Below are 139599 nucleotides of genomic sequence, written 5' to 3'. Positions count from 1 at the left end.
TTTTGTCGCTTAACATGACGTATGAGTTGTATTTGATATGATTAAATATTAGCTCTGTAAATAAATACACATTAGCAAGCAAAGATACCGTGTGATTTATGATAGGGTTCTGCAACCATATTTTAAAACATGCTTCAATCGTGCCTGCTAGTTATTTCGCAAAACTTACCGTGTCCTCTCATATGGTGTTTTAATTTTTGTGAAATAGCAGCGCAGAACAATGGCTCTATTGGCATGATATTGACTACCCTCATGGTTACACACAGTAAGGAGACACGTCTGTTTGGCCCTGAGCAAAAATGACCAGCAGACAGGTGCCGCCTTTAGTATGATGCTGCAACACATGCTTTTGTTTTCACAGTAAGTTATTCGTCAGACTGAGTTTTAATGTGTGTACAGATAATGAAAATCTACCGTTATACACCCTGAAAGAATCAATTGAGGTTTACAGGGCTAATATGCCATTATGAAAGAGGGAGGGAATTTGTGATCATGTTGCTTGAAAGGAGGCCATCAGCAAATGTTTAAGAAACTTATGAAGGAAAAATTGGATCCTTGAATTAACCAGTATTACTAATTAGATGACCTGTGTAAAAGCAGAGAATATACTACCAAGGTAGGGGGTCCCATCAAAAGTGCCTGACTCTTAGCATACACATGATGAAGGTGCAGGGCTTTGTGCTGACTGGTTGGAAACGTTAGGACCTAACCAATTGTGGATTCCAGACTGTGTTGGTAAATGTTCCAGAATGATATTGTCACATCACCTCAGACACAATTCCATCCTTAGGACCTTGTTTGTTTTCTGACCCTTCTGTGAGTATGTCCCCATTTGTACTGTAATGTCATTGTTGTGTCCCCTTCTTTGCTGCATCTATTACAGTCTCCCTGACTATCCATATATGCAAGAATAACTGCTAGGAGGACCCATCTCTGCTTTTGAAAACCATTTTGGCTGCAGAGAAAGTACGTGGACACCAGCATATTTCAGTATTTTCTCATCATCCCAATGGAAGATTCAGGGTGGTCAAAATTCTAAACCATGGCATTGTTACTTTCTTACTAATATGCTGAATACACTCTTAGTCAAAGCTGTAACTTGAATGCTGTCAACAACAAGGGCATCTGAGAACTCATGTAGGGGGTGCTGAGATGAGTGTGCATGCGTACGCGTGTGTGTGTTAGGGAGGCTGGGTTTTCCAATACCCTCTCACACAGTTTATTATAATTTAGCCCCCCTTGTTCTGTGAGGGGCTATCTCCCATTCCAGATGGTTAGCTCCATTGTTGCCAATGAAAGCAGTCCATTTGTTTGCTGAATAAAGAGGGCTTCTCATACCAATACTTTTTAACGTCATTAGTGGAAGCAGACACCCGCCACTTATTTTTTATTAATAAAATTAAAGAATAAATGTGTTTCCTTTGGAGTTGTAGGGATTTTTCTTAGCCCATAAGAAATAGATTAGATTTGCCTTGTTTGTAGCTTGTTTGTAGGGGGGAGGGGCAGGGATTATGTTACAGTTAACAGTCAACTGTTAACAGTTGATGGCTTTTTGTATATTCAGACTGTAGTTTACATGTGCCTGAAAATGATTTTGTTGCTGACTGCCAACAACACATTCTGTTTGATTTTTAAACGTGTAAGACGTTATCTTTGTCCACACCTTAAAGCTGTAGAGGTTGCCATGGAAACAAAACTCCAGTACGTTGCACTGAAAAGCATGCAATCTGCTATATCCATCAGAGACGTGCAATAAAAAAAGAAGAACTCAGTTATGTCAAAATTCTTTCATCTGTACACATCACCAGTCATCTTCACTGTGAAGAGGGACTCTATCACTCTATCATGCTAACTCATGTCACTAATTCAGGTTTTGAAATGCACATTCTTACATAACTATTTGCTGTCTTTTGAAATGCATTTTGCTGTCGGTTTATTTTGCTGTAAGGGCTGTGTCATATAATCAGTGTATGCACTGTGATTCCTTTGGAGGATGTGCTTAGAATATGTTACTCAGATGCTGTCCTATCCTTCTGTTATCTCCCAAACAGCAATTGTTGTATAAACAACAGAGATAGAATAATATTTTGGTTAAAATATGAGCGCTCCTGTGCATATGTGGTTGGACAGGAGTGTGCAGTTAAGCCACTGTGTGGTGATATAAAAATGTAAAGCACATGTAAAGTTGGTCCGTGCAGAAGAGAAATGAGGGTGATTGTGTGTTCTTTTGCTGAGCCTATGCAAATGGTTGGAACCTCAACATGCTTTACCCTCAAGGAAGTTGACCAACTACTTTTTTTCCCTTTTTTGGTTATTGCTTCAGAAGTGCATATGATAAATGGCCAGTGATGTCAGCAAAAAAATGCTATATAAAGATTGAAAAGAGAGGTTCTGCTAAATTTCGCTGTTGTAGTTCAGGACAGAGAACGTTGCGGTCAAACTGAGTCTGAGTCTCGGTGTGCCCGTGAGCCTCAGAAGTGGGTTTGAGGTGTGTTAGAGGGGGCCCAGGTCACGTGACTGCACGGCTGACACTGCGGATGCAGAGTGGCGAGAGTCTGCAGCGCGCTTGCAGCAGCGCAGCCCCCTTCGCCGAGCGAGACAGCAGGTCCTGATGGGGACAGCCTCATTATCATTTTATTAATCCCATCACTTGCCTCTATATTCCCACCCCCGACACCCCCCCCCCCTTCCCTCCCCTCCTCAGATGGTGTGTCAGTGTCTGGCCGAGGAGAGAGATGCGGTGTCATGCCGCATGCATAATAATAGTGCTGCACTGCAACACTGCGTCAGAGTGGATCTTTCTCCAGACTGAGGAGACAGCACCTCCACCAGAGCAGCAGGACCCAGGGAACACTCCACAGCCACCTACAGAGAGGGCCAATACACAGTACCTACAAAACTGAGCCATCACAGCAGGCAATATTCACTCTCCTCACATAAGGAAGGATCCACTGCTCTGTGCAGTAAACTATCCCATGTATCCCTCTGTGTGGGAAACATATTTCCTACTATCAATGTGGAATTTACCTTGAGATAACTTCAACCTATTGTGCAGAACTAGACACAGCATTATAAATATGCCGGTTGCTTTCGCCCTGAGTTTTATCTCATCAGCAAAATTAACTATTTTACTACCAGTGTCCTTATTAAGCTCCTTTATGTAAATAAGGAACAGCACAGTCAAATGAGGTGCTGACCAAAAGGTGAGAATTTAGCCTGGGGTAATTTTTCGAATCAACACCAGTATTTAATTATTTGTTCATTTAGCCAAGTGTCTGTAATGCCAGTTATGTCAATGATCTCATTATCACAAGAACCTCTAACCCTCTAACCCAAAGAAAATGTTTTTAGTACAAACCAAAGCACCTCAAAGTATGACCTGTACTGCATTTCTCCCCTCCCCAATCCCCACTCCTGATCAAACCAGGCCATTCCTAACAAAATGAGAATTAGTGGGGCTTTTTTGAGACGCCTTCACTGCTTTCATCAGGTGTATCTTTGATACCTGCCAACACAAACTGTATTTCCATCCCATACACATTACTTAAGCTCCTTTTCCGCAAAGTGTCTCACTTAAATGCTCCTCAGTACGCATACATTTGCCCTATACACTGCGGTTGAAACTGTCACCTTTGTACATTTCCCACCAACTGCCCCAAAAAAGCCTGAGTGCGCCATAAACCTCAACCTCCTCTTCTTACAACAGTTTTTGCTTCCCTGGGCTAACACTAGCATGATGCCAGGGAAGACAACAGATGGACGTATTGTTCGTAATACATTTTAAAGCAGTTTAATGCTAAAAACTTTAGACGAGGAGGGAACTAAACTGACCCCTCTGTGATTTATCAAAATGGCACCTGTGTTATTGCTCGACCATGGAGTGGACATCAGGCGTGACTGTACAGGATGTGGAGAGGGTGTCCCTCTGCATCCACTGAAGATTCTTTCCGTTTTAAACACCCCACAGGATCCTGCCTCCACCCATAGTCATTTCCTTTACCAGGAGGCTTTTCCTCTTCACCTTACATCTGCCTTAAAAGAAACTATCTGCTTCACCTTTTCTCTAAAATATTTTGTTTTGTGGTATTAATAAAGCAACTTTTAATTTGTTAATTGTGGATGATAATTTGACCAGTAAAATTATAAAATTATTTCATTAGTCCGTAAGAGACAATAGATTGTAATTAGTAATAATTCATACTAATCATTACTAATAAACATTTATCTACATTAATGTTTTATCATGGTCATATGTTGTTTGTCATCCAACATAAGGATGTCTATGAACTTGCATGATGGTAATAATGACAGCTGTACATTGTATTCTGAGTGTATATTGTACCACAAGCCTTACCAGCATACTGGATTTGTTCTGGACATATGTGTGATATGGAGTATTCTGTGCTTGAATCTTCGGGTCAAGCAGTGTGCTATCAGGGAGAAATATGGGACATGGAAAAGTGACACAGGAAAGGACGGACAATATCCCACATGAGGTCCCAAGTGGGAACATGACTATGGCCTTGATACCAGGCAATACATGCTGACTTCACATTAGCAAGGCAAGCCCCCCTAATACTCTCCTGTTTGCACAGTTGTAAAATGTGGAAATGCACACACATGCAATAAACATTGATATCTTACTGTAGGATGTTATTGCCCTTATAGGGGCTTGTTTCTGATCAGAATTACATTACATTTACATTTTTTTTCATTTGGCAGATGGTTTTTCCAAAGTGACTTACAAGTGAGGCAGAGTACAATACAAGTAAGAAGTCATATAAAGAGTATGGAGGAGCATGTTACAAACAATAGCACACAAGCAAGAGCTGTTACACAGCAAGTACAGTGGGTTGAATTTTGGGATTGCGCTGCTGAAGGAGGCCAGGTCACATCCCAGTTTGGGTTCAGACACACTGGAGACACAGATGTCATCAGCAGCAACATCTCAGGATCTCTGACCTGAATTTCTTCTTCCCAACAAAAACAGGTTTGAGCTTCATCTCTGTCTTCCTGTAATGGCATGGTGTTTATTTAATGAGTTCCCTGCCTCTAACACTTTCCCACAGAGTCAATCTGACAGGAGCTTGTCATCTGTGGAGCACATGCCATGTCTAACCTACATTCCCACATCTTTGTAGGTCATGAACCCCTCACTATAGTTACCCACCAGAGTAATATATAAAATTAGGACTTTTTTTTAAAAAAAAGTAATTTGTCTCTTAACAGCAAATTTTTGAAACACTTGAAGATTTTTATCAACTGCTATTCATGGCCTGTGCATCATACACTCTCTATTATGACAGAGTGATTGGTATGAAACATAGTTTGTAATGGTTACATCCAAATGGATGTTTGGCCCTGAGGAGGTAATAAATTGAATCAAATATTGATAAGTATGTGGATGGTAGCATTATCTGCAGTCAACTAGGAAGACACTCATTCTGCTTTGCTCCCTGATTTGCTTAAGGAGTTCAGGTGACCTCAGAAGGAATACGTCACTGTGTGAATTGTGAAGGATTTCTGTCAGTGGAATAAAAAGGACAGAATTTGTTCGTACATATATGAAGTGTGTTATCATTTTTAGCTTAAGGAATCTTTGGTATCCTGTTCCCAGCTACTTGAGACCTTTTTCTAAGTTTCTTTAGAAAGTCGGTATTAGATAAGACCAACCACATGCCTATTTTTAACATGGTGTGCAACTGAATGCACCAGTGTTAACTGTAGGACAAGGACTAAAAGTGGAGCAGCTTTGTATTTGAAATGGGTGTGACCCTGTGAATCTGTTTCTGAGAGACTGACAAGTTGTGTTTGGCTATCCAGCTACACACTCTCATTTCCAGTTAAGCAGAAAATATTGCGTCTATTTACAGAATTCGTTGCAACTTTCCTCTAGTCTGACATTCAAAGCAAGGCATTGTCGTGCTTTTAAATGTAGTCAAACCCCCATGGCACATATAAAACTTTTCAGTGTGTGTTTTTATTGGGGTATTCCAATACAAAACACTTACTTGAAGAACAACAAAGATTCATAAATTATACAGTGTAAGCCAGAAATAATCTTTGCTGCTGATTTTCTTAAACGTGTTTTAGCAAGGAAAATCCTCTGCTGAGTTCTTGAAAAATTACCACTGTTGACTGCTCTGTATGGGGAGGTCTTTCACTTTACACCAGAATACCCTGTTGTCTTTTCTCCCAGTGCTGCCACGTCTTTAACTAATGGCTGCTCCAGATGCCAGGTGAATGCTGACATAGCTGGGGCTTGTGGGTAATGGGGCAGAAGGCTTGGCAGGAGTTGAAGAGACCATGATGATGACACTCAAGACATCTTAGCTGCTGAACCTTCTTCATTTCATGTGTTTGATGGCTTTCCTGTGGTAACACATTATTATGAGAAAATGTAGTTTTTTAAGTGACAAAGAAATTTACATAACATTACATTTAGTGTGGGTGTAAGCTACAATGCTGCAGAATAAGGGCTAAACTGATTTTTCAATGCACAGAATGTTCCACAAAAGAAGGGGTGTATGGAGAACTGGGGCACTCATACATGTCTCGTTCTATTACATTACAGGGGCAGCCCCTTCATAAGGCCCCCTCTCCTCAACAATAGCCATGCCTGAAATCACAGGGGAGTCTTCGTGATGGAAATGGCTCCTGTATGCCAGGGGAGTGAAAGGTCACAGGTCTGTTTTGCTGGTCCAATATCTGTCAGAGCACACTCTGATCCCCCCTCCAAACATTGTCATGCCAACATGGAAACAATTTGCTCCTTGTGGGCCAAATTCAACAGACAAGGGAGCTCTGAAATACCGTCTCCAAGACTAGAGGAAGCAAAAAAGTGTTAGGTTTAATCCATTGTTGCATGAACTCTCATCATCAACTCTTGGGTCATTGCATATGCTTTGTATCTTTTCTGTACATTCTAACTGTAATTTAAAGAACATAACGCTAGCACCTTGACTCTCTGGACTTTGCTTTGACATCATAGACTTTCATGGGTGTCAGAGGAAGATAAATGTTGGAGTTTAAGTATAACTAATGACACTACAGTATAGCATTGTAATTGCACAGTTAGGGGTGCCTCAACAACAGACAGTTTTTGTCAGCTTTGATATCTTTTGTTAGCTAAAAAAGAGTTCCTTCCATTCTTCCATTATAGTCAGTAGTGTTTCCCAACCCTAACCCACTACCATCACACAAATGTCTCCATGCCACATGGTCACCCTGCTATGTTTGATTTGTGTGGCACAGCTTACCAGTTTTTATGCTGTTAGGCTCATAATCCATTTGTACATATGGACCAACCACCGTCCAACCCCTGAAAACACTTAAACAATACTGATACGGATATGAAGCTCATGAAAATGCGGCTAATGTGAAAATTCTGTCGCGTACTCGGTGGATGTGGCCGGGGATTGAAGTCTGACTGGCTGTCCTTGATGCTGTAGCAGGCCTGTGGACGTGCACTGCCGGAGCTAGGGGCTGTAGCTGAGGCAGGGAGCAGGCAGATGTAGGTCAGCCTGAACGGCAGGAAGCACTGAGCCATGATGCAGCGGTGTCAGGGGAGCTTTCAGCGCTTGCCGCTGACTAAGCCAGAGCTCACATGAACCTGTCCTCCCACATGCATGCCGCCACTCTACAGCTTCCAGCCACATTTAGGGTGCTGTCCCTGCAATGCATTAACCATAATCCCATAAACTGCTTCCTCCTTAATGTATGGTCTCAAACAGCATTTACTGTCTGATAGAATGTGTTGCATCTGGCAAAATCAGTATTTTTCTATCCATAGTACTATACAGTGATTCAAGCAGAGCATTACAAAGACAAAGTATTGCTGCATTAATATTATGGATATCTATGCAACTGATTTAATATTCTGAACCTGTTAAGTAAATTAATGCAATCATGAAGTGGAGTTGGGCGCTTATGATATTGGTCCCTTTAAGGTGCGGAGCAGGCATATTATCTTCTAAGGTAATATTTGCCATATATTTTGACGTAATAGCAAGTCACTTTTAATGTCTTATCAGTTTAAAAATTATCAGCTAAAAACTTTTAGCATTGGGCATCATATATGATTGATGTTGAGTGTTTGAGGTTCTTGTGTCATAATGTTGATAAAGTGCAGCCCTGGCATGGCCTCAGACAGAGAGAAAATGGGCTCTGTGTATTCAACAGTAAAACCATATATATCCAGATCAAGCTTTCAGTTTCCATCTAGAGCATTGAGGTCTCCCAGCAATTATTGCATTTTGCTGACTAAGTATAATGATGAAAATATCTAATCAGCCAAAACAGCACTTTAAGATCACCTCTTAGGACCTCTGGACTCTGTATTTTCAGTTGTGATGAAGAGGAAAGCTGTCTGACCAAGACTGTATGAAGTTGGCTCATAGGAGCCACCAGCTACAGGGTATTATATTTTAGTGTCAATTTATTTTACTGTAAAATTTATGCAAATATTCAAAAAGTACAGAATAGTGCTATATAAATATAGTTCACAAGGTATGATCCCAGACTGGGGTGCTCAGGCAGTATGTCTCCAAAACTGTGTGGGGCTTTTCCCGCTCTCAGATGCAAAGGCGGCCGGTGGCATATTTATATCCCAGAAGTCTCTCTGGTGTGGTTTTCTGGTTCGTGTGCTGAAGGGAACACAGGCTGGCTCTGGAGAAGGTTAGTTTGGGCCTTGATGTGGATGCAGTGTACTGAAGGAAACCAGCCTTTCATAGGAAACCAGCCTTTCATCACTGGCTCATGGCTATTTCAGTTTCCACTTAATGAAATAAAAGTCTGAGAACAGGAACCTCTTGAAGATATTACAGTAGATATGGTCCCATCCATAGTATGGAGGACACTTAAGAGCAGAACCAGACACACAATGTGGTCTCATTTCAGACGATTACAGTGAAGTAATTATATCACTTCACCCTGGATGACATTTAGGGTGTGTTCCCCACCCATCATGTTGAATATAGTGGCTTAAATCTCAGTGCAGATACTACACTATGTTTTTCATTTCTTTCTTATTTTTTTCACAACACATCGTGATGACCCAGTGACCCCAAAGGCAGGTAATGACAAAAAAAAAAAAAAAAAAATTGACTGCTGTCAGACCTGGGGACCAGTTGAACAGAATGGAATTTAATTAATTTTTATTTTTTCATTGCATTAGCATGGCTGAATTCTTTGAGCACTGGAGGGACAACAAATAGATTCAGAGTTGTGAAAGTATAATATATCAAGGTGTCATCTATTGAATTTATGCAAATATTTGTATGCATGTTTTTATTAAATATTTTCTTACTCAGAAGAGAACTGTTCTAAATGCATTTGCTCCTTATTTAGTATTTCAATGAAAGATGAATATTTGCTCTTGCACAGATCTTTTTTACAGGGAAAAAAAGCTTTTGTGTTTGTATCCAAATACATTTATCCCAATTTCTGTGTTCTCTCAAGTCTGATTTTTTTCAAGCAAAAATCATGAATTCATAAGGTGGGAGCAAGAACAGTTGGTTCTTTCTGTGGGTAAAGCTGCAGACAGCTGTGGCATGCACATCATCTGCTCTGTGAGTGGTCAGCTTAGGGAGGTGAAGAGCTCAGTCAGTTCTGCTCTACATGAGTCACAGTTTAGCAGACCAGGAAACAGGCTCTTGGTGTTTAAATCGTCCTCCAAATTGTGCTGAGAAGACTGGTGGCTGAGGTGAAATGGTGCCACAGAGTTGGTATGCGCAAAACAACCCCCCTAGAGAATGGACCAGTGGTGTGGTTAGTTATAGGACACTGGTGCAAAATTAGGTCCTGGTCAGTGTACCTGGGCCTTAGCCCACACTGCTTTGCTCACCAACCCACTGCCACAAGGCAAAGCAAGGAACAGCACTGGCAGGACAGTTTCTTTTTTCATGACCCAACTCCACCACACTGCAGCAAAGCTTTGAAGATGTTTTCTTGGCTGCAGCCTCAAACTGACCACTAGAATAAGACACAAGAGAAGAGGAGGGTCAAGATAAAGGATTATATTCATCTTTAAAGGGCATCAAGTGTTGTTCTATGAGAATGTAAAATCCAGCGCAAGCTGTTTATTAGAATGCACAAGTGTTCAAATTACTAGATATCTGTTTGTCCAGCTGATCACATTCCTTTTGGTTCATCTTGAAAAACTTTTTTTCAGAAGACACAATTTTATGCATGAATTAAAATACATGTTAAATGACTTGTAAAGTACTAACACATTTTCAGAGAGCCTGGGTGCTTTTAGAAGTGATATTACAATGACTGCCATCTTCAACTAGCGTTGAAGTTTTTCCAGTTTTCCAGTTTTTGGAATTTGCAGAATAACATATGAGGTAACATATGAGTATTTATTTTCTTGTTGGTGTTGTATTGTTACCTGTTGAGAGAAGCTATGGAGATAAAATATTTATACTAAATGCGCAAAAAGAACCATATATAATATGAGTATAATATTTTAGTGGCTCAGAATGGGGAGGGTTTAGGTTATTCAGATACAGTCCTTTAGTCCAGCAGGTTTTCTCATACAAAAAAATCTGATGGTCTGTACATATCACACTAGGTCAGCTTCCCATTTGACAATGGGGTAGCATCTCTAAAAAGGCACATGTATTTAACTGGATTTTTTTCCCTCAAGTAACAGAATAAGTTTACAGCATTGCCCTGCATGTTTGCTTCATCCATGCTGCTTTATTGCTGCTGCTGAAGCCACAGCTGCTGAAACTATTTCTGTAATCTGTTCTTCAGGTGTGCAATTGTGTTCATTGTCATATTCCTGTTCAACAAATTTGACGTACAACTTCCTCTGATCACCTGAATGTTTTTTTTTATGTAAGGCTATTCATATTTTTCAAAATAACTTACTCCAGCACATTTGGCTATGCTTAAATCATATCAAATTAGGGATTATCAAGATTCCTGTAACTGTGTAAACAGTTAACAGCTGTATTCTATTACCTGTTAAGATACCTGTTAAGTGTGTTGCAGTGTTTTGTCCCATGCCGAAGTGAATGGCTAGGCTTTAATTTGGTCCTTTTTTATTTGGGCACCGTCTCATTTTAATGATGTCAGTAGTTTTAGCTGAGAGAAAGGTGGTCAAATGTGTATTGTTGAACATACTGTTTTATATTTAACCTCTATGAAATAACCAATATATTCACAGTTCCTTTTTCCTCTATTCATGCATAAAACCTCTTTGAAAATTGCTTTGAACTCTTTTGGACCTGTAATAGCTCTATGAACAACGAAATGCAAATTTCACATAATAACATGTATAAAGTTTAGGAGTCTCTCTGGAGAGATCATCTGTCTGAGTTTCCTATTTATCCATATAAGTCTATGTGCTGAAATTCCCTTTGGAGGAAATAACCACACTCCTCAAACCAACAATAGATTTTGTTTAGACAAACATTGCACACAATGAGATATCTTGAGTAGCTAGGCAACAGGGTCGTTGGAAACCTATTGGGTATGTACTCATAATCAAAGGCATCCGCATTTTTCAAGACAGAGGACAAGCAAATAAATGACCAGATGAAGAATGCAATTCCAACATTTAGCAGTCTCCTTTGTCTCATGACTCCATTTCTTTCTCCCATCTTACTTCTCAGCAGTCTTCCCATGAGCTGCCGTCATGGTTGGACAGAATCCAGCCCTACTCAGCAGCCTCTGGACTGCATAGGAGAGACAATCCCAGGTCACACTCTCTCTCTGTGTCATTGGCAGCTGTGTCCCTGAAGCTGGTTGCCTGTGTTGCCCATCATTCTTGACTCCAGCAACCCCAAGTGTTGCTGACGTGTAGTCCTCTGCATGTCAGATGCACTTCATTCTCTTACTCCCTTTCTTGCTCTCCTCCCATATTTCACTCCCACTGTTAATTATCAGTGTCACAGTGTTTCTCAAGTGTCATGGTATGAAATAAATACTCAATAAATAACTCAGTCATAACAAAAGGCTGTTGCTCACTGCTACCCCGCATATGACCTAGATATTTTATATCTGGAACCAGAGTTATGAGGTAACGTTTATATTGGAGAAAAACCATAAGCAGATGGCAGAGAGAGAGAGGGCCTGCCTGTGGTGACACCACTGAGATGCGGCTCCACAGAGGTAGATTCTTACGAAACATCACAGGTGCCGCCTTGTCTTGTGACATATCCAAGTCACTGAGGCTGAGCAGCTCACAATCAACAAATATTGCACTGTGCCCCACACAAGAGAGACTCTGTTCTCTGCTGATTTGCATCTGCTGACACAGTCCATATTTCCTCACTGTTTTGCATTCGGGAAGTGTTTTTGAAATTTTGAAGCACCTCTATTTATAAAAAGCAACAAATAAATTATTACCCTTGTTTAACTAATATACAGGTACAACTGAAAAGGGGTTGCTAAAGGTAAATTTAGACAAAAATGATACCTGGTTTTATAAAAGGTATATATTATTCTCTCCCGGTTTCGTTACTTCTCCATTCTCGTCCCTCTGTTTCAGAATGCCATAGGGCACATCTCTGATTTCAAAAAGGCAAAAACTTTTTATAGATGAGGGATAGAGTGCTGTGTGAAGAAATTCCAGATGTCGGTCAGTGCTGCTGATTGACAGGTAAGCAGTGCTGTTTGCTTGCTGAGGTCATTTTAATATGTGACCGAATGCATAAAAACTCGTTCATGTTCCACTGAGGACAGGATATTGATTTTGAAAGTCGATCATTCTCGTTGATGCTGACAGTGGAAAATTCAACCGGGGACTGAATTTAAAATAAAGCTCTGAGTCCTCTGTATGTCCTCAGTTTCACATCCTCTTATTTCACAACAGGGAGAACCATGAGGGCTGACAGGAATACGGACAGAGAAACAGGAACTTGCAACAGTGAACAGCTTGTAGGAGAACACATTCTGCTGTTGCCTTAGTTTAGATGACTTACACACCATGGAACAGCTTGATATGTGAGGTTGTATTACCTTTCTGGGAGCCAGAGATGTGCACAATTGGGTCATTACTTCATGTGGTTACCACATGTGGCTTCAGCCCAGCACCACAGACTAAAGTGGAACAGCAGAGTCAATCGCAGTCATTGACCTCAGAATGAATCAACAGTAAACCAACCAACAATAAATGTATGGCATGAGCCATGACCCTGCAAAGATGAGTGCGGGGTACAACAACACATATCATGTGTTATCTACAGTAACCTTCAGTACACATATATAATACTGCCCATGCACAAATGCACAGTCAAGCAAAAAGACAAGACGAGTCAACAATGTTAAATTCAATTACTAAGATATCTGTGCTTTCCTGTAATTCTTGATGAGGAAACTTTGCTCTTGCGAGGATCAGGGAAGTTGATCTTGGCTATGAAACAGTAATTTAACCACGTGAGAGGTTATGAAGGCATGTCCAGGAGGGAGGCTTGCTGGAATGTGGGAATAAAAGGTACACCCTGGAAATGGCTGTGCAGCACTCTGACTCTCACTGAGAGAGGATGAGGATGTCAGTGTAGCATACCTAACAACAACATCTTCATCCATCCTATATTATATTGTGCAGGAGATTCAAGTTCACTTTTCAGTGTCACTGAATCCAGGCACACTGTGGTCTGAAGGATGTGAGTATCACATATTTCTCACATTTCAAAATGTCTCAGTCAAATACGATAGTTAAAATACTTGCACATGAGATGATGACATTTGGAGTGTTGTCTGAGATGTAGGGAGGGGTAGAATGTCCTGCAAGGACCTTCAAGGAGCTTTATAGCTCCACCTACTGAGTGCAAAAGGAAACTGCATTCTCATTCCCTTTTGACAACAACCATACGCCATCATCCATGATTAGCAGAAATATTATTCATTGGGTGAATGGACAGATGAGGAAGGAAGCTGATGTTAAAAAACACATGCATTTATTTGTTCACTGAATTATATTTATGAAATAAAATATTAAATATATAAAATATAAAATATTGCAAAATGTATTATATTTTGCAATGTATTTGTATATGGGGAATGGTTGTGTTTGTAAATGTAGTATTTATTACTAGGTGAGATGATTAAACATGTATACTGTGAATTACTGGTAAAATTATTAACAGAATTTACAAGCCTTACAAATGCAGTGAAATGTGTGGATGTTGCGGCAGGGGACACAGATATCAAAGTCATGTCTGACCCATATCCAGGTCATGCACCCCACCCCCTATTTCCTCCCCCTTGCGCTCAGTGCTGATGGCTGACTCCGCACTTTTCCCCTGCTTTCACACTGCGTTAGCCTACACACTTTATATTTCACCAGCGTGGTGGAGGAGGAGGACTTACGCCTCACTGTCCCAGACGTACTGCCTCTCCCTCGGCGAATCTGAGGATCTGCTGGGAACGGCAGACACCTGGAGGGGTAAATAAATGATTGCAGTGGAGGCCAAAGCCCATTTCTCCTGAGTTTCAGTGTGCCTCCCAGTGCTCATATTCCCCTGACACACAATCCTGTCTGTTACATTCCCAAAAATAAAAAGCACCACGGGGCCTGTTTGTAGACAATAGCTGCTGGTATGCCCTAATGTGAAGATGTCTTCACATGTAATTAATTTCATGACCGCTGCAAGTATAGTGCAGGGCTGTGGTGCTGAAAAAATATACTAGCAAGCTGGTACCAGCTCCAAACCTTCCCTCTGCATTTGACTGGCCTCCTTTCCCAGGCAATTGTCTGTCTAAATGAGAAATGTCGTCTTGAAATAAAAATCAAAGTGATGTGACCTTTTAAAGGCCTATGCAGGCATACAGCCCTCCTCAGGTGTATTTTGCGTGGAAATATTTTTATGTTTCAGTAGGTACATCGAATGCCTCTAGAGTCCATGTCAAACGCATCTTTTTACTGGTATTACCATACAAATAGAATTGGCTGCATTCTTCACATTCTTAAGGAGTACTGCAGAGGATGTACTCACAGTTTTCTAATGCTGCTTCATATACTACCTATTGTTTTATATAATCAATGCATCATTAAATCAAACCAGCCCCATCCTGAGTATTCTAACTCCATCTGCTGAGTGTGTGTGGGCATGTGTGTGTTTGTTGATTCTCTTTAAGTCTGGGGGAGTGGGACTGGTAAAGGGTGCATTTCTCTCCCAGCAGTGCAGTTCCAAAACCCCTCCCAATGTATCTCTCTCGCCAGGCAGGGCCGGCACTGCTCCCCTTCACAGCCCCAGCTCCAGATGGCCTGTGGTCAGTCAGGTATTTTAGATGCTAATGATACACATTCATCCAACAATCGCCCCCAAACCCCCTGGAGTGGTCCATTTTTCCAATCGCAGCCACATGGTCAAATAAGACAGAAATGGCTGTCTCGTGTGTTCACAGTGAAACATCCAGTTAGGGGGTTTGTAGAGGAGGAAAACTCAGTGATAATCCAACTGATTCAGTTCTAGCCTTTGTACATTTAATGATATTAATATGTATGTGAAACTGTGGCATTCTGACTACAACATTTGCACTAATTACCTTATATATTAACACATATGTATATAAATTAGTACATATTTATTATCCAAGTATAATTATTGTACATAACCATTTAATAATAATTACCATTTAAAATAATTACATTATTTTCCACACAAAAAGATATTTTGATATATATTGAGAATTTTACAGAACACATTTATTAGCACAATAGATTTAAAGTATATAAAAGATTTAAAGTATATAAATGATGAGTGACCATGTCCATGTTCAAGTAAGTGATAAATAAGCAAAAGTAAGTAGTAAGCAGGTAGGTGATAGATGAGTTGCCAATAATGGCTCCATACAGTAATCCTGTGCCAGGTACAGCTGCCTGTTTGCTTATATGTGAGGACAAACACCATCTGTTCATAGTGCTGGCTCATAAACATCTGGCACAGGTGGCCAACAAGACACACTTCATATTCCCATAGAGACGTGTTCTCCAGAGGTCTGTGGCCGGCTCCTCCCTCATCTGAACCTGCACCTCCCTCTGTCTGGCAGCCTACACTGCACCACTGGAGGGAAACAGTGTTAAAGGCACCTCTGACATGTAGATATGTTAAATTCCATTTTACGAGCACTAGCCTCATACACTGCTGGGATTTGACCCATTTCTGTCACACATATCCAGAGGAACTCGCACTGGATTGAATGTTTAATTAACCTCATCATACTGTAGTGTCTCCTGTGGTAACTGCTGCCCAGGAATGCAGCTTGCTCTCAAATCTGTTTAAGAGACGCAGACATGTAATGGTAAATTCAGATGACTTTGGGATAAATACCATTGATGATGGCTGACTCAGCGCCCCCTTCCAAGATGAAGCATTATTGCAGCTGTCTGTTTATAAGACTGTTGAGAATTTTATTGAAAATGGAAAAGGAGGAAGAGTTTGCATGTGGTTTGTAATCCATTGAGGGAATTATCCGTCTAGCAAATTTTATTTGAACAGGGTACACCTAGATGCCTCTTCTGGGTAAAAAAAAAAAGAGATTTATGTTTTATGACTATGTGTCATTAGTATTCAGTGCTGCAGTTAATGAATGAAGTGCTGCCCCCTCCCTTTGGAGACAGAGCACATTTTGGCCAATCAGAGTGCGAGCGTGTTCCACCTTCAAGAGGCGCACTGCAAATACTCCATGAGTTCTGAGCGTTTGCAAAGTCATTTCCTAGCAACGGTCGTCCTGCTGAGCTGAAAGCACACCCCCGTTCTGCAGCTCTTCGCCTGAGAAAAAGAAAGAGCCCCCCCCCCCCCCCCCCCCTCCCTTCCCAAGCTCGTTTTACCAGACCTGAAGCTTGGAATTTTTCTGTCACCGCTGGGTTATTCTGCAGCTATGGAATCGTGACCGTGCAGAGCCCCAAGACAAACGGTGGGCTGGGCTTCCAGCTTTGCCCCCTTACCCAAGCCCACATCGGCAAACTTCAGTTGCTATTTCCCCTTGTGGCGTTTCTTCATTTGCATATTTTCCCCACGCTGCTCATCTAACTGGTGGAAATTAGGAGTGGCGTGACAAACACAGTTATCATGCACCCCTGTGTCCGTGCAAAACAAAACACGACGGTGCTGCAACTTAGGCAGATGACGGCTCAAGGGTTTCTCCCACTTGCCTGGTCAGGCAGCACTCAGAGTATCACTGACTAGTTTCGCTTATGCAACAGCCGCATGCTGGACTGCTGTGTTATCACTTTACTCATTGTGGCTGATGGAAGGGTGTGTACGTGGTGCAGGCAGTTACTGTGGATGTCTACTCTTATCTACAGCTCCCTCTCTTGTCTTCCAGCACTGCAGGGGAGGGAGAGAGGAAAAAAACTGTAAAACTCATGCTCTGACACATTGGCATTCCTTGGATTGCAGACACATGAGGCCCTGCAACCTTGCCTTATTTAGGCAATGGTTGCATTGTGATCAGGGAGGGTAGGTAAGGGCTTACCTGTAATCAGCATTGCATTGTACACTGAGACTCTCCAGGGATTAGATGTTGTGGCATCCCTGGCTCTATTGGGGCATAATGAAACTGGCTCACTCTGCGTAATTGCCTGGGTTTGTTTGTAATCAGGTTTACTATTACCTGCAGTCACACCTGGCATGGGTTCTCCTGACTGTTGGCCCTCCTCCATTCCTTGCAGTGGGAGACTGGATTGCCTTTTTAGGACATGACTGTCGTGGATCTGCGGCATATTTGTCGTTTTTTTTTCTCTTTTCCTCTGGGAATCAACACGTGTCGATCTCCTGCTGACTGACTTTGTAAATCATGTTTTTCACTGTCTCCACTGTTTGATTAAATGTCCTGCCTACTGAGTGTGATGATTAGCTTGGTGGAAGCAATGTGCTGCATATTCTTGGAATTTTGAGGGGTCCAGTTAGGCTGAACTTTTAAAAGTTACCCAGACCTTTTTATATGAAGTATGGCTATGTTACATACTGTTTCATGTATGTGCTTTTAAGTATATGCTGTGTGATACGCTGTGTTGCTGTCACAATAGAGCAAGTTGCTGGTTTCACTGCATTTTTGCTTATTATCATTTGCTCACCTTGCTAATGGGTTTTGTTTCTGGTGATGCAAAACAGCAGATTTGAATAGGGTCAGTCAAAAATACATTTGATTGTTAGGGGCCTGGGTTTTCCTTGTCATTGTCAAATGTTAGCACTGTTTTAGACTCCAGCACAATGGGAGTAAAATATAACTTTGCAAGTGGAAACTGTAAATTACACAGATGTCACAGAGTATACCTGGAAACTAACTGTGGTGCTAATCCATGAGGCAGAACAGCTAAACGTAGAGGCATTTGTTTGTCCCGTGAGTAACACAATGGAAGTACGATACAATGCCTCAAGGATCTTTCTGCCTGTTGTCTCCTGAAAAGAAAATCCCCAGCCTGAATCATGAGGTTCTGGACCTAGCCTTGAATGTATCTTATAGTAGCTGCAGTCTCTGAGGAAAGCAAAATGAAGGAGACAAGGGTCTTAAGACAGTAAAGTTAAAGGCAAGAAGGCAGTCCTAATTGCTGAAGAGGCAGTGCTCGCATAACAGAAGTCTAGTACTGCCACATTCCCCTACAGAAAAACAGACATACTCCAGGCCATGCCTCTGGTTACCCTGGAAGGACTGCCAGTGACCTTGCAGTGAATCTGATACAGTGTCTCACAGCAGGAGAAGAAATTAATTAGTATTGAAAGAGGGGTAGTGAGGCAGAGAAGTTTCCTCAGGACAGAGGAGCTACAGGATGTTAGTGGGCCCTGGGGAAGGAGAGGACTAGAATACCAAGTGGCTCCAGTTCACCTTGTGGAACAACTGAATGACCCGTCAGCCAGAACAGCCATGTTTTACATGTATTAGAAATGTTTTCTATATGATGTAGCCTGCTTTGCAGACTGAGATGTTCCTCATATAAAATACAAGTGGTATCTGGTCACAGCAGGCAATACCATGCTTACTCCAGCTCATTATGACACTTGGTGGAATAAGGGCCATGATTTTCAGATGAGAAGGCATGGTCACACAGAGAGAGTGTATGATAGAGAGAGCTGTCACACCAATACCCACAGAAAAGCCATATATTCTCTTCAGCTTTAAATGGTAGTATCATTTATGAAATCCCCAAACATAGGCTTCTATCGTGTCATATGGTAAAAAAGGAGAGGAAATGCCTGTAAAAACAATCTTCTTGAGAACACTGGAAAAGAGGAAGTGTTATGTAGCTGCTAACCCCATGCTAAAGTGCTATAAATTGGTAGGGGAGGCATATCACTTGAAATACAGTAATGACACAGCTATGTCTCTTCAGATTTGTGAGGCACAAACATTTTATGGAATCTTGTAAATGAACAGCAGCGTGCTATTATTACATTTCCTTTTCCTAACTTTCAGCTGCATGCAATTCAGCTAGCACTGGTGTCATGCTGATTTAACATTATTTCTCTTGGCCTTAGTAGAGAGGAACCATATCTTTTTTTTATTTCCATCTGGTGTGTTTATGAGTGCTAAGTGAGTGTTTTAGAGTTTTATAATTCTAGATTTCGTATATAGTCAACCAACAGTTACACTTATTGTTGCATAGCTTTTGTAGTGACTTTAAAAACATTCCAACTGAAGTGGTTTAAGAGAGAAAGAGGGCCCTTTTGTGTTCTGCAGTGGTTAATGTAAAGGGAAAGGCAGCTTACAACTCACAATTCTAATGTGATGCATGTGATTTATTATATGCTAAGCAAGGAAACAGACAAGGGGCTGTGATTATTCTAGTGGATCCCCATCTCTTTATTCTGCCTCTGACGGTAACATAAAAAAAACTGTTTACTTCACTGGAGCTGCACAGTTAGTCAGTTAGGGACACTACCATTGCTAGGGCTGGTAGGTCACACCCAAAAAGACCGATCCCACTGCTGCTGTGAGTGGATCCACAGTATCCTCTCTTTGTGCGCATTAATGGAGCAGGTCAATTAACATTCCTGAGAAACACAAACATGCATAGACAAGTGCCTCATTCTTCTCTCTTAAAAAAAAAAAAAAGAATTTGACAGGCAGGGATACTGACAGGAGAACGACCATTCTCTCAAGAGACGTTTGCCAGAGAAGAGAGCTCAGGGCAAGTTATGCAGCCAAGAATCTCTCCTGGGTGGATTGCTCCAATGTGAGCGTATATTACATACACATCCTGGGTGGATTGCCACAGTGTGAGCGTATATTACATACACAGCAGCTGAATAGGACTGGGAAAAATCAGCAAGGAAAATGAGAAAGGCTGTGTGCACAAACACTGGTCCCTGCCCGCCACGCATACATTCAGAACATGCTCTGCTCCAGTGATTCCGCAGTGTGATACCGTTTCCTTTCGCAAATCTCATTTCAGGAAACCAGCTCAGAAAACCAGCAGCTATATTAAACAACTTCCTCAGAGTGCTACTCGCCGGAAATAGTTAACCTAACACAGAGTCCTTCAGAAAAACCCGACAGAACTTAAATTGACAAAACAGAACTGGAATGGCTAATGGACCAATAAAAGGTTCTGGCTCTGCTGCCCTGTCAGAACGCACAATACATACAAGGGAAAAAGAGCGAGAAAACACGCCCCAGAAATGAGAGGAAATCAGATGCTGACAGAGCAGTGAGTGGACTGCGGGCTTTGGTGACTAAGTTTGGCAATCACTACCTGCTAGCTTTTCCCATATATGGAGGCAGCCAGACTAGTGAGGCAGAGCTCCACCCTATAGACCTTGTTCTAATGATTGTTTGCAGTCTAAACAGTACAAGAAGGAGAAGGGAGCGTCGGGTGATAGGAGAGAAGAGAATGTTGAGGAATCCTCTGGAAGAGCACAGTGTGTGTGTGTGTGTGCGTGTGTGTGTGTGTGTGTGTGTGTGTGTGTGTGTGTGTGTGTGTGTGTGTGTGTGTGTGTGTGTGTGTGTTAGTGAGCGTGAGAGAGAGAGAAGGAGAGAGAGAGAGAGAGGGAGGAAGCACGACTGGCAGAAACAGTGAAACAGGGCACAATACAAACACAGACCTTCACAGAGGTTTAAGTCTTCTGTAGCTGAAATAAAGCTGGAGATATAAGAATAAGTACACAAGATAAAAGTATCTAAATCATTCCTTGAGTGAACAAGGACATTCCAAATATCTTTCTTTTCAAACTTGGATATTGCAGGTATGTTCCAGGAGTAACTGTGAAAATATATACTGTCAACATTATACTAATTGCACAGGAGGTATTCATTGATCAGTAACCTGCAGAAATTTAACAGAATGACACAGGGGACTTGCACTTTATATAGTTTATATAGTTTGGCCACATGCTGTAAAATGCATTCTGGTAAGCTGTTCATTGGTAAAATGTAAGAGTCTTAGTTTTATTTGATAGGTAAGAGGAAGTTAAGCTGAACGTATGAAAGAATTTGAAGTAAAAGAATCAAATCATCTACTTAGCACCCAATTGCTACAGCTTTGCAAGTTTACACAATAAACACCAACATTCAATCCAAGATGTGAATCCATTCAAACTGTTCTGCCAAAATCCTCTATATTTAGTTCAGGAAATAGGGAAAAGAAGTAGCAAGGAGTCTTGGAGACTCTGAAACTGTTACATGTTCTTGTGCAGCAAGACTGAAGTGAAAATCTTCTTTGCTGCAAATTCCCCCATTTCTTGCTAAGAACACTTTCATTCATTCGCCCGGCGGTTTCAATCTGATTTCCTTGCAAAGGTCCCATGTGACAGGGGCCTTGCATTCTTAACATTGTTACCACGTGACACATTTAAAGATTTCCTTTTATGGTGCTTACTGTTACAACTCAGAGAGAGTGAGGCCTCCCACAACCAAAGTGCACAAGCGCTAAAAACTCGAGCGTTCAAGGAAACAAACTCAAGGAGCCGACTTGTGGATATGAATATAAAGGAGAAACATGCATCTATTATTCAGGCACGGTTTCAATACTCTGCATGAAATATGACTCTGAGAGTAGGAAGTTAAAAGTGTTTGGCTGCCTGCAATGTGCTTTTTTCTGAATCAAAAATCCTATTGATGCTGTCAAAGAGAACATGATGAAGGGCTCTTCACCAGCTATGTTTGCAGATCTTCTGACTGATTTTATTGTGGCATATAGAACAGCAGCATTACAGCACCAATGTTCTTGCATCATGGCATTACCTGCCTTACACACATACAGGTAGTGGGTGGATGTGCGGATGAAGAAACATATCTGACTCTACAACTTGTCATTTTCCTATGACTCAGTGAATTGCCAAACAAAACTTTCAGGACAATTGACATTTGCAAAAAACAGCATGGAATAAATTTATTTTATTTTAAATTTATCTGCAGGACAGAACATGTTTCTGTCAATATTGCTATGTATGCTCTCAGCCAGAAACAACTTCCTGTTATGAGTTTACATTCACATAGAAAATAAATATAATGCAAGCCTGCAGAGGCAATTCCTCATCCACAGTGTACTATATGTTATCTGTATTATGAAGTGGACAGTGTGCTGTAGTTCTGCTCCTCCGCATATCGCAAAAAGGCTGCCAGACCCTTGGTTGGGCCAGTGTATTCGTGATGCAGAGGTGAGAACTGACTCTAGTTCTTCCTCTCTGTCCGCTGCAGTGTAAGGCTCAGAAATGCACTCACCCAATTTAAATGTGGAGGGCTGGAGGTTTTGACAGAAAGACAAGTACTTGCCATTCCAAGAGGACAAAAGACAAACATTACTAAGAAGGTCTGCATCTACTTCAAAGACTTACTCACTTGCACGTCTTGTACCTCAGGGTATTGGGAAAATCTGGGTGGAGACGAAGCCTACCCCTTATCAGAAAGGTATGGCTCCAAGCTAGTTCACTACTCAGCGTTTCCCTGTGCAGACCAATTTGTAATGTGTCCACGATAGCTATGACACATTACAAACTGGAATTGTGATCTGAACTAACTCCTATAAATGGCCACTGTGTCCTTTTGCTTAATGACGTCCAAGGCACTTGCACCCTGCAGCAAGGTTTTCCAATCCTGGTCCTGGGGACACACTGTCTATGCTAGTTTTTGTTCCAATGAAGTCTAATTAATTAGGACTGATTAAGCTGATGGTTGAATTCTCCTCTGACAGTTATCTGCTTCAAGTCCATGGAAGAGAAATGTGGTGTTTGAGGTGTGCTTTTGCTAGGGGAAAGATACAGTTAAAGTTGTTTGATAGAAAGAATTTTGTTAGTGTCTGTCCTTGGCACAAATTGAGGTAAATATCTAAATAGAGCTGTAACTGAAAACCACATATGCCATATACCCACAGGCCCAGGGATTGGTCCCACTTGTCTGCAGTGAAACTGAGAATTGTGCATAATAAATACAATAGTTGCAAGGTGCATGTGGCTTACATTTTTATCACAAACTGAACAAACTGGTTTTGTGAGGTATCAGCCTCTAGTTTATAAAAGACCTGTAATGTGAGAACATGAAGGAAAGTGGGAAGTAATTGTCTAAAGCTCAGTACTTCACAATATGGTCCTCACCAAACAGGCTTAGAAATGTCTTGTGCATGTTTATGACCTTTTGACATATTCTCACTACTGCAACTACTGCTAAAGCCAAAGCTAAAGTAATCTTATGTCATAGTTATATCAATAAAAGGCACACAGCTGAAACAAAGTCACTGCAGACAGTCAAACTGAATATTCCTGTTTTGGCTTCACTTTTCTCTCAGGCTAAAATATCTGTGTGTAACTTCCTGTGTCGACTCACTGAAATGTCTGCCCTGAGAAATGCAGTTCCTGTTTGACAGCCTGGGTCACACTGAAAATGCCCTTATTTGGTGACTAGGAAAAGACGTTTGTTAGTGGCAAGCAGTCATTGCAGTACTGAATGTTGCTTCGACTGGTAAGGAGGAAGTAGCAGGGAATAGACTATAGTTTTGTAAATGGCTCCTTAAGGTTAATTCAATGTACAGTTGTTGCCTGTTGACATCCTGCTTTGAGAATACTCTGAACTTGGTCTTAGTTTTTATGTGTGATAATCCTATAACTATAATTGAGAATATCATACTTTGGCAGAACTGTATGTCCATTGTTCACAAACTTTGCTTTGCTTTGATAATCCTAACTGAATTGTGTAGATTACATTCACAAAACTGTCAACCTGAGAGAGTGTTATGGATTTCATTGCTTTTTGTCATGTGCAGAAAGGATAAAGACAGCCAAATATAGCTGTATTCCAAATATTGACAGTACAGCCAAGCCTTGTATTGCAATGAAACCTGGCCCAGCTGAGTCAGACGAGCGCTGTGTGTGGGGAGAGACACACCTTGGGTCTCTCCCATGATGACAGCTCTGCATGGTTGTGGTTTGCAACAGACAACATTCTGGGCCTTTGTTCTCCATGAAAAACATGATCCACGTATGCTTGGAAATTTTTTTTGCAGAATACAATGAATACAGGTTGATCAACACCACATATTCTAAAGAAATCTGAGACATTTGTTATGAGCTAGTTAGCTGAGGTAGTCTCTCTATTAAGCTGACATTAAGTTTACCCTTAACCAACGTTGACAATCTATTAATACATGAAAGAGATCTTTTAAAATAAAATGAAAATAGATTCATGCAAACATTTTTTTCATTTTCATTCATACTAAAATAAATCTTTTTCTTCAATAATTTCCCCTCCAACTGAGTAAGCTTAGTAGAACTTGACAGGTTGCTCCAGTGGTGGCTGTATAGGCTACTGACAGGAAGGGGAAAGGAGGAAAGACTCTGGAAACACAAACCATCGGGTGCTGTGCCATTACCTTGCAGGGCACTTTCGTGCACTTAACAAGCATGCCATTGCTGCAATACTGTGTCTTCTTCTGTTTTGCCAGAATGGCATTACTCAACTTCCTGTGACACAACCTTTGGGACGCTCAAGGGCGCTGTCATCTCTTCTTTTGTTGGCTTTGAAGCTGAGTGAGCATGAGCAAGAACGGGCTTCTGTGACTCACAGGTGTACCATCTAAACCTGCATTAGGCATTCTCCTACACCTGCCAACCCATATTTGTTTAGTAGATGCTCCAGCCAGATATCCATCATGTAAGTGTTCAGCGTATGGCTGTTTTGCCTTCTTATTAAAACAGTTACAGTGTAGTGCCATATATGACTGATATTCAGATCTACACATAACTTAAGCATGATGTAACTATTAGCAGAATATGAGAGGGAAATATGGGTCTCAGGATCACGCACTTGTAGTACTAGTGAATGCCAGACAGACAGTTGATTCAAAGAACCCTCACAAATTTTCATTCTTTCTCTGCAGTACAGAGACATTTCTGGATGGCTCCTGTCTGTGCAGTGATTTTACAGAGGATTTACTTGTTGGACGAGTCTGCAAATGGACACTAACCTACAATTACTTAAACCAACCTACAATTTGTAAATATTCTATTCTAGAGTGAAAAATTAATACAAATGAATTGCCATGGAATGTGGGTATGCTATGCCTGGTAGACAAAGGAGTATAAACCAGAGGATGATTTGCCAAAGTGGCTCGTTTTCAATTGAGACTTGTCTCTGACATTTCAACAGTGGAGGGACGAAACTGCATTTCTGTCAACTGCCTCTGCAGCTTAGCTGGGCATTAATAAACCATTGATCTCCTTTTCCCTCCCAGCAATAGACTACACAACATTCCCCCATGCTGTGCCGGGCCATGCTTTATAAAGCTGAGATACGTTAAGGAGTCTGGTGCTGAAAACCTCACTTAAATCACAGGGGTGACAGGCAAAACCCAAAGGTGGCATTTGGAATGACACAAGAGCTGTGAAGGCCCTGGGAGTGCAGAGGACTGTGCCAACAGCCATCTTTCAGCACATTGTAAATCTTAGAGAGCCATATATGGCAGGTGCACCTCTATCAGCCTGTGGATGTGGCTGCAAGGAGGAAGTGGAGCTTGCTAACAGTGAAGTGGCTGATAAAGGAAGGCTGAAACGAAGGCCACTGCAGCACTACATCACAGCAGAATGAGGAACAGTACATTTTCTAAACACAGTATCAGAAGCTTGGAACATGTTTATATCCTGTTTTGGGGGACAGTTACCGTGATGTGTGGCTAGTTTTATTTTATTCAAAGAAATGCAAATTCTCTGTATAAGGTAAACAAGCATACTGTAAGACTCCTGTCTGACCAGACCATGCTGTATGTAGTAGGAGTCCTCATTCATCTGCATATTAAAGTGTATGACCTTTTCATTGTCCTTGCTGAATACACATCATTATAAAAGCAACAAGGGACATGATAAATAATAGTCTGCTGCATCAGCAGAACGTACACACACAGGCAGAAAGAGTTGAACTGGTCCATTTAAATGCATTTCAGTACTGGGGTGCTAGGAACCCTGTAAACAGTGCCCGTGCAGTTGCCAATGCCAGTAAAACAACAGAGAAGTCATATCAGAGATAATGCCTGGATTAAAACCTTAATGGATGCTAAACAGATAATAGAGGAACACAGCACCGCGTGCAGCCATAGACAATGCCTTTTATAAATGAGCATTGTTTTTTGGGAGGGGGGATGTTTTCGTGAATCGATAGGGCAAAAGGTTCATTATATCCCGATTACCTCATAATCACCACCACCCCACAGACAATTAAATAATTAAGCAGAGTTTAACCTTATTATTAACAAAGCCTCTTTAGGGGTTTGTACACTTCCAAATGGCCAATCCCCTATTTTAAACCTGTCTGTCATATTACCTTGGCCAGCTCATTTGGGGAGCACCCGCTTATGATAGATGTAATAAGCTCTGGCAAAAATGATCCTATCATACACAGAAGAAAAAAATTTCTTTGGAAACTGGAAGGCTGTAAATCCTTCTCAAGTGGAAATTAAGATATTATCAAGTCATTTAACTGATGTTTTGAGTATGTGAAGACAGCAAAGTGAAATTCTTTCTCAACATCAAGATTTAAATGATGTGGGAAATTACACTGATTGGTAATTCATGTTTTATTCAGTGCTGGGGGATGGAGAGGTGGAACATAAAGTGGGTGGGGGACAGGGTATGAATCCATTTAGCCAGTCAATTGGCGGCTAATCCAATCTGTGAACTAAGACGCCAGCTGGTAGATAGATTTAGTGTGACTTCCTTCATCTCTGGTCCTGTGTTGCTGGACTTCCTGGAGAGCATGGGCTGAGCTCTCCAAGGATACATGCAGGTGTTCTCCTCAGATCAATCTTTGGCCACAACTGTCATTGTAATCAATGACCCATTGGGGCGAGGATCGATGGCAAAGGCCTGTGAATTTACCACCCTGTCTAAGCACTGACAAAGAGTGTCTGGGAAGAAGGGGGAGGCACTAATGCATGCCTCTTGTCTGTGAGCTGCACAAAGGCAAAACAGGAGACAGGCTGTTCATTGGCTGTAATAGGCTGGGCTATGGCCTCTGCCTAGTCCTGACTTCATTGCTCTACTTGTGCTTGCCGTTTTGGTAGTTCTACTGTAAGCATCATCTTCAGTTGCAGAACAGAGACTATAACTGTCAGAACAATCATACTAAATCAGTGCAAATGCCTGATTCAAAAAGCGATATGGCAAAAGTTTTAAAATACTGCAGGGATTTATCAGTTACAATAGAATCCTATAGTATATAAGCCTGTCTTTAATAAATTTCATAAGAAGTATCACGGTCTCAGTTGTATTGACTCCAGAGTCCAGGGTTTCTTAAGGCTCAGCTGGACCAGCTCCATAGAGTTGCCTCTCTCACTCTCTGAGCTGTATAAGCTGCCATAGCTCCTCCTTCAACTAATTAGAGATCAAGAATGGACAGAAATCTCCCTCTGATTACTTCATACTTGAAACTAGATTCAAATACATTCTGCTAGACTAACAGCTCAGTTTTCATACATTAGCATTTTACCTAATAATGGCTGAATTGAGTTCAGGGTTGCCAGCCATGCCAATATGTTTAATGTCAGCCTTTCTACAGCAATCTTAAATACAAAAAGGCTGACGAATTCCTTGCTTCACACAGAAACCAACAATTAGCTTGAAAGAGTTAAACAGTCCAAATCTCAGAGAGAATAACACAGATCTGTGGAGGCATTTCTTACTCAGGAATTTGCTCTAGCTAACATTTTATTGAGTATTTTAGTAAATGTAAGTAAATCACTATCATAATATATTTTAAAAATACAGGCATATTAATGTCAAGATCAAAAAAGAGGTAGTGTTAAGTCAATTCATATTAACTGACATGCCAGGCAAAATCATGCTTTTATGGTGAAATTCTTTCAGCTATCATGCTGTTAAGATCATATAACATCTAATAACAGTGTTCACCTCTAAGAATAACCTTACAAAGACCAGCACTCTCTGGAGAGTTCTTGACCACTTCCATGTATCTGCTGCTAGGACTGTATACCTTGACTAAACTGTGAAACACATGCCAGACAAAGGTAAATGTTATATCAATTAGGTCCATGACTAACATTACTGCCTCTACTACTGTTATTACCAATAATAACAACAATACTGGTTCATGTCAGTGGTATTTGGACTTTGTGACACTTATTTAAAATGTGAAACTGAGGACAAAGCTTTAAAAATGAAGGAGGGAAGAGTATTAAGTTATTACTACCCTATATATGTCCTTATTTGAACAAAATGACCTGCTCCTCCAGTGTTATTTTCAAAAGCACTTTGCTCTGTTAAAGGTTTAAGCATATTTTTCTTTGTTCTCTCCTGAGTTAAAAAGACATATATTTTCATTCTCCCTACTGTGACTAATAGCACAGATGTCTCCCTCCCTAAATATGGTCACATCTGTTTGCCCCATTCTTTCTAAGGTGCTGTGCAGTACAATGCACAAGTTGAAAGAATTCAGATCAGGGTGAACCTTCATAAGCAGTGTGGAAAATTCTGCTTTGCTGGACAGTAAAGACTAAAGTTGGAAAATGCAAAGACCCAGCCACAGAGTACATCATACATACTCTTAGCTCACGTCCAACGCCATGCTCTACCCAAACAATATAATAATGTGATAAGCCTTGCAATATATGTAACCTATCAGGATTCTAATCATAGAAAACAAATTTGTACCCACTCTCCCAAGCCTTTCTCTACATCTTCCCATTTGTATACTTGCCATTCAGTTGCTAATTTGCTATTTATGTAGGTCAAGGAAATTAATACTTTAGTTCAGCCTATTATATTTTGAGACTGTGAATCTTAATCTTAAGGGGTGTTATAACAAACACTGTATACAATTCATTTCACCAATAGATAGTAGACAATATTTTTCATAAAATTTACAGGATGTATACTGTAAATACTGCAACTAACAACTATTTTGCAAAATGGAATTGGTATAAACTAGTGGATGAATTGCCTTCCTTTTCAAATATGCACAACATCTGCCCATCAGCATTAGCACAAAGGATTAGCTTTCACCTTTGGCACAGAAGCACACTGAGGGGAAAAGCAGTCATAATAAAACAAGCAACAAAAGGAGACTTCTACAATTAAATACACTGTACAGGCCACAAAGATAGTCAGCTCTACACGTAATGCAGTCAAGCTAAATGAAAGCAAATGCAAGCAAATAATGTTAGAATGATACCGAACTGTGTCAGCAGAACAGATTTGTGGCATATTGTACGATGAGGTACATGACTCCCAAATGTACAGCACACAGTAAGGTGGGAAATGTCTAACTTTATCTCACTCTCAATAATGGAAATGGACCAAAAACATAAATGCTTACGAAGCCATATTTGCTATAAAAACAGACATAACTTCTCTTTTTATACAGTCTCCTGTACCTAAAAAGGTGAACTTTGGCTTTGTTTCTTATAAATACTAACAAACTTTGAATTTACTGCATGTGTGCATTGAGCACAGCTGAATTACATAATTCACATACTTTTCAGGAATAGATTCTTTTTTCCAACTGAAAAGCTGTCTCAACTCAGAAGTATACTAAGCAATGCACATATCTCAAATAACTGTAGCACCTTCACAAAGTACAACACTTACATCAAAAATTAATAAACAAACATCGATATTGGTGCTTTAAAAAGCATCATCCTGATGTTTTGTTACTCGGGCCTATAAATTGTCCATTTTGAAATACAAGAAAAAACATTTTACTCAATTAAATCAAAGCATTCTTCTAAAATAAATGCACTTATAATTTAAGGTTCCCATATTGTACATCTGTATTTATGAGCAATATATGAAATGAATATCACACTATTGCCTTGCAATTTAGCACATGCAAGGCATACACAAGTATGGTTAATGACTGTTGAGTAATATGAGATGAGTCTACAGTGAAAGTGGCATGGTTTACCATACTGGCTGCAAGGCACATTTACACTGTGGCTAAAATAACGGGCCTGTTAAGTGAAACATTATATACCTGATGACTTGTCACAAAAAGAAGACATGTAGTATTCTATTTTTAAAAATTCCCTCAATCATCTTGTATAGGTCATTAAAAGTCGGCGTGTATTTGTGTCATTATTAGTAGTAAAGATCGAAATCGCCATGACAGTAAGGTATCAGACTTTATCACACCAAAAAGAATACAGCCAGTTTAATGACGGTTTTATGAAGAGGGAGATTTATGGGAATTTTGAATTCAGTCTTTACGGAAATAAACAGAAAGTAATACGTAAGCAAACAGATAATGAATTCCTTGAACCATTTTTTTTTATTTACTCCAATCTACACGAGTCATGTCATTACAGTCCAAGACGTCCGGGAAAGCGTATGCAAATAATTTAAAGATTAGCTTGACATGCGCGATAATGACGTAAAAAAGCAGTTGCTTGATCCTCCTGTGGTTTTGCACACCGCTTTAAGTAGCAACAGGTGACGATATTCTGTCATCGCAGGTGTCACGCCTACCCCAAATTATTTTAGCCATGTTTCATACCCTTCGGAATCTATTCATACGTAGCTGGCTACATATACGAACTTGAAAACAAGACCGAATACGATTTAAGTAGTTATAAAAAACACGAGGCCACTGTTTCATCTCTAGAAACAATAGGTTCAGTAAGATGCAAGCTAATTTAGCGAGCAAACATCTAGTTCATCACAGCTGCATAGCTGGCTATCGCAGAGCCAAAACAAATTTTACCGAACCGATAGACAGGCAATTCCCCCTCCAGCTAAAACATATTGCGATAGCTAGCTAGCTATGTTCCTAAGCCATATTACAAGTCAGAAACTACGTAAGTATATGCAGCTAACATAGCTAACTAACCAGATAGCTGTCTAGGCCCACCCACAAACTGCAACATAACTACATCCAGCGTTGTCACAACTGTATATATTATATGCAGCAAGGGATCCCAAAGTCTAAACGACTAGCTCGCTAACAGCATATTGTTTAAATTAGAAGTAAAATGGGGCGGGGTCGTTTCACTGTCCTAGTTTTCGCCTGTTGGCTTGCTCCTGTCAGGATGCTTAGCCTCAGAGAGCGCTGGTCACAGGCCCCTGGGACATAGAAGGTCTTCCCTACTTGCTGTATGGAAACATCGTTGGTTTAATCCTTTCGAGACCGTGCTCTTGGTTTACGTTAACATTAGCATGTAAATCCGACTAACTTTGCAGAGTTTCGACTATCTGTCTGGCTATGTAAATGGTTGTCCATTGCCTCGAATCTCATTTATAGCACCAAGACAGTAAAAGCACATAACCTTAGTATATCTGAATGTCCCGAACAATCAACCGCTAACTAGCAAGGTTGCTATCATTTATTCAATAATTAATTGGGTTTATTGAAGGCTGGAGGAGTTAGCTATCTGGCTAGTTCTGGTTGATAAGCTGCTGTATAGCTAACTTGCTGACTACCCATGAACTTCAATCGATACCTAAGGTTCAGTATCCAACTGTGGGTACCCAGTTACTTGGCGAGCTATATCGATATATTAAGTCGCTGTCAATGTTGCTTACTAGCTAAGTATATAACAGCATTAAAGCTGCAGTAGCAGGATCAAACATGTATTCGCTAACGTCAGATAGCAACCATCTCATTCTGATGTTTTATAAAACTGAACGTTTGGTCGAGAGTAAGAAAAAAACACCTTTAAACTTTCACTAAACTAACGGAATTATCTAGCCAACTCCGCAATGAATTATCAGCACAATTTATTTTATTTTATTTCCCTTTTTTCTTACTCTCCCTCTCAGGTTGCAACAAACAGTTTGAGTGCAGCAATGTGCACGCGACACACCGAATGCGTGACGCCAGACCAATCAGATCGCCTAGTTCCCAAAGTTTACCTTTTATGGCTAGAGCCGGGCAGCTGACTGAGGATAAAACTGTGCGCCCAGCTCCAATCGGCTCACTTTGAGCTCCTCCAAACACAGCTAGTGCGGAAAGTCGCCTGTGTATTTTTCTCTTAAGCCGCTAAACCCCCTACATCTAAGGTAAGGGAAAACTTTGTTATATTGGCACCTGTTGGTAAAAAATGGACATTGAGGTTATTTATGAACATAGCCTTTTGATAATTTTAACAGCCATGTTAGTTGACATTTTCCAGCCGGCTTTCGCGATAAATGGATTTGGCTCATCACATAGCAAATTTGTGATAGTTGGCTCAAGCTCTAGAACCAGTGTGTCTTAATATTGAAGAGTAGTTAACTCACTAGTTAATCGTGTCATACCAGGTATTGCGTGGTCTAGTTAACTAGCTCTAGATAGTCTTTCATGTAATGTTACCTGCGTGTGGCGGAAGATCTAACAACCGAAGATGTTTATCGACCTAAGTGGTTTAAATTAGCCAAAATAACTTTACCTGAAAATGTTGTATTCTAGGTAGATGGTTAGTTGAAAGTTGGCCAACGGTCAAAATTAAATGGCGGGATCTCATTGCTGCTGGCGGGGCGTGACCTAGTTATGAATGACTCGCGAAGTAGCTTTCATTTGTCTGGCAGCCGGCTTTTAATTGAATTGCCTACCTAGCTTTTATTACCGTCAAATTTAAGGCGTGGCTCGATTGAAATACTGCTAACGTTAGCTGGCTACCTAACCACTTTGCACTCCCATTCAGTCATTTGGACGTTAAACGTGTTTAACATTGAAGTGTGAAGACATGACGGGGTGCGGCTGCTGTTCGCTTTTTCGATGACGTACTAGGTATTTGCTGCAATTTAGACTAAGCTTTAGTTAAGCTTTGTTGAACCAGTGGGTAGTCGATAACGTTGACATCAGCAATTAAGTGTTGTTAGTTAAACTGGGTATCTGGCTCCATCTTGCTGATGTAGGATGTGACCTAACAGGCTGGATTAAACTATCCGCCTCCGAATTAATTGCAAGGATTGTTCGTTATGTAGGCACCCGCTGCACACTGTTTACCAAGTTGATATAATTGCAAATTTAATGTGACGCAGACCAAATCCCTGAACTCGTTCAGCACCTTCTGGTGGTCTAGGGGAATTCAGTATTTAAACTTGAATTTAACGTTCGAGGAGTGGCCATACTTTGAATTTGTTTTTAGCCGAACCTTTGCCTTTGACTGTCTGGCTGAGGGCCACGCCGCCGGTAGCCGCAAAGCTGCTCAGACCATTTCCTTTTATGGTAATAATGAGAGAATGAAGCGGGACTTCCTTTGTCTGGCAAATCTCTCGATTTGAGTTGTGCTAGCGCGCCACCTAGCGGCAAAATGAGGGACATGCGGATTTCTTGAGCAGGAAATGGGATAAAGCACGTCACGTGGTTGCAGGGATCTGCAGTAATGGCGGGGGGCGGGGTGTTAAGCTGTACAAGTTAAGTGCATTCATTATAATGTAATGTTTAATTGCAGTTCAGCCATGGATGACGAAATTGCCGCACTGGTTGTCGATAACGGATCCGGTATGTGCAAAGCCGGATTTGCTGGAGATGATGCTCCTCGTGCTGTCTTCCCATCCATTGTGGGCCGCCCAAGGCATCAGGTATACTTTCAGTTTTATTGCATAGTTAAAACTGAGTGGAGTGGTGGGAGAAATCCTCTTGAATGTGATGTGAACCATGACCTAATTATCTATCTTTTGACAGGGTGTCATGGTTGGTATGGGACAGAAAGACAGCTATGTAGGTGATGAGGCCCAGAGCAAGAGAGGTATTCTGACCCTGAAGTACCCCATTGAGCACGGCATTGTAACCAACTGGGATGACATGGAGAAGATCTGGCATCACACTTTCTACAATGAGCTGCGTGTTGCCCCTGAGGAGCACCCTGTCCTGCTCACTGAGGCCCCCCTGAATCCCAAAGCCAACAGAGAAAAGATGACACAGGTCAGTTCAATGAAGCTATTCCACTGGGATTTTTGCACTTTTCCATCTGATTCATCAAGGAACTGTCAGCTCTTAGGGTGTCATTTTCTTCTGTTCATTTTCTTTCAAACCTCTTTCAGGATTCTCTTCTGACCTGAATTCCCTCTTTACTGGAAGCTGCAGGTTTTTTTTTCCCCCCCTTTCTGTCTGTTTGCAGTTGGTCTTGCTGCACTGTTCTTGGACTAAGGAATGTGTTTGGCTTTTCTCGCACTGAGATACTAATGTCATCAATGGGTGCATTAAAATCATTCACATGCATGGCTTAAGTACATATTTGTATTCATGTATGCTCAACACTTTTCTTTTTTCTTCCTCAGATCATGTTTGAGACCTTCAACACCCCAGCTATGTACGTTGCCATCCAGGCTGTGCTGTCCCTGTACGCCTCTGGTCGTACTACTGGTATTGTGATGGACTCTGGTGATGGCGTGACCCACACTGTGCCCATCTATGAGGGTTACGCTCTGCCCCACGCCATCCTCCGTCTGGACTTGGCTGGTCGTGACCTGACTGACTACCTCATGAAGATCCTGACCGAGAGAGGCTACAGCTTCACCACCACAGCCGAAAGAGAAATTGTCCGTGACATCAAGGAGAAGCTGTGCTATGTTGCCCTCGACTTCGAGCAGGAGATGAGCACTGCTGCTTCCTCCTCCTCTCTGGAGAAGAGCTACGAGCTGCCTGATGGGCAGGTCATCACCATTGGCAACGAGAGGTTCCGATGCCCTGAGGCCCTGTTCCAGCCCTCTTTCCTGGGTGAGTACTTGTGAACACACCTGCTCCCTGTGTCAGACAATATGCATATGTATCTAGATCAGTCACGTACATTGTCAAAAAAGCCAAATTAAAGGACTCATTTTGTTGCTGATGCCAAGTCAGTTGGTGCTGTTCTTGCTGTTTTGCAAGATGGCAGTTTGGCTACATTGATTTTTGAAGTGGTAGACATTTAACTGTTACTACCCACCATGTGGGAGCAACATTGGTGGTTCCATACATTGCCCTTAACTGGTGTCAATCTTCCTTTTTGCTCATTAGGGATGGAATCCTGTGGTATCCATGAGACCACCTTCAATTCCATCATGAAGTGTGACGTCGACATCCGTAAGGACCTGTACGCCAACACTGTGCTGTCTGGTGGTACCACCATGTACCCTGGCATTGCAGACAGAATGCAGAAAGAGATCACATCCCTGGCCCCTAGCACAATGAAAATCAAGGTGGGTGATGCCTTTGTGGTGTTAAATGGTGGTTGATGGCTATGCCTAGATATTGTGTATTAATGTTATCCATCCATTTCAGATCATTGCCCCACCTGAGCGTAAATACTCTGTCTGGATCGGAGGCTCCATCCTGGCCTCCCTGTCCACCTTCCAGCAGATGTGGATCAGCAAGCAGGAGTATGATGAGTCTGGACCTTCCATCGTCCACCGCAAATGCTTCTAAACAGACTGTTACCACTTCACACACCGACTTACTGCGCAGAGAAAACCAGAAACAACAAATTGGCATGGCTTTTGTTATTTTTGGCGCTTGACTCAGGATTTAAAAACTGGAACGGTGAAGGTGACGGCAATGTTTTTGGCAAATAAGCATCCCCGAAGGTCTACAATGCATCTGGACTTAAAATGTACATTTTTTTTTTCTAGTCATTCCAAATGTTTAATGTAAAATGCATTGTTCACAACTTATTTGCCTCTATGAAGGCTGCCCAATACGTGGGAGCACATACTTAAAACCTTGTCGTAGTATTGCTATATGTAAGTTATGTAACCGAAAACAATGTCTGGTTTTTGTACTTTCAGCCTTAAATTCTTGGTCCGGTTTCGTTTTGTTATGCAAAAAAGCTTTACCTTTACACAAACAGATAAAGGTTTACATCCCCTGGGCATATGTAAAAAGCCGTATGGAAAGTGGCAGTGCCAGACGTATGGTGGGGCCTACCTGTACACTGACTAATACAAATCCAATAAAGTGCACATGTTTAAGACATGCTGGTCTTGTTTCCTTTTTCCCAAACTGTCATGAATCTTTCCCATCCCTTTCCTGAAATGCAACACATTATGAACTTGTGGCAAAGCAACAGTCCAACTTCACTAATGTATTGGCCTGGTGTTCCTTCATATAAAATTCCCTTGCATAAACCTTGATAGACTTTGTCAATCTGGTAAATTTCAAAGGCTTGAGTAAAGGAATGAATGCTGGAAGTTTTTGACTATTTCAGTGATGCATAGTTAGACCATAAATTGAGATGGAGTTTCTACATTTGCACAAAAACTTACTAGGGGAGGTTTAAAAGTGGAAGTTTAGGGACTGATTCACATTTTGCCCACTTCTGTACATGTAGAACCGACCCCTGTTACACGTGATCATTTTGAAGTGCCTTAGTCACGAATTGTAGGACATGTTTATTACTGCAAGACGCAAATCCATTTGCTTGCCATAAGCAGTTCCAGAATTAAAAACAATTTAGCTGACATGTGGGGACGACAATGCGCCGTAAAATTTGACTCCTCCATTTTGCACTGCAAAATGACGTTCACTTTTGTACCTTTTGCACTTTTTGATGGCCGTGCACCATCACACAAAATGACAGTATTAGACACAAATTTTATAGTTTCACGACAGCACGAAACATTCTGATAGCGACACAGTAGAGGCATGTCATGGAGGAATCGCATGGACGCCGGAGACAGAATACTTGAGGGCTATGATCCTGAAATTTCGTGTTATCGTGGCTACTCGGGAGTCGGGACCCACTCCGTCAGCAGAACAGACCGCCTACTTTGTATTTGATTGAGCAGAGACCTCCTGACAATACGCATAGCGGAATTAGCTAGAGGAAATATGGCGTGTTCCGGAAGTGCATTCACAATCATGTTCCGGTGGATTACTACAGCTGCTGGAATGAGGCGCAAACAGAAGATTTTTAAATTCTGTAAAACTTTAAAGCTATAACCATAGCAGATATGTATACTTACAGAAAGAGGACAACGGACGTTAACATGGATAATCAAAATGTTGAGGTAGGTTACGCAAACGAAAGAATATGTTTGTAGCCAGTTAGCTAGCTAAAACATAGCTGCCTTGCTATCATGCATGGCCCTTCAAACAAGCAATGTTTTCAACCCTGTCACCTAACATTTCACTAAGAGGCAGTGATTTGTTTCAGACAGTAATAACAATAATATCGACCATGGCCAGTTAAACTGTATTGTCGCCTGATTTAATAATGTTAACACCAGGTTAGCCGGCTGTGCTCTCTAGATAATTTGCTAAATAGACAGCCATTTGTTTCAAAATTCTGGCTAGCGAGACAACTGACGCGGTTCATTCGATTGTTCTCCTAACTAGCTAGCCAATGTTGAGGTTTTGTTAGAATTATTATTATTATTATTATTATTATTATTATTTGTGCGCTGAGTGCCTAGCAAGTTAGCGGTGTGCATTACATAGAGATTCTAGCTTGATGTAAAGTGGTCATACAAAACTAACAATAACACTTTGCGGTTTTCGGAACATACATTTGCCTTACAATACTGTGACCTATACCACCTAACCAACGTGAAATAAATGTTAGCGTTATATTAATTTAGCGTTCAGATAGCCATTGATACAATTGGGAAGTGCTGACAGGGGTTGACATTAGCTAGGTAGCTAACTGTTTCTTACATAGAACATGCAGCTACATCTCCAATTTGACACTGTGCCGTGTGTTGTCGGGGAAATATCATATCCTACACGAAGAATAAATTATTTTACCAAAAAGAAGTAATAGCAGATGCCTTGATCGTATTATTGCCGCAGTTGGCAATAATGTGTTACATTTTCAAGCAATCAGTGAAGCTGGAAAAAACAGAAGTGCAACACATACTCCCCTACATTCCATAGGTGTAGACACATTCTGTATCCCCGTTTTCAAATGTGAATGGTTACAGTTTATGTAAACAAGAACACCGAATGCCGGTATAGCAATTGTTACAAGCCAGCACTTGATCTGCATGTAACACTTGTATTTACGCCCAAGCAACGCTGCGTTCTTTCGTTTCCTGGCCTACCATGGTAACTAGCAACTTACTCTACTTTGCATGGTGTGAGTCATGGGTCTTGGACTCATGTTATCTCGGTATGTTAGGTTTGTTAGTTATGTGAATCAGAATAATTGATATGGCATTTGTAACATAAGGCCGGCCACTCTCGAGAAAGCTTAAGATGAATTTATTAAATGAGAAACCAGTTTTATAGTTTCTAAAACGATGTAAATTATTACTAATGTAAGATTTAAAGTAGCAATAAGACTGCATAAAATTTGCAGTGTTTGCGTTAGTTTGATTAAATGACAGAAATGAAATGTATATTTACTGTAAAGTAAAGAAAGAAAGAACTTTATTACACTTCCAAACAGCGTTTAATATCTCTAAGCCAAAATATTTTGGTAAGTGTATCAGCACTATGACAGTTGTAACAGTGGGAAGATGAGTCTATCTTAGTCTGAAGTTTGGATCTTAAACATATATATCCTGCTAGTATCATGATTATATTAGCAGTGTGTATCTTTTGTGTTTGTAGACTGTAGTGCATCGACAGTAGTCCAAATTTTATTGATGTGTTTTTTCTCTGTTAAGGCAAGGTTCAGTCTGGACTGTGTGGAGCAGAGTGGCATCGGTATTTCCGGATTCTCAGATGAGATCTTGTTGAACATTCTGACACACGTTCCCAGCCATGACCTGGTGTTGAGTGTGGGGCGAGTCTGTAAGAAGCTGAAGACTTTGAGTCTGGACAAGAGTCTCACCAATAATGTCCGACTCTCCAAAGAATACCTGGTGAGTGAAAATGAACTCATAGTTTTGGTCTACACTTGTCTAAGGAGTGTAATGACTGCTGATTGTGAGTTGAATAAATAACAGTTGTCATCTGACTGGACATTGTATTCTTTGTTCCAATTTAGAATGCATGTTATGTTTTGAAACTGAGCAGGGCATGTAAAAATCCCTTTTTGCTCACACAGTTAAGTCAGCCTGTATGAAAGGGTAATTTACACAATACATTAGTCTTAAGTGTGCAATGTGAATATATGATTTAAACATGAATTTATGTGTATATGTCTTAGGCAAGTGATGATGCAGTTAAGCAAGTGGTGAAAGAGTTGGCGAGTGAGATTCAGACCCTCAGCATGAGTGGCTGCTACTGGCTGTCTGGCTCCACCATCGACCAGCTGACCAGGTGCAAGGGCTTGATCAAGCTGGACCTCACAGGCTGCCGGCTGACGTCTGTGCGTCTCTCGAAGATTCTCTCCTCGCTCCAGTCCCTGCGCTCTTTGGCAATCGACATAAACGCCGGCTTTGACTCCAACCAGCTGAGCAGCGAGAGTAAGGCTACCCTGAGCCATGTCAGCGAGCTCAAGCAAACTCTCTATACTCCATCATATGGGGTGGTGCCCTGCTGCACCAACCTCGAGAGACTGCTGCTGTATTTTGAAATCTATGACCTCACCAGAGAAGGGGCCACCATTTGTTGCCAGCTGATGGTGGGTCAGAGCAGCATCCTGCATTACCAGAACCTGCAGGTGTTTTACGTCAGGCTGGCCCCCGGCGAGGTCAATCAGACTCTTGTGGGCCTGTACCTGGCTGTCTTCAGCATGCGAGTCCCGGAGCACTTGCGCACCTTTGTCATTTCAGTACCTGGGAATAACCCCGGTAGCTGGCCGGCAGCCAAGAGCCTCCTGGAGGGAATGGCCAAAAACGGGGCCCTGGAGGCCCTCCAGCTGCCCAAGACGTGGGTGGACAACGCGGCGCTGCAGCACATTCTCAAGCACAGCGTGCCGTCCCACCTGAACTTCAGCCGCTGCTCGGCTTTCGGAAACCACCTCATCCACAGCGTGCTGAATAGCGTTAAGGACCTCAGGCGCTTGGTGAGCTTGAATCTGAGCGGCTGTGTCCACAGCCTCTTCACAGACTGCACCTGGAAGGCCGAAGAGGACATAGACTGCCACGCGATAGAGGCACTGGTGAGCTCCTGTCCCAACCTCAAACATTTGAACCTGTCCGCCGCTCACTACCACGGCACCCCGGGCTCGGAGGAGCACCTCTGTGCCACGCTGGCCAAACTCAAGAGCCTGCGATCCCTCGCTCTGCCCGTGTGCGCTGTCTCTGACGGGTTCAAAAGCACTGACCACGCAGCAAGAGAGACCACTTCACTGCTGCCCAGTCCTCTCATGCTGGGCCTCAAGAAGAGCACCCGTGTCGGCCTGCAGACGTACAAGGTCAACACTGAGCAGGCGGACAGTGAGTCTAGCTGCAGCTTCAGGGTGCTGCTGAAGGGTAACCCTTTTTTGGAAGAGCTGGAGCTGACGGGGTCAAACTTCTCCTCCGCCATGCCTCGATACGAGCCCGCCATCCGCAAAGAGCAGGCAGCCTGCAGGTGGGCGGGGCAGATAGGAGACTCGGAGGTGGCGGCGCTTGGGGGCCTGGCCTTTCTGCGGAGGCTGACGTTAGCGCAGCTGCCAGGATTCCTCAAGGGGACAGGCCTGGTGCAGGTGGCCATGAAGTGCCGAGATCTGCAGATGCTCTCTCTGGCCAACCTGGGAATGCTGAAGAACATGGCCTACATGCCGGCCCTCATCGAAGCGCTCCCTCACTGTAAACAGCTTAAAGACCTCAGGTAAGCAAAATGATTCCGTTACCGTACCATGCTCATGCAGAATTCATGTGTTGAAACAGGGTGCTACAGGATGATCATTTCTGTGTGTAAGTTGTTTATAAGTTATTTATAACAAATAATACAATAATATATTGTGTATTTTTTTTATATCTGTTTCTATATATCTATCTCTCTCCAAGATCTCCAAATATAATACATATAACTGACCACTAGATGGCATGCGTCCTCCATTGAAACTGACCATCCACAGTCCACGCAAATTCTCACTAGACTGAAAAGGGTCATGAGGGAATATGAAAGTTTATATATAATTCATAAGTAACCTTAGTCATTTATAATATAGATTTTCTAACCATATAAAATTGGCCACAGTTTGAACGTAATCTTTGCCCATTAATATTTGAAATCATATTATGCCACAAAGCCAAAATGAAATGGAAGTACTGGGAATTCATCATGCGTTATTCTACATGTATTCTGCATGTGTCCGTATTTTAATATCTGTGGTGTCTTTTGTGCAAATATGTAATTACATACGTAAATTACAGACAAAAATCAGATTTTTGTTCTCTGGAGCTTTCCACTCTGTATTGTTTTCACTGATCTCAGAACAGAGACGGTGGTGAGTCTCTGTAACCCGCTGGTTGTGCGTCTGCCCCCTCAGACTGGAGCAGCCCTATATCAATGCCAGCGCACGCTTCTTCCAAGCTCTGAGTCAGTGCCATGCCCTGCGGCGCCTCTGCATCATATCCCGCAACGGGACCTTCCAGTCCGACGCGGTGATGTCATTCATGGACAGCTGCCGTGATGTCATCGTGTGCCACATGTTCATGGGCGGGAGCCTGGTGGCGTGCAAGAGCCTCCAGAAAGCCCTGCAGGACAGGTGAGTAGGAACACGAGCAGAGGAACCTGCCGTAGAGGCGTGACCTTGAGCTTAGGACTGTGTATCGGATGAATGAGCAGGTCGATGAACTGGTGACATCAAACTGTAGGCCATAAGTGGGTAATGACACAAGAGAAAGTAGGAACTAAATTTGAGCTAACAATTATAAATGCTACTCACTGATGTGCTTTAAAGGCAAACAAGGGCCTTGATTTATGAAGTGATTTTAGTGGCCATCAGACTATTCAGCCCTTCTCACAAGCACAGGATTTAGAATCGAAAGTTCCACCTCCTGTGTGCTCATGTAACTCATAAATTAGCCACCTGACTGCGTAATTTATCATTTGAAAGCTTCTATTAGCATTGAGAGCAGTTTAGAAATGGTAGACTAATGCAAACTGTGTCAGATGTCCTCATGAATCGGGGGCTAAGGAGCTGTGCTTTCGTGTAAAGAAGTACTCAGCTGATTACATGGTGATGGACAACTCTGTGCACCAACTGTTTCGAAGGCTCATCGCTCATGATGTGTCCAAACCCCCCACGCGGTCAAGAAGCACTGCAGCGCGTAGAATAATATTAATCCGCCGGGGAAGTGCATCTGCGAAAATGTGTACGTCTGGATTATTAATTTTGTTCTAAGGCTGTAAGGTAGAGGGGTTGAAGCAGCGTGTGCCAGTTTCATTATGGCAGAAGCATCCGCAGTCACGGTGGCGCGTTCATGACTATCACTTTACTCCGGGGACACAACCAATGACCCAATTTGTAGCTGGAAGGGAGTGACTCACATCCAGTTCCCAATACTTCGTCTGTGCTCATGGATATAAAGCTGCCCTCAGAAGAAAGGGGGGAGAGATGGCGATGCCTTTTGAGAGAGAATATGGAAGCCACTGTTATGATCCCACCTGCTTCACCAAGGGCAAGCGGAGCTCCCATGCGGTTTGAAGGCTCGAGCTCCTGATTGATCAGCTTTCATCACAGAAGAGAAAACATCGGCCTGCTTGTCGTCATATTTTTAAATGGTTATACAGCAGCACTGGAAGTTTGTTCTAGGAGGCAGTATTTATCTTTTGGGCAGATAGCGATCGATCAGCCTGGAGATGATAGGATCGTCCTAACGTCAGATAAAAAACCCTTTGATTTGGATTCAGGACTCAGATGTAGAGGGTCTGTTGTCCCCATTTTTTTTTTTTTTTTATGTGAAGCCGTAAAGGTGAAGTTGCATCCAGTGTTAACTCTGTGCAACCCAAGAAATAAATTTTTGGTTTGAATTGAGCCCAACAGTTTCCAATCCCAGTTCACATCGGTAGCCTCTGTCCTTTTTTCCTGAACTTGTATATAGGAAATCAGTCTAATACTCTTGGGTTGGTTGTGAGATGCTGTTCAAAAGTCACCCAATACAGAGTTCATTAGTTTATGTGGCACACGGCCAGCCCCACCTATGGGTCATTGTGTTGAACCATGAATAAAGCTGCTCCCCAGAGATGCGCTATGAAAGTGGATGAAATCTTAGCCATCCACCATCAGTGCCCTCCGCAGAGACTAGGAAATAGCCATGATAGCTCATCGTGCCATATTCCAAGCATTCCCCTATGGCCAGGCAAGCCCACACAAAAAGTTACACAAAAGGCTGTTTTACAAATGTGAGCTGGTTTCAATATATAAATAACTCCACCCCTGGTGGGGTGTGTTTTCTACATTTCCCTTGTTAATTCCCCCACCTCTTCAGACTGCATCTCGGTTGTACCGCAGTCCCCGCCCCCAAACACCTGATACCTCTAGTATTTGTTATTTTACGTGTAGTATTGTGATGTATTTTGGATTCTGTGTTCTAGGGACTTTTGTGCTGTAGTATACTTGGCTTCTGTCAGATTGCACAAGTTAACTTGCGGTAGGGCTCAAACAGTGTTATGCTCACACTCACTGGTCTGCAAGTGTTGTTAGCATGGTCTGACACTGTGGCTCGTTTATATTGAATGAATACATTTATGTTGTGCTGGAAGTCCATCTGGAGAAGAGCGTCTGCTAAATGCATGTAATGTAATGTAATGCTGCAGGTGTCCCCATGTGATGGAAAAGAGACTAACAGCAGCTTTAGGACGTACAGAGAAAACAAACCATTAGCTTGATGAGGCATGTTATCAGTCAGCATAATGTGTAATTCAGCCTTCTGTTAATGTTATCTGGAACAGCACATAAATGAGATCTTCATTACAGTATGTATTTGGTCTGCCTGCATGCTGAAACCTTTTTATTTATATGTGCATGTCATCTCCCAAGTATTCCAAGATCTGAATGGCTGTCTTTTTGAAGTAAATAGTCTCTTATGTGTTTAGCCCTTAGCAGAAAGGTATTGACAGGCTGAAAAGACATACAACAAATGTTTTTGGTGTGATTAAAGGAAAGTACTATATTTTAGGTCCCAGCAAATGATTCTGGACCCTTTGAAAGGTGCTATGTTCCATGGTTTCACACTCTCATTGGTACATTTAGTGTAGAACAAGATCTTGTAAATATCTGCATTTTGGATGTAGAACAACGGTTACATTCACACAGTCCCCAAACATTTGTTTTCAGAAATTTGAATCAGGTGTATACTGCTTCCATTGTGCAGAATAATGATATGACAAATTAGCTATTTCTGTTGTATTACTAAAGCGTAGTTTATGGTGATTGAATGATGGAGGTACTGCAATGGAGTTCCGTTGCATTTTCCTGCAGTTTATTGTAAATAGCAGCAGATGGCGCTGGTGTTCATTATTTGCCTCAACACTATATTTTGACTTCATGTCTGCTGTAGTGAGGGAGTGCACACCAAACATGTTAAAACTGAACGGTTTGCCTCCAGTAGCTATCTCCTTACTTCTGCACCACACCAAAGGTTTATATCATAGAGCATTCCTTTACTTCTCTGACTATCAACCACAAACATAGACAAAGTGACAATACACATGCTGCTAAACTCGAAAAATCAAACCAGCCCTCTATAGTCTGTAGAAGTAAGGTTTTTTTTTTGTGACTTTCAATGTAAAGCTTTGTAAATGGAGCGCTTCTTGGTTACTGATGCTGCACAAGAGATGGTTGCCCCAGTTGCATATGATTTAGTGCATACCTCAGTGTGAGCTGACAGCTTCTGATGAAATATGATCAAGAGATTGTTACTGCTGGGTCTCCCCGGGAGGGGCTGCTCCCCCCATTTAGTTTCCCTTTATCAGCGTCAGGCATTGTGTTCAGGCTAGAGAAAGAGCTTTAAAGTCAGGATTTAATTACACTTTCCCTCAAAGGGATGGCATTGAACAGATAAGGGCTGGCTATCCTGTAGAACTTATTGTTATTGCTTTAATTTTCTAACAATATGCCTTATTTATCAATGGTAATGTGTGACCACTGAGGGAAAAAAAATGTGCTAGAGTGTGACACCGTTTTACCTCAGAGTTGCTTTAATTTGTTCTATGCAAAACTGACAGACAGCCTGGAAATCAAGTGACACTATAAATATAACAAGTAATTGATTGCTAAAGTAGCCAGAGATGGGTGTTTCCAGCTCTTACTGGAATAGTGAGTGTGTCATTGTTTTCCCTGGAACATCAGTTAGCCTGCCTGGAAAACAAAGGAGATTCAAATGTCTTGTTAGTTAAGCTGTCCAATACATAATGTATTTTTATTCATTAAAATGCATGAAGTGTGCAGCAACCTTTCTGGTCCCCTTTCCCTGAGGGAGTTCTCCTTAAGTAAACGTTTGGACTCTCTGACTGTGGAACTGTGTGCTAAGTCTCCTATGCAGAAAATATAGACAGAAATCATGAAAACGCCACTGTAACATGAAAATGTATTACAACCAAAACAAGAAGGCACTCGTATTAGAAGTAATTTGTGTGCATTTTATGGATTGCACGTGTAATTCTGTACTGCTTGACTCAGATAATGCAATTTTTTTTCTTTTTGATTAGGAAAAACTGCCTAGAAAGCAGTGTTCAGGTGTTTTATGTGAGTCCCTTGGTGTCTATCGTGAAAGTCTCCACCATCATTTGCTCCCGTCTCTCTTATTCTGTCCTTTCCTTATAGGCTTCCCAGGAAATGATCACGCCGCACTCTGTGATCAGTTAAAATAACTCCAGAAGGGTAATCCCCTTAAAAAAGTGAAGGGATGGGGGATAGTCGGATGGATGTTGTCTTTTTAAAATCCAAAGGACAGATGGGTTTTATACAGTCCGCCTCAGCCACTGTGACATTAAGTCCGTCGTATCAAAGGAATCCTTCTGGGTCCTGCTGAAATGAGTTCTGGAGGTCTCTGAACAATTTCGCATGGTCTCCCATCAATTTAAGTGGGAAGGCAAAGTGTCCTCTCCCTCTGTGTCCAGCTCTGCTTGGACGCTGTGACTCTGTGGTTAACCCATTCACGACTGACTTGTCCAGACGTGGGCAAGGGGTGTCGACGTCTGATCGTAGACACTGTTTCTAAAGGCAGAGCAGCTCGTTTTGAGTTTTAAAAACTTTTCAGTGCTCGCTTGGCACGTACACAGACCACATTTAGTTTAAGGTATTTAGGCAAAGAGAAGCCATTTCAGCGAGCGGTGGAGAAGCGTTTGGTGCCAGCTCTGCGGCTGTGTGACACACCAGGCAGTGATGGTGAACGACCGGTGTCCAGGAAGGGTTTTGAATGGTTTTGAAGCAGTACTGGTGTTGATTCCTTTGCATTTTAATCAGGACTGTAATACCTGCATTATACCTAGCTTGACAATAAATCCCTTCACATGGGAGAAACATTTCTGGCATTCACTGGAGGATGACAAATTACTTAATGCCCCAGCAATTAAAGAGAATTCACAGTCTTTGTGAGCTGGTCCTTTTTAATTAAGTTAGGAAGCCTAAGCTGGTGAAATGGAATACAGTATTCACTCACTATAACCCCCCCCCCCCCCCCCCCCCTCTTAATGTGAATATTCCAGGGTTTACAAGAGCTCATTATGAACAAGTCCTATTGCAGAAATGATACTCCCTTTCACTCTATTGATTGTAGGTGAAAGGTTTGAATGTTGGAGGTTTAGAATGAAAGAAACTAAAAGGTTTTATCTGATAGCCTCCAAATTCTTCTCCGACCTGTGGCTTTGGAGGAAGCAGAGCAGACGTGTTTTAGAGCAGTCGCAGCTGGGTGCAGCAGGGCTTTCCAGTGCCGTCGGCTGCAGGTTATGGTTGGACAGCTTGCTGTAAGAAATCCTCAACCCCCCCACTCTGTCCTTTAGAGCAGGGGAGTGTGAGAGCATCCCTACGAATGGAGGAGCAGGCTTTGACATAAAAGAGTGCGGATACATGGATGGACTGGCTTGCCGTGTCTCACTGGTACACAGCTACAGCTACTCCTGCTCCCTCTGTCCCCCTTCTCCATCCAGAATCACTAAACTTGTGTGTGTGTGTGTGTGTGTGTGTGTGTGCGTGCTTGTGTATGTGTGTCTGTGCTCATATGTGTGTAACCATGTGTATATATGTGTTCATATGTATATATGTGTGTACATGTGTGTTTAGGGTGTGTTTCTCCTGCCTCAGTGCAGAAACAGCAGCTCATTTGTTACCATGAAAAGCCCTGTTGACAGACAGACAGACAGACAGCTGTTTCTGTCTCTCCCTGCTGTGTAGTCTGGAGATCTTGGGGGAATGGAGATGAGACATGTGTTAATATGAGGTCATAGTGCTGGCGTTCAGTTTTTTACTCGGCTAAATAAAACCATTCTTTCTAACAGGGATGGTAGATACTTTGCTCTTACAATGAGTGAATAGTGAATCATGCCCATATGTTACTTCTGTAATAAAACAAGGAGCAAATGCAGTTTGAATAATTAGGTAGAATAAGGTGATTAAGGTAGTGTAAAACTATGCAGTTTTGAAAACCATCAGTAGCAGCTGGATTTGATCATTTTAATGGATATTTTTCAGCTGTAGAAGAGGCTAAACATATTCATTATCTGTGTATTCTTTTTAACACAAGGTTCAGTACTAGAAACATGTGCACAGATGCAGAATACATAATGCAAATATGTGGGTGTCTCAGGGGCATCCTGTAGATCATGCAGTCCGTGTTGTTATGTTTCATACGAATGTCATACCAAGCATCCCCTTCCACACTGTATGTCAAACATAATGCACTCCCTTTATACCATATTATTTCATTCTTGTAAGAACTCAGTTTGTTTGAAAATTTGAAAGAGGGTTTTTTGCTTTTTTTTTCTCAAGAAGATTTTGATATTAGTGATTGATTCTTGTATCAATGATGCTTGTAAGTGAGTGTATCATGCTCCTGGGCACCCCCATTTGTCAGCAGTAGACAGAAGCGATGTTTCACCTCGTTGTAGAGGGATGGCTGCGTTTGTTCCATCGCCAAAGTAAACCACGTTCTTCACTCTGCAAAAGCGGTCCCGTCCGCAGGGAATCGCCGGCAGGGCGCGGCAGGGCGCGTCTTATACGTAGGCCGCGATGTTGCGAGCGTGTGAAACGGGGAATCGGCGTTCGTCTGCAGGGGACACGACCGCGGCGAGCCGCCCTGCTACTTTGATGGAAACAAAAGCACCGGTCACATTTTTCAAAGGGTCTTTATTGTACGAATGTTAGAGGCAGAACACTGCCTCAATTTAATGCTGGAACAGAGCTTTCGGTTTGTCAAAATGACCACTTTATGGCTCAGAGTGGATATATCAATATCGCAGAACGCAACGCGCGATATACTCTTGTGGTTTTGCTCTATAGATTCGGCGGGATCTTTCATGCCGCTTGTAATTGTGGCCAGAGCTTTCATTTTTTTTGTTCCTGAATGCACTGTTCCAGGGTTTGTGTGAACAGCTTGTGGTGTAGCGGCACGACCTCAGAGCCACCCGGAGTCTGTTCTGTCTGTTTGTACTGCAGTGCTCAAACTGCTCAGACCTCGGCTCCATCTGGTTTTGTTCTTGTCCCTTTCCATATTAGCTTGAAGTATAAACTTCACACAAGTATAACATGGCATACTCAAATATTATGGCCACTTCAGCGATGTGAAAGTGTATTCTAAAAGCGCTCTTGTTGGAACTGTAAAGGACTCTGGAATTATGGTGATCATGCTCACATTGATGGAGTTTATTGGTGCTCATGTGACTAGTTGTAATGATGCATTATGGGTTCACATGGCCAAGATCTCTAATGTTACCCCCTGAATTCATTACTAGAGTTGAACTTTACAAACAGCTGTTGCAGTGCATCTAAGGGTTATTATATTCTGCTCTATCTTTTTGAGGTCTGTTTCCGTTATATCAATACCTGAGCTTAATTAATCAGGCGCTGACGTACATTGATGTGTTTCGTCGTGCTCAGTGAAATGTTGAGTACTTTCCGCGTCCCGGCCTCATGTCTCAGCAGCCCAATGACGCATCCACTTCTATTTCCTTGATGTGTTGTGTTTAACAGGTGGGGGAATGACATTTTCAGGCCGGGCAGTAATGTGCACACAAATGAACTGAATCGCGGCTGCTGTGTGTTTGCACTGCCTGTCAGGGGAGCAATTTTGCATGCCCCAACTCCAAAGGCACACACCCCCCCCTCTCTCCCACAACAGTCAAATATTTATTTATTTCCCCCCACGTACCTTTGTACTCCTACAGTGGGTCAGCGCCTGTGGAGGTGGAGCAGAAGGAAATGAAGTGTGAGGTACACGGAGCTCTCAGCGGAGTTCGCTCTAATGTCACGTCTATTCCCTGCGCAGGCTGAATGCTGCTGTTCAGAGGTGCCGCCTCAGTCACACTTCTGATGAAAATGTTATTCGGCAATGTGTAACTAATCGGCCATTACTGTAACACCTAATTAGCAGCCCAGAAAATAGCATGCCGGTCAGGTGAAGGGGTGGCTGCAGAGCTATGTGTGATAAGATTTAACTAGCAGAGAGCAGAGAGGCTGTTCTCACAAATGGCACAATCAGAGCAGAGGAGTGTAAGCATACGAGGGGAAGGTGATGCCCTGTTGTCCTCCAGCCACACACGTGCATACCTTTAATTTCTTTCTCCTCCTCCAGTCGGGGGGGGGGGCAAATACAGATTTTGACTCTACCTCTTGCTGCTTGACAGCTGTAGAGAAGATGACAAGACACAAGCCATCGAGCAAATAATCCCCTTTTTGCTCAACCAGCTAGTGTCACAGCTAGTTAACTCATCAACAGCACGGGGAAGAGATGGGCGTAGCCAGGCAGAACAGCGCAGCACATGGCGTGCCAGCCTGGAGGTGCAACGGAGGGGACACCTTCCACTCCGGGAGAGAGGGAGAGGGAGAGGGGGAGAGAGGGAGAGGGAGAGGGGGAGAGGGAGAGGGGAAGCGCGGCCCTCTGTGCGAGCCGTGCCAGCTCTCTCTTCCCCCCCTCTCTCTCTGCAGAGAGCCAGAGACTTGCTCCAGCGCTGGCGGCTGCTCCAGCAGGGACTGCAGTGGCGTTTTAGAGCAGCCGCTGTCAGACTGTCTGCCTTTTAGCCGTCTCTCTTGGACATCGAGCGGGGAATTGGGTCTAGAAGTTGTTGTTCGGGGGCAGGGGCGGTCTATGGCAGGAGAGACACCGCAGCCTTTTTAAGAGGACGAGATCATTTTCACGAACTGCCGCGGTTCCCTCAAGCGGGACCTCCAGGTTCATGTAAATACACAGGGACCGGTCGCCCAGGTCCTCAGGTCAGTGGTGATGTCAATGGCCGGTGGAACTTTCCCCAGCCTTTTTACTTGACGAAATCACAGAATTGGCTGATGGGCCGTGATTGAAGTCGGCCATTTTACCCATGATGAGATGCCTGACGGAGGATCCTTTTGTTATTCATTTTATTTTCATTAAAGCGAAGCAGCAGACAGGCAGTTGGTAGTTATCTAATGAGAGGCGGGGGGGGGACAGACAAATCTGCAGCGCTGCCGCTTCAAACAAGCCATTTGTTTTTCCTGGGATAGACAGTGAATCAATCCGTGGAGACTGCTGGGAAATGGAAATGTAGGGGGGGCTGCAGCTAATGAGCTCGGGAGGTCTGCATTCCTCACCCCTTCATTCCTTTTCTGTCCCGCGAAACGCCAGCATTGATCTCACCAGGCTGGTGCATTATCACCCCTATTATCGAGAAATCTCAAAGTTATGATGGATGAAAACTCCAATTTAATGTATATTACACACATTCAATCAAACGTAAGTGCTTAGATCTTGCAGTCGCTGACTTATGAACAACCCATTATTGCTAATGCATAAAGAAGGATGACCTCGCTGCAGATGGCTATGAATTAGTCTTTTGTTCTTGTACGTCAGTATGTGTTGATACATTTACGAAAACCAGGGAGCGAGCCGTGAGCGGATCTGGCTGAACGCTAATAAATAGGCGACACACGAGGTAATGCGTATTTAAACCGATCTGAATTGAAGAATGGATATTTTTCTTTCAGATTTACTGCACGAAGCATGTAGCGTCAACTCTCGGGTGCACTTGCAGGAAGCTGGACTTTTCACACGCAGAATTGAAGGACTCCCCATGCCTGCCACCAGGTTCCCTGCTGTCGTCCATGTCGTTAAGTGCACGTTCAGCACGATGGGCTGTAGACCTGTAATCCCCGTGTTGAGAACGGGCAGAGAGGGCTTCCAGCAGACCATCTGCGGGGCTCTTTTGAATCGCGCCTACCTGGCCAGGTGTGTGCGGGGGGGGTTGGAAAGCCTTCAGTCTCCCCCTGTCATCTGGGATCAAAGGCTGGGATGGCTGCCACCGATAAGGGGGGGCCCCTAGCATCACGCACGAACATATTAGGCACGAGGAATTAGCTGCAGAGGATTCTTTCTTGTGACTCTGTGATTAGAGAGGCAGGTCGTCTCAGAAGCTTGTGCCTGCTCTTTCATTTGTAAATGTATTCATTCACTCAGTCAAGCTGAAAGTTTTGCATTAGCAACTTGCTGAAATTTACAACCTTTTCATCTTTTTTTTTCCCCGCAGTATGTTCTCCATAGCGAACTGGAATATTAATCTTGAAAGGAAAAAAAAGTTTTATATTCAAGACCGTTTAGAACGTTCCAGAGCAAGGTGCATCTGCTCTTTTGTGTTCAAACAGGAATCGATTCAGTCTTTCTGTATGTTGGAGGGTTTTTAAGTAGATTTTCACACACACCTTTCACACATATCGCCTTAGAATTTCATTTCATGTTTGGATGATTGGTTTTTCCATTTGTTTGTGTTTCCATCCAGTGTTTGTGGATACCCTAAAACCATCTGCTGTGGGTGGCCCTACAGTGATAGTTCTTTCTGCTCCCTCTCTCTCTCTACCCTGCCAGCTTCGGGACGCAACGCCCGGCCCTGAACGTGGTGATCTACCCCCTTCTGCATGAAGACCTGGCCCTCGTCATCAGGGACATGCCCCTCCTCCACCTGGACGAGATCACCCTCTTCAAGAGCCGCGTGGCGGAGGACCCACCTCACCTGTGGTGGTGAAGAACACGCTGGGGTGGGGGGGGTGGGGGGCTGTCTCTTCTCGTGAACATGCGTGACGTGTCGGGGGACTCTCAGGGAAATCCGCCTTGCGTCAGGCCAGGCAGCGCGTTCCCGCCCTTCCGCGCTGGCCTGTCTGCGGCGCGACCGTGGAGGAGCAGTCGAGGGGAGCTGTCGGCGACACTGGGCCGAGAAACCGTATCGCGCGTTACTGCTTAGGTGTGACATCCGCTTTCTGAGCAAGACGGTTCTCCTGGATTGCACCGCCGAATAAGCCATCCGTGTGAGTGAGTTCCGGAATACGTTAAAAGATGTGTTAATATAAGCACCGCAACGTGCTCCTGTGTTCCCCGCTCCCCGCTCTCCGAGGCCTGTCTCTTTTCTAGGCGTTTGCGCTGCCTTTTTTTTTTTCCTGTCTCTGGCGTTGTCAGTTCATTTACTGTACCAGGGAGGGCTGAATCGCACTTAAATGACCCACTTCCAGGAGTGTTTCCCTCGGTGTGTATCTTGTTGTGGAAATAGAGAACTCCTGCTGATTCTGAGTTTGCTGTGCCGGCCAGGTCTCTGCAGAGGTAGGCTATTACTGTCTGATTACTTTTCAACCTCTGGCATGGCTGCCTCAGCCGAGCTCTGAGATCGCCGTGGCAGAGCCTTTATTAGCTACCGCTGTCTATCACCTCTCAATAGCTGGGCCGCTGTGAATGTGACTGATTGCTAATTTTGTATTGAGCGGCGGTAATTTGTTAACAGTAACCTAATGGGGGGGAAGGGAGTGGGGGGATAAAAAGCAATACACCTGGTGATGGTTCCATTTTCTCCCTTTTCTTTTCTCTCAGCTGGGGCACCTTTGCAATCAGGGGGCAGAGGGGTTTGGAAGTGTAAAATGCTTCTTCTCGAGAACATAATAGCCCACCGATCAAACCGCTGAAATCACCCAGCCCCCCTCTCCCTCTCTGTGCCCCCACCTTCCGGCTCCTCGGCTTTGCCGTGCGCATTAGCAGTGCTCGCAGCTCCGGCCTTTCTCCACGAGTCCGCGTTCACTGTGCGCTGCCCACTCTGTTTGGCGATTGAAAATAGACCGGTGCAAACCAGCACAATGACACAGCAGCTGGCAGACCTGGCCAGAGGTGCAGTGTGGAAGACCTATCGGGCAGCACGCAGTGGAAATCACAAATAGACTAAAGCGTTTGGACACAACCATCAGTGTCACTCGCAGTCTGGGAACCGACGGGCGAAGAACAGATGCTGTTTTATGAACGGTGCTTTGACTCAAATTGCTTATTACTTTTTTGTGTTTGGCAAAATAGGAAAGTTGGTTTTTAGATGTTTGTCTTTGTGCTCCGTGCTGAAAGGCTTGCTGTTAAAGTAAACCTATCTGTCTCTTAGAGATCTCAGTTTGTGGGAGTAGAAACAAAAAACTGCTATGAAATCCAGCCTAATCCTGTCAGAAACTGCATCCACCAAGTTGCAAATGGCATTAAGTGCTCTAGTGATAAAACCAGGTTTCTCAACCTTGTGACACATAAATGTACTGTATTTTTACTGAAAACAACACTAGTTTTGAGTGCCAATGAAAGATGCGTAGACCAGTCTACTGGTAATGCTCCTCCATTTTTGACCATTTCATTCCTGTGGAAGGCATAGGTGTTTCTTTTAAGTGAACACTCTTCAGTGCAGTGCCAAATGCAATATTTCATACTGTACACATCACCACTCATGTACTGAATGTGCCCAGTGTTGAAATCTGCTGTCCTCAATCTTAGTAAGGAATGACATTCAGAAAAAATTTAATTGGATATTGTGTCTTTGTGGCCTACAGCTGTACCTGCGGCACTTTGCTTTCCTAAAACACTGACTGAATGTTTGAAAGCATGACATTAATTGCATATTTATGTTGTGGATTTGTGTGGTTTTTGAGTGGGCTTTGAGAAAAATACATTTTTAATGTGGTTTCCAGTAGAAATATTGGTGTGAATTTTTATTTTCATGGACATATATTTCACTGCTAAGAAAAAAAATAAAATAAATGGAATTCTCTTTTGTGCATCATTATTTAACTGACTTTTGACTTGCTTTGAATTCCCTACTCCTTTAAAGTAATTTTTGTCTTATCTTGCTTTAGAAGACTTGATATCAAATGTTTGATGAAAGTTTCACTTGAAATGTGGTAGAATGAAAATGTGATACTGCCACCCCCACATCACAAATGCCTGAAACACAAGACACATGACTCTACACAAGACACACAGCCAATTTGATTCTCACAGAGACGGAAACAGAACAGAAAATTGGCAGATGTAACAGTTGTTTTTAAATTGAATTTTTTTGATGTTCAAAACGTAAAGAGTACATGAATTGAAGGTATAAATGGCATTATTCCATATTTTCCTCAGGCAGACCACACTCAATATGACATGTAATTTCAGCCTTTTGGTACATGGTATTTCCTCAAATGATTTTCTTACAAGAGCCCTTTATTTCAAATCAAACAATAGACAAAAATACCAGATACCAAATGTTATTGAATGCATTTTTGACTACAGTGATGTGCCATGTTTGAGCTGTAGGAAATTGAGGCAACAATAATTCCCAATATATGCAATTTACAATGTAAAATTCATTTGATGTGAACTTACACATTTTATTTTAAGAATCAAAAGCTGTGTTTGATCAAATCAGCCTTACACTCACAAGGTATGCCTTACATTTCAAAATCCAGGAAACTGGTAAAAGGTGTTACCTGAAAATATGGGTGGTCAGGCTGGAGATGGGAGCTTGTGTCTGTCTTTTGCCTGTCTCCAATTTTATAGTCATTTTACTGTAATACATTAATACAATGTGATACATTATCAGAAAAACTCTTGAGAGCAAATAATGGAATTCATTTTGGAATCCCTAAAGGAACTTCTCATGACTCAATCTGTCTCCTACTAAACTACAAAATAAAATTATATTTAAAAATGTAGTCTAATGGTTTAACACACTTGTTAGCTTTACCTGCTGGTTTGTACCTTGCCTGGCCAACCTTTGAAATCTGGTCATGCAGTGCTTCTAATATTGTTGACTCTATGTTTTTTTGCTTGTGTTTGTAACTCACTTGTAAGTCGCTTTGGATAAAAGCATCTGCCAAATGAATAAATGTAAAATGTAAATGAATATTATGTCATAACAAGGTTATGAAGTATTATAGCAATTATGCATTTAACCAGTGTACCTATTTCCATCTTTTATCTTCAGTATTTTGGAGTAAGTATAATTCTTTTGAGGTAATGCTGAACAGCATGGCAACACATTTGTCAGTAATATAACTTCCCATCAACAATGGTATAAATGCATTTTATTTATGTATTCATCTGATGTGTATGATCTGCGAAGATCAAGATATTCAACTTTAATTGAAGGAAACTGGTAACTTTAATTGTGGTCTTTATTCGGTTTTATATTTTCACACAGGGTTCTTCTGTAAATGTATGCTTTATTTTTAAATATTATTGTAATAGCAGGGGTTATTTTGAAGTGCACATGAGTGATATAACTTTGCATTGCTGTGTAAAATTAACTAACCCTCCCACCACCATTACCTGTAGTAACAAGACAGCATTAAGCTGTCTTAGCATTCAGTAAAGTTCTAATCCAAATCACTCGTTCATGCTCAAAAGGGGCATGGACATTTAGTGCTGCATGTCCAATGGAGCATAATCTCTCGTGTCGATCAATTGATGGAAAAATCAGTCTCATGGGCTGCAAGGTTTGGCTTATTGTGCCCTCCCTCTGTCCAGCCCAGATAAAGTCACTGTACTGAGGTATGGCAGCAGATTCATCTGGAGCAGTTATGTTTTGATTGATTGAATTGCACTTTTGCTTGAGATGACACAGCAGCTTTGATTGAATCCTGGCCTTAGTGATCCCGCTTTTCAGGAGTAATGACTTGGGTACTGAGTGGGCCTGTGTGTGGGCTGGGGATCCAGGGAAATACAGGGCTGACTGCATGGCTGATGTGTGGTGGAGTCAAAGCTGTTGCTGGAAATGTGTGTTGAAAATGTGTGTGTGTGTGTGTGTGTGTGTGTGTGTGTGTGTGTGTTTCTCTATTTCCTAGTGCTGCAGCAGCCTGATAACTAAAGCGATGTCCTCTGATAAAACGTGGGTGACTCTTATTGTCTGACACTGCTTCAGTCTTACATTGCCCTTATTCACCTGGCGAGGAAGGTCAGCTGAGCATGTGAAGCATTTGAAAGGAGAGTGGCCTTGCGGAGAGGAACGCACAAATGAACCGTTGCTCTTATTCGATTAACAGTAAAGCGTATGAAAAGCTTTAGAGTGAAACCAGCCAGCTCTGAGCGACAAGGAGGACATATTCATCTGCCTGTGATTGCTAAAGCAACCGTCCCGGCTGTGTCTGTCGCTGCCACAGCCCAGCGCCGCAAATAACCACTTCAATCTGATTTCAGCTTGAAGGTCTGTTCTATAACTAATCATTACTGATGTTATACCAAAGTGTGGTGAAAGCTTCTGGAGCCTGTGGTCGATTTAGCTCTGCCCTAGTGTTAACCTTCAGTGTGTGCTTGTGCTTCGAGATGTGTTGCGCGAGGGGCAGGAGACCGGTAACTTATCATTCAGACATGAGGCTTGCTGTCAAGTGGGGGATGTGGCAAGTGCAGTCATTCTATATGCTGTGTGACATCTCTCTCGCTGTAAATCAGTGGCTGTGCCATAGCCAGATACCAAGCGCAGAGTCCTGGCGATGGATCACATTATTTGTGGAGTTATGACTTGAGCCCCTGGATCTGAAATCATCTTCTCTCCACTGGGGTGGGGGCTAACAGGAAGCGGTACAGCCTGAGGTTGAGGTAACTGTGTGGGGCAGTGGTGAGGTCCTTGGATGAGAGAACAGAGGATTGTTATGTGTCTCTTAACAGGAGCAATTCATGTTATTTATTGTACAATTGTCAGGAACATCAGAGTTTGCCTCATATGGCAGTGTTGGCCCTGCAAGTTAATAATAATAATGACTTTAACTGTGTAACAGCCCAAGTAATATTACATGCTGTATGGAGTTTTGATACCTCACTGGCATGTAATTGGTCCAAACCCATAGGTGCTAATGGCCCTTTGGTACTCAAAGTCATTGTTTGGCAAACACATCATAGCAATTCACAAAAGGAGTACAAATCAAAGGCAGTATCATACTTAATGTCTCCATGGTAACCAGTAGTTATGCTTTCAGAATAAGTGCTAAAGAGAAACCCATTCCTGAATTGAATGATGGAGAAGGAGTTGCCTGGAACACAAAATGGAGTCTGACTACCTGCAGTTATATTGAAGCAAGAATGTCAATATCTTGCATCTTTAGAGATAGGGTGATCTGTCAGCGTCTTCAGGGGGAGGGCTTCCACACCAATGAGCAATTTTTGACAATTTTTTAATGCTCCATTACATTATTGTCAATTGTGTTTTCCACACCGCCCACACCCTTCATCCGCCTGTTGCCACGAGACTTTCTCCCTGCTATGCGATCATCCTGCTTGGTTTCATTTCTGTCACATTACAAGCTTTCTAGGACAGAATTCCATGAGTACTCATGGCCTGGCCCAGACTGGCTCACTTAGATGAGGTCCCCGGTAGTTTGTCTGTAATGCTTTGTGCCGTGACAGCTCAGCTTGCAAGTGTTTGCAAGTGTTTGTTATCCTACTTACAAATAAGCTGGGGACAGAGCTGTCAATGTACACAATGCCGCTGCTTCCTTCTGCATCAGTGCTGAAAACTGAGGTGGTTAACATGATAGGAAGGAGGCTGCATTCAGCAGTCAGACGGAAGTAGTATGGAGTCTTGTGTTCTGTGGCAAAACCACTCCCTCACACAAGGGCTAGGCAGTTGTTTCAATCTGGTAAGATGCGAGCGTTCAGTATGAGGCCATGCAATAGGTCAGATTTCTGGTAATGCAGCAGTGCAGTGGTCATTCTGTAACAGGTCTGTCAGCGTTAGCTCCAGCTCATTTTATCTTGGTTTCAGCTCTGCATGTCACCCTGCAGAGCAGGGCGTAGTCCTGCTCTCCACTGTGTTCAGAGTAACACTGCTGGATATTTCACTCTGACAGAAAATACTGATAGAATACTGATATAATCATTTCATTCCTTTTTTTTTACTTCCTGATGTTGCTCTCAGTGTGGTGTCTTGTTCAAATAGTGTACACACATCCCTCATTGGGAGGCAGTGTCTGAATGTGGTGTTAAGTGAATTTACTGGAGGGATTAATCGCTTTTGAGATGAGCACTGACAGCAGCGTCCGAGCTCTCTCTCTCAGCTCCCCCGCTGCTATGCTCAAACACTTCTTTTTTTGTCTTTTAATCTATATTAATGTATGTCCCTAGTGCCTACATGTCCTTCTGGCTGGTGTCATTTATGTAGTGTGTGGGTGCTCATGATGACCAGTGAGACATCTCTCTGCAGCTTGCAGTCTCCTAAAGAGATTTGGGAGCTCTGGGCCAGAGCAAATTTACTGACATTAACGTCATGTACCAAAAAAAAAAAAAAAAAAACAGACAAATGAGAGCAACAGGAAACCAAAGCTTACCACTGACTAAATTTGGTGAACAAATTTTTATACAGCACTGCCAGTTTTTTTTTACCACTCTCTGGTAAAAAAAGGCACAAATATCTGTATAGTTTATTGATTGTGCCAATTTTTGCCAGATAAACACTCCTTCTGCAGCAATACTATGTACCACAGAGCTCTGTGGAAAGCATTTGATTTGAAAGAGCTTCCTTTTCTTTGAAGATTGTTTGCTGTTTGAAGTTCTGCTTGCACAAAAGCGCTGAACTGAATAATGTCAGCGGATATTAGGAAAATCGGTTTTACAGGGGGCTGATGTTGTGCTGGGTGCTGCGAATTCAGGCTGAGAGCCAACGACTTTGTCTCAAAAATCCGCACGTGTCATTATGCCGCCGTTGCATGCTGAAACCCCAGCAGCACAAGAGCAGCCTTCCATTTGCATCATCAAGTCTAGTTTTAGGCTGAAACAGGGAGTAGTGGCAGTAAACACAGCTCTGCAGACATGGTATAATAGCACTTAGTCTCATTGCCAGAGATTCACACGAATGTGAAATGTTGAAGCAGGCCCTAGAGAAGACGATGATCAGCTAATGAATCGACCAACCAACCAATCATTCAACCAATCAATGAAATATTACACAGTACTCCTAACAAAGGAAATACACAGTTTAAATTATGAATAAGCAATGCAGATTGTGACATGATATGAATGGAAAACAATGTATTATGTATGTATTATGAATTTGTGTTCTAGGGGACTGTTGTATCATAGTATACTTGTCTTTTGTTACAAGTGCACAAGTTAACTTGTGGTAGGGCTTGAATAGTGTTATGCTCACATTCATTGGTCTGGGAGTGTTGTGAGCCTGGTCTGACTGTTGCTCGTTTAAATACACATACTGTATGTTCTGTTGTGATGGACGTCGCTGTGGATAAGAACGTCTGCAAATGCATGTAATGTAATGTAATGTAATGGAAAAAGAGGAGAAATGATAGTTATGAAAAACTGGTAACTGAAAGTGGCAGGACTGAAAATAATAAGATGTTTACTTAAGCCGTGCAGATTTGTGAGCAAAGACATTTCCTGATGCAGCGCCTTACCATTATAAATAGGAAAGCTTTAGGTAAGATGAACAGTAAATACTCTTGTTGTAAAGTACTTCAAAACATGCTTCTCAAATACATTTCATTTGTGTTGATGTACTGTTTGAGTTAAAAACAAATATGCTGGTTTCTCCCATGGGACTGAAGATGTTTTTAAAATGATGATAATGCTAAACCTTTGAAACATTTGAAATTAAAATCAGCTTTCAGAGAGACTACAGAGAGAAAATGGAGATTCTGTGTACTATTCTACTAATTGGCACACCTTAAAAAACACTGGAGCCACAAGAAATGATGAACAAACAGATTTGTTTAAACGCTGGCATATAGCGCAAAGCCACAAACCGAATATGAAAACATACCTTTTTCTGTCTCCTTTGAAGATGAACTCCCAGAACATGATGACCTGCTGAGTACTGTGTGGTATTAGGCCAAAGGATTGATTGTGCTTCTGTAATATGTTTTATAAGGAGCAGCGAACATAACTCAGCTTCACTGAACAGCTGAGTTATGCGCACCTACTCACAAATATATGTTCTTTATCTCATAGACCACCTGTCACATTTATTTAAATTTATACAGTGTTTTTATATTGAAAGGTAGTTATGAGCAAAGGCAAAATGATGCCTAAAATGTAGAATGAATTTAGGCAATGCTAAAAACTGGGCTGCCTGGTGACATGTATATCATATTCAAAGGAAAATGAAATATATGCAGTTATATCTCCCCACCGAATGAAAAGCTTATTTAAAGGCTCCAGTTTTGTAGCCAGAGAAGCAGAGTTTATGAGTCATTAGTTTTAAAAGTGACAGCTGGTAGCAAATTGTCAACAAAATGGCCTTCTTTTTTCTTATTTCATAAGTACCCACTTCATATGTAAGATACTGAATCTAATTTAGAAAAGCTCCATGCAACATTTGCAGACCAATTTGAATGCTTTTAAACAGCGGTCATATAGCAGTTTGAGCACTGGCATAATGGGATGTCTCTTCTAAAAGAGCGATTCAACTCTGAGTGGAACAGCACTGTTGGGTGCATTAAGTTGTGTACACATGCGTATGGCAAAACAAACTTGTTTTCCTACTTTGGCAGGGAGGTCATTGATTTATGGTTCAGGAATAATTTATGCATGGTCCTCACTGCAAACATGATTCCTGTGGTGAACTTAATCTCAGAAAAAAACTGAAAGTTTTTATAACAGACTTATTCATAAGACAGCTTTGGGTACATGTGCACCGCCAGTAAAGGTTATCCATTCAGCAAGAGATTTCAAGAGATTCTGCAGCTATTTGCATTTCTTACATTCTCAGCCAAAATTCTGAATCATTTGTATCTTAATAAAAAATTCATACATAGAATATACATTCAGTACCTATTTAGACATACAACATCAAAGCTATAATACACAGATTTTGTATAGTAAATGTTTTTGATGTCAGTTTGATTGATTGATCATTCATGAATAACTGTGATGTACCCAGGTGACCAACGACTGCAGAAACAGTGCATTACCTCCTGGATCCAAGAGGTGATCTGACACACTGGCACACAGTGCACGTCATACTAGCCTTTGACTTTCACTGTTGCTTTCTTCACTGGTTTCTAAACCCTACATGCCACATGTTCTGCTTAGGTCATACCAGAGCATATCCTATCATTAACTGACTGCATTTTGCCACCAGGTTAGAAACTGCTGGGTTTGAACACTCAGGACAATGTGCTACAGTGGTCCGATACTGTCCAGCTACCAAAATACAGATGGTATGAATGCATCTGATGAGCAGGACACTTCAGATCCATTTTGTGTTTTTCTCCTCTTGGTTTTTCCCAAGGCTCAACAAGTTCAAGTCAGCTCATCGGCAGTGCTAAGCCAGCTCTCCAACTAATGAGATGATGCAGTGCTTATGCAACATTCAGCCAATCCAGTGCATCATGATCATTCTTTAAACAACAGTAAATAATAATAACAATTTTACACAATGTCAGCCAATGAATAAAAGAATAAATAACTTCACTCCAAAAAGACTTAACCAATGCAGGAATTTTTGTAAAAAATACATGTTAAATCTTACTAACCTGGCTTACTGGAGAGGATGGGACTATGGGGAAAATGACAGAAGCAGTTCTGCCATCAGACGAGACTGTGGGTGACCGCAGGGGAGACGCCATTCCCCAAAGGCTCATCAACGCCTCTCCTGCAGTGGCAGAGATGTGGTTGTGCATCACGCAGGAGAAAATAACCCTTTAACAAAATGTTATATAGATAATGAGTGACCCCTGGTAAAACACCAACACCCACACACATACGTGTACTGTATATAAAAGGAAAAAGAATTTGCCTAAAAGGGAATAAAACTATATAGCTGAATTAAACACATAGGGTGGGGTTGAGTATCTTTTGCATAAATAAATGGTATAATGATATTTCCTTCCAGAGATGTTCCATTGACACATCATCAGAGAACAAGTGAGCTGTTACCGTCTGTTCTGTTGCTTCGTGTGTTCATGGACCATTGATTAATTCCCCATCACAAGTGCATTATAACATGCCGAAAAGAAATGAAAAACAAACTGAATCTAAATTGAATTCTGCATGAGCTAATTTGCAGTACCAAAAACAATTATGCTCTTTGTGTGCGGTTGGTGAGATATTTATTTATTAACCTTGTTCCATCAGCGTTACAGAAATTCGGCTTCACCCCTCAGGAACAAATGAGGTAAAAAGAAAAAAAGAAACAGCACACATTAACTTGAATGTATGATCCATTACTGCTGACAGAGTAAGGGCCCGAGATCAAGCTGTGACAGCAGAACTCTCCTTTAATTGAAAACGGGCTTGTCTGTAGCAGTCAAATGGGCGCTACTGTATAATACAGTACTTCTACACACAGCTTCATCAGTGGCCTAACATTTTGGTTATTCATCACAACTAGCCAATCCTCGCAAACCTATTATAGCAGTTATGTGTATGTCGGTAAAGAAATGAGGTTGGTTAAAATGCTGTGGGCAGCATGTCTGCGCTGAGCCGTGTGACTAAACTTACCGTGTGAGCCCCCAAAACAGCTCTTTGTTGAAAGAGGCAGCCAATCTGGCACAGAGGGCACTGCGGTGCGCTCTAGGCATAATCGGGGATGCAATAACATAAGAGGTAATATAACTGTAAAAGGAGAAGCTGTCTGCTAGCCTTTGATATTAAGAGTATTCACCCTGGCTACGGCGTCAAAGCTGCAACCCAACACCCATCAAAGTGAAACTCATTTTCTAACCTTTAATGTGAGCACAATGCAAAGGGACAGCCTTCAGAGGGGAGGAAATAAAAAAAATGCTTTCTACACGCAGTCTTCCTTTTATTTCACTTTATTGATGGATAAACTATAAAATCTTGAGTTACTAAAATGCTTTAAAAGGAACACTTTGTAAAACTGTGGCATCAATAAAAAAAGTTCCACTTACATGAATTTTACACGAGCCACGCAGCCCCGTTTGTGTTTGTTTTTCAACGCTTTTTTAATTCGCTTTCAATTTTTTTAGCTTTTTTTTCTCAATTATACACATGATTAACTGTTTATACAAAGATATTTATAGCACATATCACCCCTCCCCCAAATAAGATCATTTACAAAACACTGACTCTCAAAATTCCAAAATAAGCTTTTTTTTTCATAATTGTAGTTTGTAACAGTTTTTTTTTTTCATACAGGACCTTATTGATGCTGAAGGAACGACGGAGCAAAGACCAGTGAGGGACCAGCCTCCAGTCTGCACCCACGTACACATTCTCCCTTTCTCCTCCCACTCCATCCCCACAAGCAGCTGCCTCACGGGACCCCATCAACAGTATTGCACATTACATAAGGATTCTTACATCTGGGTCAGCAGACGGGAATGGGTACTGACATCAAAATGGAGAGAAGATCCCGGTTATTTAAAACATGTTTTGAAATCTAAGACGCATCCCGTCGCGCATACAGTATGCACAATACACACAGTTCAACCTGTCTATGATGTTATGTTTGTAGTCTTGACTTGAAAGGCAGCTGATAAACCGCCGCTCTTTCTACTGTACATGACAACTGAAATTAGCATGTTTGGAGTCACAATGCTGTGCCAGTAATAAGCCTGTCATGCAGACACTGCCCTACATGACGGTATATCGCTAGACATGTAGAAATTAACGCATGTCCTTACATATACAGCCAAACACTACACTTAGATAATTAAAGACTCATGGGGGCAGCTAAATTGGTGTATGTGAGTGTATCAGCTTGACAAAGCTTGTTTGGCCAATAGGACGTTTCCGGCCCCCACTGCTCTCTCACAACCTTGTGAGGCTTAGTGCACTGTGTGATCTACAGCAGAGCAGCCCAAATGATCAAACAGGGATAGGGGAAAGTGACAGACTGACCAACAAGGTACTGCTCACCCATCCCACAGGCCCTCTGCAGTACACATTGAAAACTGCACCCAAAACACAGCACAGCTCGACATGAGGACGGAGGGCAGTGAGGCTGCCACTGAGCGGCGGAAGCCTCAGATGCATGCACATCGAGGAATGCATCTTATTGGTTCAAGGGGGGGCGGGAAGATGAAACACAACTCACAACAGGTGATTGGCTGCCCTTTTTACTGCGTTTTAAAAGGCATTGTCTGAGGTCCAAAAATGCTGGGTTATTTCTCCTTTCATATGATGACTTCATATCTTTTCAGTTTCAGATAAATTCTACTAAATGTACAAGGGCAATAAAATTTGTTTCAGGCTCTGAGTAAACATTGTTTTAGGGGCACTTAAACAGTACATTTCAAAAATATAAGGCTTTGTACATGAACAATTTTACAACATACTCAAAAGTCAAATATGGACAAAATACTTCTACTGAAATCATAGGGCATGAGATTCTGTGACACTGAAAGAAAACTAGATAAATCTATGTTATCCAAGTGCAATCCCAAGTGAAAATGAATATTTATAAATACATGTATTCTTCTGAGATGGCAACAAGGGATACAGACAACATGAATCACAAGAGGGCCAAAAAACAAATGTAGAAAACACATCTGTCTTCAAAAGTAAACATTTAAGTAAAGTGAAGTAAACAGCACTGGGATTTAATACCACATCTGTCAGAATGCCGTCCTTCCAAATAGCAGAACAAGGCAGAGTCATAAATGGCATTAATCAAAAGACAAAGTATTTTCAGAGAAAATGCACTATATGAGAACGTGTGGCATTTGAGAAATTCATCTAAAAAAAAAAAACAAAAAAATCAGGGTTTCTGACATATTTAACTTGATGCAAATGACATTTACTCAGGTTGATACATGCACTGCCCTAATTTGCTCTGTCAGTTTAATCATCCCACATGTTCAGTTTGCAGAATTGACCTGCCAGTTTAAATTTCTGATGAGTGGGATGGCAATTATAATTATTTCTGCATGTTTAAACTTTGTCGGAGTTCACATTTTAAATCTCTATGCCCTTTTTACCAACTAAATAGCTCCAAAAATGTCATTCAGAATAGTTTATACCAGTCTGTATTAAAAAATCTGAATATTAACACAATGTTGAACTAAAAACATACATCAGGTAAGGTCAGGCACAGGTAAAGCAAAGGAAGATACATTTAAGAATAATTCTATACACCATGGTGGGAAACAAAAGTAAATAACAACAAACATAGTTAGGAGTCAACTGTATTTGATTGGTCTTGATTAGAAGTGCAGCAATTAAAGAAACTGGTTCACAACAGTAGTACACAAAGACAAGAGCCTCCAGTGATCAATGGTGATTTCTTTGGATTAAAATACTAGAAGGGGTAGATTTATAATGATCAACATCAAAGAACATTTGTTCTTAGAGAAAACAAAAGCCCAGTCTTTCAAAGATGACAAAGCTTTCCAAGGCTGAAAAATGGGCTGTAACAGGAATTTTTCTGTTTACCAGGAGTAAAATCTTCAACAGTGCCCTACAATATGTAAAAGTAGACAAGGCAGAAAAATATGAATTTTTAATATGATCATATTTCATGATGATATTTCATGCATCAATGTTTACAATTCTTCATACATGGGTTCAATGTTTTTTCACTGCTCTTGTTCTAGGGTTGTTTTAGGAAAGTGCTTTTACACCAGAGATGAATACATGTGGTTGCACCTCCAGGGATTTCTAGTGTGGGAGGTACAGAAGTCACACAGAAGTAAAGCAAAACTGTACATGACAGAGTTAGCATTCACAAAAGCCTCTTGACCTTTTGTACTACTGTGGTGACCCATACATGGCATGGCGTTGAAGATGGGAAAGACGGCACTTGAAGTATGAATCCCATCACACAGACCTGCTACCACAAAGGAAAAGGTAAAATACCTGCAAATCACATCTAGATAACCTACACTCTGGATTGTCTAAGGAATTGTCTTCTACTCAAGGCCATGGGCAGTGGATAAGTGCTCTCTGTTGTACATTCTTGTCTCTCAAAAGTAGCTACTAAATACTGTTAAGAACACTAGAACACATTTTCCCTGTATTCTGTTGTGTAATACAATTAGTCATACATATTGTGTGCTGTCGAGTTAAGATCCAGCAACATGATTACGCAACATCCTCAACTTTAGGTTTCCTGATTTTTTTTTTCTTCAGATATTATTCACAGTTTTATAAAGCTTTTCTTTTAAAAATGTTTCGTAAAGATATAGTACACAGAAGTAAAACAATGCAATTTATATCCTTATATGTTCTATACACAAAATAATGGGCTCCCTTCAACTCCAGTTCAACTTGAGTCTTGCAAAGGTAATTTTTTAGCTCCAAGTCTTAAGGATCATAAATCATGAAATTGAATGTCCTGGTAAATCCCACCCCCCCTTTTTTCCAGGGTTGTAAATTGGAGAGCTAGTGTTACCTTTAATGCAAAAAAAAAACAACAAACCAAAGAAAATAAAGAGCAGGCCGAGCTTTTGCACAGTCCAAAAACATAGGTTTGCTCCAGAGCTCATATTGGATGGAAGTGGAAAGAAATGTCTTTATCTGTTCCTTTCAAAGTGCTTGAATCGAGTCTCTGACTCTGTCCTCAAATCTGGGATTAGTGTCTTGATAGGCATTGCTGATGCTGTAGTCTGGTCAATGGCAGAAAGTCAGGGTGAGACAGGACCGGGACACATCTGTCAGTGCTTATTAGAAACCTTTCTTCTTTAAAGCACCATGATATTTTTTTTCCCCCAGAAGGATGCAAGATGACAGCAACGATGATGATGGTGATGAGGACGATGATGTCATCTTTCCTGGTGGGTTTGTTTTCTCAGTTTAACGTGCGTTGTCACCTCTGATTAATTGCTTTGTAGGCCAGATGTCGGGCCCCGGAAAAGCCGGAGGATCGCTGTGTGCGGGCCCTCTGGCCTTTGAGATGCACGGTCCCTTCTGAGTAGTGTCATGTCGGATTTAGGTTTTGCTGGTGGTGGTGGTGGTGGTGGTGGTGGTGGTGGTGTCAGTGGCGGGTGCTGCTCCACATCTCCAGACCAAACAGGGTCTCAGCTGCGCACATGTGCTCTGCCTCACGGATGTCCGGGACGTTCTCCTCACGATGTCGACTTAAGTTACGGCTCACCGGGGAGTGAAGGAATGAACGTGGTGTCAGTCTCACCACCTCCTACTTACTTTCAGCTTGATCGATACTAATGATCAAAGTCTTCTTCACTCCACCAACTGCTTAAAACATTCTCCTCGACAAGTCTACTGATTTGCCTTCCCGAGGGCGGCTATTTGCCAGATGAATGTTACCATACCTCCAAGGACGTTTCTATTTGAGATTATATATATATAGTGAGCTGCCATTGACTTCATTTTCACTCAGTCAAATAAATTCCAAATCTCAAGGTGATATGTCGTTATGCCCTGGGTACTAATGGTTCCAGAGGCACATTTAGATTCTCACCCAGAACAGAAGTGGATGAGGATTCTCTGTCTCTGATGGGGTCGCATATAACACCTCCACATCCCTAAAGACGCTTCCCTTCACCACAGCGCCCTACGAACCTCAGGAAGGCTTCAAAGTCAGCTGTGTCCTTCAACAGCAAGTGGATTCACTCATTACAACCCAAAGCTCCGCTCCTCCCGGTTGCCCGTATTGCATTCTTTATTTCTTGAGGATTGTTTGCCCCTCGGCTGTGGTGGAAAATGAAGGCTGGGGGAACTCTAAGAGGACCTTCAGCAGATGACCGGAACTCCGTCTGTGTTGAAGATCATCCCTGTGGTAGGCTCATAGGTTCCGGCCAGGTAGTAAAGGTCCTCGCTGTCCTGGTACTTCTTGGTTTTAATCATCTGTTCGTACTGTTCCAGACTGACCACCAGACACTTGTGCGAGACTGTCTGCACGTCATTCTCATCAATGTGGGAGGACTGGTACAGGGCACGCTGCGTGGCAGAGAAAGACAGTGTGAGATCTTCCTCATACAGGGTTGTCCATGTGCATAATTATACTGAGATGAGAGGTAGACACACACACACTTCTCACCTCCATAAAGTCCTTCCTTTGGTTGGAGGGCTGCAGAGCTGCTGGGAGCCCCCTTGCAGATTTCTGATCCCAGATCTGCCAAAAGTCATTGATATCAGTTAGAGAGCAAGCGTCTCTAGTGGTGGTGAGGTTGGAGTAAAGACAGAGGCAGCGGGTAACAGCCTAACAGACCCCCTTGTACAAATATCTACTACCTCAAAATTAAACAACAGACATTACACACATGAAATGTACACCTCTCTTACGGCGTTCCCTCTCTGTCTTTGAGATTAGGTTCCAGTTTTAAGAAATGAGAGAGTATGAGAGAATACAAATTTGGTTGTCATGTTTAATGAGAGACCAACCTTTCTGTCATGAAGCTTCTTCCCGGGGTTGGTTTCCTCTGGGTGGTAGAACCACTTGACCCGGACCACCATGTTGTTCCCCCAGGACTCCCACATGCTCTGGATGCGGCCGATGTAGGGCAGGTTGGGTCTCCCAGCGGACAGGAACACTGCGCAGTCTCCAATGCGGATCATTTCCTTCCCCCTCATGATCGCCTTGTAGAACAGCTTCTTCGCCTTTCCTTTCATTCCTCGCCTCTGCAAAGCCACAGTCAGCCTCTCTATTAAACTTTTTAATGAGCTCAAAGGAGCCGATTTCAAGAATCGAACCTGCTGAATAACTTCAGTTACAGAGGAAACAAAGTAAAATGTTTTTTAACAGTATCAGTGCCACCATTTTGAATTTTAACTTTTCATGGGGATAAAGATTTGTAAAGATCATAAAGATCATGGGGATTAAACATACTGGCAGCCTAAAAAGCAGGATGAAAAACAAATATGTTTCAAAAACTGAACCTCACCTGTGTGGGCTTCCCAAACCATTTCCACAGCTGCCTGGCTGGGAGAAAGGCCGCGATCTTGGGCCTGTTCTCCACTGAGGGCAGCCTCTGACGCTTGGCCAGCTCCTTAGTGGTGGGGAGGTGGATGCCCTCTCGTTTTTTCGGGCGGCTCTTGCCTTGCTGCTGTTTCTGCTGCTTCTGCTGTTGCTGTGGTGCCTTTTGGCTCTTGGCTGGAGAAGGAGATGAACAGGGAGATGGAGCAGAGGCCTGGGGCTGGCCAGGCTCTTTTCCCTCAGCCTGCTGGGGACCCTGTTGGGCTACAGAAGAGGACTGGGGAGCAGCTGTGGCATCTTCGTCTGAGCTGCACGAAGAGTCCTCGTCTGTCGTGGTGGAAGAGGAGGAAGAGGAAGAGGAAGAGGAGCTGGAGCCAGAGGAGGAGGAAGATGACGACGATGAGGAGCTGCTGGTGGAGGAGCTGGAGGAGTTGGAGGAGACGGGGCTGGAAGCCCTGGAGCTGGCGGACCTGGTTCCCTCCTGTTTCGCCTTTTCCTGCACCTGCTCCTCTTCCTCCCCTTCAGAATCTGAGCTGCAGCTGCTGCTGCTGCTGCTGTTGCAGTTAGACTCCTCTTCCTCATTCGCCTCAGGGTCCTTAACCTTTACCAGGCCATCTCCACTGCTCCCCAGCATACCAATGCTGTAGGTGGACACAGCGCCAACCTTTGGACTCTCCTTCTCCTTCTCTGGAGCTTTGGTCTTGGTTGACTTCTGTTTGGTCTCCCCTGATGGAAAGCTGCTGTACGTTATGCCCATCACCGACTTGTTTTCCCTTTGGGAGAGACTCTGATCCTCCATCATCATCAGGGCTTTTGTCTTCTTGGTTTTAGGGGACATCACACCTTCATGGTCCAGTTTGATGAGCACCTCCGCCTCAGGCTGCTTTCTTTGTGTCTTTGTTCCAGGACCTGTCTCCTGGAGCTCCTCACTCTTCCTTCCCTTCTTGACTGATTTGACTTTTCCCGGGTTGCTGCTGTCACCGGGAAGAAATGAGCCTAGTGAACACGACAGGTCTTTGTAGATGTCTACTGAAAGGACTTTTCCATAGAGGGGGGTTGTGTAGGATGCCTGTGGCTGGGAGCTGACTTTGGCTGGAGCCTTGGCAGCTTTCTTCTGTGGTTCGTTAGGCATTGGCATGGACAGGCCAGCGGTGTTAGCCTGTTGGCATTTTCGGCCTGGTCTCCTAGATGACAGAGGCCGCTCTGGGGTCTCAGAGAAGGCAGGCATTTCTGCTTGCTCATGATGCTCTGGAACAGATTCAGGGGCTGTGAGAAAGCAAGAGGCTTTTTAAAACCCAACACAGACTGGCATTAACTTCAGTATGGGGCGTTATGATAAATCACTGTCCTTGTTCAGGAAGAATGACCTCTATTCTCACAAGCTATTTAAACATAAAAATGAAAGGTGAAGTAAAATCGCAATTTTTTTCATTCCTGAATATGAACAAGCTTTTTAAAGTTAATCCTTACACCCCTGGATTGTGATTTCAGTTTAAGACATGGTAACTTAAGACTGGATTCTACATTACATTACATTGTCATTTAGCAGACGCTGATCGACTTACAGTAGGTTACAATTTCATCCATTTATACAGCTAGATATTTACTGAGGCAGCTGAGGGTTAAGTACCTTGCACAAGGGTACAACAGCAGTGCCCTAGCGTAACACTGACAGTGTTTCTCATGCATGTCTTACCAGGTTTGGGCTTTGGTTTTCTGCCTCTTCCCTTGCTCTTTTGAACAGGTTCTTTTGGGGTCTGTGAGACTGCTTCCCTGTTTTCAGGCACATCCTTACTGGACTTCCTGCCACGTCTCTTTGTGCTGGGCACGAGTAGAGCTGGAGACGGCTCAGCACCTGTACAAAGGCACCCGCAGAGCACGTTCAGAGGGGGCCTTCACATAATTACCAAATTAACTGGGTGCTTGTGCATTTGCAGGGCCCAGTATTTAACGAATGAATGAGCGTATTATTTATTCATAAACTCAGATTAAAATGACCTCAGTGGAAATGTAGACCAACACCGGAACGCTGAAACTTCTCGGATTCAGGACTTCAAAATGTGCACTCAAAAACTGCTAAAAATGACTTTCGGTCTGCAAATGTCAACCATAAAACCAGAATGAAAAATAAATCTCACACTGTCTAATCAAGAACTGTATGCCTGGACTACAAAGTACATGGCTAATGGTTTTCCTTGAAAGTTTCATAGACATTTTCTCACCCAACCAAATAACCATTAACACTTGGAATACCTTACTATCTTCACAGCAGGTCTACTGATACCTATGTTTTCTTTAGTCAATCATTAAAAGCACTACCTGTGAGAGAATTTTAATCACAAGCATTAGAAGTTTGACAAGCTGATAAATTATAGTAAATGCCATCAAAGGTACTTCACTGCTGGATTTATAAAAACACATTTTGTTTGCAGTATTCATCACCAGGCTTCAAAAGCCAAAGCAAACAGATCAGCAGCTGAACTGGATCCAATTCAAACAGCTGCGTGTATGCTGAGTTTACATTACTTAAAAATTATTTGAATGTTTCAGTGAAGTTAAATGAATTTCTTTTAAGGGAATTGCCTTCAGTTTGTGTGTTTTTCTCTCAAATATTTGCTTGCGCCCACTTTATGAAATACCCACACTGAATCTTGTAGTCGGGGGGTAGCAGCCGAATGTGCGACAGGGGAATTCTTCCCGTGTCTCCGTCGTCAAACTCCACAGCTATTAAGTCATCATCCACGTCCACATCAGGATTTCCTGCAATCACAGGGAGGGGGCAGCTTTTGAAAGGGGGAAATTAGCTTTTCCTTCAATGGCTCGATGGTTATTTGAACGCCTCCCGCTGCACCTGGATTCCGAAAAACCTTCCCGCGAAACCACGAAACGAGCGGCCGTGATTAAATGCGAACGCGACGGGTGAATGCAGAGTAAACAAGCAGCCTGGCTGAAATGGGTCTGTGTGTCTGTGGGGTCTGCAGGGGAGAGACGAAGCTGTGATCCCGGCCGGTAAATGTAGAACACAGAGAACAAATGTGAATGCATGTGGTCCGAGTCCCCTCCTATCGGACGGGAGCACACAGACACACAGAGAGCGGGGGATCTCCACAAAGCCCAGCCTGTGTCTGCCACTCCTCCAGAGGGAAAATTACCTCACCACACTCAAATACATAGGGCTGTTCTACCTTCCAGCTCCCCCCAAATCCCAAGCAGTATGTGTGCAATCAGAACTTTAGCATGGGCTCTGTATTCCTGCCCCAGGTACACCGCGATGAATGGGCTCTCTTTGTGAGGCACAATCTCGGCCTCCCTCTCTCCCCCATAGGTCCAGAGCACACACAACCACACAAGTGTAATACAGTGGCCGTTGTATTAAGAGAGGAACTAAATGAGTCTTATTTTTCTCTCCGACCTGACAGATTACCATCCATGGCCTCCGGTCTAAGAGGTTTTTTGGACCGTTTTCCAAATAACTATCTCCTTACGTGCAATAACGTCTCCACAGGGAGAGCCCCACACCAAGCTAACCACATCGTCCTTCACCCCGGTGTCACTATGCCCCAGGCTTGCTGGGCTTCTAATCAGTCCATTAACGTACCTCTGCTTCTGCTAAACTGGTGGAGAGGTGCCTTTGCATTTGGCTGCTGTGTATTGAAGGCCCTGTTCTGGATCCATGCTGATTCAACATGTGGTAATACAAAAGGGGTCCCCAATCATTTACAACTAGATGAAATCAGAGTGTTTTATTTCAATTTCTTAGTACATTTTATATAATGATGCAGACGCTTTGGGATGGAAGGAGCAGTTTGATTACAGACAGAGCTTTGTTACACAGGAAGACAAAGGCATGCTGAACAAGATAGTTTAGGGGTTTGTGATGAGGGACAGAATGTTGTGCAGTGGCTGTAGCACTGGTGTTTCCATCTGAGTCCGAACTCAGGCTGCCACTACACCCCTCTTCATCGGATCAACTCCAGCAAAACTCTAGGCTGCAATCTTACACACTCTGGAAGTCACCCTAAATGGTAAGGCAGCATAATATTGTAAAGCATGCTGCATTTAGGCAGTAGCCCAGCAAATGAATAATGTAAGGTAACATAATGAGCAGGGGAATGCTCTGCACTGTGTGTGACACACAGGGATAAGGGGGGTTGTGAAAGACAGGTGACATTACCTCTGACGACTGTCCCCGGATACAGACAGCGGTACTGCTGGCTCCAGTAGGCGGCAATCCTGGTCCCCTCAGGGAGGTACCTGACAGAGGGAGGCTTCACGTCGATAATCTAGGGAAGAGCAGCAGAGCATCAGAGATCTGAAATAAGCACACACTCTCAGGCAGGGAGGCTTACCAACAAACAAAGATCGTAAAGTGCTCCAAAACAAGAAACTCTTTCTCAAAATGGATGTATACCACTTATGAAAACATCTGACACATGAGAGATGGTTAGCAGTGGTTAGGTTTGTCTTCACAAAGCATACAGTGTGCATTATGAAATCAGAGGGAGCTCTGCATGCGATCGCTTTGAGGGAAAACAACTTCTAAAAAGCTGTCCCAGAGTGCCTTGTGTAGCCTTGCCAGGTTTTGGCAAAGGAAAGCCCAGCACAAACCCCCCCCCCCTCCCCCCACCCCCATCCCCTTCCTCTGCCCTCCCTGATCACCTCAGCAGACATGGGTGCTCACCGCTTCCTGCAGCAGCTGCTCCAAGCAGTAGATGTGAGGCCTGTTTCCTCGCTCCCCCTCGACCACCACTCTGTATCTGCAAGGCATGACCCAGTCATCAGCACACAGCAGCCCCACCATGCAGGGTACGGGGGGGGGTGGACAGTTCCCTGTGGACAAACTCCCCCTTCCGTACAGCTTCACAGCTCCCCAAATGCAAACCCTCCGCTGCGAGATGAGAAGCAATCGCAGCAAAAAGGTCATAATTGAACTTTTTTTTTTTGGTTAGGAGATACACTCTCTTTTTATTTGATTTTATTGATGGAAAGGGTAAAGCTGGGAGAATTTAAATAAGCTGAGAGCTCAGGCAGCTTTTATGTTAAGTCAGGAGTCCTTTGAGGAACAAACAGAGCTTTGAACAGTCTTTGAGACACAAAACCCACAAGCATCTGACTTCAGCTGGTAGCCTTGCTTGTGCATTCTCCTTGGAGAACTGGGACTTACAAGGGTGCAAAGATTGAGCTTTAGGGTGATTTACAAAAAAACTGAGTTGCCTGGTAAATCTGTCCTTTTGAATAACTTTTTTGTTTTCCAGAAGACGGGGTCATTGGAATAAACAGAATATGTTCTTTTTTTACATCATCTAGTCATAGTAGAACATATTTCAGTGGGTGTTGGAAAGACCCTAAAATAAAGAGCTCTGGTAGCATGGCAGTGAAGACTTTTTCTCTGAAATGATTTTCTCTGGAGACATGAATGAAGTTGGAATTGTCAGGGTGAGAATTCACAAGCCTCTAGTGAATTCTCATGGAACCATATTAGATCTCCTGGATATTACTATGCTGACTTATTATATAATACCCATTAAAAACAAACCAAGCCAATAAGAATGGCCATTTTCTTTTCCAAAATAGGAGGGGGAAAAAGAAAAAATATATATATTTTGAATCACCACAGATTTTTCTGAGTACCTCATTTCGTTCCCTGTCAGGCACAACATGTCGAGGAATGACAATAAAACATCCTTATCCTTATCCTTATCAATTGTGCTTTTTCTGGACCCTCAAATGAACTATTCTGACCTGTAAGGTTTTTGTGGGACTAGTACTACCTTTACTGGCATGTTCATGGGTCAGCCTTTGACTGTTTTCAGCTGGCTTCATGGGCATGTTATAGCAGGGGAACAGCATTGCACCAGCTGTCAAGGACTCAGACAGGACATGTGGCATTAAGCAGCAGTCCAGTTACTTTGATTAAGGCCTCTGTGTTTATCCAGCCCCCCCCCTCTCTAAAAACTCCCTACAGCAGCAGGTCTCCTCAGACTGCTGGTTCTCCACATGGCTGGCATGGTAGGCTGGAGGGGTCTGCTGGGGATTGAGTGCTGGTCATGTCTACAGGCTCTGGATCATTTCAGAGCCCCCAGCCCAGACCAAATGGGCTATCTGATGTTTTGCTGTTCTCTGGGGGTGTGGCCTCTGCCTGGTAAGAGGCAGGGTCAGTCTGTAGAGCAGCTAATCAGAGCGGAGGAATACTCCGCAGAGTCGTGTTTCCACAGGCCCTCGCTCACCATGGGGCACCAGCACTGTTTAACACATCTTTTTGGGGAGACGGGGATGCAGTTCTCTCCATCCGCACAGGGTCTCTGGAGTTCTACCGCTAGACACTCGATAAGGCCGTCTGCCCTTCCGGTCCACAGAGAGACATTGATGAGACCTGGAAGGCTCATTTCCAGCTGCTTTTTAGAGACGATACTTTACTCTTTGAAAGAAAGAAATACTTTCTCAAATCCTTTTTTTTTTTTTTTTTTTTTTTTAGGAAAAGCATTGCATCAGCACGCTGGGTTTTGTGTTGCTTATCCACAACGTGCCAGTGTGTGGGTTACAGTTTTCTGTCTGGTGGCATTCAGCTCTGTGTTCACACGGCAGCTTGATTTGCAGGATTTTATCATGCTTTAATTGAGTGAGAAAACAGCTCTATAGAGACAGACGCTGGGATTTATCTCTATAAAGAGCATCTAGTTCCCACTCACACTCATTCCTTTGACTGATTATGTCCACAGCAAGACACAACTGATGTTATAACAATTACTTTGAGACTACAGCAAAAAAAGAGCTCTTTTCAGTAGTTCACAGATGAGTATTTCTATGCATAACAGTCAATGTGTGTTCACAGCTAATCATGTTTGTCAGTTTATTGACACCAGAAACGGTCAAGGGGGGTCCACCGTACAGTAATGTGACTTGAACAAGCATCTTACCAAAAAATAAGAAAACAAAAAGGTGGTGAAAAAAAAAAATCTGGTCAGGAGCAGTTAACTTACACATGCTGACAAGCCAGTTTTAGATCAGCCCTTACATCTACTGCAATGGAAAGTTAAATGTAGCTTAAGGGCAACAGCAAAGAATGGGAAAAACATTTAAAAAGAAAATCTCCAAAGACTGGCACATCTTTAGAATTTTAAAGAGCAGCAGCAAGGACTTTGGCTAAAATAATATCACAGGCGGCCAGAGAAAAGCAGGCACACTTGAGATGGTTATTAATGCATAACGGCCTCCATACCATGAGGAAGTAGGCCACCTTCGCTCACGTCATTCAAGACACCACAGCACCGACCCATGCACCACGGCACCAAAAGACGGTCTATGGTCTTCCACACAATCACTGAGGTACTGTACCAGCAACCCTACAGGGGCTGGCCAACACCTTGGATCTTGCATAGTTCACTGCCCATAGCATTGAAACAGACTGTACTCTTTACTTGTTTCAATTGTGAAGTACATTTTACCCACACTTTAAAGTGATGTGGCAAAATGCATAATACATATGTGATATGTTGACCATTGTAGGTATAGAAACACAGACTATTAGATACAGCACTTAAATGATTCTGATCGTGGATTCTGACTGAAGTTGCGAAAAATAATCACTTTTGTAAACCGTTAAAATCGAGATCTGCAACTGAATAAAACAAATATTACAGGAACAAGAAACGGAAAGAAAGGCTCAAAAGAACAGCCCATTAAGCATGAATAAAGGTCCAGCACTGACTGTATGACCGTCATCCACAGCACATGACAAAGACCCGCCATTCCCAACTTGAAATGCAACAACTGCAACTGCAAAAAGATAAGGAAATGCTTTGGCCCCCTGGAGTTTGGAGTTTCAATTCACTATTGATCTCTTTAATGCTGGCTCATTACTAACTCCAAAAGGGGACAACAGTTCGTAGATATTTACTTTTTGATGCTCGCAGGTTTATTGATCTTCTCGCCCAGACAGATAGATAATTCAGTCATCCACAGAGGACAGCATTCGCTAATGAAGACCAGCACACACATATACATTGTCAGAGCATCATCCTATTACACCAGAGAGTGCCACCAAGAGGGATTTTGGGTGCTGTGTAGCTTTAACATGTTTCCTGGAATGCAGTGCAGACAAACTAGTGGCCCGCTCGATGCAACCTTCATTTTCAGCTAGCACCTGTCTCTCTCTTCTCAGCAGGGATATTTAATCTTTACAGAACCGGTTTTCACTGTCACACTAAACCTTCCACCCTGAAGCGCTGGGGTTAGGGACTGAGAATCGACCAGCCTCGAACAAAGGGGGGTATTTTTACTGTAATACAGTCTGCGGAGAGGAGGGGGAAACTAAGCCAGTAAAGGATGAGGAGCAGATGCCATATTAATCCTCCACAAAAGGAGGGGGGAGGTTCAAACACCTAAATGATAAAGTGAACAAAATATAACAGCAACCACTATATGAGTGATTATATGAGTGACTATGAGTCTGGTTTCCTGGACTCTACAGTAACATTGCACATTAAGGGAGTATGTCTTAGAGGGGCCAGTCTGAACTGCAGACAGCTTCACCCACATCACGGCAAATCACATTAAGCTGTGCTCAAATGCCACTATAAACACATTCAGTTGCATATGTCATCAATGCCCCAAACTCCGGGTTAAAAAAAATAAAATGGATATGGTTCAATGTCAACAGCTCAGTGGGAGGTATTGTCCATATAGCTCCGTACTTTCAATTGCCTCAAAACACATTTGGATTTCTGCATTTCAAAAAAGAGAGAAACGACTGCATTTAAAACCAGCACCAGCACTCACTCAGTGGCTCAAGGATGTTGAATCCATCCCAACTCGCGTTTCCAACACAAGCCAAGAGGAGAGCTGAAATGCAGGCAGGAGGCCACTGGGAGATGTGTTTTTAATGGAGCTGCCTGGAGGACAGTGGAAACTATTGTACGGTTCACACGGAGGACGTGGTGTTTTATAGAGGACAGGAGATGTGTCCAAGGGGAAGGGAGACGAGATGTGCTCAGCAGATGCTTTCCACAGCCTTTTTCACAGGACAATTATTTCCCTCTCTCTCAGAAAGAGGCTGCATGTGGGTCTTGATTAAAGCAAATTAATAAGACGACAAAGGCAGTAGCTCGGAGGTCGTTAACCAAAAACCAAAACACAAGACTATCAGGTTTCCCTGTGGACTGGGAACGGGTGCGTTTCTGTCCTGCGACAAGGTTCCTTCACAAGCGGTCCAATTTCTGAATTTCCCCATGAATGGCTAATTAACCTAGAGTCCCTTTAGTCTGTCAGTGGCACCATATCAAAGAGCAGAGCCTCATCCCATCTTAGTGTACCAAACCCTAAGGGAGTGTATTACAGTGTCGCCTTTCCCTCACAGCGCAACGAAGACTTCGGGGGAGATTTCTTACATGTCTGGCGAGTGGACGGTGTTGACGTGGCCCGCATACAGCAGCTTGTCGTCCATGGGGATGAGGACTCGCAGGCCGTCCTTCAGCTCGTCCTCGTCAATTACGCAGTTCCGTGGGGCTGCGACAGAAGAGCGCATTCACAGCTTAGGAGGAAGTACCGAGACACCGAGAGCGTTCTTTAAGCCCGTTAGCCCAACAGCACTGCTAAATTATACCGCAGCAGTGCGTGTCGCATTTTTATCATTTTACATAAGCGTCCCCTGGGGACAGCTTCTTGATAAAGTAGTCTCATCACAAGCCTTCTGTTCGGGCGCCTTTTCCTCCATCACGTTTGTTGTGTATTTTTACCTACTGTTCTTTCTAAATTGCAACAATTCCTTAGACGGTCATTTCTGAAATTTCATGCCTGCCCCTACATTAGCGTAGTAAAATAAACTGGAACAAAGGAGTTAATATCCAGGCACAGCACTTTTCTTCTGAGTTGCTTTAGAACGCTGCAGGAGACAATACTGACTGATTAGGCAGAGCGTTGTGGTATTGGTATGCATGACAAACCGTCTGGCCAGTCTGACTGAAAAGGCAGCTAATGAATGTTCACATATTTTATGGTGTTGTTTATGTTAACACCATTTAAATTGGGTACAATACGGTAATGACTCTGCAAAAAGGGGGGAAACCAGAGCAAAGCGAATCTGTGTAAAGCCATAAACAGCAATGTGGTTGGGTGTGTGGATTGGAGGTATGGCTTAGGGTGTTGGCTCACCTGGTGTGCAGGGCCTGTCTGGGGGTGTGCTCAGGGGGAGGTTCTCATCCTCTGAGAAGCTGCTGTCCTGACTGGGCTCAAAGTCCTCATCGGCAGCCATGCTCTCCATGAGCTTACTGACAGCCCCTCCCTTCCCCCGAGCCTGCTGGGTAAGAAACAGAACCCACATACACAACATACACACACATACACACACACACACAGACACACACAGACAAACACAAATATACAAATCAGGAATGTATTCAGTGAACCATGTCTGAGCACGTTTCGAGGACTGCAGTCTGTTTATTCCAGCACACCCCCCACACCCATTTCAAAGTGACTTTAGAAGCCGAACACAATGCGTTTCTCACTCTCCTTCTAAAATGGAGAAAAACCTGTGATTAGATCTAAATGCATTGTCCCATGTGGTCAATGCGATCCCACATTTAGATAATGAGATGCACCATATGTTTACAAAGCAACACTGAAGGTGGACAGAAAGGATGCACAAAAAAACCCACAGTTTATTTTTTCTCAATCAGCCGAATTCCAAAGTGGTGTCTGTGGACTAATTAGCATTCTCGCGCAGCTCCTGCTCCTTGTTAAAGAGCTGCTGGTATTCAGCACCAGAGTTGCACTGTGCGGGAAGGAGACTGGTGATGGACAGGTCATTTAAATGCATTGCTTTTCCCAATGGGGGGATGGGGAGGGCTTCTGGACGACCAGGTGAATCCAGCATGAACTCCCATCTGAACTGCCTTTTTTTCCACAATTCACACAAAATCCCTTTCAATCTGATGATTGTGCTGTGAATAAGTCCACTTCCCCACACCACTCACTCACTCCCAATATGGCTGCATCATGCACAAATCCCTTCACCTGGAGCAAAGAATCAAGCTGTCTAGTGGGAATTCACTGGAATAAAGAACTGTTAAGACTATCATTATATCAAAAAAGAAAGAATCTATGCTGTGGACATACTGTAATGTCTTAAAGAATGAGCTTGAAAGGCACTCAAATCTGCAGGTCTGCTTATGCTTCCTAGCCTCTTGCTGCTACTGCTGTGTGTGTGTGTGTGTGTGTACCTCTTTTTTCACCTCTCTGGGTTTGGGCTTGGCCTTGATCCTCCGTGCAGGGCTGACCGGCGAACAAGGCAGGGACAGGCGGCTCTCCGCAGGGGGGCTGGCAAGCTGGGGGGAAGGTAGACACAGGGGCATCTCCTTACCCTTCTTCTTCTGAAAAACACCAGAGGAGCAAATGTCATTGTACCAGGGCATGCGCTACCAAGTACAGCTGTTATCGCATCCGCCTGTTACAACAGCTCCACAGGAACAAAACCTGCATATTTACAGAGGCATTTAAAATTGAATTCTTGTTTTTATCTGGTTTCAAACAGCTCTGTCAATAGACAGGTGTTTATGTGAGGTGGAATAGCGCTCTTAATGTGGCAGTATGACACACAGAGGGAAGCTCTAATTCTGCCATATAAAAGGCCGGGGAAAGAATAAACACAGATCACTGGCAACTGTAGGTAGGGCAGCACTAGCCATCCATTAGTGTCCCATGACATGCCACACTCAGCGGGAGGTGAGCTTGTACTACAAATGTTCCAGGACACCTGCTGTGAAATATGTGCTCTAAGCTGATGCTGAGCGCTTGTGCTGTGGGTGGGGGGAGCAGAGGAGACACACGGGGTGTGCGCTGTGTGGCAAACAGGGCTAAGTTATCACAAGCAAGAAACAAATGGCACCTTGGCGACGTCCTTCACCTCCTTGGCCTTGGCGACCTCCTTCTTGGGGCTGTGGGGTGCGGCCTTAGCGCAGCGCGTGGGTTTGGGCGCGAGGGCCGGGGGGCTCTTGGGCACGGGGGACACCGGTGTGGTGGTGGTGGCGGCGGCAGCGGCGTCGTGGAGGAAGATGCGCTCACTCCTCCTGCGCGTCCAGCGGTCCTCGTCGCTGGCCTCCGCGCCAAAGTCGAAGCAAAGCTCGCGGGGCGAACGGGGCTTCCTGGGCTTCCGGCCCCGCTCCGGCGCCTTCAGCTTGCCGGGGCTGGAGTCCTCGCGCAGCGAGCTCACCGGGGGCAGCAGGGGGAGCTCCGGAGCCGCCCGCTTCCCCTGCAGCAGGGAGGGGAACTTCTTCCTGATCTTGACATCACTCTCCGAATCGGTGAACTCAAACTCCATGCCTGGAAGAGAGGAGCCGAGGGACGGCTTGTCAGGTGTGTGCCTAAGAAAAGGCCGTTTTATAAACGCTGGCAAAATATCAACACGCAGAGCCCCCTTTCAGCACAGCGGCTGCCATCAGCATCCGGCCACCATTTCCTTCGGTTCCTTTCCAGAATATTAGAATGGCAAATGACAACAGGGCCCCCACAGTGATGAGTGATCCTCTCACATGCAAGCGCACACATCTGCTACTGAGACAATAGCAGACGCGGCTTGTTTCACCTGATGGTTTTTAACACCCACTTCAGAAATCCCCCTCGTCAAGTGTCGGACTCAGGTTTCATGAGTTAAACAAAAACAGATTAACTGCCAACATACAGCCGCATTAAAGCGGTCCACACTGTCACAAAAGAAGAGCAGATCATAAACTGCATATGCAAACTGCAAAATTAAATCACATATCACACCATCAGCCTACAATTGTGATTTGAGAGTGAAATACTAAATACAAAAGAGTACTTTAAGTACATGTTTTGCAAGTGAAAAATGCTCATTTAATAACAGTATCAGCAGCACCTTGTGGGACTGAGATTAAAGAAACTGATGCTATAAGGTTGTGTCTTATGTTGGCTTCAGTTGTGTGGAGGGATAACTTGCATCCCTCTGGACATTCATAATGTTGACACCACAGCCAGCTAACTCTGTGGCATTGCCTTGTATGTGAAACAGCCCAATACTGGGGAGGCAGTGTAGCATATTGGGGTGACAGTGTGACATAGTAGGGTGGCGGTGTGGCGCAGCAGTAAGCTTATAACTGAAAGGTTGCCAGTTCAATTCCTTGCTTGGGCACTGCTGTTGTACCCTTTGGCAAGGTACTTAACCAAAAAAGCTGCCTCAGTAAATATCCAGCTGTATAAATGGATAACGTAAAAGTTGTAACCTACATAAGTTGCTCTGGGTAAGAGCATCTGCTAAAATGACAACAATGTAAGGTAATTATCTAACAGAAAATCTAGCATTTAGATCATATCCACAGCACAGCACCTTCCTGTATTATTGCTACAGAAGCAGTGGTCTCCTCAGTCACTCCTGCCATTACTGCCATAGTCCGTTTCAGTTCAGGGGCGACCTCCACTTCCATTTCGTCGTCGCAAAGAAAATACACTGGGATTTTTCATTCCCCTTTATTCCACTGACTGATCAGTCTGCTACAGTGCTAACAAAACCATGAGGCCAAAAGAGACACCTCACTGATAGCCCATCTGTATTTATAGGATGCCATTTAGTGTCCCCAGTGTGCTGCCCCAAGACCACAGAGATGTCATCTCTCTCTCTCTCTCTCTCTCTCTCCCTCTTCAGCCTGTCTGTCAGCTCTGCATGTCCCCTCCCTGTCAGAGGCTGATCCTACAGTTTCCTCAGCCAGATGTGCAGTTCGGCCCAGGCTACCCCCCAGCCTTGCTTATCCTAACAACAACAACAGCTCCACTGTCTGCACGGAATTAAGACTTCAGCACCAAAACCAGATGTGAGGGGGGGGGGGGGGGGGGGGACCAGCACTATGTGTGCACTTATAAACATTGTCAGGGGTATTAATTACGAAGACTGCATCTCTCCTCTCTTGGGCGCGATCCACCGCTTGTGAGCGTCGGCCTTGGCTTGAAGAACCTCCCCCACGGTGGCACGTTTCAATTCTACACACGGAAACCACTCACGGGGGAGGGGGGGGGGGGTCCGCGGCAGAGATGTACAGAGCAGAAAATTGAACAGGCGTCTCCGCGAAGCCAGGAACTGACGCATGTCTATTTTTAAAGTCGCGCGGCAGCAGAGCGATCGCTTTGTGTTTGCCGCGCTCGTTTAGTCTGTTGCACCTAGTCTGAGTCAATCTGCTCCGGTTCCATGCGTTGGGGGGTGGTGGTGGTGGCGGCGGCGGTGGTGGGGGTCAGATGCAGATGATATTCATAAGAAACACAATGGTATGTACCAAGCGATGCCACTGCCTGTATCTGATGATTCATTTTAAGTGAAGAAGCAGCGCTGGACAGAAATAGCTCATTCCCAATGGAATTCATATTGAAAATGGAACCAAGTTTCATCAAAAGGGCAATTGGGAAGTGTAACATGGACACGAGGTGTGGGTTAAGGCCATACTCAACTGACAGAGCAATACAAGCATGTTAGACAAAGGCAGCAGGGAATGATCAGGTGGATCAGCACAGTCCTTACCCAGAAGGCTCTGCCTCTCTTCCTTCTTCTTGGGCTTCTGCTGCATGATGGGAAGAGGGGCGGTTATGACAGGGCTCGGCGCCGCCCTGGCCGCAAATCGGGCCAGGAGGCCCAGCCCGCTTTCCTCCAGTGAGGGGGAGCTCAGTCCATCACTCCCGTCCAGCTCACAGTCATACTCCTCTTCCTCATCCTCCTCTTCATCATCATCTTTTTCTGTGGAGTAGTCTGTGGATGGGGAAAGAGAAGGGTGTCAGCCAAAAGCATGGGATGGGAGCACCCATCTCATTGCCCTAACTGGAACGAGAAATGGAGTTACATCAAGCAAAAAAAAGTTTTACTTTTTTAATATGTAGCATTCAATTAGACTGAATCCTTTCATCCTAAATTATAATATAAAGGCTAAACCTCTCAGCAAATATAGCTGTTTAAAATGCATGCATGCTCTGTCATTTCCTTTATTCAAAAATTGACAAATTCAAACTGATAACCGATTACTGCAATGCTAGTTTGAAATAAATAAATGTTTCACTATAGCCAGTTCATAACTGGGTTTGGCTGATGTGATCACAATTTGCTGGGGGGGCTTTGCTAGATGTATTTTAAAAGTAATCATAGGAACAAAAAAAAAACATGCAAGTCTGCATAGTCATGCATAACACATGTACACTGAAACACTATGTCACCTACAATAAATCCTGACATGCATTTTCTACCACACTACCAGAGAGGGTCATTTAAGTAAACTTGCTCACTGCATGTGTCACTGTGGCTCTCATATGTCACAGTAGATGCTGCATTTAGCCAGGATAAAATGCTTCCGCATTTACGCAGAAGTCTGCTCGCCACTAATAATAAAAAAACGATTAAAGAACGAGAACTGAGCTTGATTTAATGCGGGAACTGTGTGACAAGCAGGGTGGGCAGCATCTCACTGATACGGCAGAATTAAGAAGAATTAAAGCTGGATTTTTATTCAGCGTGCTGTTTAGCATCTTCCTCAAAATGAAGGGCTGGGGATGCAGGGCCGCAGATACAGCCCGGCCTAACGAGAAAGGCTGGCAGCGTTCCCCTGGCGATACAGCTGAATGAGCACAATAATGGAAAAAAAAAGAGGACGGAAAAAAAAAAACATCTGCTGCAAGCAGAAATCCTGACTAAAGAAGACATAAATTATTAACAGTTAATTCTGAGAGGAGCTTGTCAAATGGGAGAAAATGGGGGACCAAGAAAAAAAAAATCTGTCAAGCACCTTCCAGGACTGACTGGGGGAAAAGAAAAAAAAAAACAAAAAAAAAACAGTAGGTACCCACTCCCTCCACCCCACACATTTACCTTCATTAGCAGAGGAGGGACACGTTAATAGACAAAGACAGAGGCACATCTCAAAAACACAAAGATACCGCAGCCCGGTGCAGTAAACAACTTATAAAAGCAGGGGATATGCTGGTTTGATGTATGAGAAGTGCAAGAGGTTGAAAAGCAGACAAGGACACAGTTCTGTGCACATAGTTAGGTTGAGACAGCACAGGCTTGGCCACAGAGTATGTTAATTAGCAACATCCAACAAAAGCAGTCAAAGATACAAGATGCGGACGGAGACAGAAGCAAGGCCCGAGACGGGACAAAGCAGGCTACGCGTGAGCAGGTCTGCACAGCTCCTGGGGTTTCTCAGGTGCTCAGTCTTAGAAGCACAAGGGTAACCCATGCTGTCTGGAAGGGCTTTTGGAGGATTAGGCCTTCTTCAGCCATGGTTCAATCTTTAATCTAATCCTGTACCTTATTTCAGACTCTCTTACTCTCCCTCTAAATGCAACAAGCTTTAAAACCCTAATGTTGTAACAGAAGATTAGACATCCTCCTCTAAATGTAGATTCTATGAAAAAAGACAGACTGTTTGTATTGTTTTCAGGGCTGAGTTCAGTCTTATTTTACATCATACATTTTTAGGATCAAACTTAGAAAAATATGTTTTGTTAGGCTCAATTGCTTCCCCTCGTGGCAGAGCTATTTTGACTGGCAATCCACAGCTACGTATGAAGAGCTGAACAGAAAAAATGTGGCTATTTTAGTACACCTACAATTTATGGTATGTATTTAAACTTATTCAAATAAATGGCCTGTCTACAGATAAATCTGTGTAGGCAGTGACGTGCAAATGCATTTTTTAAATATAAGCTTGTTTCATGGACAATAAAAGGATCAAATGTATGAGGCAACCCAGTTCTTGCAGACCATAAATTATATTACTCAACACATTTTGTTTGGAGAATGACATTTGCCCTGATGTTGCAATGAAATGTTGCAGACTTTCAGCATTTATTCAAACCAAATGCAAGTTTCATTTCCTTATGCTGTTTTCACATCCTTTTTGAGATCCAAAAAACATAAATTCAATAGGAGAACTGAGTCAGAACAGGGTATTACTGCTTTGGAGAGATAAGCCATTGAATGAAATGACTACCAATAATCATAGTGAATAGGGAAGGCTATTACAGTACAAAAAAACAAGGTAAACTGTAAACTCAAAATTTAACTGCATATTCAAGGAGGACACAATGCACACTCTGCCTTAAAATGTCCAGTGATATTTTTAACAAAATTCTTGATTTCGTGTATAATAAGCCTGCCCTTGACTGATGCTCTTGACAGATTTGAAGATGTAACCATGGCTTTGGGCACAAAATTTGGCAAGACCATATTTGTAAAATATCTTAAACAACACAACACTCAAAGGCCTCTGTCTGCCAAAAATGAAATGTCACAAATCACCTTATTTTGTTTGTTCTAGAGGGACAAACCATTAGTAGAGATGTTAAGAAATGTCACATTAAGAAAGGGTGATCGTCCTACCTACAGAACAATGTTCATGCCTCAGGTGACATGGAAAGTGACCTCGTGCTGCGCAGCTGTCTGCCCTACTCCCAGCCAATCACTTTGCTTCTTTTTTTGCAGCAGGATGAGCGAATGCACAGACCGATACAGACATTCAAAAGCATCATGGGTAGGAGAGGGGAGTCAGAGGTGGAAGGGTGGCCAAGCAGCTGCAGGGAGAAAGCAAGCAATCTAGAGAAGCAGGTTATTCATTGTTTAGTAAACAGGGAAAGCCATTGATTGCCCTATTGTCCAAATATCCCTTAAATATAACCACAGAGTGGCTGATTGACTATGCACAAAACAAGAACAAAAAAATCATCACAGGCATATTGCAAACCAAGGAGGACTTCTGGACACAGTTTGTCACTTCATGGCAAAGAGCACTTTTCTGAAAACATTGCACTAGCCACGGCATGAGGAAGCCCTTTGCGTTATACTTCCATAAAAATGCTGATCTACCTCCCATTGTCTCTGTTGCACCTTGGCTCTAAATCCATCTGCATTATTTATCATGCTCATTTCATGGACCTCACTTCTTGCTGGGTTGTCATTACTTGGTAATATCCTCTCAATATTGGCTCACATTATAAGGGCATGCTGCAAAATTAATCTAGTCTCAGAATCTTTCAATGTAATTTTCAGATTAAAAATAAATCACCCATTATCATGTTCGGTTCTGTTTAACTCTTTTCAAATGATACCTATGGGTTATTCTTTGGAATATCATCAGCGGTTCACCCTACAGTTACCATATCATCTGACATGTATACCTCAGTAGATCTTGAATTAATTTGACATTTTCACAGAAATAAAAGTAAATGCAATTTGGAAATTAACCTTATGATTATTTACTTGGTAAGACCAAACAAACACATTGGCTTCAGTTTTTTTCAATCTTTTGCTTAGGAAATCAGGTGCCCCTAAAGTTTACTTTCACATTCTAAATACAGCATTTTTATTAAAATCTCTCATGGGTTATAATAATGTATAGTCTTTAAAACTGGGAGAAATTAATTCCAAAAACCGCTTCCATCACTGTCCTTATGGCCATTATCTAACTAGATAATAATCATTGCCATGAGCTTTCAGTTGAGCATAGGCTTAAAACCCTCCTGGTAAATATACTCAGGACAAATTCAAAAGTGCCAGCTTCCAAATTGAATACAAAAACAAAACTCATTTGGGTTGTCCAATATGAAAAACAGTAAATTTCAAGCATTAATCTTCAACTGAAATGACCAAGAGGGACTGTCAAAAGGGATATTTGAATAACAGAGCAGTGGACTGCATCTGGGAATGAAGTGAAGCAACCTATAAACATAATAGGAGACACAGCAAGAGAGACAAAGCACACTGTTGTTTTTAGTGAAAAATGAAATCAACACGTTTAATAAAGCTTGGGTACCAAACTAGAATACAAATCACAAGCGTTGCACACACCCACACATCTTCTCATTTACAATTCCACTGATGCCTCTCAACAGAGGCGAGCAACATAATAAAGGTAACAAATTAAAACTGGACTCTAAAAAGAGCCAATAATATAATACACAATCACACAAGAGAAGAGGTGGCAGGCTACGCTGCCAGAATCAAAGACAGCAGCTTCACAGTAAGTTCACCATCAATGATGGCTACCATCATCTTTATTTGGTGGGGGGAAGGGGTGAGCGGGCAGGAGGGAGGTGGGGGGAGGGGGCTACCATCTTTCATTAATTCTGTACATAGTGAGGTTTCGGTCTAGTAACCTTGATCGAATGAGTCCTCCGTGGAGTCACTGAAGGACGAGTGGGCTTCTGCTTCCTGCAGCAGTAAAGCAAAGTGCTTGTGTTTTGTCTTGCTGAGCGCCTGTTTGGATGCCAGTGTTCCTGATGCCACACCCCTCGTCGATGACGGGCGGCTCCTCTTGGACGCTGTCCCACCCAGGCCGGCCCCCCGCGTGTGCATACTGGGTCTGCCCAGAATAGAGTGAGGGGGCCACCCTGCCTTCATCGATCCATCTTCCTCCTCCGAGTCTGTATCTGTTTTCAAACCAGGGGGGGCCATATCAATAGGTTAGAACTCCACTTCATTCCTTTTGGAACAATATCAGCTCTACTGAGTCAGTCTGACTCCAGGGAGAGGAAAGAAAAAAAATACATGCACCTAGTTTCCCTCCTTCTTCCGTAGTGATGAATTACAACTATGAATGCCATTACTTCATTAGCCCACAGCATACCACCACAAAACATCGAGCACATTCCTAATAAACAAAAGCAACAAACCTGTAGGAATAAAACACCCCCACAATACATGGGGCGCTCCATAAAGCATCTCAGTGTGCAGGATCAGCAGGAATGCGTAATGCTTCACAGCACAAACATTGGGTTTGCCACATTAACCGATCGGCCTTTTCAATTAAGGCTTCACTTATTCTGCAAACACACTTGTGCTAATGCCACACATTTCAGAACTTGTTTTAATCCTTCATTCACAACTGAAGCTTGACTGACTGGAGAGGGAATGTTTGAATACGGAAGGCTATTTTCTAGCAACATTCATAATTTATGATTATTTGCATTATGTTAAACAGGACGAAGGTTATGTGCTTCATAAACTAAATAGGCAGAGGCCTGCACAGAGAATCCTCTGAAACCTTCAACCTTCAACTCAGCAGGCAATGGTCTTACTTACTGTATGAGTAGCTGCTCACTTCGGACCGTGCAGGAGAGTACGATGCTTTCAGCTGACCTTTCCCCTTTAGGCAGGGGTCCATATTCTTCGTTTTAGCTGCCATCTTGTTTTTGCCTTCTTTGGAAGGCTTCTGGAAGATGCCAAAGCCCTTGGAGTGGCTCTTCCTGCCCTCCTTTCCCTTCACCCCCATTTCATGGAGCATGAGGAGCTTGTTGCAGCTCCCAGAGCTGGCTTTGGCTTTCCCTGAGGGCCCGTCTACAAACTGAAAAGGGGACTTGTGGAGTTTACCCAGTTTGGTGAGGGACAAGGCCTTGTCCAGCTTGCTCGCCAACTGCTCCTGCTCACTCACTTTTTTCCTTTTGCTGCTTTTCATCTGCATCTGTGGAAGAACAGGAGCAGTGGAGTAATTACAGCCCAGCTCTTTGAAATTACCGAATCCCAGGCAGCAGCAGAAGACACTGCACTCAGTGCAGCTTGTAGCTTGATGAAATGACACTGCTGTTATGGAAAATGACTCTTGTTTGATTAAACAACACCTCCCTGAGCCGAAGTGCTAAAGTTTGATGAAATACAGGACGGCATGCATTAGCAATGAATCACACTAACTTGCTGAGAGTAACTGGAGGACGCTTCGTGTTCGTTCCAGCCCTTATTTCTCCTCTTCACTTTCACAACTCCGCTGTCCATGCCCTCCTCCTCATCCAGGTTGGGTCCCCGAAAGCGCTTTCTCAGCCCTTCTCCGGTCTCTGAGTCTTCGGACAGGAGCAGACTCCTGCCAAATCTAAGACAACGTAGGGCATGGAAACTGGAGTTAAACAGGACACTGGAGTTTGGCAATGGCACACAGACCAGATGAGCCCCGGCGGCACACTCACTTTCCGCACTTGGGGTCCAGTTTGCCAGCAGGCGGTGAGAGAGCGGAGACACCGTGCTTCCTCTTCCTGGGCCGTCCTGGTCCTCTCCTCGCCAAACTCCTACTCTTCTCCTCTTGCTTCTCCCTGCATAATGTGCCAAAAGCAGGGCCTTCAGAACTACACGATCTCCACTGAAACCATTATAGCCTCGCCAATATACCAAAACCAGGGCCTTCATACCCACACACTGCCCAGATAGAACTATGCCATTTTCAGTGCATGTCATGTTTGCAAATTTCTTATTTGTTTTATTCTGATCTAGTTAGTGTACTCTGTATACTCCATATATAGTGCACCTTTTTGAAATACCTTTTCTTTCCTTGACACTTCCCAATTATCTATGCAAGACTTGACAATAAAGATGATAATGCAGTAAATGAATGAAAAGCCTTGCATTTACTAGGGTGGATGGAGAGACAAATTATTAGAACATATATTAAAATGTGGGCATGCATGCGCGTTGTGTGTATGTTTCACATGTGTAAACTCACTCAGAGTCCCTGCGTCTCTGCAGCTTCATCAGCTCCCTCTGCTTGTCCTTGTACCTCTTCTGCAGCTCGGCCAACCTCAGGCGGTAGTCGACCTCCAGGGTGTCCATCCCATCCATGGGGGACTTCATGGAGTACAGCTGAGCATGACAGACAAGGGAGAGTCACTGTGTCAAGGGGGCCCAGCCCAGAGCAGCACTAACTAAGAGAGGGATCTGTGTGCTTTAGAGGCGATACATCTCTAACACTTTTCCAGTGCATTCAAGGAACAGTCCAAAAAAAGTCGGTGATGCTCGGCACTGACTGAAGGAGTATCGTAGACTCTCCCTGACATCATTGTACCCATTGTCAAAAAAAAAAAAACCCACCATCGTGCCCCTGGCTGAATCTAGTATACCCATTGCAGTGGCTTTTCTGTGAAGTTTATGCATTATACAAACTATGTGCAGCTTTAGTGCCACTCACAGAATTATCATGAGGAGTGGAACATCCTTAATTATGAACTAAAACTCTGTGGGTTCCAAGGACATATTGCACCGAAAACCTGGAATACATTTTGGAAAATGATCTGGGAGTAAGGATTTGATACACCCACACTCACACACTGGTCTTGGAACGCTGGAGTTTTGCTTCCCATATGACTTATAACCTTCCACTCTGCACTGCTGTCTGATCTGTACAGCAAAGACCTATTTTACAGTAGTTGACCAAAACAAAGATGCTACCTATCACCTGTTTAACCTTAATTAAAATCTCCACAAGTATTTTATCTCTCTAATGAGAAGTCAGAGCAGTAACATTTCAATTCCAGTGCACTGCGGGTAACTCCCTTGAGAATGTGTATTTTTTCGAGGAGCCAATTAAACAGCAAAAACACATTAATATAACAAAATACACAAGATACTGTGCCAGTGTAGTGAGGGGAGTGGGGGCAAGAGGGAAGAGGGGGGTAATCACTCTTTCCAGCAACCTGAACATGTGGAATATGAACATCTGCTAAATGATGTAATGTACTCTAAAAAAATGTATGTGAAGAAAGTGCTTGAGAGAGGTGTCCTCTCCCAGTCATGCTTACAGACTCATCCTTCTTCTGCATCCAGCTGTACTTCTTGTTGGGGTTGAGTTCGCGTGGGAGACGGAAGGGGACCGCGGGTGCGCAGTCCAGCGCCTCCAATAACACCTGTCTGCCAGCCAGCAGGAGGCTCTCCAGACCACAGTGCACCACACCTGCGTAGACAGAGGACATCCATCAGGGTCCTGCAACACATGCTCTTGTGACAGGGCTTAAAATAAACAAAACATTAAATATTATTACAACATGCAAGATAATCATTGCACTTTGCTTAAGAAAATATTAATCTCAAAAGCTATCAATATTCATTTTCACATTACTGATGGTAGGAATTTCATCATATTGGACCATACAAGAATACAAAGGTCCATATAGATCTGCTGATGAACTGTTGGGTGGAACACAGGGATCTGAACCTTCTTGCATGGACATACTCTGAATCTCGTTGCGACGCCTCTCCAATTCGAGCTCGGCGATTTCGCTCAGCAGGGCGATCCCATCAAGGGCTGGGGACTCCGGGGGGAGGGGGCCGGTGGAGCTCTGCGGGGCTGTGCAGCGGGTGTCACTGAGGGAGGGCAGGGAGCAGGCCTGGGGCAGCTCGCTGGCCGTCACCAGCGCGAGCATTCCCGCCATGGGGTCCTCGGGCCGGATGTCCAACGCGCTGGCGGGGGGCGGGCTGTCCGGTGTGGGCGCTGGAGACTCGCAGGACAGTTCAGTCGCGTGCGATGCTTGAACCGCCGGCTCCGCCACGGCGCCCTCAACGTCCAACTCCTCCACTGGGGACGGGGCCTCATCTGGCCGCTGCAGGTCCTCCGTGTGACCTGGGGCTTCACTGTGCTGCGCAGGGGCATCAGCGTTCTCCCCCACAGTGCAAGACTCCCCCTCCTGCCCCTCTGCATTAGCCTCTGTCTCCGACACGTACTGGGTCGCCGGGTGCGGAGCCTGGCAGCTTTGGACGGATGTCTCCTCCAGTTTCACCTTCCCCGCGGCCACCGCTTCCTCCTCCGCCGCCTCGTCATCCACTGTCATGCCTGCACAGTGGCCCTCCTGCTCGGGGCTTGCGCTGCGGTCCTGCCTGGCGATCGCTGGCAGGGCCACGGAGCAATGGCGGGGCTCCTGACCGGCACGGCTCAGGCCCTCCTTGCTGTCCTCCAGGCCCGGCTCCTCCTTGAGCGCTGCACCATCTTCCGTCGGCCGCTCGTCCTCGGGGGCGTGCAGAAGCTCCGGCACGGCAGGGGAGTGCAGCCGTGCTGTTTTGACATCTGCTGAGGTAGCCAAGTGTTCCGAGGTCCCCGCCGACAGCGGCACATCTGGTGCCAGCCCGTCGGCATCGGCCGCGGCAGCCGGCTGGAGGAGGTAGGGGTAGTGGCTGCCGAACGGAGCGGTTATCGATTGGTAGGGGTAGCCGGGAGGAATTTCTGCCAAAAAAGGGGAGAGAGCAGTTTGTGAGGCTTGGAGCGTTTATGAATAAAGCAGAGGGTTTTCAATGGGCTAAATCTCCCTGTGACAGAGTGACAAAACGATTAATCACGGGCTTACACTTCAGAACCGCAGCTTTATGAAAGTTTCATGAGCCAAACAGCTCCAGAGCAAAGCTGCACAAGTACTCCCACGTACACACACAAGCATATTACTGCAAGCATGAAATTCTATTTATACTGAACATCCAACATGTATAAAAATGGGCCTCTTTGCTTAGATCTTTTTCCTGAATTCAGAGGAAATGTCAAAGGAACCATGCAAAACACACAGAGGAATGGATAACTGTGGATATCACTCTGTAGGGGCAGTTGGCACCATATGAAAGGACCCTCTGTAGTGATATTCACAAACTATTCATTACAGCTTCCCTCTGCAGTAGATCTGAACATTAAACACGCTGCTCATGCCTTGCTAAATGGCCCAAACGGATTCTTCAGTCCGTCCTCAGAAAGTATCACTGTTTGCATTGCAAATGGAACAACAGCATGTGTCAGAGACTAAGGAGCAGCGTTCCCCCATACCAGGATATAACGTTCGGAAGGATGCGGACGCTTGCTTCTGCAGATCCAGCTCTTTCTTCTCCGCATCCTCCACGGATTCCTCCTTGGGAGGGATGGATGGAGGTGGCGGGGGTGAGGCGGGGCTGAGCGGGTGCGGGACCGGAGTGGAGGGGTGGGAGTAAGGCGGCCGGGGCAGCGGAGACTCCACCTTCTGCTGGCTCTCAGCCTTGAGGGTGGCTCCCGGGGAGGGCAGCGGCGTCAGGGCCTTGGCGTAGGAGGTGGAGGGCGTCGGGGACCTAGAGAGCGCTTTTCGGGAGTGCAGAGCTGGAGCGGAGGCAGCCAAGAGACCCTGCTTGGCACCTTCGCCGCCTCTCTTGGCAGCTTTGTCCTCCAGCTCCGCTCTCTGTTCGCTTGCTTTTAACCGCTCCTGTGGGGGGACAGTTGTGGCACACAATTAGGACACTTTCTTCAACATGGAAACGGATCCCTTCGTAAAAAAGAACAGCCTGGAAAGCTCTTCTCTGGTGGCTTCATATGGTGGTCTAATTTTAATAACACTCATTTAATCCAGAAACCCTACAATTTGCTGCAGCAAATGCTTCAGCATCTGTCCTTAGCAGTGCTAGACACAGACGATGTCTATCTTTCTTTAGGCGCTCGACACTGAACATCGCTTGAGAACTGAACATTGTTTCAAAACTGTGACACTGGATCTACAATGACACCTCATAAACACAGAACATATGGCTGCACTGTCACTTACGTTATAACATCACACCAACAGCAGCATTATACTGATGGAGTGATCAAAAAAAATGAATTTTCAGACATTCCCATCTGTGAATGATTTTCTACAGGCAGCTATGTCTAAAATCTCAGACACAGCAAAATGGACTCAAGCTTCTCATCAGTCAAGTGGTGAGCATCCAATCATCAGACCCTTTTCATGAGAACCTCTCCCTCCCAAAGTGTATGGAGTGACGGAACCACAGAAGGGTCTCACCACTAGCTGGGCGCTCCTCTGCAGCTCCATGACCTGGGCGGCCTGCTGCTGGATCATGTAGAGCTCCTGCTGGCGCAGAAGCTGCTGGTGGGAGAGGAGCTGCAGCTGGTGGGCATGCTGGAGGGAGGCGCCCGTTGGCGGGTACATTCCCGGCCACATCGGGGGGCCCCTCTCCATCAGATCAGCGGCTGCAAAGAAAGTGACACCCATAGACATCAACACACGTTGAGGCGACGGGCCTGGCCAGAGCATTTGTGTTACAGGAAACGGGAGGTGAGAACAAGGGCCCGGAGAGGAAGCACGTACCGAAGTGCGGGAGGTGCTCTGTAGGGATGACCAGCAGCTGTCCCGACTGGGGGTCCCGAGCGAAGTGGTACGGCGAGGGTATGGAGCCGGGAAGGGGAGGGGCGTACCCCGGGGACAGGCCCTGGTGGAGGGACGAGTGACCCAGCCCTGCTAAAAGGCACAAGAACACACACACTCAGGCGTCCTCCCCTCCTTTCCAGTGCCCTCCAGCTGATGGAACTATTTCTGCTGCCATTCCAGTGGTTTCTTGCGTGCAGCGGACCAGATCCCCAGACAGCCATGACTCCGCTGTTCAACATTGCCGTCGTTTATTCAAATACATGATTCACAACACACAAGTCAGGAATGTGAGCTTTCTCCTCATCTGATGTTTGACTATTTTTGAGCTCTGTTTTGTTTTCTGTCTAGACAGAAATTAGAACATGCAGGAATTCTGATGTGACCGTTTGTTTGCTGTTATTTTTGGGTCGGGGGAATATGTGCGCGCCGCAGGACGAGGAGGGCAAACCATGAACGCTTCCTAATATGTCTCCTCTGCTTTCCCAGATGAAGGAGTGCCACAAATCAGCAGACCAAGAGGGTCATGACTAAGAGCATCAATCTGTTGAAGACGGCTATTAATGGTGCCCATCACAACCAGGACTTTTATTAAATCATCTGTACTAAGAAGGAAAGGGTCATTCAGAAATTTAGGAAAAAAACTGGCTAAACAATCAAAAATTCTTGCCTTAGCCTAATTCCACTCCATAAGTAAATGTTAATAAAACCAGAGAGATGTCTTTTTTTCTGTGATGCCCAGTTCCATTGCCCTTGCAGTGATGAGTTGCTGCTTGACTTATGGCTATACTGGGAGAAGTGGCAACCTCTGCTGATTAAACAGTCCATCAACGGCACATCATGACCTTACATGGTCAAGTCGGAGGGAAACAGATTCTGCAGCTGGGTGTTCAGGTTTGTTTGATGGTGGTGAGGAGGTTCTCTGAGGTGTACCGTAGGGGGATCCTGGGAGCCACATGGAAGGGCTGCCTGTGCGAGGCATCCACGGGTGCGAGGCCAGCTGGGAGGCTGGGTCAGTGGGCCACCGCCCAGAACCGGCGAGTGCAGATCCACCCGTTACCATGAGATTGGGGTTCAGCCCACTGGTGGACACCACAGGCGGATGCATCTGTGTGTACTCTGCCAGCTCTTTATTCTCCCTGCAACAGTAACAACACCCAACAGGTGCAAAGATCACACACAAAGTCTCAAATACAACACATCTGCTCTTTCAGGACCACAACGATAATGACTGAATGGAAACAAGACCTATCCATTTCTGACAATTTATAATTAAATCAAAGCTGCTATCTAATTGGATTTTCATCCAGAAATCTCTTGACCAAATGATTACTCACAGTGCCCTGAACACAACAAAGCTAAAGATAAATTATCCGGTACCTTGCTGTGAGAGTCTACTACTTTAAAATGGATGGCAAAATTGAACAAAAAAAATCTGTGTAGGTGCAATCTTGTGCACCCAGAATTAAGTTGAAATGCTACACAGATCTGAGGGCGTAGGCATTATTGATTCTCCAGTGGCTGATATTGACATTTTCCAAAGCGACTTGGCAAACCAATGCACCTTCCCTAGGCTAGTGCTCCAGCTCTCACACCCATGTAATACATAGTTGTGTCCTCCAATACCGATATCACAAAAAGAGATCTGTGTGTTTACTCAACTTTGGTGTGTAATCAGTCTCCTCAGAGCAGGACAAGGGCTGGACTGAGGTGAACGGGTGACCTATTCATCTACACAAGAAAATGCTGCAGCGCTCTGACAAAGAATCATCCTTATTATCTGGGAACCAACAACACGTGTTGGCCTCTCTCTGAATCCCGTCTCGCGGTACGCTCAGAAAGCAACGTTAAAAGCAGGGCCCTGCTGAGAGAGAGCCAGTCCTTTTATTAGATGCCAATTTCCACAGTAGGGGAGTTTGGGTTTCTCTGCCACTTTCAATGAGTGCAGCACTTCGGGGAAAAAAAAAGGTTCACATGAGCTTGGGAAGTACTTATAAATCCATCCCCATTTAAGAGACATATACACTGAGACAAACTGCAAAGTAAACCGCAGGGCTGCAATTGCATACGACCGAGATTTCTTCTCGGGCATTTCCAGTGAGCTGAATCGTTTTCATAATGCGATCTTGTTCATTATAAGTTTTCCTATAGCATTTTCAACACTTTTCTCTCCCCTCATTTGAGATTCAAGGCCTGCCCCCCATTCCTCCTCCCTCTGGCAAGCCTTGACATTCCCCTCCAAGCTGCTCACAATAGCCAGTCTCACCACAGGCATTTTGGGATTTGTTTATGCACTGTGAAGGCCCGCCTACACTGAAGCGAGCACTGCATTACTTATGGGAACCGCGAGAACTTCTAACGAGTAACCTTCAAAGGACAAACATCCTTGCCCTTTATCAGCCCTTATCTCCACTCTCCACACAACGGAAGGAAAAATAAATCTCTCAATGGCATCCTAGTCGCACACCTTTTGGAGAAAATTGGGAATAGGCGTTTTGTTCAGGCTTTATTGTTCTTCCGCCTCATGTGAGCTGCAATGCAGGCTCCGGGGCCAAAGGGCACAAAATCAAACCCTCCAGGCTTCATTGTGAACACACACAAAAGGCACTGCTTGGATCCCCAAGAATATGAAAACACACCAGGACCATAAGAGCAATGACACAAAGTAATGCCAAAACAACTTTTACTCGCCCTTCAAGCCAGAGCAGGCAGTGTTCCCTTAAATTTTGTAAGACTCTCAACATCAAAGTGAAGAGACTATTACTAGATACTTTGTTTTTCCTCTAATGGAATATACAAGGCAACATTAATTTAATATCCTATTTTTATTCCTCTTTTTTTCTTTAAGATCTGCCCTTTATGCTTTTATTTGTGTCTGGCAGAACATTATTGATGCATATGATTCTATTAACTAGGCCAATGTGATTTTAACCCTACATCTCTTTGAGGAAAAACAGGAAGAATTGTGACAAATTCTTAAATCCACGGTTTATGAAACAAATTTAGAGGCTGACATTTCACCAAAACAAACAACCCTGTGTTTTTTTTTTTTTTTTACAGCAACTATACAAAATAAACAGAACCAGCAGGGCGAAGACTATGAACAGTCCCTTGGGGTAGCTGGCCTTCCAGAGACTCCATCACAAGACACTTGCATGATGTTAGGGTGTGGCCTGAAAAGAGCCATGTATATTTAGAAAAAACAAAGCTCAAGGAGTCCAGATTTTCCAGCCTGTTACACATTTTTTCTGGATGTCCTCTCTGCTGCCGAGCGCTGGTGGTGCTCACTGGCCGGTAGACGAGCTCATCGTTATGCAATGTGCCGGTCTCATCGCGGACAGCGCGGTGGTAATTAACGCCAGCTAATGGCCTCCCTTCTACTCCTCTTACCGCAGAAGCTTCTCCTGCTCACGTTCCAGTCGGCCTGCCAGGAGACGGTCCCCGCGGTGACGGAGGCGCTCCTCCCCGCCATCCTCCTCTGGACGACCTGAAGAAAAAGGGTAGGCGGTGGACGGGGGACGCAGGGGGAGGTGAGCATTAAGAGTTTGTGAACCAAGAACCAAAACAAAAACAATGGCAAAATAAAGAAATTTTAATTGAAAATCTTAAAACCGTACCACTGCCAAACTCATCGACTACCTTCTATTCGATGTGATAACCGTGCACATTTTTCCCCCATCCGCCACTGACACAATGGTGTCCTTATTTTAGCTACATTACAGAGGGAAAACATCACTTTAATGAAGCATGTGCTGCTCTGAACAACAGAATTGCCTCTGAGGAATAACATTCATCACGCCATTCTGCACAAAGCCTGGAAAAGTCTGGACACCACATTCCCTTAATTTCCGGCACCTCAGCCCCATCTAGCTGTCACCCATCATGGCAACAGGACACAGGCGTGTGGCCCTCAATCAACTGACACCCTCCCTGACCATATCCTCTGTAAATCCACAGACACCATCTCTCAGATTATTGTCGCTCCACCACTTCCTCGGGATATGATTCACTCCCATCCATTTTCGTAATTACATGTTAAACCAATGTTGCTGATGGTAAAGCCTGAGCTAGTGCCTCCATCTAAACAGCTTGGTGAACATCGGGTGTAAAAATAGGCCCTTCACTAGTCCGCAATTGTTCTACTCATCTGTCACTGTGCTCCACACAAGTCAAGTGGGATGTGTTAAATCAAGGTGCAGATTACCGCAGCACCAGAGACACAGGGGACTCAGGCAGGCATGCGCACTGTTAACAACCATCCCTCTGCATCAGACATGATAATAACCCTCCCATCAGCATGCGAGAAAATTTGGTTATCAGGTTTTGAATGGAGTTGAGGGCGGTGTCACCAGCGACATTTGCAACCACATGAGGTGTGAGGATGCTTTGCAGAGAAGATCCACTTCTTTGGAAAATTGTGACCGTGGACCCAATCACAATAAACTGTGCCTCTTTTGAGGGGGGAGGAAGGAGAACCTGACAGAAGAAACATGGTCCATCTGCTCCAAGGCATACTACGTATGCATGTCTTCTTGCACTTAAAATACCACAAAATGCTAATGGCCACAACCTGAGCATTTGCTCACTAAGTGATTACTGGCTTGAAGGTGTCCAAACCAACAAAAGTTACAGGTATTATGGGGATAGAAAGCTGTTTTCTACAAGTATATCTGACCTTTAAGCATTGGCACATATGGAGGGTTGTCTTTTCTTGGTGAAGAGATTCTGTTTTCTGTATATCTTATAGTAGGGGATGAGAGAGCATACAGATCTCAATCACCAATGCTCAGAGGAAAGGTTTCAGTCCTGTTTCCAAGGTTACCGAAACCCACTGCTAAATACCAGCCTTTTACTCCACAAACACTACAGATTAGTCATCTAAAGCTTGCTTTCTATTTTTTAAATACTCTGTAAATGTAAACATTCTCCTCTCAGCGCAGGCGGGCTAATGTTATTACTACAATCCCCTGGCACACAGAAGGAAATAAATGAATACTTTTCTCACTCTCTCCCAAGGCTGATTCTATTGCTTAGCAACAAACCCAAAGGCCTATTAGAATTCTGTCCTTGTTTTGCAGCTTTTAGTTCTGCTCAGTAAATTACATTTAATGCAGGCAGGCAGTGTCTTAGTGAAAGGCTTAACAAACTGTTCCCCTACACTGGCAGGGACGACTGTGGGCCAGGGAGGCCCTAGCAACAACTAACTTCACAGACAAAGGTTCCGGACTGTGCGTCCTACATGAAGCCCGGGCTGATGAATGACCACACAGCTGCTCGGAGGGAAGAAAAGGAATGTGTAACCATTTTTCTACTCCCATGGTGTTGCCAATCACCCTTTTTTGTCAACACTGAAGGCACATCGAGTGAGAAACTAGAGCAGTCACATGACTTGGCCTCTGCAATCCCTAAACCGTGGTGTACCAGGCCTAGCCAGGCACTCCACAGACTTCTGTAGCTCTGTGTTCAACCAACCAAAAAATGACAAAATGCCACTGGTGTCTTCTGCCTGTATACTCTCCAAAACAGCAGCCTTATTTTACCTTTTGTGAAAATTTAACAAAAGAAAAATCAGTATCACTTAAGAGGATACCATCCATGTAGGGTGAGAACTTCCTGTCACTGTTGATGCACAGGGTTGAGTCCCTCACCTTTGATGCTGCCCAGAGGGAGGGGTCTGTCCCTGTCCCCAAGGCTAGAGCTAGGCTTGCTGCTACTGTCCCTCTGGCGGGCAACCGCCACTGCAATCCCCACCGGTGGGTGTCTGACCTCCACTTCTCCCTGCGAGCCAATGCTTTCTCGGCCGAAGGACTTTGCACTCTCAGGTCGCTCAGGGTCCCTCTTCAGCTGCTTCCCAGGCTGCTGGGGCGGGAGGTGCTGGACTTTGGACACACCAGGCTGACCCGCCTCCAGCTTCATATTGCCCAGGCCACCGAAGGGGCTCCTGATGCCAGAGCCGTGCCTGGAGGCGGAGTCCTTAGTAAAGTTGCCGCTGTACTTAATGAGGCTCTGCATGGGAGACACTTCCCCGTGGGCTCCTGAGTGCAGGCCCTCAGAAGTGCCCCTGGAGCTCCCACTTCCCGAAGGCTTGTGGAGCCCGGGGGACTCCAGGAAAAGGCCCTTGCCTTCCTCGTCCCCCCGGCTTCCGTGTCCGTGTTGGGCTACAAGTGCCGCCATGTGGCTGGTGGCGTAGTTTCCGATTTCAAAAGGCTTCCATTTGGGTTCTGCAGAGGTGGGGCTCTTCATCACGTGCTGCTCCATGTGCATCCTGGCAGGGTCTACACCATTGTACATTTTGCCAGTGTCTCTCACAGATGCCCTTTGAATCCTGTCCCGTTCTTGGCTACGAGACTCAGCCTCCAGCGCCATTTTGATCACTTCTTTGGATGTGGTGCTGGTTAAGACGTAGTCCCGCGAATCTGGGCTGTGGCTGGATTTGCTCACGTACATTTCAGAGGGTGGAGGCCTTTTCGTGGCCAAAGAGTTCGACCTAATAACAGAGCCCTCTTCTCTCAGCATTTCTGCTCTCTTGATGTCGTTATGGGAAGGAGAAGAAGGACGTGCATGAGGCGGCCATGTGGGGTCCAACAGAGTCCTCTCACCACCAGCCTGCAGGCCCCCAGATCTGTTACCATCTTTTTCCCTGTTTTTGTCGCTTTTGTTATCTCGAGCCTGTGAAGCTATTTGGATTGGCCCGTTTCTCTCATCATAAACCTCAACAGAAGGCACGAATGTGGGCGCGATCACTTTGTGTTCTCTTCCAGGCTCTTTCGCTGCGGAATAGAGAGGGTACAGGCTGGGTGGCATGTGGTGGGAGGGATTGTACATGCCAGAGGAGACCAGCCTGGGAGGGGGCTGTGAGGAGCTACTGTGAGGGGAGGGACAACTACAGGACACGTGCAAAGTGCCGACCGACGTCACCACCGAGTCGCATTTCTTTAGCTTGTCCGCCTGGCTGTAGACCCCCGGCCGCACGTTCTCATCGTGGTGGCCAAGGTCCCTGGAGCACCTCTCCTGCTCGGCGCCCTGGTACCTGAGCGCAGTGCCGCTGCCACCGCTGTTGCAGTTACTCAGCAAGGAGGTCTGAAGAGGGTTCTTAGACTTTGGCTCCGTGGCGCTCAGACCCGGGGAATGCTCGTGGAAGAAAGGCGGCGTGCGCTCTCCGCTCTTCAGAGGCCTGTCTGAGCCCCCAGCCTTCCGCTCACCCTCCAGCTTCACGTCCTGGGTGAGGTCCACCACACTGTGGGGCCTGGACTCCTCTTTGGGCCTGTCCCTATCCTTGCGTGGAAGAGGCTGGCCGAGTTCACTCTTGTAAGGTTTCTCCTTGCTGGCCTCCCTGCTGGAATCCTTGGATACCCTGGGAGGTGGTGGTAGGGCCTCCTTCTCTCTTGGGAGGACAGTGGGCACGTGGGCGGCTGGAGTCCTGGAGATGGAGGACTGGGAGTGCAAGGCTGACTGCCCAGCATGGCCGGGGAGGTAAAACCCATCTGCAAAACACAACCAGGGGAAGCATTAATATGGACAGCCAGGCAGCTTATTGCTCCCAGACTCCATGGGACGTTACATGCATTATGCATTCATCCCTATACCTGCACTCTTAAGCCTCCACTCCCAAAGGCCCTCCTGTATTACCACAGCAGGCCCATCTGATAACAGCTAATATCCATGAGCTTGAAGCGTTATGCATTGTTGTTGGGTGAAATTAAGTTATAACTGTTATAGCAACCTGCAGCAGTGATTCATTGTACTTCTGCACTAAATGGCAGTCCTCCCTTGGGCGCTTGGCATAAAGTTATCGACAAACCACAGACTATGACAAAATTTTTACCTTGCAATGACCCAGTAAAATAATACATCCCTTGCACATGCAACATGAACAGTCAGACACACACGTGCGCAGACACATTCTCTTTCTCCCACTCTCTCCCTACGACTCAGCAGTTGTCTGTTCATAAGATATAGGCCTAATAAAAAGCAAAGTAATTAAAAGCTGAGAGGGTGGACAGAAAAATCAATAAGATAATACTAATCAAAAAGATAGTGGCGGACTTCCATCTGTTCTGTTGACCAGTGAAAACATGTTTGAGCAACATCACACGCTCCAGTTCTTTTCAATGAGAGCCCTTTTTCTCAGCCTTTCTCCCCTCTTCATTAGCTGAGCTGCGGGAGGTGCAGTCACTGTCCGTACCACATGGGCTGCAATGCAGTCTTCACTCTGCCAGCCAGAGGATCAACAGCGCTGCTCCCGATGGAGGGGCTACCATCTGCAGTCAATTTTACCGTTTTGGTAATTAAAACGTCATTTTTGAGGCACAAATAAAGCAAACAGAAACAGCCAGAAATGTCAGAGCGTTGGTAGGATTTACAGACATTACTGAAAACGCCCTCCGGTGCAAGGCAACGTGGTGAATTTCACATCTCTCAGTAAGTCGAGGTGTAAATCGACCACAGTTGAACTCCACTCCTTGCAAGTGTCACTTAGGGGCAGTTTCATACCTCTTTCCCTCTGCCCTTAGTGGGAGTGGTTTATGGTTTGAGAGGCCTGTGCAAATGAAAAAAACTCAGGACATGGCATGCGATGGTGTGTGCGAAAGGCGGGCGGAGGGGAACTGACCTTTCTGGGAGTCAAAGAGCGCGTGCTGGCTCAGCTGGGTGAGGAGGGGGCTGCTGCTGCTTGAGTGCTCCATGTGCCCCAGTGGAATGTAAGGACTGGGGTACAAACTGCTGGGCAAGTGGGAGTACCCTGGAAAGACAAGAGGCATATTGTGCAAGATTCCCCAAAACAGCCATTCAGCTACCTAGGTGGACATTATAGCTTAATAACAACAATGAATTAGCAGGACAGAATATACCAGTTACATATAGGATATTGATTCCCAGTCTTTCTCCTACTCTCCACACCAGACCAAATGAAACTCAGCTGTCAGCTTCCAGAAGAAAGATTAGTCATTTTTCAATGAAAATATTCCCTGTGTTATTGTTTCTCTGCATACCCTGTATTTCTGTGAAACAGTTCGTTTCCAAATTTCCTAAAGGCAACAGGACCGTGTGGGCAGACCATGGGAGGGAGGTCACCGGCAGTCACCTCTCTCAGTCTGGCCCTGGGTGGTCACACATGGCACAATGAGTAGGAGGATGTGTGCGCAACTCCTAAGCAGGCTCAAAATTCTCTATGAAGATAGCTTGCCTTTATGCTTTAGGCCTCATGCTTTTGTCATGGTAAATGCTAAAAGCTACGTTCATTTGTTTAGTTAGCACCACCTGCACATAGCCAAATGTCTAATTTCTTGAGCCAGTTATGGATGAATATTCAAACGTCTCTGTGTGTTTCACTGAAAGATCCTTATTTAACCCTCTCCTGCCCTAAACTGCATTTAACTCCTGAGCTTGTGGGACAGGGCTCGTGTCTAACCCACCGCCATAGTTTTAATGCCATGCCCTTCTCTTTATTATCACTGTGCAATATTTGATTACAGTTTTGGTCTTTGGACTTTACAGCTTACTTGATAATGAGTCCATCTGGTACCTGGGATTAAACACTGACACCAGGTGTGTACATTAGTGCACTATGGACTGAATTTCAGAGGGTTGGAAAGGTTTAGTTCTAATACATAGTGATGATTGAAAACCAATCTGCTGACAACTGATCATTTTCAGCCTCAGTTTTACAGGGACAGGAATATGACACTCCAATGGAGAAAATTGTTTCTATTCTTCCTTGAAACACAGCTAAATTAAAAGTACAATTTGTACATCAAAGTAGACACGAAGTCTTTCATCTGAAATATAAAGAGAGGTTGCATCCTTTACACTGACAAAAGGGTTACGTCCTCTTTTAAACAACAAAGACTGATTTGGGAGATATTTAGTTTTATGCTAAAGAGGCATGAATGTGTCTGCATAGGGAATGCAGCCTAAACACTTATAATCAGTACAGAAGTACTGCAGTACAGAGTGGGAGTCATAAAGCAAAGATGGGGTGAAGTGACTTGGATCGATTTACGGACACCCAAACAAAAGGGTACACTGGCCATCAACCGTTCAAACACAAGAACAGAGAATGGGCCTGCCCTTGTGCCAATGCTAAGATTGACACATGGAATATTTGTTTTCAAAGCCACTGTGTTTTGAACAGGCAATAATAACACTTGCGTGCACATCAGACAGGCTCAGCAGTTTCGAGAAGGTCACAGTGCTGTCATGACAACTAATAAAACAGCCACATTAAAAGATGAGTGACAAACAGACATTGGAAACCCTGTCCATAAAACAAACCTCTTCGACAGCCATGAAACGATCACATACACACACCCACACACACACACACGTGCACACACACACACACACACACACACCTGGTTTTATTCTGATGGCAGCTCTGTCCTGTGAATGTGCTGCTATGCTGTACTGAGATCTCAGTGTTAGTGGATATCCTAACCTGAGAGCAGTGAGAGCAGCAGGATCAAAGAGAGGCTTAAACAGGAAAAGGTCAAGCACTCCTCACATCAGTTTCCCTGAAAACATACCAGTCAAAAGAAGAGGGGCATTGTGACTCAATGCCCTTAAGAGTTTCACGAGATTTCTTATGCAAAGAAAGGCCTAAGGAATCTTGCTGCTGAAACAAGGGTTACTCAGATTTTTGAACCTCTGAACCACTTGCCAATGTTCCAAATACTCTTCTCAAATATTTGAATTTCTCATGCCATTTCAAGTAAAATATATAATCATACCAACTTTGATACATATGTATATGTACCCTGACCATTAGGTTCCACTCTCATTAAGCTGGAGTTAGCTTGCATACATGAAGGAGCAGGAACGCGCAGATCACGTAACAGTCGCTGTGATCATCGGCTGTAATTTAGGCATTCAGTCATCATGTCAAATATAGACACATCAAAGCAGGGTCGAGATGTAATTCAGTCACAACATGTTATTGCACAATTTCATTATGTAAATCACCTCATTTCAAGGCTGCATTTTAACATTAATCAGTGTTTGAGTTTCATATTTCTGTACAGCGCTCTGACTGGGCTGCTGCTGGGGTACCATACAGCACACAAACCATGGTGTGACACACAGTCTGTGTCTCCTGTCCTTCCTCACATTTTCCATTAATGCTTCAGTCACTGCGCAGGCTCTTCACATCGATTTAGAGATGGTTTTTACTCATCTTTTCAACATATGCTTCCAGAGAAGCAATGGATTCTTGCAAAGAGTCACTAGCCGCGCACACTTTCCAGATGGTTCTTCTAGCGGGAAATATCTAGCTGTAACACAGCACAAGAGGATTTAGAGAGACACAATGGAGAGTGTTGTGGCAGAGGTGGGACTGAGGATAAGGGCTGATGGAGTCAATAGAGTGAATATCTCTCAAACTGCACTGATGCCAAATTCTCCTTGTTTACACTCATATACATATTAATGTTGCTCCCCACAAGGCAAATTAAACCGTCTGTCAAGAGGCACAAATGAGAGGCATCTTGACAAAGTGTTAGTGGGAAGGTCATGGAAGGACAAAAGGTCAGAGGTTAGGAAATTTTAATGAGTGTTACCAGAGGTCAGTGGAGCAGTTTATTGCTGACCAAGAAAAGCAAAACAAAAATGCAACGACAAAGAATACACATTGAGACAATTTGTCGAAGTTTTCTGCTGGATGTCTGCCACATTTCAAACACACAGTCCCTTCAGTTGCTTCAAAATCTCCTGAGGCATATTCTTCAAAGAGGCTCATGCCTATCACTCTTCTAACACTCGTGCAAAAAGCAAACACAGTGCTTAACAGAAAAAGAAATGGATAAATGCTTTAACGCTTTGAGTCCCAAGCCAGCCATTAGCATGTTTCTGGAAAATAATCTTTATCACTCACGGGGACGACTACTACTATCATTCAGGCGGGTCCAGTTTATGGTTTACTTCAACTGTCAGTCTCATTAATATTTACCAACACATAAGGGCATTTCTGCCTTGTGTGTCATGAAACAAACTGAATTTTGTACATAAAATTCTCTACTGAAAATCAATATCCCCAATGAAAAAGAACCACTTCATAACCTCTTGACTTCCCTGCATTACGGATGGATTCAGATGTGGCATGGGATTTTCTAGACAGCACAGCATTTAATGCCTCACCGCCGAAAACCATGTGCGGCCTTGCATTTGGACGCATATGCCACATGAAATCTGAGTGCTGCATTATTGACGGTGCTGGGACATTCGATTCCCCGGAACTCTCCGTAACTGCCGTCAATCCCTCAGGACTCATCTCTCAGGAATGAGAGAACCGCTCACGATATTCACAGCATCCAGAGGTATTTATATGGCAGGGAAGCTACTCGGCTACACTGCCAGGAAACACTGGAAGAAACAAACACAGAGACACCGCACAGGTGGATGGCGGAGATGAAAGCAACTGTGCAGCTGTGAACGAGGTCTGAGGCCACAGACCATAGAAATGAAATGCTTAGAGGAGACACTTCATCTCAAAAATGTGAGCTGTAGCAGAGGAGTTATCAAAGAGTGCCGTGAAAGCACCATACAGAAGCTCAGTCTCTGCACTGCATTATCATACCCACCATAATTCTTCCTCAGAAAGCATACAACCAGAATGAATATGAAAAATATCATAGCAATTAAATGAAATTTGGTTCTTAGGCTGGAAGGGAGGAGCACTGTTTATGTTGTGACTAGGCAGAATTAGCGTATTAACATGAATGGTTCTCATCCAAGACCACCCAAACCATCACGCCCTTAGAAATGGTCTAGATCAGTTATTCAAATAACTAGCAAGTATTCTTGTATTCAAGTATTATTACATGAATTCTAGTCATTAATTGCTTACTCTAGTCTACCTGATCAACAGATCCTAAATACTATACACTTATCCCAGTTAGATAAGGATAGCGGTAAGGATAAACATAGCTAAGGCTTCCCGCTTTTAAGATAATTTATACCTTTTTACTTTTACACAAATTATAAAAACCATCTGAAACTACAAAAAACATAAATGTGGAGTGAAATGTCTTTCAAAAAGCACTTCTGCCATTTACAACATCCACCATCCAGTTTGCTGCTGTTGTTGTATGTGCAGAATGGAATTAGCATGGCGGTTAAACAGAAACTCAAATCTCTTTTCCTCAGGGCAATTTAGCAAATTTGCATTTGAAGTGATAGAAACCCAAACAACCGAGAGCATGATTTAAAAGGTGATCGCTATCATGCAATCAGCATTACTTTGCTGAAAAGATTTTGTACCCAAATCACATGCCTACAATTTGTGATTGGCTAACACACAAGAACTTCTTATCCCCACATATTTACAGCAAACATAAAAAGCATGTCCAACGGCAAGTTATCAGTGCAACCATTTTCTGTTTATCACTGTTCCTTTGCATTAGCAGACTATAAAAAGCCAACCTGAACACTACCGTAACATTAGACCTTATTTGATTCAAACTAAAATTATAAATGTATTTTTAAACACTGAACATCAGTCACTATATCATGACACCTCTACAATAACTTCAGAAAATTTGTATGTGTGTGAGAGCTGCTTTCTAAATGAGAAGAACAACTAATCACCAGCTAATCTCAGTTTCTCTTGTGCAATAATGTAAGCAAATGTCAACTTCAGCAATTTCTGGAGGATAATTAGTTTTAGCTGCCCATTGGCCTTTCCAGCACTCAAACCCTTTGAGATAGCCTCTGTGTGGAGAAACATTCAAGCCCATTCCTGGCAGCTGATAAAGACCATCTCAAGACTATGATGGGGTGGAAAAAGTCGACAGAAAAAAGAAAGAATATAATCCACCAAACAGATTAAGGGTTTAAGCCAGTGTGACTGTGAATTGAGAAGATATACAGGCTTGCCTCTCAGTGCATACAAGAATGATTTAACCTACCAATTCTCCAGGGAGCCATTACGGAGAATGGGATAAGGTTACAGTAAAGTGATGCAGATAGTATAGAAATTTGTGCTTTGAAAAGGGTAATTTCACAGTTAACTTTTCCAAGTGGAACTATCTGAATGGGGCAATTAACATTCACAGAGGAGAATGTTTGAAAGGTATTTTATATACCGTCACTGAGCATGCTGGAAACTGTAGAGAGCCGTGACTGATTTATGAACACCACCCCTTGCGACCTCACCTTCTCCTTCCCCAAGGTTGAGGACATCAGAACTCTGACATCAGTGTCGCAGGGACCTCTCTGCTGTCGTTGCAGGGAAAGGTCACACGTGGAGCTGGCTGGGTTCTTGGGAAGGCCCCTGGTAAGAGGGCAGGGCTCCAAGCTTGACATGTCACAGGTCATTAGCTTCGGCCCTTGCCGTACCAAAATACGGGAGGAAAATGGCACCACCCCAGAGACCACACAGACCCATCCTGCCCCATCTCCCTCACTATAGCCTCTGAACACACAGCCAGGGGGAGTAAGCACCCAGCTGGCAAACCTCACAGAGGACTGCCTAACATTCTGCTCTCCTCTACTGTATGTCAGAACAAAGAAAAACGCTGCACTTCTATTTTTACCATTACGGTATTTCCACAGCTACACAGATGCAATGAATGCTATCCTACATCTTTACTCCTCCCCCTTGCACTTTTAACGACGCCCCCGGCTGCATGCCTTCCAACCTATCAACAAAGCCTTTAAAATGTGAGGCTGAACTTTCCCCTCAGATTGGAAACACATGTGTAACAAGAGTAGCTGGCAGAGGAGCGTGCAGAAGTGTGGACGGTAACGTGCAAATCCACATCAATCACACGCCTGGGGGTGTGCAGGCAGAGGGAGCATACTCCACTCGCTGCCAAACGGCAGGGGCCAAAGGTGAGTGTCACAGACCATTAATAGACCTGAAAGGACTTTCAGCCGACCAATAGAAGCTTTTCACTCTATTCAATGCAAAGACATGAGAAACGTGAACTCTTGGAGAGAGGGAAGCGGGGGGGGGGGGTCCCCTTTATATTCTTACAGAATATACAGCTGCTACACTGATAGTGTTTGAATAACAAGCAATGTGAGACTGTGGTGAGGTCTGCGATGGTCGGAGTTAAAAGCTGTTTTCAGGAACATGCACACAGAAACAGGCTATTTTAAACCCTGGACAGGTATTGTTGCAGACATATAAAAGAGAATCAGTGATCACATTCAGCAAAGTTATTTCCAACTCTATAGGATGTTGGATTAACAATTTAAAAAACAAAGTAATATGTGAAAAATGGGACTACGCTCTATTTTTCACAATAAGAAGACACCAGCCGCTCAAGTGAAGCAGTTGAACTACAGATTCCATTGTTTCTTATTTTGGTTTTAAAAATAGCGAAACTCCACTTGGTGCTCTTCCTTATTTTTTTATCGGAACCAGGTGCGTCCTTCAGAACAAACATACGTGTTCAAATATTTTTACAGGCAGCACAGACAGAGTACACCTCAATGCCAGTGATTCATCCCACTTCTATACCGGTAGAGTTGGAAAACAGCTTTGAAAACTATGACAGAGAGATTTGTCAGGAATTCACCCCAATCTTTCTCTTTAGCAACTGCAACAAAGGCCTTGTGTGTACCAGGCCCTCCCAGGAGCCGACCTGATGAATAATACATGCATGTAGAGTTTTGAGTCTGAGGAGAGGGTATCGTTTTAGTTTTTTCGCACCGAAGCATTTTTGAGGGATCTAATTGATGGCATACGAAGCTGAACAAATTGCCAAGACTTCTTTTTTGTGTGTTTTTTTTGAAGTAGTCTTCTAAAAGAAAAGCGTTCGGAGGCAGATTACAGGCTGTAGGGAGTGCCCCGCCTCAAGAGAGCCTGCAGCTGTCATCGCCAAACCCCACAACCCCCCTCCCAACCATCCACCCCACCGGATCATCCGTCAGCAGCGGCACAAGCCCCTTTACAAGAACATGCCAAGAGATCTGCCACTCTATAATTACGGCACTGCTGAGTTACTGGGGGAGAGAGACAGCGAGAGATAGGTGGGCCCCAGGAACTGCTCGTCATATCGGTGTCGCTGACCGCTGGTTGTATAACAGCGCGTAAAGGAGGACCACAAAACCAAAACCTTTCGCCCCACAGGATGAGAAACCTCCTTTATTAGCTATGTGGTATAGCATTGAGGCTGTATCTACTAAGAAGGGCTTCTTTTTTTCCATGCACAAAGGCATGCTTGGCTGCCTGGTACGCTTTTTGGGGGAACTATTCTTAACCAATGCCCTTTTCATCAAACTTTGATGGAAATCAAATGTGCACTGCCCCCTGTGGCCCTGGAAACACAATGGGCTGTTTTTTATGTGGGAAAACATTTCAGGAGTGACAGAAGCCTACAGCTAAGGTTGTGATATTTGTAAATGCAAGCCATATTTTAGAGAATTTATTGTATCAAATTTACATTTAAAAAAACAGCAAATATCCATACCTTAGGCATGATAAAATGCTGATGTTACCAACTTGCAAAGTCAATATGAGAAAGTGACAGACATTACTCAACTTACCCAAACTGTTTACAATATCATAGTTGAGTACACACCATTATGTCAGCAAGACTACAGATTACATATCATTATGTTGGTGAGACTGCAAGTTCCAGATTGACCATACACTGGTTTAGAGCAAAAAACGGTGGTTCAGCATAATGTTCCACCTTCTTGGCCACTTCGCTTACCTGCTGTGCGTTAGGTCCAACAACATATCTGGTGATAACTGTTCTCTAAACTGAGATAATGTAAGCATTGAAGCCAAGCAATCAAAAGAAGTGGTCTGTAAACGAGTCTCATACGGACTAAGCAAGGCTCCTCTCTGGGGTCCGTGCACACTTATGTCTGATGTCACCAGACAAAGGTAAGCATAGTTAAACGAGAGAGACCTCACACAAAGTCAGTGAGACAGAACTAGAAGACCAGGAAAGGATAGGCTGGCTCAGACACAATATACTGTGGAAATAACTAAATTTGAAAGGACATTTAATGAACACTGCTCTGAATAAATCCCTTCTGCTTTTTGTAGTTGGGGTTAACTGTAGTATAAAATGTACAACAAACAAGAGAGGCTAGCTATCTAGAAACACAACAATTGTGATGGCATTAATCATATCCATTGCAGCAAGATATAAAAACTGTTTTTGGAGCATTGATCACTTCAAACAGGAGCTTGTGATAGTAATAGCTTGACCATGAAACAGCACAAAATTTATTTACAAATATCTTTTGCAATAATTGATGGGTATTTTTTATTAATCTATTGATAGGCTTGTGGCGGCTATTCTGTAAAATATGCTCGTAATAGACTAAATTTGAAAAATAAATTTTACAATGATCTAATCTAAAGGTACGTATAACAGCTGCTCTTACCTAGTGTATGTTGTTTTTCTCCCATGACAAATAAATTTAGTGATACCAGCAATAACACGTTTGACATCCTTGCAAGCTGCTACTATCTAGACATTTTTATTTTAAAGGAGAGACTAAAATAACTCAGATAAATCACACTAAACCGTTTTTCATACATGAAGGGATATTGACAAGATGCACTGTGAAGAAACAGCCTGTATGGATACTGTGCATCTTCTTGTAGATTCTAATGTAATTCTAATGGCTTATTTACTCACAGCTTTTTTTTCAGGAAACCCCAGACCTCTCCCCCCTCATCACTGGGAGCTGTTATTCATTACACCGCTCAAATCCAAACCAGTCTCCTATTTCACGAGCCACCACATCCTTCCTTTGTCTTGGCCCAACATTCTGCAAACAATAAACCTGACTGTTAAATCCAATATGTTTGAGCACGCTTACATCTGGGAAGGCTCTGCTTTGTTTCGAGCTGACACCTCTCCCAACGTTTGCCCTGCGAGAAATGCGGATGGAGATAAGCTGGAAGCGGGACACATTACCCTCGTGGGGATGGGACGCCCAGAGCTGTGCCATCTGTAGGTTGGAGGGGGTGGGGGCTCTAAAGGAGGGGTCGGAGGCCATGGGGGCAGGGGTCCCGTGAGGGGCGGAGGAGCCGCCAAGCCCGCCGCTCACATACCCGCTCAGGAAGGGGGTGGAGCCACCTGTGAAGGCATCACCTGCGGACGACAGGAAGAGAAATGTCAGCGGTTGTGCAACGCCTGTGCAAACTGGACGGCAAACGCAACACGTCATTCCTAAACCCTACGTTTATTTTTCAAATGAATTACTGCTGTGCAAAACACTCGACACGTCTGCATTGTTTGTTTTAGGCCTTTACAATGGTGCTGCACTGCCCCCTCCCAATCATTTTCTTCAATTCAAACACTTATGAAAAAGCAAAGAGAAGACTGCTTATGCACAGTCAGTGCTCACGCTTGTAAACAAATGTCATGAGTCATTATTTATCAGGCTAAATGTTCTTAACCATTCTTAAAACAGCAACCAGATGTGTGCAGTTCGAGAGCAGAGATGTCTGTAAACAAAAGAGCCCCCTCATTTACCAAACTTGACGTCCGCCGAGGGGAGGAAGGGAATGCATGGCATGGAATTCCTCTCAACGGTTTCCAGAGTGCCCTCGTTAAAAACCTGCAGCGACTGTGGCAACAACGCTACGTTACAGAGATGAGGTGGACCATTTAAACATGCTTGAATGCTACAGGCATATGGTGGTAGGTGTGAGAATGGGAATCCTTTGATGAACATTCCCCTCCGTTTCTGAAGGCCCACCAAATAAGCACACATCCCCGATCCCTGAAAGAACCTGTCCGCGAACTCGGAGGAATCCCTCAATCCTTTCATCAAAGACAGTAAACACACTGATCCATCATCCAGGCCACCCCTTTGTCTGCTACCAGCATCTTGTAAACATGATTTCCTTCCCAAACAAATGCGTTCTTTCCAAAACCATTGTGCCTGCTGTGGTGTCCCTCACCCTGTGGAGCAGGAGAGCGGTCCCAGCTATCCTTAATAAACCCTGTTTTTCACACCTTTTAGCCATATTTCCTGAGTGTCCATCGCTGCCTTCTTAATCCATCAGCCCAACTTTGCAAATGCAAACAAAGCATTTGCACGTCAAGGGGACGAAGAACAACGAGCCTTTGTGTGCCAGGTTAACACAACAGTTAACCTAGTGGGGTGTGCCCATCTGTGAAGCAGAATGGGTTGAGCCATTGAGATTGAAGTTATAGATAGCAAACATTTACAGATTGGGGGGGGGGGGGGGTATGCAGGGCCAGGCCTAAACATTTACCCAAGAGCACATTATATAAGATTAATAACAACAGGAGATGGAGATGGATAAATAGAAGAACACATCATTCATATTCATAGCTTCACTGCTAACCGCTAATTTGCTGTTGCCGTTTCTGTACATTATGCAGGCCAGCTTTATTTCCCTCTCTTACTGGGGTAGAGACATTTAAAGCAGTTTTATAGGGGTAACTGCAAGTCTCAGGCCTTCTAGGTGAGAGTAGGAAAACATTCAATAAGGCAGCAAATGCCTTACAAAACATTGGTTGTCTAAACCCCAAGCTATAGTTCTAGGACCTGTGCAGTCTTTTCCTATGCCAAGGGTGCTCTTAGAGCCCTCTGTGGGTCAGCACAGGGCCAGCATAGCAAAGCATGCCCCTGTCCTTTAGCTGCTGTGGGCTCTGAGAGCTGCGATCCCACAATGCACTCCCACCCCTGTGTAGAAGCTTAAACCTGTCAGCTTCACCCAACAACCTTTGTGTTGTAATACCCTCATGTCACAGTGCAAGATGAATGCAGTGCTGTTGTAATGTGGAGCAGCAGAATCTCACATCACAAATGCAGGTCCCCTAGGGTGCATGCAGCACACTTTCTCACTTTTTCTCACACATTTTCAAATGTTCCACTCATTCCTGTAGTAAAGTAACACAGATGATCTAAGGGTCTAAGGTAATAATGTTTAATGTGTTTCTTTTAAACTCTCCAAGCAAAGGTTCTGTGTTCCAACCACAAAGAATCTCAAAGCAGACATTATCACATATGTCTGCTGGCACTTCATGTATGTGACAAATATGCAGCCTTCTAAAATCATCTGAAATTTGGACTATGGTGATATGAATAAACTGAATAAAAACTGGCAGGGTCTAAACAGTAAAGCCAAGTACATATTTTACAACTGCAGTCCCAATATAGCTGTGTTAACTGCCATTCTGAAGTAGCCAAGACACTACCACAATTTTTGGTGAAACTCAATGCGTGCATGCTGCGGCTTAACACCTTAGATCGTGTCGCGTGTCAGGTCTCACAAGTAGCCATAATTGCTCTTTCAAGTACCTTACAAGCTATCCATGGATACCAGACAGTTTTGATATTTTCAGTTTCCTGTTCAGAGTACAGAGACTGCCAACAGCTTATGTAAAATATCCATTCAATAATTGTGTCTAAAAAACCCACAGCCATTTTCTGTCAGTTCTTAGCATTTCCTGTAGAGCTACAACAAATTTGTAAAACATCTGGCATTCTTATCTGGTCATGATGCAAAAGGTCTGAACATAATTAGACGTTTATTCAAAAGTTATTAAAATTTAAAAAGAGAATATCAGATGTCAAGGGAGTTTTATCACAGTAGCAGAACGCAGCAAGAGGACTTTGGAATAAGAATGACCAACTGTAGAAGATACAATCGGCAAGCTGAAAGAAAAAAAAAAACACTTGGAGTTGACTGTATGTGCAGAAGTGCTTTAGAACTTTACATGGACCCAGCATGGATGACCAGAGGGTGACACCACACAGCTTCAGAATTGTTGTCTGTGGCGGTGTCATACATTGCAATTTCCCCAATTTCAAAATTTGTGTGGCGATTCTGCCGTCTTTCGAACTTCCGTGATTCTGCAATGGCCTGATCATAACATATGTTATGTCACTAGTGACTTTTCAGAATGGTAAAATGCGTTCTAGCTCTATGTAACTTTAAAGAAATCAGTTTCACATTTTCTCTTAAATACAAACTATCCCATCTGCAAAGGTTTAGTGCAGTTTGATAATCCTTATAAATGTGAACCTATTGAGAATGGCAAACTCCAGCGAAATGCAAATGTTTCCAATCATTCTAATTTAACACACACACGTTTTTTCTACAGCCAATGCGAAAATTGTGGAGTTCAGCAGGTCACATACAGTTTAGTGCTGAACGTGGTCTTTCTTGAGGTTCCTTCCCAATCTGGCCACAGGGCACAATCACAGACAAACTGGATGGCAAGGAAGTAAAGAATTTCCTAATTACTAACACTGCTCGGCTCGACAGCAATCCAGGGGCCCAGAATTGAGCTTTCCCAATACCCCTTAACACCCCCATAATTAAACACAGACCACTACAGAACACACTTCAGAAAGAGCAGTTGTAAATTAGATGGGGAAAAAAGAGACGCTAATTAGGATTCAAGGCCTTCAACTAAACCAAAGAAAAATGAGGCCATTAAAACACTCAAGGACCCTGTCTGCACCTATCCCACAAAGCACCCCTTCTGCTCCCCAAAATATAAAAGTCCTCTTACATCTTACACCGAACAAGAGAGCTTTTACAATACAGTATGTAATCTTTATTCAAGCATGCATAACTTAATCCAGTTTCCTGCAAATCCATTAACTATACACAGTTTGTGAAAAGATTTTTTAAAATCTGGTTAATACACAGATGAAGTCCATCTACATGTACTCAGAATGGGTGGAATAATGACCTGAGCATAAATGACTTATCCAAACAGTAAAAAATACTAGGACTTTGAGAACCAAACCTAATTTCCAAAATGGTGCATCATACATAAGATCCTCATTTACTTTGAATTACATCTGCCGACCAAGCCAGGCTACATAAGATTGCTTGACAGGGCCTCAACAAACTGCACTGTGAATACAACTTCAAGGCTGTAATTTGATAATTAGACTTAATGCCTCAGAACTATCGTGTGAGAAATGCATACACACGCATGCTGAAGAGCAATGAAAACATGACATACGAGTTTTCAGGTCACTGTAGGCAAAGTCAGAAATAACCTAAAATTACACTGTTAATGAGCTTTCCTTTGCATTAGGATCATTTTCCATTCTTCACAATGGCACTATGCCATACTTTTTCTCAGAGTTCCCCTTTCAAACAGAAAAAAAACAGTCTGAAAAACAGTGCTGACGTCTGCTACAGGCCAGCAAGTGCTTATTCACTTCCCTTTCGCCCAGTCTGTTCATGTTGGGTCTCAATTTTGTAGGAGTAAAGAGTTTCCATCTGCTTACTGTGGTAGTTATCTTAACTGCTCTCCTCTGGCGTTGTGGCTGGTTTATGATTTTATTAGTTGAGAATTTCGGCTTGCTGAAGGAGGATTCCCTCCGTTTCTGACCACATGACACTGGCCGGAAAGGGCTGCAAGCAGCAGGCCTGTGTGAGTAACGCTGCCCAGAAAAAAAAAAATATTTACAAAATCAACACCAGAGGCTGCTGGCCTATTAATTTGTCACCACCAGTGCTGACCAGCAAACCTCCGATTAGAAACAGAATGCTATTTTAGAGGATCTGGTAAATTTGCAGATGTCAAACAGCAAATAAATCTATCTGAATCTGTATAATGCACAGATTTGGTTTCTTCCACTACTAGAGATGAACATCTCAAAGGTGTTCAGCTGATTGAAAGGAAGAGGAAAAAAAACGGGGCATCTGAAATACTGATACAGAGCCTTTAATACAGTTGAAATTGCACACAATGGCCAAATTGCTTGTTCTGACAAGTAGGCCTGGGTGCTGTGGAGAAAGCAGAATTCCCGCACACTGCAGGGCTCAGAGCAGGGAAGGCATGAAGCTCACAAATCCTGTTTGTCCTTCAGTAAATTCGACAGGTGGGAGTAAGGTAATTGCAGAGTGTAAGTCCTGTGTGGGTGTGACCTCTGCTTCAAAGATGTGCACCTACACATGCAATATTTTCTCTTCTGGACAAAATCAAGTCCTTTACAGTGCTTTCCTGGTGCTAGAACTCACTGGCTGACAAAAAAGAGAAATATGAATAAACTCTCCCTGTGTAAATATTTCTGGGATGCAATTTAAATGTCTCAATATATTGTCACCCAAATACACCAAACTAACGTAAATACCACTCTGGTGTATGACCTCGCAGTAGCTAGGCCTCCTGCCGTAAGCACGTCTGCCTTGTTTGTAGTGACCACAGACACATCCCAGAGGCAGCAATGCTTGCTTTCCATATCGTATTAAGGAGAAGTGTGTTCACGCTTCCCTTTTCTCCGCTCGGTTTTCATCAAGTCAGCCGTTTCTTAGTAAGGGGCTTCATTGTTTTATTCTGGGATTTCATATTTTTAGCTCCACCCAGCAGCTGGTGTGTTGCATAGGGAACAAGGGTGAGTGGGAGAAAGTGCAAAGGAGGGGGGTGCAAAGAGAAGGGCGGAGAGAGCAAGAGAGAGAGAATAAGAAAGCTCACTTAAAAGGTCAAACACATCTGCAGACATCAGCATAAACCTCTCCTGCGAAGGCACAATGCCTCGGTGTACATTAAACAAGTAACATTTGTTACATGCCTTCGCCTCTTCGAATCCCAGCTGATGTATTTATGTTGGGGCTGGTGTTTTATGGGCCGCCTGGCTCTGTTTAAATAATGCGACTGACCCACGGAGTGCGGAGGGGGCACCGCTGCAATTTTCTGCACTGGATTGCAATTACGTGACCAAGCCTAATGATGTGCAGCACAGGGCTCCAGAGACACACACACACACACGCACGCACACACACACATGGTTCGGAGGGAGGAGAGGGGACTAAAGCTGACAGGATTTATATGGCACAACAGTTCCATTATTAATGAATTTGTTTCAATCGTGCAGACAAACGTTTCTAGCGAGAGCTGTAATGCACGGAGCCGGAGCTGCACCGTCATCCCCATAGCAAGACATGAACCGTGCTCATGCCTGCACGAAGCTCAGTCCCTCTCCTCTCCACTGACAGAGGCACGCAAACACGCTGTACATTCAAACCCATTTCTGCAGCCTCAGAGGTGAGGTGCTGCCGAAATCAGCCCCGCGCTACATGCGTGACGGCTAACAGGACACTGTGCAACAGCTTGTGCTTGTCTCTCCTCGCTGGAGCTAAAGGACATGCCTTTTTTTAACATTACCGTGTTGAATCCAAACAATTTTCCATTTCAGTAAGTAAGTAAATGCAGCAAAGGCTGACTCCTGGGTTTGTCAGAGGGAAGCAACATCCCCCCTTTAATTCTCTGTCCCAAACATATGTGGATCAGGTGACTTAACAAGCCCTACAACATGTTTACCCAGAACAAAGTTTCATGGAAGCTTAGCAAAAATATGAATCATTCATGAACGCTTATGGCAACTTCAATCCAGACGCTAAATGAAACTGTATATGGGTGTAAACAACAGTTTCTTCATGCCTTTATGCAATACAACTTGAGCAAGGACCCAGGGAACCACACGACCTTAGTGAACATGACTGAGCTGATTAAGATGACAAGTACAACCTTATACCTCATTCCTTCCTGTTGCCATGTAAATACAATTGTACCTCAGATGCATCCATTGGGTTTCTTTTTCCAGTCATGCAAATTTAAAATGACTGACTGCGGCTTGATTTTGCTTTATTTTGTGGTTAAGGAATTTATATGCGCACATAAACTATTTTCAACAGGGACTAAGAACTGTTTCAGCAAATTAAATCTCTATCATCGTCAGCACGCAGGCTCAATGGAGAAGTGTGTTCGCCGGGGTACACTAAGCCTTTTGTGTCCTGTGGTATTGTTTCATTTTCAAAAGGGCAGAAAAAAACCAAGCAGTAAGCCTCATAATAGGATCCTGGTTTTGATAAGGTGTAAACGCTTCTGACATGACGCCATAACTGAGCTATACAGTTTTATTTCTCAAGTCTGGCAAAGTGGCTGAGCTTGTAACACAGAGGAGTTGAAAATGCGCACACATGATCACATTAACTCCAATCTTGACCTTTATGTGTTTTGGAAAGGCTGTGAAAACACATTTCCACGATTTAAATCTCAGCCAATTTTGTGCAAACTGCAAGACTCAGTGTGTAAATATCTACGGCCTGGAATTGTGATTGTTTAGTGTAGATAACTGCGGTTTGCACCTTTTACATTCTCCAACAAATGCCCTCAGACATATTGATCAGGTCTAAGGCATTTTAGGCAGCTATATGCCACTTCCTTGGGTAAGATTTCCATTATTTATGTACAGGCTATTGTTTACAAAATCTATGCCCCAATATCATAATAAAATCATTGTAAAAAGAACAGCATACATATTCATCTTGGACAAAAAAAATCCATTATCACATGGAATGTTATTGGTAGTACTCTGAAGCAGTAAAGACATTTTCACAAGACTGTTTTGCTATGAAAACAGAGAGAAGATGTCATTTTCATAATCATAATAATCGTGACCACCACGTCCACACTACTTATTAAACAGAACTGAAAAAATCTCTAACAGTCTACTTTTTAAAAACTGCACAAGTAGCCCTTTACACACCAGAAACTGATTAATACTCCCAGGGATTTTTCCACAAGATGCTTCTTTAAATTCTCCTTTTAATTGCTGCCCTTGCAGCATAATTTCCAATAAAATGACTAATTACACAATCAACACCTAAGGATGAGGTCAGTTAAAATAATCATTGCTACAGCTAACAAGTAATTAGTAAAGGCATCATTAAAGTGCTCTCTGTTCAGGCCAACACAGACCAAAACCAATTCCTGCTAAACTTAGTACAGCTTGATAAATTTTGAAACATCAGAATATGTTCACTCTCACACTTAAAGAATATGCATATCTGATAAAACTAACGCTGTAAAATTAAGCTTGAATAGAGAAAACAGAACAAAAATACATATATTTTTAAAAAAACACAACTTCATTATGAGAATCTAACAACAAAAAATTATACTATTTTTCAATAAATGAAACAGTAGCCAAAGTAAACACAGAACCAGGACTCCAACTCTTTCCTAATCTGAGATATTATTTACAACGGTTTTATGAGCCAGACTTTCTCCCAACCAGTCCACCAGTTTTTTACGGTTTGGCATTTTAATACCCATCTCCACCCTCTGTTTAATCTCCCTGCAACAAGAGGAGGCAGCTCTGGTTCCTCTCCTGCCCTTGTCTTGAAGAGCCAAGGGTGTTTGTTGACAGGACAGTCTCACACCTTACCCCCACTCACTGGGTAAGAACAATGTGCTGGGGGGAGGGGGGGTGGTGGAAGGCACAAATGAACTGCATCCAGATTAACAGATTAACGGTTACTGTAATCCAACCCCTCTAATAAACAAACACCCAGAACTTTGGCCTATACCCAGGAAAGTTACAAAGCCATCTGTGAACCTCTGAGAATTTAAAACCCAGGGAAAGTCTGGATGGACCAACCAAGCATGTATAAATCATTTACAAAAAGGCAATTGACTTGTTCTATTCTTTTTGATGAAAAACTTAATTTCCAGTTCCAGTGTGTTAAATTGTACCTACAAGTTAAAAAGTTTTTTTTTTCTTTTTCAGAAAACAGTCCATGATGCCTTTCAAAGAAGTAAAGGAACTATGTTAATATGTAGTTAAATATTAATACCTAAAAAAAACAAGAACAATGCACTTAGTGTGCATTTTACAGGAGTGGCAAAGGCCACGCTGACAAAGCACAATGATGAAGATGATGCTCTTGTGAGACCTGAAGTCATAGGGATTACCAATATTCTATGAAGCCCAGCAAGAATTTCCAGAGGCAATGATGACTACATTAGCTGTGAAAACAGGGAGAATCCAGCAGTAGGAAGCACCCCGGTTTCTCAGGTTATAGATCCAAACTGGCTGATGAAATTAAGCAGCAGCTTGGTTCAGGTTTTGTAGGCCACGGGGCAATACAACTCAGAAACGTGATCTCATCAGCTTTCAAATCACTTATCGCCAAATTGCAATTTAATAAGACTCTCCTGCTGCCATTTCTTAGCAGATGTAAATGAAGAATTTATCAAATGTAGGTGCTATTTTAATCTGCTTAACATTCAGAATGAGCATTTTTCCAAAGCATTGGGCATAATTCTACTGTACCATACAACAAGGTGTAAAATGATTGAAGGAATTAGCAAGTAAAACTGCAACTGAAACCTAATTTACAATGTACAGTTAAACATTCACATTCATTTTTAATTAATAGCATTCACAGCACTGAAAATTGGGCAAAGAAATAAAAATACAAGTCTTAGTTGTAACTGTCTAATATAAGTATATCAAACAAAATTTTTTTTTTCCCTTTTTCCCTTTTTGCCCTCCTTTGATTGAAATTTGCAAGAGGTAACCAAAAACCCATATCCCACACCAAACTTTCGTGAAGGGTTTCAACTATAACAGTAGCCTTAAATTCCTTAATGATGGACACTACAACTTGTGAAGATCAATGACAATTTACCTGCAATCTAATCTCTCTGACCTTAAACCTGATAATGCATGCTTCTGAAGACTACCTTCTGTGTGTCACCTCATTTTAACCCACATGTAAATAGGAAGTCTTTGGAAGTCTATGCTTATGTAGATGCATATACTTAATTTGAACTTTGAATAACCAGGATGTTGATGTATGTATGTTTAGGATTTTGTTTCAAAATGCACGTAAACATGTGAATAAGTATGAACCACGTGTTTTCTGAATTGAAATTTATTTGCAAATAATTTCTGTGCAGTGCTGCTGCAATTAAAGTATAATGTTTAACAAATACATTTAGGCAGATAAAACGATGAACAAATATGTATATTTTTTTCTTTCATAGCATGTTTCTCATTCCTGTTTAGTTAGGGGTATTAATACATGTGGAAGGCACTGTATATTCAAGAGAGTAGTCAAGACAATTCAGGCATGTGTACCAATGCCCCCCTCCCTGCAGCCTCCAATGCTCCATCAAAGCAGGCCCTATGTCGTGTACCAGTGGTTCACGGCTCACGGATACAATGGGGGTTCTCGGAGACATCTGCCTCTTTGCATCCCTCTTTTATCCCCGTCTTCTCACCCAGTCAGAGTGGATCACTGTGACGGACAGCTCTCACGCTCTGAAGCTTGTCCAGCCAACGGGGCAGGTCTGGGGGTTTGCTGGGCCAGGGTCCCTGCTCAAAGCTCGACAGAGAGAAAGAGAGAGCCTGGCTCAAACAAACCACCATTGCCACAGTGTTTTCATGCCCGCGACTTACAATGGTGAGAGCTTTAATTAATTTCCTATTCAAAGATTTACCACTAGAATTACAGCACTCCCCCCCCACACACACACACACCCCGATATAAGCCACACATTGGCTTACAATGTACTTGCACAACTGTAGAGATAGCTGCAAATGACCGCGATTCTGGTAAAAAAAATGAGGATTTTTAAAATAACTGTGCAAGGTGTACACATGTGGACAACTGAGGAAGGCAGTAATTTCTCAAGTAATTTCTCCTTTTTATATGTGCTTCACGCCCTCCCCCCCCATTTCCAAAGTACAGCCGATTCAAGCAAACTGCCTTTCTTGTGACTGCCATCAAAGACTGGCATAATGAAACCAAATAAAAAGGAAAACCTCAAACAGCAAAAATCCACCTTATCAAACCTTCGTCCCTTTCATGTGCACTTCAGTTCCACTCCAAGTGACTGGACACATTAGTATTCACTGCAGCACCCAGTGGAGGAATATCAGCAGCTCATAATATATGGTAATAGGCACAGAGGAGCAGACAAGCCGTACTCTGAGGGGCCTCAATGCTATGCTACTAGGGCAGCTCAGACCAGAACGCTCATACGTCGCAGGCTGGTTACTAGGAGTTAGGTTTAAGGGAGTTCTTTGAGGTTGGTCCCTCACAGCATGGGCTTCAGGCCCTCATTGCCAGAAACTGTTGGCCTAAGGCCAGTGTCGAGAGCCAGTCTAGGGGCTGATGTGCAATGTGACCTCCTGGTAGACTGACCATGGATCAATGAGCCTTTTCAGTGGGAGTGGATACTTCCTTTTCAGCCTTAATGTGTGCTTGATCATGGCTAACTTCACCCTGTGTTGTTCTCCACCACCCCCCTACCCTCCCATGCCCAGTCCATATATGGACTATTCCCATGAACAGAGCTGAAAATTGGGTTATATATAAAAAAAAAAAAAAAAAACAGTGGCTGGTCACAAGGCGAGAGCGGTAAAAGCGAACATATCTTTTCTAACACGGGTAGCCAAAGGTCACAAAGCAATAAAATCAAAACAGTGATTTAGAGTAACAGTGAAATGGATTCAGCGGTAGTTAATGAATAAATAACCCATTCAGCCCACAAAGAAAAGAGCTGAAGAATCAATAGCGGTATCTTCATGAAATGGCAGAGAGAGGGTTCTCCACAGACACGCCCCTTCTGTGGGCCAAACACCAGGGTCATCGCATTAAAAACAACTAATAAACCACTGACAGGGATAAGACTTCAGAGACCTTTGCAGCTTCTGATAAAAACTGATCAATTGGTCCCACCCATGGGGACTCTGCTTCAAACAGATAACCCAAGGCTGGATTAACATTTCCCCAATATCGCGTCATTTCTGTGCTTGATTGAGATCGCCATTTAAAACAAGCGATTTTCCTGCCTTATTCAGTGGAGTGTGCACCAAATTTCCTTTCCTCCTTGCTGCCCCTCCAAGAACGCTGCTAAAAACCAACGCATTTACCAAACAAACTATGTAATTAATGAGGCATTAATTTTGCAAACAATGGAAGCTTAACACAGCAAACAGGGATTGTGCAAACCTACTCAACCCTGGCAGACGACAGACGACTGAAAAGAGCATTAACCGGCAAGTTCAGGCTAACTGCATTTAGTGAATAATTTTCTCAGGGGCAAAAAGCCATATGATCGCAGCAGATTAATGAAGTTCTCCAGATATTGAAAGTGCAAGCCACCATGCTCATGACTGATGTGTGCTAAAACGTTGTGGCAATTTCTTTTCTCCTTAAAACATCCCTGTGACTAGAAACATAAGACTTTGCAAAAAAAAAATCTCCTAAGGACATGCCAAATGTCCCTCCCTCTCCTCTTTCCCCCTTAAGGTTCTCCCCTGCTTGCCACCTCTCACTAAACATCTTTGACAAGAGAAACAGAAAAAGAAGAGCAAAGGCAAGACAACCGGAGTTTGTCACCAATGTGAGTCTTTCACATTACTCAGATGTGGTAGAGCGCCAGCCTGCACTGTCATCTGACACACGGTGAGAGGCAGGGTGACAGTTACTCTTAAATGAAATCTTAAATTAAAATGATGCAGACTGACAAATTAACTGTTACTATTACTGTTTTTTTTGTATTAACATTATCATTATAATATTATCATCACCATTATTAAAATCAAAGAGACCATCAAGGCTGCTCTGATCCAGGGAGTTATGGTTTCTGTTTAATGGGGAAAAAATTCTTGCATGCATACAAACCCGCTGGGAGCAATACACACACACACACACGCACACACGAGCCTGAAATCATTACTCACTACACTACAGGATATCAGTGAAGAACTCACAGATGTGGGCTGAGACTCAGAAATGTAAACTGAATCAATCTCAAAAATTTCAAAAAACACAAATAACTGTGGCTGGAAAGGAAGATTTGACCGACTTGAGATAAGCCTAGAAATGTTTTGTGAAGTTCTCAGGTGAGTTCCAGCATCCTTTCTACAGGTTTCTGTTAAAAGGCAATGGTCACATGCAGTGAAACACATTTGTTGGTGTCTTTTATCACAAAGACAGAGTTGGGGAAATTGCTGTGCAAATGCTGATTTCTCCCACTGGTTTTTCTATTTGGTATGTTAAAACTTATAATACTGCCACAAAACTTCAGCATGACTACAAAGAAAGGATGGAACAAAATCACTAATGTCCCCTTCTGCACATATGGAATAAATTGTGCTTCTCTGTACGTCACTTCATTTTAGTATAAGGCGAGAAGGTATTTACATTAGAGCTGTGCTGTTTAACAGCATGTAAAACATTTTTACCACTCTAAATAATATTATAATGACAAATTATATTTTACACAAATAATGTTGATGGTATTGAAAAGAATTATATTTAAAACAATGTGTAACGAACATGTAAGCTATAATAGTGAGGATTACTAGATCGCATGAAATACGAACATAGTTACCTCTCTGGGCTGCAGTAAAATCTAGTCCTCTCCCATACATCATTGTTGAGTTCTGTTACTGAACTATCCATGAGAAGCACACCAAATTAATGAAATTTAGTCTGTATATAGTCTATGCGACACTAGAGAATACAGCTACAGCTTCACACTGTAAAAAACACTGGAGTACTTGCAATAAATACCTCCTCTCTTTTAATAGCTCTATTTCAGCATGCTTTTTTACTCATCCAGAACACATTAGTATCTACAATAGTGACATAATAAGTCAGACTACTGATCTGGCAAATAAACAGTGTCAGGGATAGCTAAAGAACTCTCTGAACCCCACCTATTCAGAGATGTTGTGTATGTGAAAAGAATCATTTGCCAAGAAATACCAACATTATTTCAGAAATTCTGAAACAGAACTGAAATTCTGCTTTTCAGACTAGGTTTTCATCTGTCAGAATCACAAAGGCTTTCAGACAGAGAGCAGAAGTGTCTTTCTGAGACCTCTGCAGCTATCAGCTGGAAAATGGGATCACTTTAAGATGATAAAGTGATGGGTTGAGCACAAGCCTCAGTGCAGGCCAAGCTGAGTATTCCATGTTTCAAATGGTACCCATTATTTGGTTTGGAGGTCAATCACTTAGCAAAAGCCCTTTCATCTCTGACCCCTTCTGTCGGACTGGGCGTATGCGTACTTCTCTATTTTATCAAAAAGGCAAGAAAGCTGAACAACTGACAAATAACCCTGTACCTTCCCCCCCACCCTGAGCACGTACATACACACACACACACACACACAGACACAAACACACATTCCCCCCTCTCTCCCCCACACAAACACAAGCACGCAAACACACAAGAAAAACATTAATCTGCTCAACATTTAAATAAGGGTCTCATCAATTATTGAAGGGAGTGTCACTGCTGGTCAGAGCATGGAGGGAAATTACTGGGGCTTAAAGCAATATCAAAAAGGGGATTTGGGCAAAGAAACTCCTAGACCCTAATAAACCCATTGTCAATTTACAATCTTTCTGCCTGTCATTGATTTTTTTCTTTTTTTAAGAGGATATGTCCCCCTTGTGACAGGAAGGTCCGCTTTCTTTATTCAAAGCTCCCTGTTTGCCTTTAAACAAGTCAAGGTGATGTATTTTATTTCCGTGAAGTTATGAGGTCACAGTGTTACAAATGCAGCACTTGGAAAATGTGACACACGGAGATCTGCCTCACAAACAAGTTAGTTTCTTTGAGAACAGGGATCTAGAAGTCAGAATTTAGCTTCATTTTACAGATGTCATCCATCTCTACATTTTAGTACAGACCTTTAATACATATTATTTAATGTTTATATAATAGCATAAATAGCAAAATAAATGAATAAATAAAGGTACCACATGTGAATTAAACTGCTTCCTGCTAAAAAACACACCTTAGTGAGACCAATCCACCAACATTTTAACAATCTTTTCAAAGCATTATACAGCTTGCCAAACAAATATTTGCCCTTTCACATATATACTTCATGCTCAGAAAAAAAAGAATTTATGTGTTTTTCTAATTGCTATTTCCCCCCCGTCTTGGGGAAAAAAAGACCAAATCACACGCTGCGGTTAACAAGCAACTGCAACCAAAGAAATTAACAGAAAAAAAAACACAGGGACACTGCATTACTCAGAAGTGCTTTTTAATCCCTGCGCCACTTTAATACCCTAGCCATTAAAAGAAGGAATGCTCATTGTCAGTGGCCGAAATACAATTTTACACTCAATAAAAAGGCAGGCAAATGCAAAACGGCAGCAGACCAAACACTGAGGAACAGCTGCAGTGCATTTCATCTCTGTGTGATACACTGTGTGTGACAGACCTGCTCCACACATTCCACTCAGACCATGCAGCATGTGCCAGCGGTCAAGACCAGCCCAGGTCACCCAGGACAGAGGTGCAGTTGTCTCAGTTTAGCCCACCTGACCACTGACATGCACTGCCAGACAACCACCCCACCCTCCTTTCTATAACTACATAATTACCAAGACCCTGAATTTAAAAGCACTGATCAATTTTAAATAGTTGTTTCAGTATTGAATTCTTCTCTCAATAAACCAAAACTAAATACCACCATAACAAATGCCTTTTCATCAAGGTTTTTTGTTTGTTGTTTTTGTCCCGAGGCCTATATAAAGTATTTCTCTTGAAAGGCTTGATACTGCTCCAACAATGACTCCTACTGCAATTCGTAACTTCCATGCATTTTTAGTGAATAAGCTTATACAAGCACAGTTTAGACTAAATAAATGAAAGCATTAAATAATTCAGGATTGTTAAACTGCACCAGGCTTTGTAGCTGGAAACAGGTCCACAGCAATGTTTTGGTAAGCCCAGAGAGCTGTGCTTTAATCAGGCCATTTCTCTCCACTGGGCACTGAGTGAATGAGCCATGCAGCATGCAGATTTTCACCACTGCAGACTGCACCAACTTTCCTCACTAACATTGTTAATTATCCTACGCAGGCCCCAATTTGTTTTACCACATAGATGTTTTATCAAAGCCAGCTCCAGAGATGGAACAGATAAAACTGACAGAATAATGAGTGGTTTAGAACAGACCGAAAAATGCAAACAAGAGCAAATGACAAAGTCCATTAGCATTAAGGTCTCATGTTAAAAGACTTCTCATTTTTAGTTGTGTACATATTTCAACACATGCTCTAATAACAGCATGTTAATGATGTTGATGGAAACAAAAATGTCTTTTCCTCTTTTCAGAAAGTAGTGAATTTATTACTGCTAATGAGCAGCGGTGCTGAGGAAAAACCAAAAGTTATTTGGAAGCAGTACTAAGGAAATTGAGTCATTCACGAAACACAAATATCCCAGGTATCTGTAAATCCCCTACAGGGATATTGTGTTGTAGTCATGAAATTTCCCCTTCAATAAGCGCTGTCAAACAGTAACCTTCTTGATGTAAACAATGTGATACATGACCAACCAAAACCTGCTTTGGCATGTTTGGCCCACATGTAGCAGACAGTCAAAGTGCACTAGACCAGTCATGAAAATGTGGAAAGTCAAGAGACGGGGCCACCGTGATTAAAACAAAAAGCTGAATGGATATTTCAAAGTCAAATATGTCTCTTCCAATCTTATACAGTCAATAAAATATCTCCAGCTATAGACTCAATGTTACTATGACATACGCCAACGAAATACACAACTGCTGACCAATGGGATGGCCTTCAAACACAAAAGGTACAGAGCTGCAAAATGTTCTCTTGGTCCTTGGGGCATCAGACTACAACTCCGGGGACAAGTGAAAACACAGACATTACAAATGTTTTTAATCCTCGCTCAGAAATCATTGTGGATTTACCTTATTCTCAGAAACACCATTAGGTTTTTCATCCAAATCTCTGTTACAGTCTGTGGTAGGAGTATGTTCCCTCTTTCTGGGATTTGCTTAAATTAGTAGCAGTATTTTTGATTTCACAGTGTAAGCCTGCCTGTTAAACAGCTGTTGCCTTTACTCAGAATTCCATTGAAGAAATCTACAACTAAAAATCATTCAACTTGTTGTGGCCTTTCAACAAAAAAGCTCAAAGTACAATAACAAAATAAAAACACTTATTTTTAAACTGTGAGGTGGTTAAATTGCCTGATCCCCAGTAGCAGCATTTAATGCGGGGAACAAAGCTATTTGCCTCTATTGGAACCAAGAATGTGAAATGAATAACCTGAAAAACAGATCACTTCTTTACAGTGGGATCACCTGAACAATAAAAACAACTGCAATGGCTGAACAATGGCTGCTATAAGGGGCACAAAACAAATGCAAACACAAATCCATACATCAAAATGATGTAAATGCGCATTAATTATTTTCAGCTTTACAAACAAATGGCATGTAACATACTGCCAATAAAATATGATCACTGCAATCACAGTTATTGCCAGTACTGCTAACAATTATAACATCTTCCACAATTTTGCCAGAAAAGCTCATTCTACATGTGGGTGGAAACATCAACAACAATACAAGAGAAATTGTCTGTAAATGACCATACATATAAGGGAGGTGGCAAAAGGTTAAAGACAAAACTAAGCTTAGAGCAGTACAGTTATGCAACCAGACTATGAACACAGAAATACATGTTTACATGCTTGCAACAGCTGTACTTAATACACACACATTCTGAGTAATCAGCTTTGAAACATCTCAATTTTTCATCCTTTTATATTTTCTTGCTCCATCAGAAAAGGCAATTTGAATAAACAAACTGAAACAGGGTGTTACACATGGTTTTTATGTTGTTTTTGGCTCCCCTGTGGAGGGGAGACCTTGCCCTGCATCAATCGACAAGCATGCTTTTTCTTAACAAATGCCTAGACCATTAAAGGGCCCATTTGTCCTGTACCTTCTCTCTCTGTTCTGCAATAATAAAGTGACCACAACACAGGCCGCACAAGACAGAATGCTGTTTTTTTATTCCCCACCTTCCTTTGCAACCCAAGAGGACGTTTGAAGTGGTTCCACCTCTCAACAGACACTCAGTGGCATTCTTCTCAAGCAGGTGGTCCCCAAAAGAATTTCTCTGAAAGGTAAACACACAACCCCTTCCTCGGTCCACCGGAGGGACGGGCGGAGCATTACAATACGGCATCGCAAGCGTTTTCAATGCACCAGGCACAGGGGCAGTAATGAGAGCACGTCCGCCACTTGAAGCTCCACCATGCCAGGGTACCCAATTCCCTTTTTCAAAGACAGGACGAGTGCCTTGGGATTTGCGCTGCCCTTTAATATACTGCTAAATCTGTGCCAAATTCCATAATGGACTAAGAACCAACCAAACTGTGGAGTGGGGGTACTTCTCTGCCCTTCACTGCTCTTGAGCGCCAGAGGAGATAACACAGATAAAAGACTGATCCAATCCTTAGTAGTACAGTTACTGTTGAAAGCCTACCAAAACCACCGCAAATGCAATTCATATGTCCCCACTTTGTTCCAGTATCCACCTAATATTACAGTTTTAAATGGCCTGCCATGCAACATATGATTCCAGGTTAAATTAACCCTTTCTTATCCAATGGAATCTTGCTTGGAATGGAACTATGCCAATAAAAAAAACTCTGTGGTTGAACTCATTCATGCTTTTTAAAACACTACTATTCTTAAATCAAGAAACAGTCTGATTCACACTACTGCCAAGAACATGCTTTTTAAATCATCTGCTAATATCTCACAGCGTATTTGTCACGTCTTTCAAAAAACACTAGGATGGCCTGTACTAGTGACCATTCGGTGCTTTAGCCACTGAGGTAGCTTGCTGTGTATTCCCTGCTACTGCATTACTTTGGAGGCAAATTCAGATTGGAGTTTGTTGGTTCACAATTTCAAATTTCAGACCTGAAACACAGCTCCAGCCTGCAAAAATGTTCTATAGAAGATAAGATATAAGATAAGATCACGATGAAAATGGAGAACTCTAGCTAACTAACTGCTAGATTCCAAATTTCCAAAAGTACTGAGGGGCTTTGAGCAATCATCTCTGCCTTCCAAGTAGGGGGCTTCATTTTATGAACTACAGTGAAGCAGCATGTCCTGCATTCTATTCAAAAAGCCCTTCAGTTTTTCAAACCAAAAAGAAAGAAAAAAACAAAATGTTGAGGTACATGTAGGAATGGCTCACTTCAGCGATACCTCTAACTAAGCAGAATCTATCGGATACTGCTCCTCGTGGGCTATAAATAGAGTTTTCTGGAATCGCACACGCCCACAGAGGCATCTAAAATTCACAACCCACCAAGATCATACTGGGCAGAGATCTAAGGGAACTTTTCTGTATGGTGATGCCTCTTCTGTGCTACGAAGACACTAGCCCTTTTACTGTAGCTGCCCCAGTTTCGCTAAAATTAATCACAGGAAAACCTACATATTGACATTCTTTTTCATAGACTTTAACAGTCATTATGTTGATTTTAAGGATTATTACAAGAGAGAAAAACAATCCTCTGAATCACTGGGAGTTCAGTACAGTGATTCGTCTTTATTGAGGATAATCTGCCTTCGGTATGTCCGCTGACACAACTGGACATTGTGTTCCAAAGATACGGACTGCGGAACTTAACAGTGGAATATGATTGAGCCCACAGTCTTTTAGGATTCCATTCATTTACACAATGTCAGTGTCCACAAAACATTTATGAGCACATACCAATCAAATGCTCTAAGAATTTGACCAATGACACTAATCTCAAAGTTGTCAAAGACCAGTAGCAAACTCCGCACTGCATAGAAGACAAACCTACAAGAGAGGAAACAACTCACTGTTGATCACAGAAATGTCTGTTTTCCAAATTGAGGCACATTCTCTCCAGTTTTTACATGCTTTAAAACAATGGTTTACCTATTCTGAGACCTAAACAAATCTTTTGAGCATAAAGCAACATGCCTTTGATACAACAGCAATGCAGCGCTCCCCCCCACCCTTTTTCATCCATGGAAACATATCTCCCATGAGGGCTGATCCGCACATTTTTTTTCTTCAGCAGAGGCCACTGACAATATGTGGTGACATTTCATGTGCAGTCTCAATAATTAACTACATTCTTCAGTAATTCTTCAGTAATCGCATTTCCACTTTCAACCATGCCTTTTAATATGTTCTGTGGGAGGGGTGAAATATTACCATATTGTTTCTGAGGCTTTTTTTTAAAGGGAAAACTCACCAGTATCATATTAGTAAAAATACATGAATTCACAAACAGCATGAATTCACAATCTGGTCCACGTCAGTGTTTAAAAAAGGTCATGAAATGTTTCAATCCAAATACAACAACTGACAACAGCCTTTTGCAATCATGTGATGATGCCGAAACAGACATTTACCAACCACCCCCACCCCCTCCTCCAAAAAAGAAAAAAACTTCTTACAACTTTTTCTAAACAGTGTAGATAACACCAGACACGTTGAAATATCAGTTCCACTGGTGACCACTGATAACAAAGCATTTCCTTGACACAAAAAGTCATCTCTAACACAAGCTGAAGCACTTCAGAAATCAGGCTGCTGTCAGATGAAGCCTGCTTAAATAGCTGCTTTCTCTCCAACTCTCCTGCACTCTTCTCTTCTTATGCAAGACACTGTTGAGTTTTTGGGCTTTTCTTTGTTAGTATTCTCTCTATTGTCTACTTTTACCCTCTACTTTTGAGTCTTTAATGTACTGGCACATCATCTTAAATGTAATGCTTGGGGAAAAAAAAACTACACAATGTTTGCATTTAGCATGACAAATACAAAGGATATTCAGCACTATGTAAAAAGCAGCATGTTTCATGTGAAACTCAACTCAAACCTTCACATTTTCTCAGTAATAATGCAACACTGGGCATAATGCATGTACAGGACAATACTGTGAGACATCAACATCTAATACAATCATAGACATTGCTAATACTGCATAACCAGATGTTCATATTCCCAACAGCCTGGATACACAATGCCACAGAATAAATTTACCATCCGTCCCTTTATTGCAGTACATTGTGAATACTAGCCAAGAATGAAGACCTCTGCTCCAGCATGTATTGAGAGTAGGGAACAAATTCCCTCTGTTGTTTGTGTCAGTAGACTCCCTCTTCGCCGAAATAAACCGCTGGTATGGTGCACTGAAATCCAAGGGGCTTTATTTTGATAAGGGTGTTAATGATGACTAATTTATTAGATCGTGCCTTGTATTTTCGGGGGATCTTGTCGTTTTGTAGTGATCAGATTTGTAGTTCTGCCATGGAACTTTGGACAATCTAATTTTATTGCAAATTTCAAACGAAGTTCTCTTCTGTGACATGTGTCCTCACAGTTCTTTTATTTTTGAAGATCATGTAGACCATATCTAGTCACATGCAGATAAAACCCATTTAGACGTTACATGACATTACAGACGTTAAATTCAGTGTTGAACATATGATGCATGCACTGGCACACTGAATTTACAACGCCGTTTTCTCTACATGTTATGCATAGAAGCGCAAAGAAATGCTTTTAAACATCAAGTCCACGATCAAACGATTATCTCTCTCTCTCACACACACACACACACACACGCACGCGCGCATGCCTTTCAGTTTATCTTGGATAAAAAATATTTTCAGATGAAGCCATAACAATGCCTCAGAAATGATTCATAGGGCATATTCACAGCTTGCTGAATTGTGCTTATTATTCCACTTCAGTGGAAAATACACAAACAGTTGGAGGAAAATTTAATTAGCTTGGTAGCACCTATAAATGAGTCACTATAAAATCTTGTTGAGGCTATCCATGATTAAAGATCATCTGAAAGACAAGCATTTGCTACAGTTTCCTGCAACACAGCTACACTTTAAACTGATTTAAGACCATTTGCACCAACTTCTTTTCGCGCGCGCGCTCGCGTATGTTTTTTCATGCGTATGTATGTTACAACACAATTTCGCAGATTATGTGTGATTTTACTATAAACGTTTTCGCCATAATGACGATTTAGATTTTTAGGTGGGTGGACATTTGGTATCATACAAGCTAATGCAAAAACACTACAGCGTTCAGATTTCGTGAAGGGCTACACTACAGCAATGTAAAGCAGTCTTCAAAAAATATATTTAGCGTCACATCGGGAGCACGTAAATCGTAATCGCGCGTAACTTCCAACAGAAATTATAAGAAACTACAGTGGTCGCTAGTCTATATACGTAATCTATTTACAAACACATGCTACAAAGTAAATAACTGATAATACGTTTTAAGCGTATTTAAATAGGATTCACGTTTTCATTAACATGAGGTCACCCTAACAGATATGCAAAAGATAAAAATAAAGCACTCACCGTGATGAGGGTGGAGATTAATGGCCGATGACAGATATTTTCCAGTATGGAGGGGCGTCGGGTGCCCTGTACCCAAGTGGCCGGGGGACGGAGGTATTCTCCCCGCAGCGGCGGCTGCTCCGAGTCGGTGCGACTCCATAGCCAGTCCCGACAGCAAAGGCGGTGGAACATGAACGGATCTGGGGTGTCCGAAATCTCGGCCATCCATTATCCAAAACAGATGAACTTGATATAAGAAATTGTCCAACCAGAAATTCCGAGAGAGCCAGACTGTTAAACAGTCCCTGTATTTCCGTAAAAATCAGCGTCTGTATCAATCATTCTGCTGACCTAAAAACGAAAAAGAAAAACTTTTTAGGGCTCAGTTTGATCATGAAAATCTGAAAAACAAAAATGAACGCAAGAGCTTCGTTTAAATGTCAGCTTTACTAAATACATACCAACGCTGCTGTAACCTACCTATTTTATGATACATTACTTGATATTGCATTTGATGTGTTAACGTCTGATGTACTCGGGAAAACGCTCATAGTGGGCTTGCTTGATCATAAGACCATTCCAGCACAATGTAAGCATTCAAATCATTATTAAACACCTTAATATCCTAGTTTTCAGTACAGTTCAGGCATTTTAATGGTTTTGCTTTACGCAAAACATGAATATCATAGATTTTCTGTTGTTGTAGTTTATTCAAAACATCTGTTTAAAAATATCCGCCTTACATATGGCGTTTGAAATTCATACGATTACGGCATCGTTTCTAAAAACCGCTGCAGCTTAGTTTCATGTCAAATATCAACTGTGGGCATATTTAATATACTTGCCCTTGCGTTTAATATTACCGCTTGGCGACACATGCCCGTTTGCCCCATTTTCCAAAAAGGTATGTCATCTCACATAGCATACATATAAGAATTTAATACGGGTTACAGCTAATTGCTTTTATCTGACTTAGTAATGCGGCTGTTTTGTATTAAATGCACCTAAATCCGACGGTAAAACTACGTGATGTTGAAAAGAAACGCGAAGTGAATAGGCTACTGATTGTAGCTGGTGACCAACGTACTTTACAACCCACAGCAGCCTAAATCGGTTAAAATATAACACGCCTCCACTTCGGAATACCACTTTAATGCTATGCGGTTGCTATTGCTGTACACATTTTGTGGAAATGCCAATGACATGCTACATTCGGATTCGGCTGCCCGTTTGTTCTGCTGGTTATAGCACAACTGCAGCCACGTTTCAAAAATAATGTTCGTTAATAAATACACGCAAAAGTCGATGCATAACGTTTATCAAATATGTTTCAGTTTTAAGCAAATCCTGAGATTCAAGCAATGAACATCCACGTTAGTTGTTAAACTTTTCAATATTATTTCGCTCAGTTTCCAATATTTCCTTCATCACAGAACAGGACGGTTCGGTTGTGGTTATTCCGCGTGGAGGTCTTCCATCGTTAAGGTGTCAAACCCTGAGATTTTCTTTTATTCTTTTATCAATGTATCCAATTATAACACTATCGATAATTACACAGTTACATATACACAATAAATTTAGTAGCGAACATGGTAACTTTCAGAGCCTTGTTACCACAAGACTGTTCCTTTGACTAATTTCACTTCGTGATTCTTATAACAGATACAATTAGACAATTTATACGAGCGAGACTGGTCATCTTCCTCATCAGCAAAGGGAGGAAAAATAACTAAAGCTTTGTTTAGATTAGGCTCCCATTCCTTGAAATGCGTCATCTGACTTTGTGACTTCAAACTTTTCTTACAACATTTTCAAAACAACTTACAATGCTTTCATATCCTCAGGTCCTAGGAATGCTGGATTTTAGGTTTTGGAAACCCATTACGTAGTGAAATCCCGTTTTATATACCATTGCTCCTCTTGGAAAACTTTTATAACTACATTTAGAAATATACGTAAAATTCCTACTCAATTATCCATGTTATCCTTTACAAATTAAAATCCCTACTTAAAATGTCAAGTCCTTACTCGCGATGGAGTCCCACTATAAAAGTCCAATAATCCAGAAGTTTACAAAAAGCTTTCAAATACTCCATGTACAGACCATCCGTAGATACGCTGTAAACTAACCTTGGGGGGAAGTCCCTAGCAAGTCCTTCTCTGTAGATCTCGGAAAACTCCAGCAATGAAACAAGCATTGTTTTACAAACCCCGCCCCGTTAAACTCAACCAGCAAAATTCTGCAGTAAGGTTTGCAATTGGTGGATTCAAGTGCCGATCACTTCAATGTAAACACTTTGGCTCCTTGCCAGTCCTATAAAACCAATTATGAACCAAGGAGGTTGTGCGGTTTCTAGACCCCCTTCCTTCAAGACTGAGTGATCAAAACACGCTGTGTGAATTTTTAGGAAGGCCGTTTCAAGGCAGCTCTTCTACACAGGCGGTAGTAATCAAAATAGTGGAATACGGACCTGGTGGTGGACGCAGTTCAGTTAATCTACGCTTGGTTCTGTCATTCAAGACACCGGGAAAGTTCTAAAAATATGTTTTTAATATGCGCGCTTATGTTCCCTATCTGCGATGAGATTTTATCATTTAAAGAGGTTTAAGTCTAATCGTTGTCTCTCCTTTGCAGTGTAGACCGTGTACTAATCACAAGCGACACCGAGCCTGTAAATTGTATTTTTGTGCGTCAGGAAGTTTGTACTAATATGAACGAAAGCCATCGTTGCTTAATATACAAACAACTTTGTGCAGGATATGTGGAAAAACCTAGCTGCGCAATGAGTTCCTTTATTACTGTCACTGACATTGCAGGTGTAAGAACCACCATAATGGAGCACTGTTTACCAGTTAAGGAAACCTATCGTTTCAAACAGAATTGCACAAAATCGCTCGTTTTACTTTTTGTGAGAGAGGCCTACAGTAGGATAAATACTGTTTATACAGTTGCGCTTTGTGTAGTGAGTTAAATTACATGTTTATATATCGTTATGAAACGATATTCCTTTGAAATCAAAACTGCACCTTTGTTCAAAACAGCTAACGCAATCAAGCGACATGCGTCTTCATCCTGTGAATGTTTCCCAAACAATTCTTGCGAGCCTGTCTGAAAGGCATGGATAATCACATGACTACATCAGCATCATTAAGCTCTCATATATACTGACCGTCAGACTCGGGTGAAATGGAAATGTACTGGCTCAATTTTATGTATATGTACGTATGGACTTCATTCTGGTTACATTTCGGAGGTAACACAAAACAGTTAATAAAAAAGAGTTCATGGGATGGGCGGTTTCAAACTACCCCCCTTTGCCAAGCCCTGACGTTGCGGTTTCAAGGCTCCCCCCATTTTGGAGAGCAGAAGAAAAAAAACACTAAAATAGTAATGAGTCAAGGGGAAAAGCAATGCCTGAACGATATAGCAAAGGGAGATCTCATTTAAATATCACCCCGGCACCATTTCAACCCCAATGAAAGGAAAGCAACTTTTGGAGGACTCAACACTGGATTGCTCCCAAATTGACCAAAGGATCAGCAGGAAGAAAGGGGAAATTTTGAGAATGGGGGAGGGTTGTTATGGCGCGGAAAATTAATGCAACACCAAGGCTTATGGCTGCTTGGACAGAATGCGGAAAGATTTTGAATTATCAGTGGAGTAGCAGTGAATGACAACCTCCCTCTAAGCTTATTTTCTTCAGTCGTTTGTTTTCCCGGTCCTTCATCTCTAAGCGTACTCTGCAAATGAAATGCATTTTATTGTTAACAAAAGCGGCTGTGGTTCGACGTTTTCCTTTTCCTACAGCCACCTGAACCAAATGAGATGTCAGACTTGGATTCGGCTTTTTTGCGTTTCAGAAAACGTTTCTTCTTGCTGGCGGTATTATTTTTGGATGACTCGAGAACCTGTAAATTAACATGGGTATGTATTCAACATGCAATCCTGATTTCATTGTTAATAAATGACCAAACACCAAACATGGCCTACATGTTCTTTGTTTAAATCTCTTGTAGATATTCACCAAAACATACTTGGTATAACAGCCCATATGCTAAGTAAATCATACAAATTGCTCTTTATCGACGGTAAGTAAAACGTTTATCTTGTATCATAAGCCAATTGCGAATCTTTGTCGCTTTGCGCAATTCGTTATTTTCTTGGAGTGTGATCCTTGCATCAGCTAGCGCTCATCGCACACAACTTACATTTGAAAACCATAGCATGCGCTTTGAAAAAGCCCTGGAAACAGCTCATCTATCATTCTGAAAATATTGCCAATTCTCAAAAATAGATTGCTGACGATGGCACTATTAAGCCGTACGGTAACAGTACGATAAGAGAGAGCGTTCCACACGCTAAATGAAAATATAAAACGTAAATAACCTGGGATAATTTTGATGTGTTGTAAAACGTTGAAAAGAGTTGTATTTTTACAAAACGGCTTATCCATATTTTAGAAAGACTATATGGAACAGGCCTAAACCTGTAGC

At 43.1% G+C, this 139599-nt stretch overlaps 3 protein-coding genes across 14 annotated transcripts; 2 read left to right on the top strand and 1 right to left on the bottom strand.

Annotated features, from left to right (window-relative positions):
* Positions 1–32293: 32293 nt before the first annotated feature.
* On the top strand, positions 32294–36262 carry actb1 (actin, beta 1). Of its 2 annotated transcripts, XM_036522364.1 has the most exons (6): positions 32294–32387; positions 33764–33893; positions 33997–34236; positions 34593–35031; positions 35311–35492; positions 35575–36262. In XM_036522364.1, the coding sequence occupies exons 2-6, from the start codon at positions 33771–33773 to the stop codon at positions 35716–35718; spliced, it is 1128 nt and encodes a 375-aa protein (XP_036378257.1). In that variant the 5' UTR covers positions 32294–32387; positions 33764–33770; the 3' UTR covers positions 35719–36262. The 2 variants fall into 2 exon arrangements, with proteins under 2 accessions (XP_036378257.1, XP_036378249.1); XM_036522356.1 differs by lacking the exon at positions 32294–32387 and having other exon boundaries at positions 33735–33893.
* Positions 36263–37132: 870 nt separating this feature from the next.
* Positions 37133–52257, top strand: fbxl18 (F-box and leucine-rich repeat protein 18). The gene is made up of 5 exons (XM_036541642.1): positions 37133–37298; positions 38898–39095; positions 39383–40932; positions 41597–41815; positions 52101–52257. The coding sequence occupies exons 1-5, from the start codon at positions 37242–37244 to the stop codon at positions 52255–52257; spliced, it is 2181 nt and encodes a 726-aa protein (XP_036397535.1). The 5' UTR covers positions 37133–37241.
* A 15109-nt stretch (positions 52258–67366) lies between these two features.
* Positions 67367–137258, bottom strand: LOC118793950 (trinucleotide repeat-containing gene 18 protein-like). Of its 11 annotated transcripts, none has more exons than XM_036552059.1 (30): positions 137236–137258; positions 135127–135456; positions 113058–113234; positions 103790–103918; positions 100827–102662; positions 98569–98665; positions 96112–96317; positions 95122–95271; positions 94816–95003; positions 93834–94239; positions 92265–93248; positions 91834–91985; positions 90762–90898; positions 90232–90354; positions 89963–90137; positions 89357–89735; positions 88432–88704; positions 83810–84034; positions 81173–81606; positions 80508–80657; positions 79438–79582; positions 78675–78792; positions 73970–74045; positions 73463–73571; positions 71932–72048; positions 70985–71143; positions 69257–70554; positions 68757–68993; positions 68413–68487; positions 67367–68312 (listed from the first exon to the last, which is right to left on the bottom strand). In XM_036552059.1, exons 2-30 carry the CDS (start codon positions 135332–135334, stop codon positions 68106–68108), a joined length of 8970 nt encoding a protein of 2989 aa, XP_036407952.1. In that variant the 5' UTR covers positions 135335–135456; positions 137236–137258; the 3' UTR covers positions 67367–68105. The 11 variants fall into 11 exon arrangements, with proteins under 11 accessions (XP_036407952.1, XP_036407943.1, XP_036407999.1 ...); XM_036552050.1 differs by having other exon boundaries at positions 136931–137241; XM_036552106.1 differs by having other exon boundaries at positions 69257–70536; positions 136931–137241.
* Between the last annotated feature and the right edge of the window lie 2341 nt (positions 137259–139599).

Source organism: Megalops cyprinoides, chromosome 1 (genome assembly GCF_013368585.1).
Source record: "Megalops cyprinoides isolate fMegCyp1 chromosome 1, fMegCyp1.pri, whole genome shotgun sequence".
In the NCBI taxonomy this organism is placed as follows: Eukaryota; Metazoa; Chordata; class Actinopteri; order Elopiformes; family Megalopidae; genus Megalops; species Megalops cyprinoides.
Note: the sequence above shows the minus strand (reverse complement) of the source record. Positions and strands in the feature narration are given on the sequence as shown.

Bases quoted from the DNA above. Each gene is read 5' to 3' on its own strand.
- actb1 (XM_036522356.1), top strand. From the start codon at position 33,750: ATGTTTAATTGCAGTTCAGCCATGGATGACGAAATTGCCGCACTGGTT. The intron at 33,894-33,996 runs GTATACTTTCAG...ATCTTTTGACAG, and splicing joins TGGGCCGCCCAAGGCATCAG to GGTGTCATGGTTGGTATGGG. The intron at 35,493-35,574 runs GTGGGTGATGCC...CATCCATTTCAG, and splicing joins CTAGCACAATGAAAATCAAG to ATCATTGCCCCACCTGAGCG.
- fbxl18 (XM_036541642.1), top strand. From the start codon at position 37,242: ATGTATACTTACAGAAAGAGGACAACGGACGTTAACATGGATAATCAA. The intron at 37,299-38,897 runs GTAGGTTACGCA...TTCTCTGTTAAG, and splicing joins TGGATAATCAAAATGTTGAG to GCAAGGTTCAGTCTGGACTG. The intron at 39,096-39,382 runs GTGAGTGAAAAT...TATATGTCTTAG, and splicing joins GACTCTCCAAAGAATACCTG to GCAAGTGATGATGCAGTTAA.
- LOC118793950 (XM_036552059.1), bottom strand. From the start codon at position 135,334: ATGGATGGCCGAGATTTCGGACACCCCAGATCCGTTCATGTTCCACCG. The intron at 73,572-73,969 runs GTGAGCACCCAT...GCTCTTCCCTAG, and splicing joins AGCAGCTGCTGCAGGAAGCG to ATTATCGACGTGAAGCCTCC. The intron at 68,313-68,412 runs GTGAGAAGTGTG...TCTGCCACGCAG, and splicing joins AAAGGAAGGACTTTATGGAG to CGTGCCCTGTACCAGTCCTC.